Consider the following 144,179-nt stretch of genomic DNA (forward strand, 5'->3'; position numbering starts at 1 on the left):
ACTGGCACCGTTACTACCAGACCGGCAAACTACGAGTTCTGCTCGCGGGTGCCTTTCTGTCCTCCAGGTCAGACCTGGGGGGCAGAAAGGCACCTGCGAGCAGAACTCATCAGATGCACCGGCACCATTTGTGAATGGTGCCGGTGCATCCACCTCCCCTTTCCCATTGAGCCCTATGGGGCTCAAATGGGAATGGGGAGTAATGAATAGTGGCACCCGGCAATGGGAACGGACCGGGTCCACCTGGGTCGGAATTCCCCTGTATGTCCCCATTGCCGGTTGCTGGTAATTTCACGAGGTTGGCGGCATCCATGCCGGATTTACTGGCACAGCTACCGCCAGACTCGTAATGAGGCCTAGTGGGCCTCATTATGAGACCGGCAGTAGCTGTGCCGGTAAAACCGGCATGGCTGCCGCTGGTATAATTTCTTTTCCGGCATCCGCGAATGGGCAATTACCGGGACATTACGGCCCTGCCGGACACGGGTAATTGCCCAGTTGCTGGCACCGGAATAAAATATCCCCCATTCCCATTTGAGCCCCATAGGGTTCAATGGAAATGGGGAGGTTGGATGCACTGGCACCATCCGTGAATAGTGCTGGTGCATCCAACATGCTTTGCTCGCGGGTGCCGGTACACCTGCCAGGTCAGACCTGGTGGGCGGGAAGGCACCCTCGAGCAGAACTTGTCGTTTGCCAGTCCAGTAGCAACGGTGCCGGTAGCTTACCGGCACCGTTACTTATAATGTGGCCAAGTGAAAGGAAATATATAAATATTAGTGTAAACCAACTGCTTACCACTTTTCATGTAAACTTTAATTCTTCCTCTTTAAATGCATGTAAGAAAAATAATTGCATTTAGAAATATGAAGTTGGTTAGAAAACCTAATTTTGTTGTCTGAGACAACAAGTCCCATAATCCCATGAGTGCTGGGGTGAGGAAGAGGGCTGACGAGCAATGTTGCAGTGAGAAGAGCACCTAAATTGCTTTGCTGGACCAAAGATACCTTCAACAAGGAATGGTGTGGGTCCAAAAAGAAGCCAGAAGTTGTAGAATCCCTGCAGCACTGAAAAGGGAGAAATATAGAAGCCAGTGAAGTGTTACTGAGAGTTCTGAGCCCTTGCACGAGCAATGACAGGCAACTGTATCCGAATAGAAGCAGGATGCAAAGAGGCAAAGGCAAGATTGGGGAAAGAAAAGCTGGCTGCTTGGGATTGTTCTCTTAAAGCTGCCACAACTTACATTGCCAAAGAGAATAGGAGAAAGAAAGAATTACATCCGACGGTCTCATTTTGGTTGTTGTTGTGGCAGACAAACAAGAGTGGCAAGGAGGCTTCCCTTTGGAAAGTGAATATTCAGAAGAAGAGTGCCTTGTTTACTTGAAGGTGTTGAAGTGCACTAAAGTGAATCTCGTTGTGTATAAAAAGTTGTTGAAGCTGTGGTAACATTTTGATTGTCAGTTGATTTGAAACTTCTAATGTGGAACACTATGGGGAATTAGATCTGCATAGTGAAATCTTGCAGAAGTTAACCTGATACAATAGTGGTTGGGGTGGACATACAAGTGCTGTTAAGTCATCCTGACAAAGATAGAAGTTGTGTATATCAACTTTCCTAGAAGCTGTGTTTCATTTACATTACCAGAAGTTGTGTCTATTTTGACTATAACAGAGTACTGTGTTTCTTTGTTGACCTGTATTAGTTGTGGCAAAGAATCTTGGTCGGGAATAACACTGATGCTATTGGATGAAGTGGAAAGTCATTATTCAAGCAAGAAGAGACACTGTTCTGCTGTTTGAACTTTGTTTAATAGAACTTTATTTTGACACATTAAAGGAACCAAGAACTGAATTAAGACCTTATTAGCAACACAGATTTCCTTGTTTCTTTTTCTTGAACATTGAAACTGAATCTCTAACTTGAAACCTGGGGAAGGGCAGTTCACCCAGGTTACCAAGAGATTGTGAATAAATCAGAAGTCCACTTTTTGATATTAGGGTTTGTTGTTAAAACACAGTTAGACTGCGCTACTCAAAATGATGTTTACACAGAATATATTGTCCACTCTTATTGTCATTGATGTTCAAGCAAATTTATTAGTCAATTTGCTTTCCTTGCCCTTCGAATAATGTCAAATATTGTTGTGAATTGCCATATATTCTTTGTGCATTTTATGTTTAAATGCGATACCCTGTGTTAGAGTGTTTGCCTTTAGTAGTTTGGATAGGCAGGGAAATCCTTGTCAGAGTAGGAATAGTGAGGCCTTTGATGAAACTTACAATGTAATAAAATGGCAAAATTTGACAAATCATCCAAAGGTTGCCGCCTCACATTTCTGGGTCCTCACAATTCCTATCAGTGGATTGTGGTATTAGTTAATAATGTACAGTGGATTGGCGACCTGTCATGCACTAGGAGCTGTTGGATGGAGAACTCAGTCATCCAACCCTTTGTCACTACTTGACCCTCCATGTGTCTTCCTTTAAGGCTAGCAGAAGAGCACCCTCCAGGGAGCCCCGGGAAGACAGGGAGAAAAAACAAGGTATGGCAGGAAATACAGGATCTTCACAGTATCTCAGCAACAAGGAAGACATTTATAATAACAGCTTGACTCCACCATCAAATTATTTCCCCCCACATGGAAACAGATCGGGTACTAACACACGAGGGACGCCATAGGCTGCCCAGCCTCACTGGCAAATACCTCCAGTCCCTTGTAATGTATAGGAAGGGAAATAGCAGGAAAAACTCACTGATTAAAGGAATAGAAAAGAGCTCCAGGTAAGTAACAGTGCAGGAAAGAAGGAGACGCTGAGCATGAGCAAGCACTGTGTGAGCTCGTGGCCGGAGACAGTGTAGGGGAGTGGAACTTGAGACAGGGCTGGAGAGATACAGCAAAAGGCTGGGATGGAAGCTAGAGAAGAGGGAAACCAGGGAACCGAGACTCAAAATATCAAGGAGTGAGACCAAATAGATAATAGACAGGGTGCACAAACCACACATGGGTGTTAAAGAAAAAGGGGTTTATGCTAAAGAAGGAGACATTTGTATTTAGGAACTAGTCAATGGACTATCTGGGAATGAGATATTTGGTAAAGGAGTAAAGCCCAACAAGGAGTTGATGGAGGAGATTAAAAATACTGAGATGCCTAAAAATAATAAGGGGCAGCTATGTTCTGCTTGTTTGTGAGACTTTTTGCAGAAAGGGTTGGTGAGCACAATGGTTCTTGAGGACAGCAGTAGAATTTGAGTGGGACTCAGGATGTGAAAGGTAGTTTCAAAAAATGAAAGAAGACATAGATGTGTCTGAAGCACTGGGCAGTTTGATTATAATAAACATACAGTGATAACCTTTGATTCAAGCAATATGGGATTGAGAGCTGTCTTGACACAAAATTATATTACAGGCACAGAGAGGATAACAATGCTTGATTCCAGTGTGGTGAAGGTCCCGGAGAGAAGGCACTCTGTGTCAGAGCTCCCATCTACCATTGGGCCATTGAGAAATGTCCATTTGTATGGGGAGTGGAATTTGATTTGAGGACGGATCCTAAACCTTTACAGTCTATTTTTAGTCAAGGGTTTCAACAAGCTATCTCATAGATTGTGAGGTTGGGTAGCATTAATGCAATGTCATTGTTTTATGGTTGAGGTAATACCAGGCTGCGAGAATGAATTTTCTGATCATTTATCACGGATGGTAGCAAAAGAGGATGTAGGAAAAGAACAAGTATTTTTGATCCATGATGGGGTGATGGTCGAGTGCAGTGAGAGGAGGCGATGAGAGGAGACAATGACATAGTAATTGCCATGACAGCGTTTGAGACTATTTGGCCAAACAAGAGTGTTTTGAAGGGTGATGTCAAGTTGTATTGGGAAGTGGGGGAAGAGTTACTTGTGGAAAGGGGTTTGATGTAGAAGTCTGGTGGGGTAGTAGCAATAGCTTCATGGAAGCCCTGCAACCCCCAGTGCATTGGGCCCCACCACCCAAGGTCCAGGGGGGCCCCAGCAAAGCCGTCATTAACTTCATCTGGCACGGCAAGGAGGTGCTCTGCCTCAGGCTCACTGCACACCCAAACAGCTTCTTGTCTGCGTGCTGCACATGAGCTGGAGGCCTGAAAAGATGATAAAGTGTTGTTCGGGCAGAACTGGTAAGGCAACATTTTAAAAAAAATGAAAATGTGGATGTGTGAGTGTGTGTGTGGCTGTTGTGATTGTGTAATGTCATGTATGTATGCATGTGAATGGCAAATGTATGTATGGGTGGTGAGTGCCTTGTCATGTGACTAAGAATACAATTTGTGTGCGAATGTTCTGGGTGCTGGTGTGGAGAATGCAGTATGAGAGAAGGTGTATGGGTGAGTGACTGGTGAATGAATTTGTCTGATCGTGATCATGTGTGTGTGAATGTTCCGAGAGGCTACTAATGTGGAGAATGTAGTGTGAGTGAACGTGAGAAGGTGCATGGGTGAGAGACTGGTGGGTGAATGTACAAATGTGATTGTATCTGTGTGAACGTTCTGGATGGGTGCTCCTATGGAGATTGCAGTGTTGATTAATGTGAGTGAAAGTGTATGGGTGAGTCACAGGTGGTTGAATCGGTATAAATGTGATTAGGTGTGTTTGAATGATCTGATTGGCTGCCCGTGCGGAGAATGCAGTGTGAATGTGATATGTTGGGCGGTTGGAGCTTAATGGAACTGTGGGTCTCTGTGCTAATGCATGTAAATTGGTTTATCCTTGAATAGTGGATATTTGTCTGATTGTTGCCATATTTCCTGTAGCCTGTGCATGGGGTTGGAACCCTGTTGTACAGTGGCGCTGGATCAGGTGTTAACCTGTTTCCAGCTTGGAGTACTCAAGGTTAGGTCTTCAATGATAGCTGACACCTTTTTGTGCTTTGAGATAAGATGTATTTATTATACTAGATAGTCAGTTCCACGTTAGCCAGAAATAATTGTCACATGTGTGACGTGCATCTTAGTGTACATTTTTCGGACTTAAGTCATAAGCTGCATGCTTGTGCTTTCAGTGCCGACACGTGTTTCAACCATGGGTTTTTCTCAATGCTATGCATTTAAGTGATAGTGGTGGCTTAGTGCACTGATTGTGACAAGTAAGTGCAATATCGTTTGGCGATTTATCGTACATGTGAGGAGACCAATTTACATGAAGGTATTATTATGGTACATGTTTCACGGACATTGCCTAAGATGCACATGTTTGACATTCATTTTTCAATTGTTACATATTTGGGGGCCATGATTGGTGAGCCATTAGTTGAGCATGCATAATGTTGTATGTGCGTAACATGTTCAGGATAATAACAATGAGTTGAATAGTAATCATTTTGATAGTACAGTTGTTCAGTAAAACAGTAAGATTAAGCATTGCAATCAAGTTGGGGAGAGAAGGGAAGATAGAGGATAGATATTAGTCCCTTGTCAGGTGCGGAGCTTTAGTCAGAGGGCTTAGGTTGTTGGGGCACTTACCAGAACATGGTACATCCTGTCCCGTATGGGTCTTGATCAGTTCTGGGTCTTAATGTGGTAGCAGAGCAGCTTCTGCAGGGAATAACACAAGGGTCGAGTATGCGGCTGTAGCTGCGATTGTGTTAGGTGGGTCAATGAGCATTAGTATGCATATGGCATATTGGAGTGGCCCCACGGATAGCAGGGGAGTTGCAGGTGATTGCGATTAAGATAGCCCTTGCCATGGCGGTGTGATAAGTGTGGGTGAATGTGAAGTGTATGATGATACATGTGATGATACATGTGGTGGCAATGGGGGATGGCTGGGTGGCCACCGCGCATGTTAACAGGGTGGGTGTTTGGTGGTAGGTGCGTTGTTCTCGTAGGCATCGAGGCTCTGCCAGTCCTTGAGGACAAGTTCAGGATGTGGTGTTGGGTGAGGTAAACTTTCATACTAGTGAGCCCCGTGGGCCGGTTGTGTGGGGATACTGGGGCAGAGTGGAGTAGCATGGGGGTTGCTAAGTGACCCAGTAAGATCCGCTGTGACTCTTCGTGAGTCCTGGCAGAGGGGAGGCATGTTGGCAACACCCTGACGTGCTGCAGGGATAAGGTGTGCGAGTGGCAGAGGTTAGGTTGTCATTGGGTTTGTGCCTCGAGTGGCATTAAAGGGTGGGGGTTTGGTGTGTCTAGGAGCAGGAGTACATAAGGTGCTCTGCTAGACATCCGTGGTGCGGGTATGGGTCTCGCACTTGTGCATCCATGTGCAACATGAGGGAAGTGGCTGTTAAGCTAACCTCTGGTAGATGGCGAGATGCGGGGTACGCATTTAAAAACATGATTAAGGGGAGACTTGCACATGCCCGGCGAAGATTAATCTGCTTCTTGTCATGGTGATCGTCTAGTTTGAGATCCCGTTAGATTGTCCTATCTGTTTTAGTGAGCATGCGTCTGATTGGGTGATGTTAGGAGGAACCTGATTGGTTGCATTGCCCGGCTGCATGCGTGATGTGCGTGTTTCTAGTTGGGCAGACTGGATAGTCTGGGGATGAAAAGTAGCGAGGTGCGAGGTGTTTGAGAGATGTCCCTGATTGGCATTGAGGGTTCTACCTGGCCGGATAAGGGTTGGGGGTTTGGGGGTGCTAGGGGCTGTTGTCATGTGGTTTCACAGAAGGGCTATAAAGTTGGTGGCTGTGTAGTCCCTCATCTCAATTTTATAAGGAGTGGTCACGGCGGTGTCATGCATGAGAATGCTGGCCACTCGCCATGGTCTGCGTACGCTGTTTCTGTGTGTACCCCGTCAGTGGGTGGCAGGGAGACGTTAGCCTTGGGCTGTAGCAGCACAAAGTCAGCTGATACATGTCATGTTTGTGTGCTAATCATGCGCGTATTGCGGGTCACTGCTCATGGCAGTGTGTGCATTGTCATGTTGTTCGTAGTCATGGGGGTAGCGCGTCCCCTGTCCAGGAAAGTCCTGTGATTTGGGGTATAGTTTCATGGGTTGTATGCCCCATGACATAGCTGTGCGTTTGTTGAGAATTTCTAGTCTCTTGATTGGTGAATTCCCAGAATTACTATGGAATCATCATTGGTGTAGTCTCATGGCTTATGTAAACCATGACAGAGCTACACATATCCAGAGTGTTATAATTCTCTGTACATATGCAGAGTGTTACAATTCTCATGACACAAGTATTTACAGAAATACATTCAATTCGTGGTCAGAGATGAGGCCACTCATTACATTCCTATATTTGCATATGAGTTTCGCCTCCCTTTGAGTCTTAAATCTCTGTCTCCTCCTCTTGGTTCTCTCTTGATGATTTCGAATCCCACAAATCTAATGTCCTCTTTTCTTTCCCATTGATGTTTCTCTTGCCAGTGCTGAGTGCGTGGGTATTTGGCATCCTGAGATTTGAGCGATCCAAGATGTTCCTGAATCCTAGTAGGTAATTATCTGATAGTACTGCCTATATATAGTGGTTTGCATGTACAGATGATTACATAAATTACATACTTAGACTTAAAATTTATAAAGTCAGTGATTGTGTGCTGGTGGTTATCTCTAAAGGTGACAGTGTTAGGGTCTAGTGCATGCCTGCACATGGAGCAATTTCCACATTTGAAAAAGCCAGATGGTTTAGCAACAATAAGCCAGTTATCATCCTGAACATGTTACGCACATACAACATTATGCATGCTCAACTAATGGCTCACCAATCATGGCCCCCAACGATATAACAATTGCAAAATCAATGTCAAACATGTGTATATTATGCAATGTACGTTAAACATGTACCATAATGATACTTTAATGTAAATTGGTCTGCTCACATGTACGATAAATCGCCAAACGATATTGCACTTACTTGTTACTATCACTGCACTAACCCACCACTATCACTAAAATGCATAGCCTTGAGAAAAACACATGGTTGAAACACATGTCGGCACTGAAAGCATAAGCATGCAGTTTATGACTTAAGTTCGAAAAATGTACACTAAGATGCACGTCACACATGTGACAATTATTTCTGGCTAACGTGCAACTGATCATCTGGTATAATAAATACATCATATCTCAAAGCACAAAATGGTGTCAACTATCGTTAAAGACTTAACCTTGAGTACTCCAAATTGAAACAGATTAACACCTGATCCAGCGCCACTGTACAACAGGGTTCCAACTCCCCAAAAAAAACAGCGTGAATGTGAGACAAGGTTTGTGAATGAGTGACTGGTGGATGAATGGGTATGAATGTGATTAGGTGTGTATGTGAATGTTCTAGGTGGCTGCTTGTGTGGAAAATGCAGTGTGAGCGACTATGGTAGAAGGTGTATGGGTGAGTTACAGGTAAATGAATGAGTATGAATGTGACTGTGAATGTTCTCAGTAGAAGGGTGAATGTGTAGAGAATACAGTGTGGGTGAATGTGAGAGAAAGTTATTTATAAGTCACTCGTGGTTACTGGCCATGAATGTGATTCTGTGTGAATGTTCTGGGTGGGTGCCCATATGGAGACTGCAGTGTGAGTGAATGTGAGAGAAGCTTTAAAGGTGAGTGACTGGTGGGTGAATGGGTATAAATGTGATTGTGGGAATATTCTTTGTGGGTGCTCGTTTGAAGAATGAAGTTTGAGTGGATGTCAGAGAAGGTATATGGGTAAGTGAATGGGTATGATTGTGATTATATGTGTGTGATGGTTCTGGGTGGGGTGCTTGTGTCTATAATGCACTTTGAGTGGTTTCGAGTGAAGGTGTATGGATGAGAGAATGGGTATGAATCTTATTATGTGTGTGTGCATGTTCTGTGTGGTGTGGGTATGTGCCCATGAGGAGAATGCAATATGACTCTGAGAGAAGGTGAAGGGGTGAGTGACAGGTGAGTGAATGTCTACGAATGTGACTGTGAGTGGTCTGGGTGGGTGGGTGGATGCATTTGTGGAGAATTCAGTGTGAGTGATTGAGAGAAGGTGTATGGGTAAGTGGGTGGTGATTGAATGGGTATGAATGTGTTTGTGTGAATGGTCTGGGTGGGTGATCATGTGGAGAATGCAGTTCCAGTTGATGTGAGAGAAGGTGTATGGGTGAGTGAGTGAATGGGTATGAATGTGATTATGTGTGTCTGAATATTCTGGATGGGCGCTTGTGTGTAGAATGCAATTTCAGTGGATGTGAGAGAGGGTGTATGCCAGGGGCGTCATTTAAAGGTTGTCAGGGGTCACATCTATGACCCCCGTGTTCTCCCTTGCTACCCTGCAATCTCCCTTGCTACTCCTGGAAAATAAAAAAATGAAACTGAAGCCCCCAAAAACAATAGCCAGCATGTATTGCAACAGATGCCAACGGTACTCAAGACCCTCCTCCGCTGATTACCAAGGCGGTGCGAGACACTTGTCTCAGAGATACCAACCTTGACTCCAAAGAGAAGAAAGACAAGCAGTTCATCACAGCCGGTGAGTCGTGGGAAGAGTCAATAAGAAACTGAACTGTGTTGAATGAAATGGAGCCAACGGCTAGATTGAACTTTAGAAGGTTAAAGACACTATTGATAAAAGAGGGGGAAAGTCTGCATCAGAGGCGTCCGGCACCATGTGGGTGCTCATGCAGGAGACTCTTGGTGACTACCCAATGGTAGAGACTACTGTGACCAGAACGCCTTGGGAAAAGGCGAAGAGAGGTCCAAGTGGTCATACGGGGGTCTTGTAAAATTCTCTGTACCGTCAAAAGGGAGGTCCACAAAGGATTGTTTGAAACGACATTAGGACTCGTGAAGTCTTTGACCAACAGATAATGATGAAGGAAAGGGAGATGAGTCCCATGTCGAGAAACTAGCGTATGAACTGTGTGTCATAAAGGTTGGCAAGAGTGAATCCGGTGGAGGGATGCTAACAAGAGGGTATGAAGTTTAAAGTCCCCAAATACAGTGAACTGTCTGTAAATGTTGGCGAGTATGAACCTGGCAGAGGGAAGACGACAACCAGGGGCAAAGCCTGAAGAATTGTTTAAAAAGACATTAAGATTCGGGAATGTGAGAAGTATTGGAAGACCAGGGGAAATTAATTATCCCCCCTGTCAGTTGGGTCTGAGCCCGGCTGAGAGAGATCCAGGGGTGAAAAGTCATCACCCAAAGTTCATTGAGAAAAAGAACTGTTGAGTTGTTTTGTGGAATATGACTGGTGAGGAGTCTGCACCCGGAAGAGGGGAACCCAGGCGTGAAGCCGTCACCCAAAGTATATGTGAAACAGAACTTTGTGGTTGTTTGTTTAATGCACCAGGCCCTCGAAAGCAAGAGACTTTTACGGAAAAGAGACTTAACCATCGAAGAACGAGATAGCTAATACGGAACTATCGACTTGTGCTGGGAAGGCTTGAGTGTGTGCTGTCCTCCAGAGATCCACCTTGTCCCGTGCTCAAAACGTGGGGAAGCGATACCCCTGGCAATCACATCCTGACTTAATATTTGTGAACGCTTCATTCTTTATTGAGAACATTATCCCACACTTCTTTTTGTATTTAGAGTAAGGATTGGCAATATATTTTTCATAGTATAGGCCCTTTCACTTTGACACAACACCACAAGGACTGCTTTATTTTCATTTGATGGTCGAAGCTTGCTCCCATCTTAGATTAAGGTTTCCACGCTGTATTTACAGTTTAATAAACACCCTTGAACTGTGATCATGTGTGTCTGCCTTTACTGTTGCCACCATGAGTTCCTTACAGCTGTTACAACAAATTAACAACAAATTAGTGTCCTCAAGTGACGGACACTCCCATCCCCTGCACACCTTAATCACTGATATATAATCAGGCAAAGGTTAGACATATACGTATGAGTTAATATTAGTTACTTATGAACGGTATAGTCAACCAGATTTCAAACACAGTTTCCAATGTGCTTTAATTTCACCTAGTTCATAATAACAGAAATCCAACAATTAACAAAAAGTGCTCAATGCGTTTAGGGGTATCCCTTCATCAGGAGCATAATTCTATAGATTTCTACATACAGATTTTTCTTTTTTTAGATAGATGGATGGTAATTTATACCAAGTTTGATTGCTGTTTTGAAAAATATCTTTTTTTGAACTTTGAAGACTCCTCCAGGACACATCTTCGTATCTCTAGTGAGATAAGATGCTGATTTCTAGGACAATTTGAGACATATTACCTATTCATGGACTTACTCATGGCATAGATTAAGGTGAATATTTATAAATGAGAGATTCCCTTAAAATTGGAGGCTATTCAACTAGCATATTCACATAGATCAAGAGTCGGACCGGTTAATGGGAACAGTCACCCATTTAGGATTCAAGATATGATGTGATATAAGAATATGATGATTTGAGAAAGATTGGATTTTTGTTTTCATGAACATGTGAAAACAAAACATATTGGAAACAGTGTTTGAAATCTGTATTTACCATACAATTCATAAGTAACTAACATTGACTCATATGGATATGTCTAATTAAGGTGTGCAGGGGACGGGAGTGTCCTTCACTTGAGGACATTCATTTGTTGTTAATGCACCATTTTAACCCATTATTCAAAACATTTTCTCGTGAGAGGGGGAAGAATCCCCCTGTCCCCCCAAACCTGTTTTCATTAGTTCAGGCCCCCTGGCTATGCTCGCTTACAATCGCATATTTGGGGCAAAAGTTTACACCCTCCAATAAAACAACTCATTGCTGGTATATTTTTGGACCAGACACCTCCCCCTTCTTTCTACACTAGGTGAAACATTTAAGCTTTGATTAAAAAACATATTGACTTCTTTCTCTTGGAGTAGTGCATGCCCCTGCAGCGGTATAATCATCATGGACATTGCGCATACGTGGTGGTCCGGGCGGACCTGTGGTGTTGCGTGCCCTGTGCTTTGTTAAGTAGCTTGTGGTGGGGTGGCCCACAGTATGGCTCACAGGGGCCCCCCAGAATCTTGTGCTATGCTACAGATTGTGATCTGATCACCTTGAACACATTCAAGTGTGATGTTAATGGTTGGGAGGGGCTGCAAGCTCGACCACAACACTGCTCTGGTGCAACACTGTTTAAGAAAATAAGCGTTGGACATGGAGTCTCAGAAGTGAGAGAGCCATGCAACCCTCCCCACTCAATCTCCTTCTGGGAAGGGCTTTGTGGAAGCTTCATTCACAGGCCGGCCCTGGGGGGTCATTGAATAACGTATCTCGTACCTCACATATAGAGCTCTGAAAATCGTAGATGCATTGAGCCCCACTCTTGATAGAAGTGCATCCCCCACTCCTCACACCTTCACCCTCTTGAAGAAGAGTCATGTATCAAAGCCTAGGACATTAAGGTGTTATCTTCGGGTCTGGTTTGTGGGGGACAACATGTGTTTGCTTTTTACATAACTTATAAAGATAAATGCACACAGAGACAGATGGCCTCAGCCTACACCAGCACAATAGGTTTCTTCTATCGCATTGGTAGCTGACTCACAGATATATTGATAACCAGGGCATTTTGTTGATACTAAATCCTGGTGAATGATTTAATGTTCAGGCCTTGCTCATGCAGCATTTTGCTTTTGGGTAAACAGACAGCGCCTGCCTCCCCAGGCCAGTGCTTTTTTGGATCGTTTAACACATCAATGCCACAGATAACTGTGTTCATTGATCTGTAGATGTTTCATACACTAGCTATATGCTAAGCTATAGCCTGTGTTAGAGATTTCGGTTACCCTTTTACAAGTACTGCATTATGTATGTTTTACATATAGGTTCCAAGTCCAATACGGAAAATGACATTCCCCAAATGTGTGATCTGGGACAAATCTCGCCTCCCTCTCTTCCTCAGTTTTTATATCTGGCTGAAATGGGAGCACCTGGAAACACGGGTGTTAGGTGCATCTGTAGGTCGTGTGCCATCCCTTCATGTGATGTCACTTGGGGGTGGGGTCAAATGACATCACATACTGTGATGTCATCGGAGGTCAAGGGCCATGTGTTGTCGCTTCCGCTACCTCTGGCATTTTGGTAAAATGACGTCCCTGGTGTATGGATGTGATAATAGATATGAATGTGACTGTGTGTGTGTGAATGTTCTGTGTGGGTGGGTACCTGTAGGGAGAATGCAGTGTGAGTGACAGTGAAATGAGTGCCAGAGGGGTGAATACGTAAGAATGTGACTATGAATGTTCTGGGCGGGTGGGTGCATGTTTAGAGAATTTACTGTGAGTGAATGTGAGAGAAGGTGTATGGGTAAGTGACCGGTGGGTGTATGGGTTTGAATGTTATTCTGTGTGAATGTTCTGGGTGGGTGCCCATGTGGAGAATGCAGTGTGATTGAATGTGTTATAAAGCATATGGGTGAGTGACTGTTGGGTGAATGGGTATGAATTTGATTTTGTGAATATTCTGGGTACATATCATGTGGGGAATACAGTTTGAGTGGATCTGAGAGATAGTTTATGGGTGAGTGACTGGTTGGAGAATGGGTATGCATGTGATTGTGTGAATGTTCAGGGTTAGTGCTCATGTGGAGAATGCAGTTTGAGTGGATGTGGGAGAAGGTGTATGGGTGAGTGAATGGGTATGAATGTGATTATGTGTGTTTGCACACATATTTTGAGTGGGTGCCTGTGTGTAGAATGCAGTCCGAGAGAATGTAAACAATGTATGGATGAGTGACAGGTGAGTGAATGGGTATGAATGTGACTGGGCATGTTCTAGATGGATGGATGCCTGTACGGAGAATGCAGTGTGAGTGATTATGATAGAAGGTGTATGGATAAGTGACTGGTGGGTAAATGGGTATGAATGTGATTCTGTGTGAATCTTCTAGGTGGGTGCCTTTGTGGAGAAGGCAGTGTGAATGTTCTGGGTGCACGTAGGAGTGAATGTAAGAGTAAGTGCATGGGTGAGTGACTGGTGGGTAAAAGGGTATGAATGATATTATGTGTGAGTGCGAGTTGCTGGGTTGCCCCTGGGAGAACTGCAGCATTGTTGACATTTTCTTATGTGACATGGCATGTTTTACTGGCATTTTTGGCCAATGCCAACTTGATATGTGTTATTACATGGCTGGAATGGAATTTTGGTGCAGCCAACCTAGCCATTTCTTGCTGTGTCTTGACATTTTGTACCGGGCATCTATGGTGAAGCAAAAAAGCATGATAAGTGTTATTACATGACTAGACTGGAATTTTGTTGCACCCACTCTAGCCATTTCTTACTGTGGCATGACATTTTTTTTACTGAGCATCTATGATAAAGCAAGAATGATAAGTGTTGCTACATGGCTAGACTGGTATTTTGGTGCAGCCAGTCTAGCATTTTCATACTACAGCATGACGTTTTTTGCTGAGCATCTATGATGCAGAAAGCATTAAGAGTGTACTTTTGTATCTGGACTGGCCTACATTCGAGCCAGTTTGGACTTGTTTGCTATTTGTGGTGTTGCACTTTTGATTGCAAACCCAACAGCTGTATGCTCTTACATGGAGGTACTTTAGTATATTGGCAGAGCCAGCTTGGATGTGTTTTCTTATCAAGGTGAAAGCCCTGCCCATTTCAAAGACAAGGAGCCCCGGAAGTCAGGGTCAGGGTACAGCCAGGAAGTGGTTGTTTGCTCAGGACTCAGGGGTTTTCTACCAGACTTGGATCCTGACATATCTTCTGGTCACTTAGAGGTGACTGGGATATCTGACAGCTTGTCAGATCATTTTTCACAATCTTTGCATGGATTTAAAAATGGAAACTGTATGCTCAGTCCAGTCCTGTCCAGGCACTGATAGGAAAGGAGAAGCACACCTTTAAATCCAACACATGTGGTTTTGTGGTCGTGCGAGAGGAAAGGTAACTTCCATCAGGTGGGATACCCCCATATCTGACAGTGGACCCCATCTCATATCTGTAGCTGTGAAGACCCCACAGAAAGATCAGCAGGCTGCTGCCTGCCAAACAACTTTCCAGTGCTGGAAAACTGGCTTAAGCAGGGTACCAGTTCTAGAACTCCCGTGACTTTGGACATGAAAACAAAAGATGGATAGGCACCTGTAAAACTGGAAATGGCGCAGACTAAGTGCAGTTAAGTATAGAAGTTACTGATCGACCCTTTACCTACCTTCACAGGCGGCTGATGGGGTTAGAGAAAAACTGGGCCATGGTTTAGAAGAATCCAAAGCTTGGGCATTCTTCTACAGAGAGTTAACATCAACATGCTGCATATGTCAAGATCTCAATATATGAGTGCAGATTGCAACCACTTACTTGTCTTGCTTTAAGGTTAGCCTGACCTTTAGAAGAGTGGTTATGAATCTTTTTGGGTTGGGGCATGTGAGGAATATCCATCTGCAGTGCAGAAGTCATGTTTTCATGGACATTGCACATTCATGCCAAACACATAGTGTGTACATGTGCCCTGATGCATCAGTATCCTAATTTGCAGTGGCTGATCTAACAATGGCATGGATCAGGGTCAGAGGCCACAGGTGCCCATGTGGCAGCTGCAGTGACAGCCATGTCTCTGCAGCACAGGGGCTGTATTTAAGACATGCACCCCTGTAGCAGAACCCTATAACTATGGGTGTATTGCTTTGGTGGCAGATACATCTATAAATGTAAGCAATACCTGATGTATGGTATGGTGTATGGTATTTTTCAGTAAAATTACAGCCACAGCAATTTGATATGCCACATTGGTCAGCCCTGTGAGCCCAGCTAAACTGTGAAAGGATTATGTGTATTCTCCCCAGACAGGTTGGACACTGCCACTTCTGGCAGTACTGTAGCCTTGGGGGGTTACCTCTCTTTGTTCCTTTGTGAGGCCAAGTAACACCCTCCCCAGAGAGGCAGCAACTCCACAGGAAGCTGTCCTGGGAACAGGAATCAAAGGGCACACCCATTCACAACAGGTGTAGCCTCACACGAGAGTGCTGCATAACTAAAAACCTTTTATTCTATTGATATGCGATGGAAAGGGGGCTAGTGTAAATAGAGAGAGCTCTTTGCAGCTGGAGGCAGGTTCCACCATCTTGTTTCTCTCTGTCTATTTCTTTATTTCCTTTGCCTACACTTCCTGTAGCACAATGCACTTTGGGTGTGATGTCAGAAGGCAAAGTCCACTTGTTCCAAGAACTGGGATTGGACCCCCTAAAACAGGCTAGCTTTGCTCCGATCACCTGGGGGATTTCACCTTTAAAAGAAGCGCTCTCCCACCACTTCTTTGAATCCTCTCTGGACTTCAAACCTTCAAGAAGATTCTGTTGGACCCTGTTGGGAGAGCAGGCCTTTCCAATGTCCTCCAGTTGTGAGGTGAAGGCATGTGTTCAAAGGCAGTGGCAAAGTCTGTCCCCTCACCCTGCCCAGGGACCAATGTGGGTGAACTGCTGCTCAAACAAGACCTGCATCTCTGCCGGCCGCATTAGTGGTCAGGACCTCACCATTTTTAAGGACCTCTGGATGGTGTGCCAGCCTTCCCTGGTTTAGGAGCCAGAGAAAAGGATTTATCTTGTCCCTGTGACCCAGGAGTGGGACTCACAGCTCCTGAGAGTCAAGACAGCCAGGAGAACTTCTGATATTTCACTGTAGAACCACTGCGAACCATGATTCAGGCATGTTTAACCCAGATAGAAGCACAAGAACCCTGCATGCTACATTTGGCACTCACTGAACTTCAAACTGCTGTCCTGCATGTTGTAACCCATTCACCGCCACACAGCACCATCTAAAGGGTGTCATTGCATCGGCTCAAACGAAGTATCACTGCATCTGCACTGCTCGAACCACTGTTCGAACCTTCAGCTTGTTCATCACTGAAAAAGTCTTTGATCAAACCAATCCTGTTGTTCTTCACACATTCATACACTCTGCCCTTGAAGTCCCCAAATCAAAGTTATCCCATCATCAGCCCATCCGCCTTTGAACTTCGACTACTGAACCAAATCTGATCAGCTCTACGATCTGCATTGCTGGAGTAACGTTTGAACCGTAGCCTTTGTCAGTTCAACCCTGCTTCTACCTCTGCTTGCCATTGGACCTCTGCAACTGCTGCTTTTTGAACCACATGAAACCACCAAACAGCACCCAGAAGCCTGGTTCGCTGTAGTCGAAATGTCAAGACACTGCAAAGGTATTATTGACTGATATCTGCCCCCGGTCCATTTTGAACCCTAGAGGCTGGCTAGGTAACATTAATCCCTTTTTGCAATTCAAGGACATATCCTTTGAACATTGTGGTATGTATGGCCTTTTTTCCCCCTGTCACATTACCCAGAGTGCTGCATCTTGCTATTGTGCATATTCTGTATATTTTCTACAGGGGCAAGTTTTACAGTGTTTTCTAATTAGTTGTTATTGTACATGGTGTGGTTAATTAAAGTATATATATTTTTTATAGAACCTTGTTAGGAAGAATTCTCAGAAATGTGCCAATTCCCTCCACCTTAGAGACCCCCAGCAACTTTGCTGGATTTTGAGGACTTGATGTTTTTAACCTGGAGAGAGTGTGACCCTTTTTCCCACTCTCTCATGTATTTTAATGTGTTTTTCTAAACTGTGTTTCTTGTGGTTATGGAGTCTAACAAACTCCATAGGCACCATCTTTTTCATCTGTGTCACACAGCACCTTCAGTGCAGTGACACAGGGAAGTCTTCCAGATTTCTCAAGGTTTAAATACCTTCTCTGGGATAAACTACTGTTTCCCAGAGCAGTAAATTGAAATTGACTTTACTTAGCATTGCAACTTTCTAGACCTAGCACACACTATCTTACAATAGAGTGCTGGAGGGGTTACTTAGTATCTAGCTTCTTATGTAACATGTTTTATGTTACACTTTCCTCACTGAATGGCTGATGGCAGTGGTTTTGTTTTGAACTACCGTGGGTTTGTATTTACCGCGACAGTTCGCGGATCCGGTAAAGCAACCGCGGGAGCCATCTTTTTCAAAATGGCGCAGGGCCATCGTTGATAAAATACCCCCAATCTTCTTTTTTCGCCATTTCATAGTGGAAAGGTCCTTTTAGAGAGCTTCTCTGCTTGCCAAACCAGGTTTGGGCCCTCATTACGAGTTCGGCCGGTAGCCATGCCGCTATTGGCGGCATGGCTGCCGCTGAAATCGCATCCGTGTCCGGGTCCTCGGAATGAGGACTTACCGGGCCATTCCGAGTTCGGATGGCCCGGTAATTCCTCCCTCAAGGACCCAGACACGGTCCTTCCCCATTCCCATTTCAGCCCCTGTAGGGCTGAATGGGAGAGGGAGCAAACAACGGGCCATAATGAGATGGCCCGTTGTTGGCTCCCTCTTCCCCTCGCGGGACCCGGTAAGCACGCCTGGTTTTCCCAGGCGTGCTTAACGTGTCTCGTGAGGGGACCTCGTAATTTGGCGGAACGGGTTGAACGGCACCGTCACCTTTTACGGCGCCCTTTAACCCATTCCACCAGGGTCATAATGAGGCCCTTGGTCCCTTAGTTCATTTCGCCTTTGACAGGGTTTCTGAGTGAAACCTGCCTTTGGCTCCAGAGTGTCTGGGGTAGGCAGGAAGTGAGGGAGATGTCCGAAACTCCCTGTGCTTCGTGTCCTGGGAGACCCAAATGCACTCTATGGTGATTGGCTGGCTGACTGTCAGGGTGAGTGACAGCTAGGCTGGAATGAATGGCAGAGAACTGAATAAAAGGCAAGTCTTTTGGCTTGGAAGGCAGAGTCGACCACTGGACGAAGGAACCGAAGAAGAGCTTGAAGAGGACGCCTGCTGCAACTGCTGGACCTTTGGTTTGCCCGGTGAAGCCCTGCTGCAGTGCCAACTTGCCAAGTTCGCATCAACGAGAAGTCCCTGCAAGGACGACTTCTCCCTTTGAGTTGTTGGGACCAATCAACTCCAAAGTAAGCCACCTGGACATCCATCTCAGAGCTGGTTGAATTTCCACAGAGTTGCTGCTGGAAACCGTAGAGCCAGGGAGAAAAACACCAGAAGAGCTTGAAGAGGATGCCTGCTGCAACTGTTGGACCTTTGGTTTGCCCGGTGAAGCCCTGCTGCAGTGCCAACTTGCCAAATTCGCATCAAACAGCCACTGAAAGTGAAGTTGCCAGTTGCCCGTTTTTGCCAGTCCCATTGCATTGCAGGAGTCCCCTGACATCCTCCCTCTTATCCCCACGACTGAGGCCCAGGAACAGTGAGACCTGCAGAGCTGCACAGGAACAGAAGTCATCAGCTGCATCTTTTCTTCATTGCTAAGTTACTGTAAAACAAGTATAAGAGAACTTACATCTTACTGTGCCAGTACTTGTAACTTCTGCAACTCACAAGTCTAATCAGCTTGTGGCCCTACATTTCATTCTTCTTTTTATCAAAGACTCCTAAGAACTTGTGCAAAGACTTTTCCATTTACTTACCTGAAATGCTGCATCCTCTACAAAGACTTTTCCCTGTTGACTTTGGCTTAGCCTATTGAATTGTATGACTCTTCTAAGAGGATCTGAAAGTATTTGCCCTGCTTAAGAATATTGGCAATCGCTTGTGTTCTAATAACCTTTGCCTTTTAGCAACTTTTAAGAGTGTTCTCAATGCCAACAGCAACATATTAATGTCCCCAGCACCCTTCTTACTGATGTCACCTGTGTGTGTCGGTTGTGTCTTTGGGCCATCCCAAAAGGGTCTTGTCTGATTCAGAAACTCAGAGTGTACAGAATTGAAGTGTATTACTATTATATTGCTCCCTTCTAAAGAAAGCTTTATAACTGACTGATAAATAAATCAATGATAGTTTATGCAAGAAACCTTGAGTGTAAGAGTTTATTTGAATACCTGCAACTGTGAATCTTTGTGTAACTCCACTTTTGCTCACATTTCCCCTCTTGAGATAAGCCTGGCTGCTCAATACGCCAACAAAACTGTGTAGTACAAGCTTATACCAAAGGTTGGGTTGCCTATACTTTTAGTCATAGTTGTTTGTAGTTTTCCCAGAGGGTACTGCATTCAAACTTTTCCTAACACACCTTGGTTGGATATTCATTTAATTTGGGCTGTTATACTTTTCTGTTTGGGTTGCCACTGAACCACAACCACACCCCTCTTGAGATTATAGCCTTCCCTCAGGCCACATTACCAAAAAAGGCAAAGGAGGTATATCTCTCAACTGTGCTGTTTTGCCTTTATGATTGTGTTGTCTCTTGGTTTCTAAAAATATGAGGACTGAGTAAGTGCTTTAACCTCAGCTAATCCTTGCACTCCTGCAAGGCGGAAGTCAATTCGTCATAGTAAAGTGCTGCAATATACTCTACCAACTCATTGTCTTTTCATCTTTTCCGCTTCTTGTGAAGATACATTTGCCTCTTGCAAAAAGGTCCTCATCTGGGTTTTGAGAACCAAGGCACTGTAAAATCTTCAATTTTTTAGGAAAGTGGTTATGGCCATTGACATTAAAAGATAATTTTAACGTTATTATTTTCAATGAAATCACTAAACATCATAGATCATCGACTATGTTGATAGCTTCAATCTCAACACTCGAAGTGGCCCATGGAGTCAATATTTCACATGTTGAGTATAACACTTTTTCGTTGATTAGTGTGACCATACGAATCTCAATCCAGGAGGCAATAATATTACCATAGCCACTTGAGGGCAAGGAAGAACATATAACAAACTCATTCAATGTGACTCTATCATATATAGTCTGGGTACAACAACAAACACCCAACACAGCAAACAATGGTCTGCCAAAACACAGTTGCTATTGAAAAACATTGGGCCTCATTTTAGGTTTGGCGGTATGCTGGCAGAAAATCCACCAGGATACCGGCAAACGCACCTGTTCTTTCTGACACCCTGATATCCCGGCAATACCGGGATATTACAGGTGGTGGCACAACCAGTAAATCCCCACTTCATGGAGTCCCATAGGACACCATAGGGGATTTGTGGGAGTTCTCGGCACCGGCAATACCGGTCCTGAGAATACTGCCTGTTTTATGCCAGTGGGGGCCTGAGTTACCTCCAGCTCATGGCTGAAGGGGAGTCAGGTTGCCCCCAGTGGCATACTTGTACTCTGCCAGTCTGGTAAAGTGCTGGTATATGTTAATACCGCACTTTATTACCGGACGGGCAAGGTCATAATGAGGCCCATTGTCTATTCTCCCTTCGTAGGATGCTTGGGATTGGCACCTATGAAGAAAAATACATATTACTGGTCTGGAGGGGAACAATGCCATGAGGGGAATAATATATTAAATCCAAATAAAGCAACATAATCTCACTAAGAGGGTGGGTTAATATTTGCCTCCATATCTTTAATATAATTCGTACTCCCTTATACTATCTACTATGGGCAGTCTATATTCTATGGAAAGCCATGAACATGCAGGTAAAAACTGTGCTTGTTTAAAGCTTACTCACCAACCAAGATGCCACTTTCTCAATCAGCTTAAATTAGAATTGCTTTAAAGTTCAGTTCCCTTGAAGAATCCACTGATTTCATTATATACTCCAGCCTAGCACTGACACAGAAGGCATTGGACGTCATGGCGGCCTTTGAGGAGTAAGCACTGTAACACACTATGTCAGGGCCTGCTTGCTCCAACACCCATTTGACTCACCTAGCTAGTATGGCAGCTGACACGTGGTTGAAAGGGTGACTAAGCGCTAACAGCAGTTATCAGCAGGGGACACTCACAAACTCATATTGCTTTGTCAAACAACAGACTAACAGCTGTAACCACGCCGCATACCCCTCTACATCGATCCATGCAGCACCTCCAGACAGACTGAGTTTAGAACCATCATGCTGCAAGATGTGACCAGGACCCTCTCCTTCAAAAGCAGCCTTCCTGCAAAGATGACATGCGCCACACCTCCATGATGAAGCATTAATAGGGAAAACACTCTCCTCTCCTGCTTGTCAGCAAAGCCTCCTTAGAACAAAACCTCTTACCCTATACCTCAAAGCCTGGTAAGACTCCTCTACAACTAAAGAAGCTCATATTTACCCCCACAATAACTATATCATTTCTCCAAAGCTGGTCTCCCATGTTTTGTAAAAACCATAGAGAAAACCATAGCCTTCCACCTACACAAAGGAATAGCAGAACACAGCCTTACTCAAGAATACCAATTCAGATTCCGACCCAGGGAAAGCACCAAGAAGAATGCCTCTTTCAGGTCATTGACGACCCCCTTAAGTTCATTGATAAAGGGCATGCCTGCCGTCAGGACATGCTTGAGCATTCTAATGCCTTGCGCAAAGCTGTTCTCCTAATGTTTGTGTCATACCTGGCAACAAATACCAGCTCATTCAAGTGGGAACCTATAGAACTCTCCAACATGCCATAGCATGCACATTTCCATAATGAGCCATCTTGCCCCAATTATACTCACTCTCCTGGCCAACCATGACATCAAGCTACACAAACATGCAGACAGCACACATTTAGCCCCTGATTTCTGGCCCCAACCAGGGAAATGGACCACACACTCCGTGCTGCAGGCCAGGGACAGCCCCCATGGGAATCCGCACACCCACCAAGCCAGCTGGTTAGGGAAGGGCACTGAACCTGCAAAATACAATTGCTGTTAACAGGAGATGGGCTACAACCTAAGTTCTTACCTTACTTCACTGAGACAAGGTGGATTTTCCAGGTATCTCAACAGGAACCTCTCTTTATTTATAAAAAAACACTTAATCTTTTAACTTAACCATCTTTGTACTTATGACCCCTAATTCCCTGTTTTATGATCTCCTGGTGTGCGCTCCATCTAAATAGAGATCAGTTCCGTCAGCCCACCCTCCGTGGAGGGGCCACAGGAAGAGCCAGATGGTGGGACTAATGCAACAAACCTCCTGCCTAATACCTAGTAACACCCAAAGAAAATGGCCTCTGTGGGTAGTCCCACCACATAGGGGGCCTCAGGCAGGCCACCAATTCCATCCCCATACCTCACACAGGGTTTACACCCCTCTAATGCCTTCTAGATATCATACAAACAACCTAGTTAACATTTAAGCTACTTAACATTTCCCCTAATATCCATACATAACATTTCCCCTATATAACCTTTACCATACACTTAAATATATACAGACAATTGGCAAACACTGATATAAAGACATATTATCCATTATATGACATAGGGGTGACTGCTGTGGTCAGTCACCCCTTTTCAGTATCTTCTTTGGCTCTGTGTATCTGTTGCTGGATGAGGGCCCTTGAAGTCGGGGCCCCACTGTTCTTTCATCTGGGTGGCCCCATCTGCCATCTGGGGCCACCAGAACAGATCGCATTTCCCGCCCCTCAAAACATCCTTGGATGGCCCCTTGCCTGAGTGGGAGCTTGTCCGCTTTCACCACCATGACCCATGGTCCATCTGTATATTCACGGTGACCCCTATAGCCTAGCAGGGCCACCCACACTCACCACTGCACACGCAGGCCCTTTGTAAACATCTGGGTGCCCTGTGCACCGTTGGGCCACCCACATACCCACAGTCCCATCTTGATTCCAGGCGGCGTTACCATTGCCATGAGGACACAACTATGCTCACCACCGTGCTCATGGCCCTATGAATCCTTTGCGGTCCCTCAACGCATGGGGCGGGCACTTCTCTGCAACTGGGCTGCTTTGTCATGGCAACCCGGGACTTGTCTTTGGGGTCGCCCAGGACTTTTCTTCAATGCTCCACTTTCGGGGGGGAGGGGTGGGTGAACTTTGACACTATTCACCTCCTTCGTCGCCTGACAGGTGTGCCCCGGGAGCACTTTGCTGTTGAGCCTGCCTCGCCAGTCACAAGGTGGGCCATCGGAGGCATGGCCATGATGCCTGGTTCGAGACCTCCCCTACACGGCCAGGACCGGGAAACTCTTTAATCTTCGGCCCGGGCATCACTGTGCACATTGCCTGGGCCCCTTGATGTAGATGGGGCCCATCCGATATGGCTCACCGGCCACACCGGGACCACAATAATTAAGCCAGGTTAATTCACACACATAGCCTGGCCCATAAAATGTCTTTAGTCCCTCGCGGGCTGCTTGAGGCTGCAGTCCCCCGGATGGACTTACTTTTCTTTCTTCTTCCTCTCTTCTGTCTCTTTCTACTCCTCTTTCTTGGCCTCTTTTCCCACCTTTACAGTTCTTTCTTTTTAAAAACCTCCCCTGCTCAACCCATTTGTGTGCCGGTGAGTTCTACCCTTTTGTTTTCTTCTTTCCTTTTTTGCTTTAACATTCCATCCAGCCCCATGGTTGTCATGGCCACAGCCTCAGAACACAAAACCCCACCATCTAGTGATGCGAGCAATGGGTCACTTGACTCACTTATGTCCCTTTGGGACCCATAAACACAGAGGCCCTGGCTGGACTCAGTCCTGGTGCCTTTGGCGCCAGGCTCATATAGAGATGTGAGCAGGAACACTTTATTTCAGTGCTGGAGTGCTTTTACTTTATTTCAGTGCAGGAGTGCTTTTATTTTACAAGAACTTTCCAGGAGCTGAAAGCCTTTATTCCAGAGAACATCCTCATGTGCTGACTCATCGGGTGTGGCAGGGTGTGGCAGGCAGGCTGAACCTGGTGGGCGTGGCTTCAGAAGCTCAGCTATGTAAGCTGCTCCATCCTTAAGGCCGGTGCTTTGCGTTACTGTGCACTCGCGTGCAAGGTGACACTCATCGCCGCTTGGACCAGTTTACTTACCTTTGAAACCAGGCGTTCTCCTGCATACTCACCTCCAGGAAACCGGTGCTTCATTGCTTCATCTGCAGACTCATCTCCTGACATCCAGTGATCTTGATCCCGATGCCGCAGCACCGCACTCCGCATCCACAAACTCTGACTCTGTGAAGAGGAAGAAAGACAAGGTCAGAACATCCGTACTAGGGCCGTGCCGCATTTGAACCCCACACGCCCCCTAGTTAACAATTTACCAGCTACTGTAACATTGCCGCTTCGTTCTTCATTTCCTCCGGCTGCCGCCTCGAGCTCCGCAACTTCTGCCGGGCCGGCAACATCACCTGCAAGGGAAGAAAGCAAAAGAGCAAACATCAAAAGTGAATCAGAGAACGCTGGGGCATGGCTAAGAGCGAGCTATGCACAAGCGTGGAGCTCGGGCTCCTCCATTTTGTTTTGTCCATCAGCCAGCTTCACATGTGTGTGCTAACTATCCTGGAACAGAGAGCAGGCAGACTCTGAACTAGGAAGAAGCCTGGCCCTTGAATCAGGTAAGTAAATTACTCGTGTGTGTGGTGCCTGAGCCGCGCGTGGTACAAGTCAGACTCGTGAGTGACTCGTCTGTATGCCGGTAATTACTAATCAGGACCGCCGGATTGATTTGCAGCAGCAGCCGGGGCATGCCATGATGCGGGAGACCACAGAGCCATAAGGCCAAGGGTTGACTTGTGCAACTGTCACACCTCAGGGAACCTGGCAGCTTTGGTCTAAATGGAAGCTGCGTCCTCCATTACTGGTTCCTTCATGCACGGCGAAGCGCAGAGTACGGGTCTAGTCTTTTTGCTCTATGCAATCCGTCACCAGCTCTTTAGCCCCCACTTCCGGTGTCGGATGCGTTGCAACGAACAGTTTCTCTGATCGCCTGCGCTGCCATACTCCTCGTACTTCGCTCCTCAGACTTTTGTCTACTTCCCGGTTCTAGTCTCCCCGTTCTATTCATCCCTTTCTTCTTTCCAGCTAATTCTCTCGCCTCTGTTATCCTCGCCCTTCCTCCTTCTACTTTTCCGCTCCCGTCTTCCGCCCGTCCTTTCCTCCCGTCTTGTGTTGTTTTCCCTCTGGCTCGTCTTCTTTCACTCCTTTCTACTCCACCCCCCCCCTGCCTTCAGTCCTCTGTCATCCAGTGTATCGACCTCCGCCTGTACTACGGACTGCCTTGCCTCTTCCTGATCGGCTTTATCCTGGTTCTTTCTGTGTACCGACCTCTGCCTGTCCAACGGATTGCTTGCCTCTTCCTCGATTGATTGGGTGCTACTGGAACTTTCTACCTGTGTTTCTCTGGCACTCAACTGCAGTTCATACGTTATTGTTTGCTACCCCTGGAGTTTCCTGATGGCAACACATCTCATCCGCAGAGGAGTACCTTACTGGGGTTTTTTATGCCACTGGCTTTTTCCCCACTGTTCAACGGCTGAGGAGGGCAGCCACAGTTCACCCATTGGGTGTCACTGTGGCGTCCTTTCACGGTGGTCCTTATCTACATAAAAAAAAGGTGAAGACTCGAACCCAGGATAACCCGAAGCTTACATTACACCGGAAAATCAGAGGTGAGGAGGAAGGGGAGGAAAGGGAATCAGACTCTTCACAAGTGGAAGAGGATATAACAGATCTATCTGACAGTAGCAGGGGCTGTTACGCTGGTCAACCCTTGACCCGCTCGCAGCTAGCGGCGGCCGCATCGTGGTTTGGCCTGAGGCGCAGAGTCTGTACTGGTGGGTGGTCCCGGTCCGACAACGTTGCTGGTTGCCGCCTGCATTGTTGCCTGGAGCTAACCTATGCGGGTGGCCACTGGCGCTGGACGGGGACCCTAGTTTCGCCCTCGACCTTCCCTCATAGGCCATTGGCCAAGCTGCCGGAGCTGACCTGTGTGCACTGCGACCGGCCTGTTGCTGAGGCTGCAGTGCAACTTCAGTTCAGCCAGCATCCGGTCCGGTCCTCTGCCGCATTATGGTTGGGCGTCAGGCCCTCAGTCTGGCTGGGTGGACCGGTCTGCCTGATGCAGCAATGCTGTGCAACCTGGGCGGAAGGTCTCTGCCCGTGCCCAACCATGATGCGGCCGCAGAACCGAACAATCCAACTTTTCGATTGCGATTACATTCTCCAGAATACTCAGACTCAGTCATTGTCAATGCCTCCTTTCCACTAACTTTAAAATTGGGACGTGTGCACAATTAACGACGGTGATGCATGTTAGCTGCTGCCAATTGAATGAGCATAAGGCAAAGTGCCTGTAAGCTGGCCCGGGGCCTTCCATTGCTGGATTGATTGAATTGAATTATCACCATTCACCAGTTGCTTGTGCTGCCATTAATAGGAACGCTTTGCATGTTTTCACAAGTTTGAGGCACTTTTGCCGCCTTCTTAATTTGTCATTTTCCTCACAGAATTTGCAGAAAATGTCCCCCAAATGTCTGCGTGCACGGCAGTTTGATGTTTGAAAGCGAGGCATCATGACATGAGCGTAATTCTGGGGTGGGGGACAACGGTACCTTTTTAAGAAGAACAGAGCACATGCACACAAGGACCTCTGAGTAAAGTGACTTCTTTAAAAAAAAAAGCCAGAAGTCGGAGCGTTGCCGTTGCGTTGCAGCCCACAGATATAAGTCTGTCCCAGCACATTAAAGATATATATTTGTTTAAATAGCGCATGCTGTTAAGTGATGCTGAGGGACACAAACAAAGCAAAAACAAAGATGTGATGGCTGGAAGGTTTAGACTGAATCTTAACCACTGGTATTGCTTGGGGCAACCCTCCAGACCATCGTTCTTCGCCTGCCAAGCCATTACAGAAGGGGAAAGACCATATGCAAATCAGGCTTGGCCCCACCCCAAAAGGGGAAGTCCAGCCTGAACTTCTAGGTCACATCCCTTCTGCACGAGACCACACGCATCCCCAAACATGTTTCACCCTTGTTGGGGCTCATCAGTGAGGAGTAGCTTGGGTCTCTAGGCCCGGCAGACTCGGGACCCACGTCTGGGCATACCCGTCCCACTCGGGGTGATCAAGCAAAAACAAAGATGTGATGACTGGAAGGTTTAGACTGAATCTTAACCACTGGCATTGCTCGGGGCAACCCTCCAGACCATCGTTCTTCGCCTGCCAAAACCTTCCAGCCATCACCTTTTGTGAGACTGCATCTCACCCTCTTAAGAATCTAAAAGAAAACCAGGTTTTCCGGTTTTCATTTTTGTGTTTTCAGAGATCATTATCGCCATTCTTCAGGAAAAAGTGATTTTAACTGGAAGGAATTATTCTCATTTTTACGAGGTTGCCAGTGAAATGTATGCATTCTGTCTGCGCTGCAGACTGTTTCATCCCTGCTCACACATCCACTCATAAAAACGTGGAATTTTAATGTTTGTTTGGTGCAGCATGCGTTTGACTTTGTGGTGCAGAAAGACATGGGGGGTCATTACGACCCTGGCAGTAGCCGTGCCGGTAAAAACGGCCCCGGTGGTCCCTGAAGCCAGGCGCCGGAAAAAGTGACTCCCCATTACCATTCAAGTCCCATAGGACTCAATGGGAATGGGGAGGACGTAGCACTGGCACTGTCAAAATGTCTGCGAGCAGGGGAATTTCCACCCGCCAGGTGAGACCTGGCAGGCGGGAAGGCACCCGCACGCAGAACTCGGAGTGTGCCGGTCTGGTAACAACAGAGCCAGTAGCTTACTGGCACTGTTGTTACCGGACCGGCATACTCATAATGAGGCCCATGGTTCGTAGGTAGAATGGTACATTTTATTACATCGGCCCGTTAAAAGGTTATACCCAGGGTCGGACAGGGACATACACTTGTCTCGGGCAACAATGAAAAAGTAGCCCACAGTTGCAAATGGCAATTCATTCCTTTTGTGGCACTGTTCAATAGTACCCAAGGGGGAGTGACAGTTTGTTTGATAAAATGTGATGCAGATTGTGCATTTGAAAGAATATTTATTCAGCAACACTGGTCAAAACTATTAGCCGCACAGTGAAGTAACTCATCCAACTTGCCCTCTTTGACCAAAGAAACTTGCCCACACCACCATTTTGCTTTTTTGGTTCGGCCATGGGCCTATTGCCCTACAGGCCAGTCCGAGCCTGGTTATATCTCTCAAGCCATATCAGTGTTACCAGTGAAAAAGTTCGATATAAAAGGTAGCAATTCAAAAAGAAAAGGATGTTATTCAGCATAACTTAAGTTTCAGGTGAGAACAGATGTTCTGTTGATGGGTTCTGGCACCCAGCAGTTTCCTGTAAAAAAAAGTCTCTGTCCCCTCACCACTATCCTGTGAAGTAAGAAAGTTGTTTCTGCTACAAGTCTCTTAGGTCCAATAGCTTTGTCCATGCAGGGAACATATCTTAAAGGCAACTAATACTAATGCTGCATTGCGTGAAGTCTTTTCTCTCTATATGGTCTCTGTTTATGGCTCTAAAAAGCTCTCTGTTCTGCTCCATGTGGCTGTGATATTCCAGGGAAATGCTCAAATAACTCAGCTTCATCTTCTTCATCTTCGCTGTCAGTGTCGTTGTTGTAGAAATGAATTGTGGCTTGCACTGGAAAGCTTGACAGGACCTTCTCCTTGATCTGACACACACCACTTGCTAGTGGATGTATGGCTTTTAGGCTGCACACAGATCTCTGAGGCGGGCACACGCAGTAACCTTCTGAGCTATCCTTGCATGTCCTCCCAAATTCTCCTCTTTGGGTGCTCCACTGTAGATGTCTACATGTTTTTTTTTTTTTTACAATGGGCAGTGAATCGTAGACCTTGGGACATTTTGTGGCATTTGCACTGCCTGAACCTACATTGAAGCCCAATCAAGGTGGCTAGAAATAGCTGGTCCCTTAGGAGGTCGGGGGAAGGTCTACGTGTGTAACTCATTTCTGGGCTCTAGGTGCTATCTGTACAATCGCAAAAAGGGTATTACATGCACCGATGGGATCAGCCTTCTTTATCATCCCCCTACATAGCCCATTGGAGATGAAATCCCCTGCCCTCCCCATTTACAATTTAAATGCACAGTGCCTGGTAACAACCGTTCATCTCTCGAATCTAAACTATAACCCCGACGGATAGGACTGCCCTAAAAGTAAGCTACACAAAGAAAAACACTTGAAAGCATTGCTTGGGTTTATACTGTTGAAACATAAATATGTCCTTGTGTTGAGTGTTTCATACATGCATGAAGACAGGGAGGTAAGCCGGTATGCAGGCTCTTCCAGAATACCCTTTTGCTTACCTTCTCTTTTTTTTCAATCATTTTTATTAGGTAAATTCATAAACATGTAATATAAATATATGTTGTAAACAATTTAATATTTATGCTCTCTTGGAGCTTTCTAACCATAAAGTTTGATAGGACGAGTAAATAAAATAAATATGATACGATTATTTTACTGAATAGATATTGGGACAAACAGGGGGAGACAAAGACAAGACGGAAGACAATAGGAAAAGAGGGCGGGAGGCATCAGTGATCAATAACTGGTTATACTTATTCAGGATTGTTAAGGTAATGTATAAACATGTTCCATTTTTTGTTAAATTTGAGTAAATAGTCAACAGAGAATGCATGACATTTTTCAACCCGATGAGTGGAGCAAATAGAATTCCACCAGATATTATAAGATACATTGGATGTATTCTTCCAGTTCTAAGTAATGTTATGAAAATCAATACTGATGAATACATTATATAATGCAGGCGATTCAACTTGTCGTATAAACGGGTTAACAATAGAGCCAATCAAAAGATTAGAGAGTGACAAATATTCTGTAAAATGAAAGATCATTTGCAGACATGACCAGATCTTTGTCCAAAAAGCATAACATATTTACAATTAAACATTAAATGAAGAAAATCTGCATTTGGTTCATGACAAGACCAGCAATTGTTGGGTGAGTTATCCTCTACTTTGGCAATTCTCAGGGGTATAAGGAATGCACGGTGTAGAATAAAGAAGTGGGTTTGGGTAAGATTGACAGCAATAGATGTATAAAATGACATAGTTTCCAAATTTGAGCCCACAGGTCTGAGGTAGGTTGAAAGTTCCAGTTGATCTCTCATTGCCTGATAATACTAGACTTTAATAGATTGGGAGAACAGGGATCATTTAGGAAAGCATATAATTTGGCTGCTCTAATGGAAGGGTTGCTGGATAAAAAAGTCAGATGTAGGGTAGGGGATGTTTGAGTCAGTGAGGGCAAGAATTTAGTTAGTGATTTGAGGAGGGATGTGTGAAAGGGGAGATCCGATTTAGGGATATTGTATTGTGCACAAATCTGTGAAAAGGGGATTTCTATGGAATTGTGGAGTAATTGTTTGATATATGTAATGCCGATGAGTACCATCTATAGATAATAGTGGGGTGGGGTTAGATTTGTTATAGCTGTGTTTATTGAACCAGAGGAAGATGTCATAGAAATAATTGGTTGGTAGTTATTGCAAATGGATTTGAAAAAGTGCAGTGAAGGAAATGAAGTAATATTAGGCCATGAGGATGTAGTAAAGAAGTGGGAAAGGGAAAGTGGGGAAATGATACTGACTTATATTTTGATCCATAAAGGAGCGTTTTCATAATGGGTTTCATAGTGTTTAAAGATATTTAATCGTTTTTGGACGAAGACTTTATGATACAATTGAGAGTTGGGAAATTTAACTCCACCTAAACGCTTAGGGGGTCTTAGTTTGTGGATAGCAATTCTCAGTGTTTTGTGGTTCCATAAGAAGTTAAGAAGTAGGGAATCACGTTTTTTGTAAAATTTGGTATGAATAGCTATGGGGATCATAGATAAAGAGTAGAAGATAATGGGGATGATTATAATTTTTATGGAATCAAGACGACCCCACCAAGATAAGAAGAGAGGTGATGTTACGCTCATCTGGTATCCACGGGGGCTCCCCACGATGCTGGATAGGTTGTGCGCTATCCCAGACCTTCTCTGCTTCGTTATGGGCCGGGCAGTGGATAGCGCATATGACAGGAGAATAGAGTGTTTAGATTTGGGCCCGTGGTGGGTGGACTCCCACCTCCCTCTGATCCCAAGTCCCCTCCCTTGGGGTTATTTCTCACCTTAGGTTTTTATGCGTAGAACCCTTCAGTCCTGCTTCTCTGTACAGGGGCGCGTTGTGGGTACAGGTGTTCTGTTGGACCTAGTTTCTTCACTGGTCCGTGGGCCCTCGTGTCGGTCCAGACTGGATGTGACTCCGACTCTTCTTGCTGTCTTCAGGTGAGTTATATTGTCTTTCAGTTTCTAATCTATCTCTTTGTCCTCCCTTCGTTTAGTCCTTCTTTTCGATGTTGTTTTTTTCCACTATGCTATTTCTGTAATAATGTCTTTTTGTTTCTACAGGGATGGTTGCAGTTAGAGTCTTTGACAATGCTCTGGATGAAAATGAGCTTGCAGCGCCTGACGGGGAAGATTACGGGTAAGTGTTGATGTGCGGAGCGCGGCACTGTTTTTTTTTAAAAATTATTGCAAGAGTTGCTAACCTGTATTCTCTTCCTCTTTCTTTGTGCAGTTTGCAGTGATGTTCCAGAGTGGTGAGCGAGCAAAGCGCGGAAAGATTTCAGGATACGCTGCTTACCCAGGTAAGTGCTGTTAATAATGCTGTCCTTGTTTCTTCACCTTTGCAGGTTGCGGTGAGATCTGGCATGGCATGCGAGGCAAATGAAGCGCAGGATGGATTCGGGATCCGTTGCTTACTCATGTAAGTGTGGTTATTGATGCTGTTCTTGTTCTTCCAGGTCGGTGATGGCATCCTGATCGATGGCTTCAGGATCGGGCCAGAGACAAGCAGGTAAGCAGGAGCTGGACACAGTGAGTGTTACGCTGCAGGAGTGCAGAATATTTCAAAGTGTGTATTCCAGTTTGGGCGTGGCTTATATAGCGAGCCACACCTGAAGGCCCAACCACACCCAAAACACTGGTCTGCATAGTTCAGTTCTAAGAACTGAGCTGTGTTACAGGACTCCATGTTGGATTGAGATCCAAAACTGGTACTTGCCCTATTCCTGATAATGAGCCTGGCGCCAAAGGCGCCAGGACTGACTCCACATGTTCTTAGGATGGTGTTTAAAGGCCCTAGGGCCACTGTTAAGGGCTGTAGTCCCACTGTTGCCAGGGGGCTGTTATACCCGAGGGGGTTAGGGGCATGAATTGTGACAGGTGACCATCCCGAGATCATTTTTGCTACTTTTTGATTATGAGGTTGGTATTGAGGGTAATAGTGGTGTGAATATCTTTAGCAATGTGAAATCCTAAATATTTGATATGTGAGGGTTGCCAAATAATGGGGTATTGGTTGAATTACAAACGCTAGTTAGAGGCATAATCTCAGATTTGTCAAAATATAATTTGTAGCCTGAAACAATAGAGAAATGATTTATGGTAGAAATTAAATGCTGGGGGGAGGAGGCAGGATTTGAAAGATAGAGTAGGATGTCATCAGCATAAGCAGATCATTTTATTTCTATTTTATTAATGGAGATACCTTTGATGATGGTGTTTGTTCTGATACTCGGTAAAAGGGGTTCTAGTGCAAGGTTAAATAATAAGGGTGAGAGGGGGCAGCCTTGATGAGTACCACTTTTTATTTGGAAAGAAGAGGAGAGGGAATTGTGAATGAGAATTCGGGTGGTAGGAGCGGAGTATAAGACTCTAATCAGATTAATAAAATAAGGAGAGAAGCTGTGCCATTTTAAGGAATGGAGCATAAAGGTCCACTATAAACGGTTGAAGGCTTTTTCTTCGTCAAGGGCCAAGAGGGCTAAGGGTCATACGAATTCTGGGAGTGAGAAAGGGTATTAAACAAAGCCTAGTGTTAGATGAAGCATAGCGATTTTTGACAAAACCAGATTGGTCAGTGTGAATAAGTTTAGGAAGATATTTTTCGAAACGTTTTGCCAGAATTTTAGCAAATATCTTAAAGTCGGATTTGATAAGGGAGATAGGGCTGTAGTTTTTAACTAAAAAGGGATCCTTACCAGGTTTGGGAAATAGTACAAGACCAGGGGCTTTGACCAATTTCAGCAAAGTAAGAATATAATTGTAAGAGTTTTGGTGCAGTTGACTCAATAAATGTTTTATAGAAGTCCACAGTAAAACCATCGGGACCTGGGGCTTTATTGGGTTTGAGATCTAATGTGGCTTTCTTCATTTCTGTTAAGGATATAGGTGTATTAAGGGGGAGAAATGTCGATGGGATCTGAAGAGATTTTGTTATTGTTTTCAAAGAAAAAATGGATTTCGGAAGTCTTAATAGAGGAATCAGAGGAATATAGGTTGGAGTAAAAGTCCACAAAGGCTCTATTTATATCTTTTTGATTGGTTAAACTTTTAACATCGGGAGAGATGATATGGGTGATGAGCGATTTTTCTTTTTAGACAGGTGCTAACATTTTTCCAGCTTTGTGGGATCCACTGTATAATTTGGATCTAGATTGAAGTATAGAGTTTTTTTTTATTTATATATTTATTTTTCAGGTTTTCGTTTAGGAAACAAAAGGTTTTTTTTTACCAAAAAAAGGAGGTTCGGGGGGACCCCCCCCCCCCAAAAAAATGTGAAAATACAAAGCAAAAAAAAATTCAACCATTTGTCTTTCGACCAAATTGCATTGACCATTTGTCCTGTCCATACCATTTATTTTCGACCAAATGACCTGTAACCTTTGCAACATTAGGATCAGGATTAGCATAGTACGGCCTTTCAAGATCTTTAATTGAGGCCAAAAGTGTGTTATGAGTAGATTCGGATTGTCATTTTTTAATATCAGAGAATTGGATTATAAACCCACGGAGGGAGGCTTTGAAAGCATCCCAGTTATTATGCGTGGAGGTATGTTCTGGACAATTGTAGAGAAAGAAATCTTCGAAGAAAGAGTTGGTTTTGTCGATGAAGGATCTGTCTTTAAGGAGAAATTAGTTAAATCTCCATCTTGGAGAGAGTTTAGGTATAGATATCCATTCTAGAGCAGTAGAGACAGGTGCATGATCAGAAATGTTTATGGGGCCGATCTCAGAATTAATAAAAGCAAAGGCTAGGGAAGGGCTAATGAAAATATAATCCAGCCTAGAAAATGATTGGTGAGGGGAAGAGTACGAAGTATAATCCTTTATATCTGGGTGACAAAAGCACCAGGAGTCAATCATATTGAGATTTTGTAGCAAGTTGAGGAAACTATTGCGAGATTTGGAGTTGGCAAAATTGGAGGTAGATTTGCGATCAAGGGTAAAGTCAAAAACCTGGTTTACATCTCCACAAAAGATAAGTCTATCTGGACTCTTCTGAGCAAGCTTTAGATTAGAATTGAACCAGAAAAGGGGGTTTAGGCGCGTTGGGGCCATAGAAATTAATTATAGTTATTGCAAGTTGTTAATAATAGCTTCTATCATGATCCACCTACCTTCAGGATCTTTTTCTTCATTAATTAATGTGAAGTTTAAGTGTTGATTGATCAAAATGGAAACAGCACCTTTTTTGTCTAAAGCTTTTGAGAAGAGTGTATGGTTGACCCAAGAGGCTCTGATTTTGAGGTTTTCACTATCGGAGCTCAGATCGGAGACATGCAATATCTGCAGTCATTTTTGTAAGTTGTGTAATTATCTTGTTGCATTTAATGGGGTGATTTAACCGTTTAACATTCCAAGTAACAAACTTAATAGACATTTGCAATAAAAAGGTTGATAATGACAAAAGTGAAGAGCGGAATGAATGCTAAAACTATGAACGTACCCCTATATATATCATTTTAAGAGAATTAATGAACCAGTGGAGTAATAACTTCCATAAGTTGTGGTATCGCCGGAACACATAGGGAGGAACAGAAGGGTGGGAAACATGACAAAAAAGGAAAAGACAATTAAGAGTATGTAAGGGAAATATTAGTGTTGATATAAGCATAAGTAATGGTAAAAGAGCTGAGAGTGATTCAAAGAACAAGAGATGAAAATAAAGTCAAACAATTCTAAGAACATGAACGGATAGAGTATCAAATGGAGCAATTATATAATAATATAATAGTTAAACATGGGGTAAATTGTTGGGTTGACAAGATAATGGCGAAGTGCAATAAAAGTATTATGTCGATCAAGTTTGTCGGGTTGAAAGAGAAGGATCTGTGGTTTTTATGGGAGATCTCGATTTATCTCTATGATGAGCAGAAGAAGGAGGAGAATGAAGAGGAATTGAAGAAACAGATCTGCTACGTTTAGGGGTAAACTTGATATGTTGGATTGTTTGGTTTTCTGAAAGAAGGTGTTTGGAGTTGTGGGTCTGGCTTAGAGGAACTGAACGAGGAGTCTAGGGAAGTTGTATCCATCTGCATAACTTGAAGGGATTGAAGCAAATTGAAGAGATTGCTTGGTTCTGTGAATTATTTAGTAGGACCATCAGGAATGGTAATTATCATCTTTGCGGAATCAAGCTGTCCATATCTGATGTCAAGGGACTTCATAAGAAGTCTCATATCAAGGATTTTTTTCCTCTTGGCTTGAGTGATTTTGGAGACGTCTGAAGAGATCAAGATTCTTTTACCCTGAAAAAGAATGGAGGAATTCTTTCTGGGAGGCAGTAGAGTTTGACGTGCTTGTTGATGTTTTAGGAAGCAAGCAATGAAAGGTCTAGGCATGGTGTTGTTAGAGAAGCAAGACCTTATTCGATGAGTACGCTGCTGTTCCAATGAAGGTGAAAAAGTGATAACTAAGGTGTAGGTGATCCATTTGGTAAGAAAGTTAATGGGGGTCATCTTCAATTTTCTCAGGGATCCCATAGAAGGGTAGGTTTTCTCTACAATTTCTGTCATCTAATTCGTGACATCACCTTCCAGTTGCGCAGGTCTCAGTTGCATGTTTTCAAGCCCTTCCACCCTATCCTTGACAATAGCAACTCTTTCTTCTGCTTCATCTAATCTGCCAGAAAATATCTTAATGTCATTTATTTTTTAATCCTTTAAGCTCTTCTTGTATGCTAGAAGAGCAGGAGTCAAGTGTGGAGACGGAGGAACGGATATTGCTGAGTTCCTCTAAAATCTTTTCCATACAGGAATTAAATGGAGAATTGTTAGATATGGGCACATTTCTGATGTTATCAGTCATGTTTGATAGTAAAGGCAGCTGTTGTGAGCCAGAAGTTGAAAGAAGTTCAATATAACATTGAATAAATGCAAGATGTAATATTCAGTTCGGCCAGCGGGTGTCAGTAATGAGTAGGCCTCCACTGCGCAGTTGCAGCCTGGGAGTAGAGTGATTTATGGACCGGATGACGTGAGGCAGGCTTCTGTGTGTGAGGAAAAGGGCCCCCACGATGGACACATGCGGCGGCTTGCCGGCTCAAACAAGCTGCAGCAACAACAGAAACGGGAGTGCCTTGAACAGTGCGGCGGCTCCGGGAGACCGAGGGGCTGCAATGGCACACTGCATGGCATTCAAAGAGGGACCCATCCGGAGGTAAAAAAAGAACGTGCCTCTCACTGTCTCAAAGGGCACACCAAGGTGTGTGCTCGGCACCAGCAAGCCTTCTCTATCAGTCCTCACGGCGGGCGCAGCAGCTGGTTCCAGAGACAAACTATGACAGAGGAAATCTGAGGAGGTGCTGGTGCATCACCGTTCCACACAAGTAGTCACAAGCACTGCAGTAAGAATGTTCGTTGCAGTTAAAGATGTGAAAACGTTTCTAGATTAATGTCCTGCTGTTGATAACACTGTAAAATAGTGTTTGGGGGTTGAGAAAGTCAATGTTAGCTGTGCATGTTTAAGTAATTATCTCGCTGTTCAAGGAGCTACGCACCTATGCTGCCATCTCCGTTGCAGCTTGGCCACAACCCCATGCTTACCTTTTTATCACAAGCTGTCCTATCAGATAATTGATGCTTCCTGTTGATGTTCAGGCTTTTCAAACTTCTGTTAGTTATCATACACCATAGCAAAACACAAGAGGTGTTGGCTTTAGAATTAATCCTTACCTCTGGCATTGTTCTCGGAAACACTCCAGACCATCGTTCTTCTCCTGCCAAGCCATCACATCTTTGTTTTTGAGATATCATACACCACAATTGTTCAGATGCGGTTATTGCCACTGATAGTAAAGCAAACACATTTTTGAAATGCTGCATTCTCACCCGATATATACATATATAATCTATATAAATATATATGAATGTTGGTTCTAAGCCAAAGCAATACATTTCAGATTTGTCTCCTCTTATTTGATATGCAGCAGAAGTGGTCTCCCAAAGAAGAGTGAACAACAAAACAAATGAGGACACCCGAGAATTCATCATTTGCTTGAATAATAGCTTCTGATTTAGCAGTACTAAAAGTAAGAATATGTCTACACCTACAGGAAAACCCAATGATCCAAAACAGAGGTCAATACTTGACCTATTTCCTTAAAAACCAAGAGGAGTGGATGATGCACCGGGCTCTGATTCAAGCAAGCGAAAGAGGTCTTCTGACGGTACCTTGAGTGGCAGTTCAAGCACAGCTGTACATGTTGTCCAACCATCGGCCAGCACATCAACTCTTTCTCGCAGTGGAGATGCTTCTTCGGGTGCAGACATTGCATCAACACCTACATGTGCTGACATTGATCCGAGATCTTCACATGCTGAAACTTTGCCTGGAGCTCCTTCTTCCTTTGCTGACATAGCTTCTCCTTCATTTGTAGTGGCCACTGAAGTATCTTGTTCACGTGCAGACATTGGCGTGATGGTTTCACATGATGCTGACCTAAGCAATATTTCATCTTTCCTGGATAACACTGAATGTTCTTTCAATCCAGATGTTGAGGATTGTTCTTCCTCTGTTGGCATGTTTGAGGATCCCTCCTCTGTTGCTTGTTCCTATGACATTGTATTGATCAGGGAGAGGCCAGGCAGCTCTTGGTTGCAGAGTGATGGGAGTATGCAGATGCGTCAAGCTGAGCGTAGCATTCAGAGAAGATCTCCAGCTCCTAATTTAGATGACAGTGTTGTGACTGATCTGTCACCAAATCAATACAGTGAACCTGTACAGCCAAATCTCTTAGATACCCTGTAACTGCTTCCTGTATGTTTAATGGAGACTACAAAACATGCCCTTGGCTGGAGTATTCACTTCTGAAAGATAAAGTGTACTTCTTTGCATGCAGACATTTTGGTTCTACTTCCGGAGTAGGGGAGCATGTGTTTGTTTGTTTGTTTATTCACTTATTACGCGCACCAGACCCGGAGGTAATAGGGTGCGACAGAAAGGCAATGCAAGGCTTACATAGTTATGCAGTAAACAGGTATGTACAAAAATAATGCAGAGGCTTCAGTATTTACAGGCACAAAATTAAGTAAAAATATAAAATCTATAGAACTAAGTAATATATCATGTACAAGTATACAAGTTGCATAAAACTGCACTCTGTGGAACTGTAAGAGGGTGCTAACTAAGATTACAGCAATATGCAGTGGTCAAATATGCAGATTATGGGAAGTAGTATGCAGATTATGGGAAGTAGTACTCCTTAGGATACTTAGATTTGTAGTTGATCAAGATTCCACTTGCGTTACAGGTGGTGGCAGGGGCTAATTTGTTTGGACAGAGAGGGGATGAGAGGGAAAAGTAATTAAATCCGCATGGACAGAAGATTTGGGAGATTATGGGTCAGACAAGATAATGTGTTTTATGACATTTTTGCTAAAGAGTAGGTATGGTTGGTCAGTTCGCAAGTCTTGAGGAGGTGAATTCCAGGTTTTTGCCGCCATTACAGGGAAACTATTACCACCAATAGTGGTGAGCCTATATCTAGGTATAGCCCGGCAATTAGTGTTGTCGGCTCTAGTAGGTCTAGAAGAAGTTCTTCTCTGAAGTTTATCTGTCAGGTAGCTAGGGGCAGCGTTGTTGAGAGCTTTGTGAGTGAGAGACAGTGTCTGAAGCTGTATTTTGTGATTCATAGACAGCCATTTATGTTAGCGTCTGTTGGAGGAGATATGAGTTATTTTATTTATGCCTAGGGCTTCTCTTAAGGCATTCTTTTGTAATATCTGAATCTTTCGGATAGTAGTTTTATTGGGGCCACAATATAAGGCATTACAATAGTCAATTCTGGAGAGTATTAAAGCTCTAGCCAAGATCAGACAGCTATCATCTGAGAGGAATGGCTTACCTGCTCTTAACAGTTTACAGGTGTAAGCTGTGGATGACATTAAAGACTTTAACTGTTTGTCAAAAGATAATGTAGAATTCAGGTAGAAAGCAAGGGTTTTTACTTCCTTGGAGACTTTGATAGTATTACCGTCAATGTTAAAGGAGGAAAACTCCTTACCTAGTTTTCTGATAGTAGCCTGTGTACCAAGGATTATCAACTCAGTCTTGTCGTTGTTTAAACATAGGCCATGAGTGGCCATCCATGCTTGGATGATAAGGTATATTTTGTTCACCAACTCCGAGTCCTTACTATGATCCCCAGAAAGCGGGAGGAGAATCTGAGTGTCATCAGCATAATTTGTGTAGGTGACACCCAGATGGTCCAGATCATCGAACAAGGGTTTGGTGAAGATGTTATAGAGAGTTGGCGAGACACATGAGCCCTGCGGAACACCTCACAGGATAGGGGTCGGGTCAGCAGCTGCCGAGGGGGAGAAAACTCTCATAGTTCTCTCACTCAGGAAGGATTCAATCCATCTGATAGCCTCAGGGGAGAAATGGCCGGCTGTGTCAAGGTGTCTGCAGAGGACCTTGTGGTCAACCAGGTCAAATGCGGCTGAGAGATCCAGTAGGAGCAGAAGTACTGTCCTTCCTCTGTCTCTCAGCTCATCTATTTGGGATTTTAAGTCGATTAGAGCTATTTCCTTCCCATGTAATGGGCGGAAACCAGATTGTCTATTACCTAACAGTTTGTGAAATTCAAGATGTATTTGAATTTGAGTATATGGTGCTTTGTCCAACATTTTTAGTAAAAATGGAACCGTAGTAATGGGGCGGTAATTAGTGGGGATGAGGGGATCTAGTGTTTGCTTCTTGAGTAGAGGGAGTACCCAAAATTGTTTAAGGTTAGCAGGGATAGAGCCTAGCAAAGGAGGCGTTGATCAGTTTAGTGATGAAAGGGGAAGTTCTCTTGCAGCGTCCTTTTTTAGTTGTGCTGGGCAAGTATCGCCTTTGCAATTAGAAGGCTTCAGTGACAGGATTACTTTCTCAACTTTCAAATAGACATTTTGGAAAAGTGGAAAAGATTATTGTGTGCAGTTGGTGATACACTAGGCGAAGGTTTTTTGGGCGAATGCAGTAAATTCAGTGCTTCTTTTTTTTGCTGTATTTTGTTTTGGAGCATGCTGATTTTGTTAGCTAGCGCCTGTTGGATGTCTGTACACCAAGATTTGTCTTTAGTGCAGATATCAGGTACAGCTATTGGGGACTCTAGTTCTTTTAGAATGGAGAGGAGTTCTTTCATGCTAGAGTTGGATTTGGCGATGCATTCATCATAGGAGTCGCGTTTACCCCGACAGATTTCTTTCTTATAATGCGAGGAGAGTGAAACTAATTTGGCTCTGTTCTCATTAGTAGGGCATAGTCTCCATTTAGTTTCACTCTTTCTCTTCAAGATGTGAAGGTCTTTAAGTTGTGGTGTAAACCATTTGTTTAAGTGGGCAATTGGTTCACTGGATCTTGGTTTAATGGGGGTGAATTTATCCAGTGTGGTGAGCATAACCTTATTATATTCATGCACTAAGATGCTGGGATCAAGATTTTCAGACAGTGCGTTCAGGGTAGGGAGTATCACAGGTATTACTTTCTCTGCTGAGATACTTTTTTTTATTTCTGGTGAGGCAGGGTGCCGCTAATGTGCATGACAATGTTCCATTTGCTGACATTGGCTTCAGTAAATGGGAAAAAATAGGTTGTAGTTTAAAGAAACACACTGCTTCTGGGAAGGAGAAATAATCAGTTGTGGCTTGGACAACCTTTAAGTATGCACAACAGAGTACAGACCCTCAACAGTCCATTGTTTCCATGCTAGGAAAGGTTGGAGACCAAGAAAGAAGAGAATCTGCAACATGTGCTGCATTTACTAGAGGTTGTATTTCTCTTGGGTTGTCAAGGGTTTGCTTTCCGAGCTGCAGATGAATCGCAACATTCCGATAATAAGGGAAACTTCATAGAAATATTGCATTTGCTGTCTGATAATAATGAAATTCTTAAAGTCAAAATGGATGGGAGATATGGCCACTACACATCTCCCAAGTAGCAACATGACATGATCTCAGTTGTGGCAAATACTGTATGTCAGAACATTGTTAGGAAAGTGACAAATCACTTTGCGGTGTTGGTTGATGAAACCAAAGACATTTCACATAAAGAAAAGCTGAATTTTGTGATCTGGTTTGTAGATAAAGATGGGAACATTCAGGAAAAAGAAAGCCATGGGATGTTACCAACTGGAGAAGTTGGATGCTTCCAATTTAGCTGTATCCATTGATGATTCTGTACGCAAAGCTGGCCTTGACTGGAAGACTTGTGTGGCCCAATGCTATGATGGGGCATCAGTAATAATGAGTGCCTGTTTCAATGGAGTGCAAGCCAAAATCAAATAAATTGCTCCACAGGCTATTTATACTCACATGCCATGCACATCGTCTAAACGTTGCGTTAGTGTAAACTATCACTAACATACAAACAGTAAAAGACTTTGCAGGTTGTTTGTGTTCCTTTCGCAAAGTTCTCCTTGACACAAACTCTTTGTAAAAGCTCCAAAGGGAAGTGGTCTGATAGTATACAATTCAGAAAGACTTGCTGGCACTAGATGGTGTTATTGGTACGCTATTATTTAAAAAATACAGATTCGATTTGAGACCATTGTTGTTGTTCTTGAATTGCAACAACTTGACAGTCTAGTTCAGAAGCCAGAGGACGTCCCTGAAATATTCAGAGCTTTCAGTTTTTGATAACTTTGCTAAGTATGGAAGCGATTCTGCAAAAGATTAATGTGTTATCTGAAGAACTTCAGAGAAAGGATATTGATTTGCCAAAGGCGAGTGAACTAATTCAATTGGCGAGAACTGACCGTGTCAACCTTCGAAAAGAACGTCATTGGATGCAAATCGTCAATGACGCAACAGGATTGGCAGAACAATGTGCTATTGAAACAGTTGAAGACCACAACCGAGGAGCTTTACCATTAAGGCAGCACCAACTGAGCAGCAAACTAGCATAATAATTTGTTGGTACTACTGTAGGGAAGAGGCCTGCCCATTATGAGGATAGAATTCCACTGACTGAATGGTTAAAGTAAGAGGTGTTTTTCTCCACCTTAGATTGTAAGTGAGTTGAATGCTCATTTTACAGATAACATGGGGCTAATCAAGGCTTCTGGCATGTTCAATCCAAGGGCTACACATTTCTTGGAATCGTCACCTGGAGATGTCCTTGCTGAGCACTACCTCAGGAATCAAGTAAATCATGTTAACTTGCATTCAGGCCTTGCGACTGCAAAGAGCTTTTTATCTGACAAGACTATGGCAGGTATTCACTCAGGTACTACCTCCGTACATAATCAGAAGGATTTTCTGAGGTCCTAAACCTATTGAATATCGTCCTTGCATTGCTAATTACAACTGCAACAAATGAGAGGTTCTTCTCCTGTTTGAAAAGAGTTAAAAACTATTTGCGAAATAGATGTGGAGACAAGAGACTTGGTGATTTGTTGGTAATGGCATGTGAACCTATGGAGGTTGACAAGATCAATTTGAGTGATGCCATTGACAGATTTGCTGACATGCGGCACAGGAGGTATCCTCTGAAAAGATGAATCATTATCTTCTTTGACAGTGTGCTAGTTTATAGATCACTTTCCAGTTACACCCTTCTTTTCTTTTCAAGTCACAGACCTAATCAGTACCACATACAGTCTTCAAAACCATCTGCCACCGTCCCACACTACCAGACTCCTCATCATGAGGTCAGCCATGCTACATCGCTGATGCACTACAACCCTTTCTGTGTCTACTTTCAAAACACTGTCTGCTATGCTGTTGAGTTTTGTCAGCATCCTTTTGTTTACCAGTGAGCTTAGCAACAACTGACCATTACATCAGAATAAATCCCACATAAGAAAGGCACCATATAGAGTTCCAGCCAGCCTTGTGTGCCCTCAATGGCAGCATCTGCCCCACTGCCAATCTCCTATTGATTTTGAGTCCAAGCAACAGTGAGACATACGATCAGTGCTTTCCTGTGAAGACAAACAGGCACTGCTGGTAGCACAGCCAAACACATCTGCCATACTGCCAGTCTCTGATGTCCAGACACCCAAGGAATGACTAGCCGCCATCAGCATCTTCTTGCCAAGTAAGCCATGAGCTGCACCACAGCCAGAGTTTTGTGCTATGAAAATATTTGATTTGCTATCCTGCCTGCCTGCCACTTCTTGATGGACCATCTAAGCAGCATCTCCCTTTTATGCCGCCAGTCACCAGCTTCCCCACAGTTAGAGTTCTGTCATCAAAATAGCATCGGCCGTGCTGTCTTGTAGTCAACCAAACAACAATGAGACACACCCAGGCACCATCCACATCATAGCCAGTGTTCTATGGCATCAAAACAGCACCTGGCATAGTGGCAGTAACTTCTCTGGCAAAGACCTGCAGCACCACTGCCAGAGTTCTGTGTCTTGATTTGTTGCCAATGAACACTCACAGCCCTCCTATGTGGTTTACGTTCACCTAAGCAACAACCTGCCTTTCAGTCTGATTCTTCGCCTTACAAGAAGACAGACATGTACCATTTGTTCCGCAGCCCAACTCTTTTGCCATTGAAACAGCAGCACTGGACAAGTCTGCCAAGCCATTGTTCTGCTCAATCTGGTAAGAGACTACATTTTAAGTCTTATGATCAGAACAGTGAATGAAGAACAACTATTGGGCATTACCCACTAATCTATACAATAGTGCTAATTGTTGGAATGTGTACCTCTACAGAGAGGTATGGGGTGTAGAGGATAATGAACATGCAGGAACAGAAACCTAGGCATATAAAGGGTGTTGGTGAGTGTGGGAGTGATGCACAATGCAGCCAGGATTTCTTTCTCATAAAGCATGGGAACATGAGACATGAGGCTGTTGGTACTGATGTTGGCATCACTCAGAAACACACTGTACATCTTTAACTATTCTGTTTGCTGCCAAAATCACACAAGAACAAGTGTTACACCAAAAGCCTCACAAGAGTACAAGGAAGAAGATGGATCTTGATCTTGGTTTTTCTGGATGCGAGTATAACACCTGCCCATCCTTCAAATGTGTGCTGGGCACAGGAGATTTGCACGCAGGGTAATGCAAGTAAGGATGCAGCATGAGAATGGCAAAGCCCCCCATAAATGGAATAACAGGTTTTCAATGTTGGTAATCAGGTTTTGTAACACACTAAACTTGTATAGAAATAACTTGAAATGCTTTGTTCCTCTTGAGTTATGCAAGCACTTTGAAGAGATACAGGAAGTTGATCAGATAGTAGTATTTGTCAATGCACTATTGAAAACCCGTTTTAAACTTACCTGTAGGTTCCAAAGGAGATGAATATCGAAGAAATCTGGCTGTTTTGTGCAGAAATAATCAGGTCCATGAAACAACTGCAAACAGTACAACAGAACAAGTCCTAATGAGAGGTAACACTTATCAAATCAGAAGAAAATTGGTAAGTACCCAAATCATTGAAGACAGTGGATGCCATTGACTATAAGAACGAATGTTCTCTGGTGAAATATTCTCCCCCCCCCCTTCTATCCTGGCTTTCACCTATCCCAATACCTGCCTATTTGCTCCGTCCCCCAGAATGTGATTTCACTCTTTAGTCATGTTGAAATAACAAGGTTGATCCACATAAATAGGGGATTTGGGTGCATACACTTCCCGTGGTAACATGGACCTTGACACACTTCTACAGATGATAATCCATTCTTGTATGAAATGTATGTCACATTACAGTGATATCGTAACTATATTTTTCTTAGTGCACTGAGGGATAATGCTTTATAATGCCACTTCCTGTGATGTTATGTGGGAGCCGGGGCAAATGACATCACTTCCTATGGGACTGAGTCAAATTACATCACGTGCTGTGTTGTCACTGTGGGGGGGTGTCGTGTGATATCACTTCTGGCATTTTGGTGAAATGACGTCCCTGTCAAAAGAGCTACGAAATGTAACAATATTACCCTCAGAGCCCAAAGGAGCTGCATTTGCTGTCACTACAGGACAGAATCGACTTCCAGATCATTTCCTTCTCATACAATGCTCTGGAGACCAGCCACTGAACTACCTGACCATGTATAGACCAGCACAACACAAGACAATGTAACATCACCAGCCTGGCGAAAAATGTAAGAAAGAACAAAAGAAAAAAGAAGCCTTCTCAATCCATCAAGCAATTCATTCATGCTCGATCCAGATTATTAATTCCTAAAATATATTAAATGTAAACATACAGTAATTTATTCAAAAATGAGCAAAACAAATCCTTGCTCAAATAGTCAGAAGTTAAAACTTTAATTTAGTCGTGCGGAGCATTCATTATCAGGGCCGCAAATCTTTGCAATACATGTAGATCATGGAGATATACCGCCAAATATGGAGGATAATTAAAACAATAAATCTGTTACAGTACATATTAATTTAATCGATGAAAGGGCTTTTGTCGCAGTGGCACTGAGAGTTGAATTTCAACTCTAATAGCATAAAAGTTACCATCTACATTGGGCACGCTGCCTGCTTTGTCACATACTCAAGAGTGTTTAACATATATTTCTGGGGGTCGTAGTGGAGCCCAAGATGCACCCTTATGAGGTATTAATTAATGGTGTAACGTGTAAGCCTAAGTTGGATACGTCTTATGTTAAACACAGCCACATCAAAATGTTACTCCTAATTCTAAATACCTTGGGTAGAACTCTTGGTATTTACGTCTCTTTGTCATTGTGACAATTTTAGACAACACTCATTCAATTAATTGCTTGTTCCTTTCCTGCACTCCCTATTGGTGTTTCTGCTGGTACCTCTTCTGCGTACCTCATAATCTTTTGAGTGACTGAGGTGGGAGGAGAAAACAGAATAGTTCGGTTTGGACGGGTAATCAACCCTTTGACGTGTATGGATGGATAATGGTTTGGCGGGTGAGTGAACAGACTACATGGAGGGTGACACCCGTCAAAAGTGTGCGAGTTGAAAGTTTTGCCTTATGTGAACTAGAGGACGTCTTTGTTTCAGGGTCTATGATGCATATAATGGCGCACCATCCTATCCAGGTTAGTCAATGGAGTACTTGCTTTGCTAAAAGGTTCCTTCCTCTCCTTATTTTCCATTATTTACATTGTATGAAATTGACCCATGAATAGACTGCATCAAGGAGCTCATGATATCTTTCACAATAATGTGTGTAGGTGTAGCATTGTCATCACAGCAAATTCCCAGCCATAACTTAAATGGGCTTGATTGACTAATGTCGGCTCCATTTCCTTGTGTTAAGAGTATGTGGCTATGGGGCCGGGTACAGCCTGCAGTATTTTCATGAACTAGTTGTCTAGTTTTTATATACTGCTCATTTCTTCATATCCCTGTGGTCACCTTTGTAACACAACATTTCCTTCTATGTACCAGCGTCTTGGGAAAAAGCCATATGTACATCAGGAAGCCTCCTTCCCTCATGGACTTCAGACATAAAATAAAAATGCTACATTCAAGCTAGTCAGCTGCTGCACTGGGACCATGACTGCCCCACTTCAACCTCTCCCCCAACCTCCTCTTATACTAGGGCACAGACATATTACGAGGGTTTTTATCGGCGGCAGACCTAGCTTTGAGCAGCAACAGTGTGCTTTACAAGTCATAGGAGGAAGCATACAGAGAGGGAAGAAGAGATAAAAGGGAGAGGGAGCTAACAGCAGGGAGAGCAGTTTGGCATCAGGAGAGTAGCAACCAGTGGAGAAAATGGGAGAGGAGAAGAACACACATTCTCAGGTTAGGTGGGAAGTGTTTGTGGACCTAGTTGTTAGGGAGTAGCCATTCCTTGAAGGGAAGGGCCTTTAGCTCCTGCCTGAAATGTAGAAGCAAAAGGGAGAAGTCTTGTGTTGACGGGGAGGAGTGTTCCAGACTCCAGGGGCGCAGAGAAGGCCTCTCTTCTAGTTCTTTTAGTCCTGCACCTGTGGAGTTCAAGTGTGCACATGTCCTTCCTTCTGGGGGATAGCAGGCCCCCAGAGATACTGGGCTTTTCAGCGAAGCAGCTTCAGGACTTGAGGGCAACAAACTTGAAAATGATGCAGCATGAAGGTGATATGTGCTTGCAGCCAGAGCAATTGCAGTTCAAATAGGGTTGGGCTGATGTGGTTGAAATTGAAGAGTCTTTTGATGAGGCTGCTTCAGCATGTATGACACATCTCAGGGGTGCCAGGGTGGTCACCAGAAGTCCTTCCAGCAATCCTTGCCACCACCCAGCTGGGAGAGGACCAAGGCTTGGACAGCAGATATGAAGTGGTTTGCATATTGAACTATCTCAATAGAAAACTTACCTCATCCCACAAGCAGAAAACAAGGGCCATTCTGGTTATGATGCAAAACCTAAAAGCACTGAAATTCGCCAGTTGTGGTTAGCAATGAAAGGATAACTTACCCTCTCCCCATAATGAAGTGCTCATGACATCTCAAATGACATGTTCGATGACAACATTTACAACGTCTCATGTTGATCTCTCCAATGACATCACCATTGTCTAAAGTGGAAGAAGTTTTGGGTATAATGTGCAGAAGTATGCAAGGAACATGTTTACAGCTAAACGTAATAGCTGATGGATAGAAGGTTTAGAATTAATCTTAACCTTTGCCATTGCTCTGTGCAACCCTGCAGACCATAGTTCTTTGCCTGCCAAACAATTACAGAAAGGGAAAGACCATATGCAAATCAGGTTTGGTCTCACCCCAAAAGGGGCAGTCCAGCCTGAACTGCTTCTTCACATCCCTTCTGCGTGAGACCCCAACAAGCATCCCCAAACATGTTAGGGGCTCGATGGGCCTCATCAGCAAGGGGGAGCTTGAGTCTCTAGGCCCAGCAGGCATGGGCCTCACATCTGGGCATATCCGTCCCACTGAGGGTGTCTGCAGCAAAACAAAAGAGCTGATGGCTGCAAGGTTTAGAATTAATCTTAACCTCTGGCATTGCTTTGTGCAACCCTGCAGGCCATAGTTCTTTGCCTGCCAACCAATTACAGAAAGGGAAATACCATATGCAAATCAGTCTTGGTCCCACCCAAAAAGGGACAGTCCAGCCGAACTGCTTTGTAGGCCATAGGCTGGGGGAAGTATCATCAGGGAATGGTGATAGAACAGGCTTTGTTGGCAATGCAAATAGGAGTAGTGCGGTTGGTTGTGCAGAACCTAGTGTACCAACTGACAATGAGGGGAAGTGGTATCCTCGGGGCATCACTGTGGAATAGGCCCTCTGAGCACAGTTGGCATCTGTTATCTGCCCAGGGCATGGCAGCAAGCCATGCCCAGTGTGCATTACTCACAGGACTTGGGGATGTAATATCATTTATCCCCCCCCAGAATATGTGTTTGGTGTGTCATGCAGGGATCTGTTTTTGAAGTGGGGGGAGGGGCTGCTTACTATGTAAGCTGCCCTCTCCCCCCTGGCCCCTAAAGCATGGGGGCAATACCCTGGGGGCAGATGGGTGATCATCGGCCCCCAGGGAAGGGGGGCAAACAAAAAAAGGATTTTTTTTGTTAAAACATAGTTTTGGGTGGGGTGGGTACGGGTGGGACCACTAGCCACCAGGGATTTTTGCAAGAGGGGTGGCCCTCTACCCCCAAACCTAGATGGATGGGGGCACCTTATGTAGCCCTCCCTGGGGGCAGATTTCTGCCCCTAGGAAGGGGTACATGAGATACCCCCATCCATTTGGGGTGGGTGGGAGAGGCCACTGCAAATATTGGCAGAGCCACCCCTCCAAAGCCTGGGGCAGTATGTTTTGACCCCCCCTGGGGGCAGGTGGCCACACACATGTGCCCATCTGCCCCTAGGGAAGGGCACAACAAAAATATATATATTCTAACTTGTTTTGGGAGGGGGTGGGTGGGGGCCCACTAGACCACCAGGATTTGTTGTGCTTGAAAGGGGGGTGGCCCTCCCCCCCACCCTAAGTGGATGGGGGCACCTTATGTAGCCCTCCCTGGTGGAAGATTTCTGCCCCTAGGAAGGGGCACATGAGATGCCCCCATCCATTTAGGCTGAGGGGAGAGGCCACTGCAAATATTTGCAGAGCCACCCCGTCCCCCCAGCCTGGGGTAGTACGTTTTGCCACCCCTCTGGGGGCAGATGGTCACACACATGTGCCCATCTGCCCTAGGGAAGGGCAAAACAAAAATATATATATTATAACTTGTTTTGGGTGGGGGTGGGGGGCCCGTTAGACCACCAGGAATGTGTGTGTTTGAAAGGGGGGGTGGCCCTTGTCAAGGGTTTTGACCCATGTTGAATCAATAGACTGGGTAGATGTGGGGATGAGCTATCGCCACCCACATTCACGCCAGAATAGGAGAATTGCGCAGTTGGCACAAGACCATTCTAAAGATACAACCTTCTTGTGGGGGGTTCCACATCACCACTCTACTGTAAGGATGCCATCAAAACAATGTTAAGCAAGGGTCCTATACTATCAAGCAAAAGACCACTCTATTGAAATGCAGTAATTCAAGACAACTCAAAAATGGATGCAGTACCGACAAATTCCCCAAGGTGGCGCTAGCGGTCTAAACTCTGACAGGGAAACTGTATTTAGGAGTTGCAGGAGGGGCAGGAACTTCAAAGCTTGTTAGTTAATTGGAAATCTAGCCACCTGCTGTTCCCAGAGGCCAAGAGGCTGGGAAACCTTAACACCTCAGAGATTCCCACACTAGGAGGCAGGATATCACATGACCCTGTTGATTGATTGAGGAGAGACTTCCAGGCAGCCTGCTGGAGCCCACACAAAAGGCTCTTTCTGTTGAATGGGGTATGTTAATTTTGAGTGTTTCCTGTCAACAGCCCTCTGCCAGCAAGGAGAGACATGTGATCACTGACCCACCCAGACTCCTGGAGGCGGACCCAAACACTTGGGGGGGTTGAATTGCAACAAATATATATTTTATAGAAACAGTGATAATTTATTGTAACCAAATGACAGGAATGTACAACTTTGAGAGTCTTAGTTTGAAAAATGCCCTCACGATTTGAGTCCAAACTCCAATTTGTACCGTGTTCTGGGGGAAACCCCGCTAATTATGATTATTGTAGACAATGTGTTTAAGCTAGAGACATGGAAAGTTACTGGGATATATGTGGAAGGGAAATGTACCTTTGTATAATTTTTGATGAAAAACCAATGTTGCAAAACCCACTAAAATCGAAAATAAGTTGCCATTTCTGAATGCAAGCTCCTAGAAACGCCAGAGTCGGGACAGGGACTATCTTTAGTAATATATGATGTGTGTATGTGATGTCAAACAACTGTGTACCTGTGAAATATGTATTTGGATCAGGAATAGGTTTGTGTGCACATTGACCAGGGGAGTGTCAAGTCATAAAAATGACATCACTCTGACACACTATCCCTTCCCAAATCAGGGACCAGAGAATCTATTGACCCATCAAATCAAGAGAGGGGCAGGCTTAGGGATGCCAGCCTCTCTGTAATGCTCACCTGACTCCCACGGAGGCGCTGGCCTGGTTAGCGCTGCAGTGACCTCTTCTAAGGTGATGCGCAGGGTTCGGAAGACGGACTGGACCGGGCCCCCAAATCTGGCTTGTCTGGCTCGCAGAAGTATCCTTCTTTAGGCGAAAATAGGGGATTAACTGTCTGCGGGGTAATGCAATCAGCCTCCCACTTTCCCCTCTCATCCTCCTCGAAACCCTTCTGTGATTCCTCGTAGCGTCTCACCTTAGGGTCTGGAAGGACGAGCTCTCCATCCTGCTTCTGATGCAGGGGCGCGTTGGTATCCAGTTACTTCACTGGATTTTCGGATTGGTGAGAACCAAACTTGCTTGGCTTCCAGGTAAGTTTTTTGATAAGAGGTTCCCCTTGTGTCATGCATTACTGTACTAATGCTAGTGTCTTTTTCCCCATAGGGGCCGGGGTACGGAATGCCGGGGAACAGGCACCGACCCGAGATGAGAGGTGAAATCCTTGTAGAAATCAGGTAAGTCTTTAATGAGCGTTTTTTTGGTAATGTATTTTCATTCGCTCATTAACGCTGATGTCTTTTTTTCCCCTTAGGGGCCGGGGTCCGAAAATGCCAGGATGCGGCGCGGACCCGAAATGAAGAGGGAATGAATCAACAGGTAAGTCTTAAAATGGAGATTTAGCTTTCCTTGTTCCCTTCTCTCTCTCACCTTTTGTTCTGGTCTTTTTCTCCCTAGGCGCTGGGGTGTGACTGCGAATCCGGATGATCGCTGCTGAACACGGAGGCGCCCTGTAAAGGTGAGTGGAATGCGGCGCTGCAGCGATCGACGCGATGAGCTTTTAAATAAAAGTCTTCCTTTTCGAGATTGTCGGCGAGATGTCTCCGGGATGCGGATTTAGCAGGTAAGGACTTTTCCTTCTTCTGTTCTCTTCTTCTCTTCCTTTGCAGGTGATCCAGGATGCTGGCAGGCGTGGCAGAAGTCAGGATGCAGGAGCAGACACGGTGAGTATCCAGCTGCTAGATGCAGAACAACGCGAAGCACGTGTGGCTGTTCGGGTGGGGTTTAAATAGCCTTGGAAGAAGTTCCAGGTATGTATCCTTCCTCCAATCAGGTATGTATCCTTCCCCGACCACGCCCGGTAGGTAAATTAGTCTCACAGGTAAAGTAGTTCCTTTCAGGCCTCAAGGAGGCCGGGATCCTGCAGCATGGTCTGCATCAGGTAAGTGCACCCAAGCACTTCCACAATGAGCCTGGCGCCTTTGGCGCCAGGACGGATGTCTTTTATGAGCCTGGCGCCATAGGCGCCAGGACACTGTCCAAAGGGCCCCTATATGGGGTTGCTGGGTCCTTCCTTGGGGACTGGATGTCCGCTTTCGGGGACGCAGGGCTTGAACCGGCTCCCCGGGAGCGGGCATCATGACACTCTCCACCCACTTTAAAAACACATAAAAAGAGACTGCTGGGACAGGTAGGGACATTCAATTCCATTTGCTGCGGAGCATGCTGACTGACGACTTCACATCCAGAGATCCAGACTTCAAATCCATCAATCTCCAGAACCTGTAGCAGAAATTAACTCCAGAATTTGTAGCAGAGAGGCCTGAATCCACCAGCTGACTCCTCTTCAGCAGGCCTCAAAACCAACCAAACTATTCAACAGCCAGTCGAGCAGTTTGAATTTTTGCCAAGAATTTTTGCAAGAACCTGTAGCAGTATCCAGAAAGCAGTGCTGTATCCAGAACCTGAGAGAACCACAAACCAGACCGTTGTGAGCAGATCCGGTGCTTGACAGACCCAGAGAGCAGAGCTGACCCAGATAGCCGGGACTTCCGAACCACCCGCCGGAAGTCCCGTCCAACCTGACCAGACCGTGACGAGGCCTATTTCAAATTGATATTGTGAGTACCTAGCAGAACTGTGCAGAACCAATCTCTTAGTTAAAATAATCTAATTCAAGCTATTTTAACCTAATTAGAACAGCCTCCTAGAAATCGTGTCATCTGTCATTTGTAAAGCTGCACAACTGTCACCTGTCAATTCTGCAGCTGCAAGCTGTCACCTGTCATTTTGAGTTTACTTTAAATCCGAAAATCTACCTTTATTAAATCGTCCGTATCTCCGGAACCGTTTGTCCTAGGAACGTGGTTTAACTTTGAAAGCTTAGAATCTAGGCTTTCCAACGAACATAGAACCGACTTCCTACTCCCTATACTTTTTCCGTAATCGCGAGACACGCACTCGCGAAATTTACCGCGATTTGCGATTTGGCCCGATTTCTTCATCTGTAGAAATCAGCAGCTTTTTGCTTCTCTTTGCTAAAATTCGTTTGCAATCTGCTAATCATTCATAGAGTATTGTTAAAGTGAGCCTGAACTAATACCAACAAGCATCTCTCACTCACCCTGAACCTCTAGAGGGAATTAAAAGCAGTTTTAGCACCATTCACTTCCTTGCAAACCACATTAAAGTAATTCGCCTGTGTTTAAAACTCATCCCTGTTTTCTCTAAGCTTATATATAATATAATATATATAATATATATATATATATATATATATATATATTATGGGGCCATTTGCGCATGTCAGACCTCTGTGGATTCCCACGGGTGTCTTCTTCTTGGAAATGCATGGGGTTCCCTGTTTTCCTTCGTGGCTTCGACACCATAGGCCCAAATCTGTAGGTTGTCCACATGAGCAAAATTCCTGAAAATCTGCTGTGCGAAAAGACTTGGAGTTACCAGTGTTTTAGGCTGTTCCCTTTGCACCCAGGTAGGTGCACCCACACATGTGCTTACTGTTTTCGTCGGGACACCTGTGGGAATGCGAGAAGGTAGGTCATTTGTTGATGGCTGCGTGTTTCGGTGGGTGACCAGAGTGAAATCTGCGGAAATTGTATTTTTCTTTCTGTCATTTTCCCGATGATCCCGCCAAATTATGGAATCTTTCCCTACATAGTTGTTGCCTGACCTGCGTAAATCACCCCTTGCTGAACTTGGAATATTGTCTATTTTTCAGAAATGTATGCCTTTCTGGCTTCCCAATCAGCTACCCTTTTCTTCCATTCCGTCCACGCATATCCTATTGGACAACAAACGCAAAAATCGTCTACCTCTCACAAAATGGCTGATTATATGTTATTTTGGTTTCCACTCAATCTGTTCTTGAACGCCTGGAAAATGGCGAATCCAGCACAGCAAACCATTTGTTTCTAGCTCTTACAAGGAAAACGCCACAGGCTTCTTTGTACAACATTTTATTGGCATTTTCTGAAAAAAAAACAAATGTTCTCCTTTTTGGTTATTTTCTCTCACCCCCTACAGCAAACTAGGATTCCTGGATGGCGTTACGACCGCCTCCATGTGGGAAAAAAGGGGCCAACTTTGGCCGAGATATCTCATGTAACAAAGAAGTTACAAGGGATTGAATGGCGACATACCGAAATCACCAAAAAAGGCCTTGGCACTGGGGGGGAAATACCCATGGCAGTTAAGGGGTTAAAACGGTAAAGCCCGAGAGGAGATATCATTTGTAAGGTAGCTCAGTTAGTTAATGCTCCAAATGCAGATTGTGCACAGGAATATATAACACCTGTTTTCAGCACCTGGCTTAATCTTCCGGTGGGATAATAGGCAGAGTGAATGCATTCAGATTCCAATGCAACACAGAATTTTCCAGGTCAATTGGTTCAGATAAAGTGGTGGAAAACACTATTACTGTTGCTTTTTCTAATTGGCCAGGTTTTCGTGCATTTTCTGGGTGGAGTTCGGGAGCCGAGTGGACACACCAGGACCCCCTGTATTTCCCGCTCCACCAGACAAATGCGGCCTTACTGCCAGCATGGATTCTCATGCTGGAAATAAGGAAAGGGACTCCTCTGGGATCTGCTTGGAAATTAAACCTGGTAAAAGCGGGCAGAGCCCAGAGGAAGCCATTGTCAATTCCGCCAGTAATCGCTAATTGAGCAAGTTATTTACACTCTTCCAAAGTGGAAAAGCAATGTGATTTCACCTGCCTTTTATGCTAAAATCTTCCATTTTGTGGCAGAAAAGTAAAAACGTGAGCCAATGGAAGTGGTCCACTGCATGCAGTTTACATTGCGCCTTGATGCGTGGGGGTTTTGCGTGATGCTACACATGTAATAAATAAATAAATACATTTAACATGACCCCAGATAAATGGCAATTCGTGATCAGAATGAGTGAGCATGGCATGTCGCGGTAAGAGGGTGTCCTGTGCTTCTTGAGTGCGTTGGCAAATGCCCTTAATTGCCATCTCGCGTTAAGCAGGTGCTTAAACCCATCAGTGTGGATTGTGCAATAAGTCGACAGAGGTATTTCAAATGGACAATGTCACTCTTTGGGTGACATTGTCAAAGTGGGAGAATGTTGCCCAGCATGTGCCACTTTCTCTGCGGAGTGAATTGTGCCCACCCCGAGGAAGAAGTGTGAAAAACCCACAAGGGCACTGTGCCCTGCTCTTTCTGTGTGTGTCTTCCCCACAGGGTGACAGATGCCGACTCAGACATGGGTAAGTCTCAGGTGGCAAGCCTGTACCCTAGTTGATGTGGCAAAGGATTCCAGACTTCTGAGGCTGATAACATTAGTAGCATTGAGTAACATGCCACCTGACAGGTATGTGTGATAAAGTTGCAAAGCACAGCTGTTAGTTGGCTAAAGCAGGAGGCACTGTCTGCCCACCCTCAAAGGGTACGTACAACCAAAAGTAATAGGCCCCTCCCCCATCATGGCTGTAGGGGCCAGGCTCCAAACCAGGGTTAGAATGCCCTCCAATCATCCATGCCCACGAGTAGGTTACCCCTCGTGCTCCAGGAACCCTGTTGAGCAACCTCTGTGCTTTCCAGGTGATACTAACATTATTTAAAGCCAGAAGTCTAAAAGGTAATCGCTTAATTGCAGCTGGAAATTAGCTCCTGGTGTGATCAAAATGTCTTAACCAAGTGTGACATCATCCCCTTCATTTATAAGCAATATGTGTGTTCTCGCATTTCTTCATCCACTGAAATACTGTTAGAAACAAAGGCAAGAGTTGTGACTCTATTGTAGGCATTAGGAAGGCAGTTGCCAGCCTCCGGCATAATATGACCATGTTCTTCCAACATTGGCTAGCTGTTGCCATCTTATGGCCAGGTAGAACCATCATGGCAGTGACTGGAAAATGCCTTTCCCCTGCAGACAGAAAAGCGGAAATAAGAGGCCAATTCAAGACACGGAACAAATAGAAGTTAAGACAAACTGCAGCTGCCATTGCTGTGTTAGGGAGAATATGTTGAGTGTTCAAGCAAGGAGGTATGTATTAAGCAAGCAGTGAGACAAGGGAGAGGCACTCTTGAATAATGTAACAGGGCAGAGGACCCATGCTCTGCCGTCCTAGTAACATATGAGAGAATCAAATAGATCAGGCTTTGCAGCAAATGTTAAACAGGAAAGGAACAGAGTCCAGCTCTGCATTCAGAATAACAAAGGCAAAGAAAGGCTAGGCTCTGAAGCCAGCATGAGATCGAATAAGAGGGACCAGACTCATCGTGCGAGGCTGGCCCGGTCCTTGCAGGGGCGCTAGAGGGGCAGCCCACATAGCGGGCTGCCCCTCTGGCCACCCCCCTGGGTCCACAAACACCCCACCTACTAGGCATCCCCCGGGTCCGACACATCTGGCTGCGGACCTGGCGAGTGCTTATAAGGGGGTGGGCTTGCGATCGCTCATCCTCCTTGTTTGCTGTACCCCCCCAGAGGACAGTCAAAGCAGCAACATCACACACCTGCTCCCTCTAGTCCCATAACAGGGTTTACTCAGAGGTACAAACAAGATTTCCTCTTTCTGTGAAACCCCCATCCTTCCATTCCAAGAGACACACACGTCTCCTTGCCCCACAGAAAAAAGTAGCAACTTGCATTTGGTAGAAAAGGCTGCAACTCCTTTATTTGGCAGGAGTTCACTTACAGGTGATCTGCCTCTTAACGAGCTGGCATCCTAGATGTGGCCCACTGGAAGTAATTGTTATTTCCTCTCTCTTACCATGAGCTCATAGTCAGATGAAAAATCCAGAAATGCAACATAAAAAGACATGGGGCCTCATTACACGGTAGGCGGTAACCATGGCGCTATTAGCGCCATGGTTGCTGCCGGTACCGTACCGAGTCCGCCATGGTGAATGGCGGAATTACCGCCACATTCCAAGGTGTGAGGGGGGCGGTAATTCCCCATTCACCATGGCACTTTCCCATTCCCATTTGAGCCCCCAAAGGGCTCAATGGGAATGGGGAAGGCGGCAATTACGCTACTGCAAATTGCGTTACCGTAATTGCCTCCAAGGTCCCTTTGCAGCCCCATTCCTTAACGGCTGGTACCTTACCGCGTTCCGTGTAATGAGGTCCATGTTCTTTGCTGCTGCATCCTTTCATTTTCTTCTGTTTTCTTTTCTTCTTTTCTCTTGTTTTATACAGTGATATTTGTAATTTAATACGTACTGCTATTTTAATTCTAATTTTGTGAAAAGTCGAGTTCTTTGACTAAAACCAGTGGTCGAAGTGTGCGAAAAGAAGTAGTGGAGCTATGTTCTCTGCTGGCCAGCCACACTCCCCACAAACCCCATCCCTGGCCCCCCTCCCACACACAATCCAAACCCGAAACAAAGACACCTGCTATTTATGGGAATGTGCAGTGCAGTGCACTGAAGTGCAAGATTCAACTTCTTCCTACACTTTTATTTTAAAACTAAACCATTCCAGAACGGTTTCTTTTTAAAAATAAAAGTATAGGAACGATGAACCTTAAAAATAAAAAGTATGGGAGCACCGCTCCCGACAGCTCCTGCCCACTTCGACTACTGACTGCTGACTAAAACACAATAAATAAATAAATAAAGCAAAGTGCCCAAGATGTCCCCTGCCCCCCCCCAGATTTTATGTGTCTCCTACACCCCTGGGGGCACTGATGCAGGCCATGTGCTTTGCACCTTGCCTAGGGGGCATTAACAATGTTATGTGAGTGATAATGAGATTGGCTATGTCATATGGGACGTTATTTTGTCAATGTTGCCTTTTGCAGTGCATTCAGTGACGCCATGAGCAGTAACTGCTGAGGGACGAGGGGCTGGGGACGTTATGGTTTTCCTACTAACAATAACTGTCACATTCCAGAGGTTCAACCACACAACGAACTTTCATGTGAAGCTTCTTTGTGGGAACGTAAAAGGTTTTGTATTAATGTAGGTTACTATATAAGCACATCAGAGACCAATGGCGTCCCCTTGTCAAGTTTTAATACCTGGGAACATGGCTGACCTGAATAAATGTTATACATGCCATTTCAAGGAAAAACAACGAAGCATAATACTAATAAGTATACTAATGATGATGATGATAATAGCCGTAATAATAATATTAAAAATAATAATACAAATGGTGTTCATGATTTCCTGGTAGATTAGGATACATTTAGTAAACCTAGGACTAGCCGGGGATGGCATTCAGTGTCTCCCAGCCTTGTAATGCCGTTAAAGGCAGGGCTCAGAATGTAAGCCTAGCTGCGCGCAGCTGCTGCTGGCAGAGTGAATGCAGAAGTAGGTCAATAAATGAGCCAGAATGCGCAGGCAGCTGGAACACGTGGGCACCTTCACCCAGGGAAACTGACTAGGAGAAATAATTGAGGGTTCCGTCATCGAGCTATTTCTTTCTGAATTCTATGAAGTGCCGTTAGCCGCTCTGGGTCTTGGGCATGGAAGGCAACCATTGTGCGCTAGGATTTTAAGTTGGTCCTATCCATAATTTGCCGTGCACCGGCTAGGGAACGGGGCGTGCTCGTCATGGCGCGGCAGCGTGCATTTACATGTTTCGGTATAATGCCACTTTCCTCCTCCCGACAGTATCCATGGTGCTTCCACGAGGCAGTTGCTGCCCATTTGTAGTGATGACCTATGGATTAAAGTGGAAGGGGCACATTCAATGCCTAGTGAAGAAGCCATTTCACTGCAGCAAAGGGAAACAGGCATGGACAAAGCCAATCGTTTTCCATTTCTAAAGTGATCATGCTTCCTCTGCTGGAAGCTATATCCATCATATGCACCCCGTCCTGGATTGGGGACACTATTTTGCTTTTTCCGCTTCAGTTCCCCTCTCCCCTGTTAGTGTTCCGGAGTGATCTCTTGTCACCGCTCCCTCCCATTGAATGGGGGACACCCCGTGATCCCTGTTTTAAAAAGAATCAAGATGCAAAATCCTTCACCGCAGAAATATCTCTACAGTAAAGTGACCCCCTTCCCAGGTACTATGCTTTGCCGGATATTGACATGATATGACCAAGTACTGACATCATACGGCAGGTATATCCATTCACATTATAGGTATCAGCATCATATGACAGGCACTCACATCATTGCCAGGTATTGCAAAGATAGGCCCAGGTACATACATTGTGTGCCAGGTTTTGACATCAAATGCCCATGTACACAAATCATTTGCTAAGCATTGCTATCATACACGTATGTACTCCCATCTATTGCCAGATAATCTTATCTTATCCCCTGGTATTCACACGCTATGAAAGGTATAGTTAACTCGACAGGCATGACCATTGCATGCTATTACAACCCTGTCATATGCCAGCTATTGCCTCCATTTTGCATCATATGCATTGATACTCATATAATTTTCCAGATAGTGTTGCGAAACATGCGTGTACTCAAAATATTTGACTGATAGCCATCCTACACACAGGTATTCACACGATTTGTAGGTATTGTAATTGGTTATTTATAATGCGCTTAATACCCCGAGGTTTCTAAGTGCGGACCTGGGGATTGAACCGTGTTGCTTCACATAGTCTTGTTTCCAAGGCAAACACGATTCCCCTGAGCTATCCTCCCGAGACCATGGGATACTAAGGCGTGAAGAGGGGCCAGGGAGGCGGGTGGGATACTGTGTTGCTTTCCTGCTCCTCTTTGCTGGAAATGGGGGCGGGCCTCGTTTTATGCCCACCTACCCAGCTTTAATGCAAAGCGAGAGGGGCAGTGGAGCCATGAGTGGAGGGAGCGAGCACCAACGCCGGGCTACCATCTACAGGCAGCATCAGAGGATCGCGGTGTCCATGCCCCGTCACTTCACAGGCAAGCTGGCCATCCCCGCAGCACTGGTTGAAGGATAAGTGCGGCAGCCGTGGGGGAGGGTGGGATAACATGGATGGCTTGCTCCTCTCCTGGACTCTCAACCGTCAGCAGTACATGATCCTGCCTTCCCTGTTGGCTCAGGCAATTTCGTTGACGTAAGTATCACCAAAAACGAGACCGCGCAAGTTTGATAGTCCATCTTACCAAGAGCCACTGAAGCGACATTAGGTCTGGGTTAATGGGTCGATGTTCTTTTTCTTTCTTCAAACAAAGTTCAATCTTTTGAAAGAAATTAACTGCTAACAAATATTACTGCTCCAGGTCAAGACAGTCTCCTCAACAGTAAGACCGAAAACCAGCCCTATGGGACATCCTAAGGATCTTGCAAAGGGGCCCTGCACTGCGTACAAGATGAGGGCGTAGGGGCCCACAGAGGGGCCCTCCTCTGGATGAATGACCAAGTCTGCCCTGGGTTCTTGTGTGTGCGTAAGTTTGGCATCGCACAGAAGTTTTTATTCTGTGAAAATGAATAATGAAATATCCTTGGCCCTCAACCAGCGCCTAACAGTGGTTTCCTGGCATTGATTTCATGAGACCTCTCTTCCGTCAACTATGGGACAACACTCTGTGCCTTAAGGGGGGCAGGTGTGATGGATATTGCCCTAAATGGCGTTCTCCATTATTTTTAACAAATCTTTGTTTCCATTTTTGATAGAACAACACTCCCCTGACATTATCCCCCAGGCCTCCCCAAATCCATGTCCAATTCAACTAACAAACTGAAAACAAAGTCTACCATAAATATGACCACAAAAACATAAAATGATAATTAATGCTATATCGCAAAAGTAGAAAACTACCCAAACCTGTTCCACACTTTAAAGATTGTCCTTATCGCCTTCTTCCAATGACACACCACCCCCCTCTTAGCCAAGCCAAAGACGTGGCTCTCCATTTATCCTTCCTCGGGGCAAGAGCTTCCTCTGCACGGTCCGGCCCACACGGTGCCAGACCAGGAGTCATGTCAGAGTCAACTGCTATTATCTTTGAAACAGACTTCGAAACTCTGGGGCAGAAAAGGGCCAGCTTGGGTTATTTCCAGATCACATGTATACAAGAACCTACCCTGCCACCCTGCCTCCAGCACAGGCTCTCTGTAGGGTTTGAAAATAACGCTGTTTTGCCTGGCTACCAGTAAGCTTTGTGTAAGTGTTAAAAAAAAAAGCTTGTTTCGAATTTGAGACCCTTGGACACTTGTACCATTCTGATAAAAAAATATATATATATCCTTCCATCAAGGTAATCAAATCTACATCCATTCCAAGGTCTTTTGGCCATTTTGCCTTAAGTCTCTGTCCATTCCTAAAGCCTTTGACCATTTTTGCCTTAGCTCTGCATCCATTCCAATGTCTTTTGAGCATTTTTGCCTTAGGTCCGCCCCCATTCCGATGTCTTTTGAGCATTTTTGCCTTAGGTCCGCACCCATTCCGATGTCTTTTGACCATTTTTGCCTTAGGTATGCATCCATTGTGATGTCTTTTGACCACTTTTGCCATAGGTCTATATGAATTCCCAAGCCCTTACACTATTTTGCATTAGGTCTATATCCATTCCCAGAACTTTTTACCATTTTTACTGCTTGCCTATTTTTATTCCCATGTCTTTTAGCCATTTCAGCCTAAGGGTTATATCCATTCCCATGTCTGTTGACCATTTTGGCTATAAGGGTATAACCATTTTCAGGTTCTTGGACCATTTGTGCCTTAGGTCTATATCCATTTCCAGGTCGTTTGACTATTTTTGCCTTAAGTCCCCTTCCATTACAATGTCTTTTGGCCATTATTGCCTTAAGTGTCCATCAATTCCTGTGTCTTTTGGCAATGTTTACCTTAGACCTGTATCCAGTGCCAGGTCTTTTGACCATGTTTGTCCTAGGTCTTCAAGCGAGTCTTCCTTCGCTGGTTGTACAAAAGTGGAGGTAAAGATCTCAAATACTGGTCTATGCATGTTTCCTTCTTGCTCAGTGCTTCCGTGTGTAAGTGTTGTAAATTATGCACCTGGGGAAATAAAAACCCAGAGGTGCGAGCAGAATGTGTGCGCCCATGGGAGGTGTATTTTTGCACATCACGGAATCTTCAGGTAAGTGGCTTAAAAGGGGGTAGGAAGCATCCCCTGGATTGTCAGATGGAATACCAACGAGAAGGAGGCAGTACAGCCACACAATGCATCCCTCATTCTATGGTGTGGTTCCAATTGTAGTCTAGCCCAAAATGTTCTACCGAGCAACCTGGCTCTGCCTGCGGCCTCTGAGAGTGGTGGTATGAGGTCCAGCCATGGTAGGTGCAGTCAAGTACTGTGTACGGGGATTGTGGGGGCACCCAAACCTCTCATTCACTGCAACCCCAAAAGAACCACAGGCACACTCTGATGGGCGGAAGGACAGGGTTTTTTGTGGCCTTGCGTGGTAGTCATTTTTGTAATTTAATGAGTAGCAGAGACAAGTGCGTGCTTTGTCCCTTTACACATATTCAATCTCCTGACTATCAGTAAAGATATTCATTCAGACACATTGTTCAGTATATTCAAAGAATTTGAGATTTTACTGTCCAAAGACAGTCAAAATGTGTTTCGACCCAAGCAAGCTCTTCCTCAGGGAAATCTCAGAACTTCATGGTCTTAATTCTTGTGAACAATCTGTTTATTCCATCACTTAGTTCCTGTTCTCTATTATCTGTATCTGTGATGCTCAGTAACTTCTTAAATCAAATATTTCTCTGCATCTTGATCCAATAGGGTCAGAGGCCCAAAATTAATTTTTTCCACTGACATTCTTATATAATATATATAACTGTGCAGGTTAGAATGAAGTGCTCTGTTGGATGTCCCGTTCCTTGCTGTTCTTTCTCTTGCTACTAGAAGAACAAATACTGACAGGACAACGCATCGATTTGCATATGTCGAAGTAGAGTTTATGAATAAATAGGTGCGATCAAAGTTATGCAGTTTTTATATTATCATTGTCTGACAGCACCAGCCTTCCTCTTCAATGCCCCACTTCCTGCATCCGATTGGACACTGCTTTTGATATGTTTGAATTCTTCAGTTCTTATAATTGTGTCTTTCTGTCGTAAGTTCATTTCCCAATGATTCTAACATTCCCAATTTGAAAGTGAGAATTGTGACAGTATTTTCCTGCGTCGTCCGCTCGTGCCTACAATAAGTCAAAATGATTCATTGCTCTCTTCAGACTGTCTGAATAATGTGCTTGATCACTAATGTTTTACAAATCTTGCTCTTTCCACTCCCTCCCTCAGAAAACGGGGAGCCGAGTTTCACGTCAATGGCTATTATTACGGGAATGCATATTTAAAAAGGTATCAATCAAATGTTTACCGATTTGCATATTCAAAGGGTCTCTGCTCATTGAGAGAGCACGCGGTAATTCCTCGAGGCAGTAGCATGCATGCTAATTTGGACATGGCTCCATGAAAGCTGGCACATCACAGCGCAAATCATTCTGTCACACTGTAGCGCGGTAACCATCCATTAAAAAGTAAACACAGGAAAATCAAAATGGCTGGGTAACTCGACAGAAGCAGCACCACATAATGCATAGGTCAAAGATGTCACTGCGTTTTCAAATTCCCAATCAATATTAGGGTGGATTTAAAAAAACAAAAAAAGCAACAATAGAATCCCTTCTGCCTGCAATGCAATAATAGAATAAACCATTTCAGCACAGCGCCATCTAGTGGCCATCACTGGAAGTTCACCTCCAGATCAGAGCCAACCCGCATTTTCAAAGAGAGCGTTCAATATGAAAATGTACCAACACTTGCTTTGCTGTTGATTGAATTAAAGGGTTGCCCAATAGGTGAAGCTTTTTTTAACATTAACACCTGCCTCTGTGCTCCTTTTGGGGCACCAGGAGCATGCTGCACTCCAATAACTTCATTTTCTGAAACCATACACCTTTGGGTTCACACCGAATAAATGGAAAATTCATGCAGCTGCTTATGCTACCAAGGCCACCAAGCAGGACTCGCTTGAAGGGTCCTCACGCCCAACATGCAGCGAGGGCCGCACCTCCCACCTAGGGAGGGCGGCATTCATCACCCAGCCACAGGGTAGCGGCTCCCTAAGGGAGTGCTTGTGCGCCCTCAACTGAAGACCAGCCAACGGGGCCACACCGAGGAAGGGCGCGGGCTGCCCCCGGTCTGCCTGTGCCGGGCAGGCCCACACAGGGTACTAACACCCAGAGCCAGGTGTCAGCGTCTCTCAATGGAGCAACCCACCATCCCGCCACCGGTGTTGTCCTGACACCTGCCCCAACAGGGAGAGGAAGTGGAAGGAGGGGCTGGCCGCCAACGTGCCAGCAGCGCATCACCGGCGCCCCCAGACTATGGACATGGCTGATGTGGCCCTTGGGCCTCCCAAGGTGCGGCTTTGCCGTTTTTTTCCATTGTGACTTTGATGTAGTGGGCCTGAGTGAACATCGGCGAGGACTCGAGCTGGCTGCCTGCAACTCCACGATGGCGGAAGCCAGATATCGTCACCAACATCCCCAGGAAGGCTGGTGAGCCTTCAGATATGGACTTGCATAATATTTGATGTGGTGCACACCCGCACATGCAGAGTGCCTCATGTGGTGCCAGTGGCTTTCACTGGTGTGGTGTGATAATTGAACCACTCACCCAGGTTAATAAAGGGTTTTTAAACTAGTAGAGTGGTTCAAGTAGTAGTGGTTGGGGTTATGTTGGGACTTTGGGGTTTTGTTTTTGTTGTTATGGAAAAGGAGTGTTGCATGGCACCCTTGTGAAGGGGGAATGGTATCTCCCAGTGTGTGGTGTGGTCACATGGTTCCCATGTGACCAAGTTAATAAAATAGACAAGCTGTTTCCGGCTCGTCAGTCAAGACTGAAACTGACACCGGTGTTGTTCCTGTGCCGCGCCATCCTGGCGCCATACCGCGTGCTGTAGGCCTGAGGACGGGGCCCAGCACAAGGACGGTGCCCCAGCCGGGCAACGCCATCCCAAGAAGTGTGGGGGAGCCATGTGAGCATGGCTGTTGTGGCGATCCCGGCCTGGGTGCCCCCAGAGCCGGGGCCGTCGTGTGCTGGGTGCCCCCAGCCACGTGTGAGCTCCAGTGACCTGGAGCGCAGTGGGGTGATCCCCACTGCATTATCCGCGGCGTGATCGCTGCCCAATGGAACCCTGTCGGGTGCTCTCGACGTGTGTCTGGGGCTGCCCGGTGATCCGGAGCAGCCCACACAACACACATGATATGACTGAGGAAATGACGTACTCCGGAAGTGCTGCTAGTGGTGGCGGAGACTGGGGGGCTATAGCCTCGGTTCTTTTGGTTATAGCCCCGGATAGAAGCTCAAAGGCTACAACCTCATTTGAACTTAGATGGTCTTAGTCACTGTGCAGACTCTTGATTCTAGCCACTGTGCCACCAAGATAGATCCAGGCCAAATCCATGGCCACACGACCATGATGGAAACTATGACCACTCATCCCTCACACCTTGTTACAAGCCTCATCCTCACCATGGCTCTCGCCTCCATTGCCTTATGCACCCGAGAGGATAGAAATATGAGACTGAGGGCAAGACTATCCCACCTCCATGAACCCTCATCCCATAGAACCTTCAGAGGCTACATCGACTCATCCAATAAACGCACACAATACCCCAACACCACCCACCACCTACCTCCCACCATCCCAACAACCAACCAGACAACCCTACAAAGAAGAACCCCAACTAAAAATGTCAAACTCAATACTACCTCACCTACCAGCACTTTATCACTAATGGGGTCCCTCATTAATGCTAGGTCTATGGTAGCTCATGCCACAGAGATCTCAGCCACCTTAATTAACGAAAACCTGGACATTCTGGTCGTGACAGAAACCTGGCTCCACGAGGCTGCAGGCCCTGCGATCATGCTAGCAGTACCAGTGAAATACCAAATACTAAGAGCCGACAGACCCACCTCAAGAGGAGCTGGCCTTGCCATTATCCACAAATCCAACCTACCAATTAGGCTAACTACCTCCTTGCCATATCAGTCCTGTGAACTCCTGACGGCCAAACTCCAACTATCATGCAACCGAACCCTTACCATCCACGCGATCTACAGACCACCTGGACCACTAGGATCCTTCGAGGATGACCTAACCGGCATCCTGTCCAACAACACTAAAGACCATGCACAAACCCTCCTATTGGGAGACTTTAACCTCAGCTTCAATGACTGCACCGATAAACACGCCCTTGCCATAACCTCTCTATTAAAAGACCTTGGCCTGACACAAAAAGTCGATGCCCCCACACACTCCAAAGGAAGGACGTTAGATTGGATTGCTGATCTGAATTGCAACATCAGCATCACCACCATAACACCACAATCTTGGACAGATCACCACCTAATCACATTCTCTACCACACTTGATCTTACCCATCCCAAACCTATACTCATGGCCCCGCCACTCCCCACTAGGTGCAAAAAAGATATCACAGCAGAACTTCTTCTACCACACCTTCTCCCCACCCTTAACAACCTAGACAACAACCCTGACCCCACCTTATCGTGGAAGTCTACAATAGTACGGTATCCAAAGCACTGGATACCATTGCCCCGCTCAAAACCCGAAAAAGCAGACAACTCTCTCATCTGAACAACTGGTTCACACCTCAACTGAAAGAATTGAGAACTCAGAAAAGAAAGTTGCAATCAATCTGGCGCCACTCACCCACCGAGGCGAACAAAACTAAGCTTACCAATCACTCCAAACTGTATAAAAAGGAAATCATTAGCACCAAAAAGAACACCTATAATGACAGAATAGCTAAAGCCACATCTGACACCAAGGAACTATTCTCTATCCTCCGCGAAATGGAATCACCCATACCTCAGACCGACAATACCCCCAAAGACAAATCATGGTGTACCAATATACAAAACGCCCTCGCAGGTAAAATCAGCTCCCTCCAAACTAAAATTGCCAATAAAAAAGCCTCTCTACCCTCACCACCAGACCCACCCCTGGTGACCGGGGCTTCACAGTCGCCTCTCAACCCATCCAAAAGTACCCCCAAGCCTTTCACCTTCAAACAAATAACTATACCAGAGACTGAAAATATCATACTCTCGCTAAAACCCTCCAACTGTAAAGGAGACAACTGTCCACCCCAAATTATCAAGGATGCAGCCAGAGATCTTGCCCCCTTCATCGCCAAGCTCATTAATGCCTCCTTCAGGTCAAACCTAGTACCCAACAACCTCAAACAATCCTGGGTACTCCCCTTGCTCAAAAAACAAACACTTGACCCTGCCATACCGACCAACTACAGACCTATCACCACCGTCCCCTACCTATTAAAAATCATAGAGTAGCCTACTTGCAAATACAGGACTACCTGGAAACCAACCATCTATTAGGCTCACGCCAATCGGGCTTCCGCCCCCTTCATGGCACCGAAACAGCCCTGATAGACCTTAAGACCAAAATTGACGAGCTGAAGGACAATGGAAAATCAGCTATGCTACTCCTCCTTGACCTATCGGCGGCCATTGACTTGGTAGATCATGCTGTTTTATGCAATCACCTCAGCTCAGCCGCCCATTTCTCAAGTGACGCCATAGCCTGGGGGCAATCCTTCCTTGCCAACTGTACAATGAGAGTCTTCTCCCCCTTAGCAGCCGCCGACCCCATACAAGTCTCCAGCGGCATCCCCCAAGGATCCTGTATATCTCCCACGATGTACAACATCTTTACCAAGCGCTTATTCGACAGGTTGGAAAGACTGGGTGTCATCTACACAAATTATGCTGATGACACTCAGATCCTCATCCCCCTTTCGGGCAACTATGCCGAAGATTCGGCCTTGGTAAACAAGATATCTCTCCTCATTCATGCATGGATGGCATCCCATGGCCTCTGCCTGAATGACGACAAAACGGAGCTGCTAATCCTTGGCACAGAGACAGCAATTAAAAAACTTGACTCCAACTATACCTCATTTAACATCGACAACACTGTCATTAAAGTGATGCCTGCAGTCAAAACCCTAGGGGTGTATCTTGACTCAGCACTCACTTTTAAGAAGCAAATCAATACCATAGCATCCTCCACAGCGTACACCTGTAAATTAATCTAAGCGTGCAGACCTTTCCTATCCGAGACCAGCTGCATCACACTGGCTAATGCACTAATCATTTCCAGACTGGACTATTGCAACGCTCTGTATGCAGGATCAAACAAATACATCCTCGATAAACTACAAACGCTCCAAAATAACGCTTTAAGAGCAGCCTTAAACATCCCATCCAGAAATCATATATCCGCCGCCAGAAGAATATCCACTGGCTAAAAATTAAGGATAGGATTACCCTAAAAACCCTCTCCCTCACATCCAAATGCCTCAACAACATAGCTCCTCCTTACCTGACAGAAAGAATCACCAAGAGATCGTCTAACCCTCCCACTAGAAGGGCCAGCGCAGACACCTTAATGGTGCCCAGATACAAAAAAAGTACTGCCGGCGGCTCCAGCTTTCCGGTCATAGCAGCCCAAACCTGGAACAGACTCCCCGCCAATCTCAGAACTGACCAACCCTACCCAAGCTTCAGACGCCTGGCCCTCACCTGGCTACGTACTAACGGCACATAACCTGACTGAACAACCTGCCCTCCTGACTATGCCATCTATGCTCACCCGCTTGCCTCATGCTCTTCTCATCTTGACCTAATGTTTTCACCGTACCTACATTTGTAAATATTTGTCTCAACTGTTTTTTATTTATGTATCACCCTGCAACCAAGTTCTCAAGTATTCTTGTATTATCTGCGCCCTTCTACCCTCGGGTTTGGTTTTGCGCTATATCAAATAAACAAACAAACATTGTAACTACTGTAATAACAGTACAGCAGTGGCGTGCAATTTTGCACCGCCATATGCAGCGGGCCAAAGATTGACTCAGTGCACAAATGTATTGAAGTAATACATTTTGGCATCAGGGCAACGTTCATATTTTTTTTTTTTGGGCTACTAGTTTGAAGGGTAACACGTTTTTGTTAAAATGGGGCACCACCGGCTTGAATTGCAACTTTGCATTTTTGGCAACAGTGGGAACGCAAAGCACTCCAGCGAGTTCACTTCTGGGCACTCTTTGCATGTACCATGAATGGCTGCAAAGATATCTTTGCCAAGTGCAGAGTGGGCTTTGCCATCGGGCGATATCTCTCGCGTTTCCAGCACAAATGCCCACGAGGGCTACTGACCATTTCCTTTAAATACTGATAGTGCCAGTTACCGCCTAGGTTGTCTGTCTGGTCTTAAACCGATTTCTGCAAAATAATACCAGGGCGCGAGCCCCCGGTAAGGACCGTAGTCTCACTCCCTGGTCTTTTTTCTCTGGTATATTCTGAAGACTGTATGTGGAGGTGTTCTGAGGGCACACACCTTAGAATATAATTCTAGGTTATATAAAAGCTGATATACTGAATACTATCACACAGAGAGTGGTGCCTACCCCACCTCACTAGCTTAAACCAATTTCACTAATCTCGATTTATTTGACCTTTATCTTAACTAATCATACTTTTATCTTTGTAGTTTGTTATTCCTCCTTACCACGATTTTGCCTTTGTATTTGTTTCCACACCATTCCACTTCTTCCTCCCTTCTTTTTCTTCTTTCCCCTTCTCTCCACTCCTTTCCAATCTTTAATCCACTTTTTCATTTATTTTGACTCTTTCATGGGGACTGTGTCAATCCATTTTCTCTTTCACCTCCCTCCCCTTGTCTTGCCTCTTTCTCTCCCTTTACTGCGATTCGACTCATAGAGCTACGGAGGCCGGAGTCCTTTGTCATCTTTATGTTATATTCATTTATTCTAGGTACGTATTAATATTACATGACATTAGTGGAATCTCCCACATTCTCCCACAAATACTGTTTTTTCTATATTGTTCCACATCTCTCCTCCAACCGCTCTAGACACACAGGGCCAGATACTCAAAACTTACTTTGGTACAATTGATGAGATATGCTTCTGCATCTCATCACTTGTGCCAAAAAATGAAGCAGGCCGGTTCTTAAAAGGCGTGCCAAGTGCAGCCCGGGCACTGCCGGATCCTGAGGACAAGTTGGCCCACCCGGGACCAAGGCCCGGACACGCCCAGAACAAAAGACCCCTGGCTGCATGTCTGGGGCAGCCAGGTGAGAAGATCAGGGCCATACCCCCTGTCAGTCCACCCAGGGCCAGATGGGGAAGGCCGGGAAGCATAGCACTCCTGTACCGCGTATGCCGGAAGCCGCGCGGCGCTATGTATAGCAAGGTGTCCATGTCCACCCTACCTGGTATCAGTTAGGTGGGGGTTTGAATAATTGGAATTACCAGGCCACTGAGAACGAGGCGGCTTGGGTGAAGAGAACTTTGGCATCAGAACATTGGGGAGCCTGCGCAGGCCTGCCACCATGCACTGCACAGATGCAGAGGTTGTAATGGATGAACTGTGTATTCTCAAACTTGAGGGCACTGAGTTTAAATTGGACAGGGTGATATCAGTGGTTTAACACAAAAAAGAGGCAAAACACATCTGTGTATAATTGTTCTATTGCACAGGAGTTTTCACGGATAGAGCAATTTTCTTACCCAGGCTGCCTGCGCCCATTACCAGAAAAGTCAGATCTCAGCACTGGGACTAACGCTTGAAGAGATCATATGCACTAGGGCGCAGTAGTGAGTATGACGCCCCCCAGGGTATGGGACTAGTTGCAAATATGATGAACACCCTCTGTGCAGTAGCAGTGAACTCGGTACCCCCCTGGAGCACAGGAGCTGCCAGAAGATTTGACTGCTTGGGTGATGGTGGGGATTACGGCAGCCCTCCAGGGCATGGGACCACGGTAGAGACTGTTTGTGTAGCGTAGGTTGTTCAACGTTGTCAGGGGTGCCTCACATGATGGACAGGGCACTGCAAGGAATCAGGATCCGAGCCTATGGGGGGTTAGTCCTAGGAATAACATTCACAGGTACTGTGCTAGCCCTAGACCAACTAAAGGGGCCATGAAGGTGTGGGTGACTGCAGCAGTCACACCCCTTGTTCATACCAATGAAAATGTATATAGTTATCATGTATATACTTGTGTAGGTTTATTCATGTGTACATGTATAGTTATTTAAAGAAAAGGGGTCCCCTGTAGGGGCTGAAAAGCTACCTTTGTGTCTGGTGTCCATTGGAGGGGTGTAAATGGTAAGGTAAGAACTCAGGGGATAGCTCATCTCTTGGTGCAGGAAGAACGTAGCATCTGTTTTAGGTTTGTGGTAGCCTAGTGCCCCACTGCTTGCTGCTGGTCTGTGGGGAGAGGTGTGGGGAGTTGTCCCACCCTGGCCTAGTTGCAATGGCACACTCCTACGGGGTAGGGAAAGAAACACCAGGGCTACACAATGAAACATGTAAAAATGCCAGTAGTGAAACTTTGTGCCTTACTCAAAGGTGTTCCTCTGCATATCACAGTGGTGGTACAATATAAGCACTCAAGAACCTATCAGAATCAACTTTAACACTAATGGCATCTTTAACTTTTAAGTCAGGCTCACCACAGTCAGTTACTAGACTTATGGCACAACAGCAGCAACATTTTCTGGGGTGACATTGTGGAATGTGGGTGGCATGGTGATTGGCTACTGGAGGTGAAAGGTTTGCAGTAGAGGTCTTCGTGGTTCATCCCAGTCCTGTGCACGGTGTCACATTATATGGAATTGCCAACATGTGGTACTTAAATTGGTACCAGACTTTTCCACGCCCACAGTCTTAGTACACAGAGTGCAGGTGACGAGATGCTGCCATTCCTAAATGATCCTCTGGCCATGAAGAAGCTGCTGGTGGCAGAGCTCTTATTTGTATTTTATTGAGATTTATAGAGCGCTTTCACCAAAGCACTGAACATGATAAATGAACAAAGGTCGGTACAAAAAAATCTAACCTGATGTCAAGAGATAGATACATGAGAGAGAGAGAGGCCAAAAGATGGGCTTTGGAATGGGAATGGAAAACATGAAGACGGGATGAAATGGATATCAGGAGGCAGAGCGTTCCAAAGTTCAGGAGTGAGAAGTGAGGATGAGTGAAAATGAAAAGGGGCACACGTAGGCTTAGAGGAAGTAAGAAGATGAAGATGCTGGGAACGAATAGGACTGGAGGGTGAGTATAGTGAGATGAAAGAAGCAAGATGAGAACGGGCAAGACCATGGTAGCCTTTAAAGACAATACAAACGAAGTGTAAAAGAAGTTGTGTGGCAGTTGAGAGATAGAGAGAAGAGAGGTAGTGATAGATGATAGAGTGGGAAGTGAGAAGAGAAGATGGATAGCAGAGTTGAATACAGAGCAAAGAGGAGTAAGATGAGAAAGTGGTAACCCATTGAAAAGAGCACAACAGTAGTCCAAACAGGAAAAGATAGAAGAATTAATTTGAAGTTTTGCTGCATGGAAGGAAAGGAAAGGGTTTTTTTTTTTTAGAATATTAAAGGGATAAAAGCGACAGGTAGCGGGCAGTTGAGGAAATATTGGTGGAAAAGGAGAGGGAAGAGTCAAACATGATGCTGAGATTCCTTGCGGAGGAAGAAAAAAGTAGTAGAGAAGGAGGAAAAAGAAGGCATAAGGAAGAGGGAAGAGGTGGCAGAGAGGTTGTTGGAAGGAAGATGATCTCTGTTTTTGAAGGATTGAGATGAAGAAAGTGGGACAACGTCCAAGCCTGCATGGCAGGAAGGCACAGCGATACAGAGGGACGAGGAGAGTCAGTGAAAGTAGAAAAGGGAAAAAAGATCTGTGACTCATCTGAATAGAAGTGTGAGGAAAGTTAGAAGAAATCAATAAAGGAAAAGAAAGCTATAGCATATATAGCGAACAAAGGGGAGCCAAGTACAGAACCTTGAAGGACACTGTAGCTGAGAGAGCAGAGAGAAGGGGTGTGACCTGCCCAAGATAAAGAGTGGTTAGAAAGGTAAGAGTCAAACCGATGGGCGATTGAGCTAGAAAAACCAAGTGCAGTGCGAGTGGAAAGCAATGTTAGGTGGTTGACAGTTTCAAAGTCGGCAGACGGATCTGGAAGAATGAGAATGGAAGAAGATTGGTCATGACAAGCAGTGAGGAGAGAGTTAGTGACGTGGAGAAGAGGGGGTTTCTGTGGAATGAGCAGGACAGAAACCATAATGAGCCAGAGGGGGAAGTCATTGGAGATTAAGGTTCAGGACATTATGAGAGAAATGGAAGAAGAGAAATAGGTCGGTAAGTAGATTAAGAAGAAATGTTTGAGAGGGTGCTGCGCCTTTCAGATGTTGATGCTTTGCACTTTCCGATCAGGAAGGCTGACCTCGAAAACCTTGGAGAAAGGTGGAGAGTAGCCTTAGCCAGTACTTTAAGTGGGACAAGAAATCGAGGGGGGAGCCGTAGCGTGTCATGAAACAATAATTGGGGGTACAACCTAAAAAATGTCTGGCACAGCCTCAAAATCCCAAGTAGACAAGGAACCTTTCAAAGAGGTGGGGCTGTTGAAAGTAGTGGTATATCAGAGACAGTGGAGTTTTCCTACCTAGAATGAAAGGGCTAAAATGGATTAAATGTAATTAATGTGCAGTCAAAAAACTGAATAGAACACAAATATTTAAATATAAAATCGAAATAAAATCAAAATAAATCAATACAAATTACAATCCCTCAGTTCTTTTGAAGGAAGCACAGGATTGTTACACTCTATATGTCATGAACCGTACTTATCATAAGACTTCCATATAATATGTTGTAGAAATCGGAAATGTATTCTCTATATAATACTTTCTCTTGCTTTTAGTGACAAAAACAAAACATCTAATATATGTCATTTATTGAGGATGCGTCTCTAAATATGGCTGATAGTGACATCTACTGTCAATGGGGGTCATTACGACCCAGGCGTTAAGGGGTTAACGGCACCGTAAAAGGTTGCGGCGCCGTTAACCCCTTAACGCCTTACTACGAGGTTCCTTCGCGGCTCCCGACCCTGACGGCTGGTCTGGACCAGGCGTTAAGGTAGGGACCCGCAAAGGGACCTTGAAGGTAATTACGGTACCGCAATTTGCGGTACCATAATTACCGCCTTCCCCTTTCCTATGAGCCCTATGGGGCAAAAATGGGAATGGGGAAGGGCCAATAGTAAATGGGGAATTACCGCCCCGCCAACCTTGGAATGGGGTGGTAATTCCCCATTTCACCATGGCGGAATTGTTAAGTTACCGGCATTAACCATGGCGCTAATAGCGCCATTGGTTAACGCTGGGGTTGTAATGAGGGCCAATGAGCTGTATTTACAGTCATCCTCTTTTGATTTACTGCGTTAGGAGTTCAAATACGGACAGTCAGCTCAGGTGAGCCCCGGCAGGGCCCTGGAACAAGGGAAACTTTTGGAGACCTTCCGGGGAGACCTGGGAGTTCCAGCTAGCACAGGTGCACTGAAAGCCCTGGCCTTGTCCTTTCTGCCCTTCTCCATAACTGTGGCACTATCCACCTTCTCTCCCTCTGTCTCAAGGATTTTTCAAAATCATGTGTTAAAAAGATCAGAAATATCATACATTGAGTACTCCTGCGCTTATTTCCTGAAGGTTGTCTGTAGTTACAACTTGTAACTCAGATCCTCCTTCTACTCGAGAGACAGTAGATGCGCCTTCTCTGTCTGACCCCCTCTCACCCTGCTTCTCTAAGGTATCCTGCACATCTAAAATGGTCATCTTTTCAAAGTCACAGCAAGATGGGACATTGTCCACTCAGTTTCACACTCTAAAGAATTCTAAGATTTGTTGTTTACAACATTGCAAGACACAAGTATTTGGTATGGCCACTAAAAGACTGCACAGTTACTTGCAGCTACTGAAAGTCTTCTCCTGCGTACCAAGAAAAATAACTTTTTCTCTGCATAATATATTAGGTTTGGCAACTAAAAAACCTGCTAAGATATATATATATTCTTGTTTTTCTGCCTACAAGAAAAATAAAGCTTTTTCTCTGCAATTTTTGCTTGGTATGGCAACTCAACTCACACACTCAGTTGTAAACATTGAATTCACTCTCTTGCCACAAAAAAATCCTATATTGTGCCATTCACCTCTTCACAAGCAACACATGTTTGGACTGTCCACTAAAAGATGGAGCAGTCCCTTACAGCTACTGAATATGATCTACTCCTGCCCACTAACAATTCTAAGACTTGTCCTCCACAACTACTAGCTAATATTTATTGTGGCCACTAAAGGACTTTGTAGTCACATAGAGTTACTGAATATAATCTCCTGCGGCCTACTAAGAATTAAGAGACTATTTCCTTGCAAGTATTATTTTTTATGGTCATTATAAAACATCACGTTCAGTAACAGACACTGAAGAAATATAAGATGTTTTCTCTGAAACTAATTGTGGTATGACCACTAAAGGATTATGCACTCGGACACGCATTGGACTCATTTCAGTCAAAACTATTTTAAAATGTGTTATTCATAACTTTGCAAGGAACTAGTATTTGGTCTGGCTGTTAAAAGGTCACACAGGGATTAAGAGCAACTGGATGTAATCTAATCTCCTGCATGTCTCCAAGATATTCTGCTGTCATCTTCCCTCACTGGCAAGAAATGATATGATATGGCATTTATAATGCGCCTATACAAAAGTGTTTCAAGGCGCGTTTGCATGACATAAATTTATGTCATGCAACATTTGTGCTGAGATATGTTCGAGTCAGTGGTATGGACAAAAAGATGGCCTATCCTAATTCAATTTCCTACCTCATCTAAATCTTATTTTAATGTTTTATCTGCCCCTGTTCTAAAGCCCATTTCAGTTTTCTGCTTTTCCCACTACACAATTCTATATATGTTTACCTCTCTCTCGACTGAAGCCTAGTCCCGCAACTTCTCTAGTAACAATCTACCTCTGTTTGTACCTACCAAGACTGATCCTGAAATGGAACCACAAACGCCCTATTCACACTGCTTTGCCAACAGCACTTATAATATTCAGAAAACATCGATTTCTCCAACATGCTCAATACGTGTGCATTTGTGTTTATGTCCCAACTACACCCAGGCTTATTAATGACTCACTCTAAGAACTGAAATGAAAACTACCAATGCCCCTGTAGGAAAACATTGTTCCTACAGAGTAAAATGCATCTTCAAAATCTAATAGTGAGTTTTGGAACATTTTGATCCGCATGCAACCTAGCTGTATATTGTAGTGTTTCAATTGAAGGCAGACTAACATTAGCAACATACATATCAATGCAGTTTACAAAATATTAATTTATCTATCACCCTCCCCCTTTTTTTAAATCAAAGACACCCCAACTAACAAAGTAACCATCTGATTATGATGCAGTGAGTTCTCCTGTTAGTTATTTACCCATCATCTTTACTCTGTAAATTGTTCCAGTAATTTATTTCTTTGAGGACACGTCCAATCTAAATTTCTAAGTAACACAAAGTGTAGAAATTGACACCATATTCCTCTTTTTCCCTTGCTGGTATCTGCATCCCAGAATAGACCATACTCTGTTCCAACACACCAGGTCACCATGTGGGTCCAATCATCTCTAGAAGGGCACTCTGGACTGCTAGTATTGAAAGTAATATTATTGCACTGCCACTGGACCTCAAAGTATAGATTGCCTTTAATAGAACTTCCGATACCACATTGTCTTTGCCTCTGGGGAATTGTACTGCCAGCCCCCCAGCCCCATTGTTTTGAGAATCACCTCCCTCAACTTTGCTATCATGTGATACACCAATTCTTCAATTGTTCCAACAACTTGCAAAGACATTAGGCTTTTGTATTCTTAGTATGCGCCGTGCCATACACCTGCGATGTAGACATGCGTTTTTTGTCTTGGTAAGTGGGGCGCCTCTGGAAGAAAAGGATGCACCAGCCCATGTATATTTAATTTCCCATTTCTTTAGTTCGCTAAACATTTGCTAGACCAATGCATGTATGGCTTGCGCTGTCTGAGGTATAGGGGGCTGGTAATGTACCCCAAATAATGTAATGTAAGTGAACAGAGTCCCTTGGCATCTTCCCTTGAAAGCACCCAACACTAATATGCTAAGGGTCATCTTGACAACCCTATATTCATCTCTTTGTTCATACTCCATTGTTTAAATTTAGGAAACTAAACCACTCACTCACAAAAGCTGGAATCCTGTGTATACTCTGAAAGGGGTTTTAAGTCACTCTTACCAATGAGTGGTGTTGCCTTTTTTCAATAACCTGTAACTCTAAGTACAAACACTCTGTTCCCATTTGCTGAAGTAAATAAAAAAATAGCAAATACTTGCTTGCAAGAAGGGGAGGAGGATGTTTTTGTCATTTCATTGGAATTATACCTGTCCCAGATTGCCACACTTGTTCACACAATTGGATTCTCATATAGCTTTGGTATTCTGCGCTATTCTGGCTATCAACAGCCATGAATCTCAATGGTATTTCTGTTATTGCTAACCCCAAATGCTATTGCCACTTCTGTCTCTCCATTTTCTGTCCATCCATCATTACTTTTAGTAGTGTGGAAATACAATACTTATTTGTATTGGGGTGCCGGCCTCCCATGTCTACTCTTTTGACAAGAATCTGGATTCAGATTTGGGACTTTAGCCTCCCCCGAAAATATGTACCCAGGGTGGTTTGAAGTTTCTGTAGCACACCTTTGGGTACGATAACAAATAGGGCCTGAAAGACATGCTTGATCTCCTCTGATTTACAGCATCAATGAGAAGCAATCTACTTTATGGATCCTTGAATGATCTAGTGTATTCCACGATAAATGCTGACCTATTTATTTATTTTATCAATACATTGTTGCTTTATGAGGTGACCGCTGTGACAAGACCCGCTTGTGGTGCCCCAGGGAAGGAAATAGAGGAAGGAGCAAGATGGGAGTTGCAATGGTGGAAGAGTAAACCCTTAGAACAAAAGAACAGAAAATTGATCATTTATACTAATTTGCACATTCTGGATCAGGTAAGAGGATGGAGGAAGGAAAAAGGGGGAAGACAAAGAAAGTGTGAAAATAGCCAAGAAACCCTTGTTTCAGGGGCAGAGTAAAGATGAAGTAGATGGCATTTTCTTTCCGCTTTGTAGCCCTTTGCCTGGTCTCAAGACTCCTCTCAAACAGTTTGTTCCATTTCATGATGAGGGTGTTTCTGGAAGGCAGCTTATTTGCGATTGGTTAATTATTGCGTGTCCGAATTAGTCGCAGGAGAATTGGTTGCAACTTTTATTGCGCATTTTGCCGCATATATATGTGGGGGGGGTGAGTTTAGGGATATCATTAATTTTAGAGGGGTTATGTGGAGGGGCTGCGAGGGTTCTCCATCCCACCCCCACATGTATATGCAGCAAAATGTAGCTGTCAAAACAAACAATGACCAATTCTCCCACAACCAATTCGATATGACCACATCAACCCAAACCACTTATTGCACTAGAGTGTTGTAAACGTCCCGGACCAGGTAACAAGGAAGGGATAATAGATAACAGAGGATACAGGTGGGAAGGCAAATGAAAGCACAGAAGTGTCTATTCAGCAAAAGATGTTTTACATAGAAATGTTTTGAACTGAATCGTGTTTAGTGAACCTATGTTTCTCTTCTTCAGAGGTGGATGCTCGGATGATTATTGCATAGGGTGATTCCATTGGCTGCAATGCTCCTACCTCTGATACTTTTTGAATGTTGTGGTGAATAGTCTCATTGCATGTGATTAAATGAGATTTGTTGAAGAGGTGCATGCCCACTTAAATTTTGCTTGCTATGCCAACATTTCTCTTTCCTTTAGGAGGGTGACATTTTACACCATGACATTTTCTGCTAACCTTGAAGCTTATATTCCACGCTTTGAAATGTGTCCCTCATATCGGAAATTTCTTTTGGTGTGCTAAGCAAACGATTACCAATGGAGGGAGTGTTGGGCCAGTCTCCATTTTACTGAAAATCTGAACTCTATAAGGGTACCTGGTACAGTCTTGATCTCCCATGTGATAGGTATGCTATAACAAAACAATTTATCAAGACCTTAAGTGATAGACAGAACCGATTAAATTATAATCATACTACAAAATCAATATTTTAATTTCGTCTCAAAATACATTAGTAAAATTTGGCAATGTATAACATAAAAAAAAAACTCTTCATTTAAATAATACCTTTCAATCTGCCTCCACGAATTCACACATACCAAGTTGATCAGGCGTACCCATTTGCAACCACATTCACACTAAAAATCATCAATACACACAATATATATATATATATATTACACAGCCACGGTAGTGCTTTTGCAAATTTGGTGAAAATCCATCCAGTATTTTTTTTTAAAATGACCAAAAAGTAGGTCACAAAAAATTTGTGATATCTATGTTCGGTCCGCGGACACAATTCCGTGTTCGCTCCGCGGACAGTGTCCTAATTGGCCAACCAGCTTGTGTCATGTCCGCGGACAGGCAACGTGTTCGCTGATTGGACGGTGAAGAGCGAGAAGCGCGTCAGATTTTCGGGAACGCCCGTCATCTTGGATTCGCAGATGTCCAGGGACAATGCGGTGAAACTTGGTGGAAAAATACTATTTAGTAGAGTGTGTTGGTGTGTAAAACTGTTTGGGGAGGGTGGGGGAGTAAGAGATGGGTTAAATGTTGTATTTATTTAGGTGGTAGACCCCCCTGTTGTGTTCGCTTTGTCCGCAGACAACGCGGATGTCCTGAAATGTTCTAAATAAATGAAATGGGGGTGTCCTGAGGACACTACGCCTGTACGTATGGTTCGTAGGCAAGTTGAAACTGTCTAAGAACACACAGAGTGTCCTGAAATGTTCGAAAATAAATGAAATGGGTGTGTCCTGAGGACAGAAAGCCTGTCCGTTTTGTTCGCAGGCAAGTTGAGTTTGTTCTCAGAACACAACATGTGTCCTGGGATGTTTGTCAATAAACAAAATGGGGGTGACCTGAGGACGCTGGATGTTCGTCAATAAACAAAATGGGGGTGTCCCGAGGACGATATGCCTGTCCGTACTGTTTGCAAGCAAGTTGAAATTGTTCTAAGAACACATGAAGTGTCCTGAGATGTTTGTAAATAAACGAAATGGGGGTGTCCTGAGGACACTACGCCTGTACGTGTGGTTCGTAGGCAAGTTGAAACTGTTCTAAAAACACAGGCAGTGTCCTGAAATGTTAAAAAATAAACAAAATGGGTGTGTCCTGAGAACGGTAAGCCTGTCCGTTTTGTTCGCAGGCAAGTTGAATCTGTTCTCAGAACACATCATGTGTCCTTGGATGTTGGTCAATAAACAAAATGGGGGTGTCCTGAGGACGGTGGATGTTCGTCAATAAACAAAATGGGGGTGTCCTGAGACGGTATGCCTGTCCGTACTGTTCGCAAGCAAGTTGAAATTGTTCTAAGAACACATGAAGTGTCCTGGGATGTTTGTAAATAAATGAAATGGGGGTGTTCTGAGGACACTACGCCTGTACGTTTTGTTCGCAAGCAAGCTGAAACTGTTCTAAGAACACTCGCGGTGTCCTGAAATGTTCGAAAATAAACAAAATGGGAAGTGTCCTCAGGACGGTAAGCCCGTCCGTTTTGTTCGCAGGCAAGTTGAATCTGTTCTCAGAACACATCATGTGTCCTGGGATGTTCGTCAATAAACAAAATGGGGGTGTCCTGAAGGCGGTGGATGTTCATCAATAAACAAAATGGGGGTGTCCTGAGGACGGTATGCCTGTCCGTACTGTTCGCAAGTAAGTTGAAATTGTTCTAAGAACACATGAAGTGTCCTGGGATGTTTGTAAATAAACGAAATGGTGGTGTTCTGAGGACACTACGCCTGTACGTATTGTTCGCAAGCAATCTGAAACTGTTCTAAGAACACTCGCGGTGTCCTGAAATGTTCCAAAATAAAAACAAAATGGGTGTGTCCTGAGGACGCTGTCCGTATTGTTCACTGGCAAGTTGAAATTGTTCTAATAACACATCATGTGTCCTGGGATGTTCGTAAATAAAGAAAATGGGGGTGTCGTGAGTACGCTATACCTGTTCGTACTGTGTCCTAAGAACACATGCGGTGTCCTGAAATGTTAAAAAATAAACGAAATGGGTGTGTCCTGAGGACAGTATGCCTGTCCGTTTTGTTTGCAGGCAAGTTGAAACTGTTGTAATAACACATGCAGTGTACTGAAATGTTCGTAAATGGACGAAATGGGGGTGTCCTGAGGACGCTGTCCGTATTTTTTGCTGGCAAGATGAAAGTAGAACACATCATGTGTCCTGGGATGTTCGTAAATAAACAAAATGGGGGTGTCCTGAGGACGCTATGCCTGTCTGTACTGTTCGTAGGCAAATTGAAACTGTTCTAAGAACACTCATCATGTCCGTGGACATTAAAAGTGCCCATATGACATAGTTAAAATGTTTGACTCTATGGGTGTGATATGCTGCGGTGGTTGTGGTCAGGGCATAGAGTCTTGGGTGCATGCCCATGCACCCAAGACTCTATGCCCTGGCCAGAACCACCGCAGCATATCACACCCATAGTAGTTTATAACTTTGGGATCCAAGAACAAATGTATAAGCAACAAAGTTATGAGCCACTATGGGTGTGATATGCTGTGGTGGTTGTGGGCAGGGCCTATGGTCTTGGGTGCATGGATAAGACCACATTTATAAGCACCAAAGTTATAAGTCACTATGGGTGTGATTTGCTGTGATGGTTGTACTTATTATAATATACTTACTGTTTGGTTTAGTAACTGGAGTACATGTATTTCTTGTTCATTTCTGTGACAAAAGAAAAGATCATGTTAGTATTGGTATTTTGTAACGACTTATAACATTGAATAATCAACTTTTTTTTTTTTACCCTCATATTTAGTAGATTACAAACCAGTGTACTGTGCAATTTGCTCAGTTTCTGTGTTTGTTGCTTAAATCATTGGGTCTGTGGGAGAAAAAAAAATCCATGTTGGATTAAAAAAAAAACGTTTTTTGTTATGCTACAGTCTATTTATTTGTTTGTTTTCAGTGTTCACTTGTTGTTTCTGGCTAATGCTCTACATATTGGCTTGTTGCTGATTTTTGGAGCAGTTAGATACCAGTTGGTGTATTCTAACAGTCTTTTTTTTGTTATAATGTAGTGGTATTGATTTATCTATTTGGTTATTGAAAATCTTGGGGTAGTTAGATACCAGTTGGCGTATTCTAACTGTCTATTTTTTGTTATAATGAAGTGGTATTGATTTATCTGTTTGGATATTGTAAAATTTTGGGCCAGTTAGATACCAGTTGGCGTATTCTAACTGTCTATTTTTTTTTATATAATTTAGTGGTATTCATTTATCTGTTTAGTTGTTGTAGAATCTTGGGGCAGTTAGATACCTGTTGGCATATTCTAAATGTTTATAGTTTTTTTTATAATTAAGTAGTATTGATTTATCTCTTTGGTTATTGTAAAATCTTGGGGCAGTTAGATACCAGTTGGCGTATTCTAACTATCTATTTTTAGATATAATTTAGTAGTATTCATTTATCTGTTTAGTTGTTGTAGAATCTTGGGGCAGTTAGATACCTGTTGGCATATTGTAACAGTCTATTTTTTGTTATAATGAAGTGGTATTGATTTATCTGTTTGGATATTGTAAAATTTTGGCCCAATTAGATACCAGTTGGCGTATTCTAACTGTCTATTTTTTGATATAATTTAGTGGTATTCATTTATCTGTTTAGTTGCTGTAGAATCCTGGGGCAGTTAGATACCTGTTGGCATATTCTAACTGTTTATAGTTTTTTTTATAATTAAGTGGTATTGATTTATCTCTTTGGTTATTGTAAAATCTTGGGGCAGTTAGATACCAGTTGGCGTATTCTAACTATCTATTTTTAGATATAATTTAGTAGTATTCATTTATCTGTTTAGTTGTTGTAGAATCTTGGGGCAGTTATATAGCTGTTGTCATATTGTAACAGTTTATATTTTTTTAATAGAAGTTTAGTTAGTGTTTAAGTACAGTTTAGTTAATACATTTTGGTTTTAAGAAGATTAAATAAGCGTTTGTAAGATTTGCAGGTAATCTCTGCTTTAGAGTAATGGTACTATCATTACATTTGAATGATCCACATTTTTTTTTTATATATGCAGCATAGTGACCTGCATTGGTTGTGGCTCCTGTGTGGTAGATTATACCTATTGTTGTGAAGGTTTTCTTACCAAGTGATACTTGGCCATGTGTGAATCCAGTCAGCTTACGTAGAAGCATCAGTATTACGTATTTACTATGTGTTTGTATTAGTAAGGTGGAGCGATTATCCGAATTGCAGGTAGTACATAATCTAGCATGGTTTGCATTTTGTACAGGTTCCTGAAATGGAACGGATTCAAAATTAGGTATTGATACATACACAAAGCGCTCATTGGGATTTGTTCTTGTGTCACATTGTTGCAGAGAGTGCATGTATGTTTCCACATGTATGAAATCCGGAAGATTTCATTTATAGGTATGTTTTTTGTTTTCCAGTACTTGTAGTAAGTACATTAGAAATTCTTGTGGATCTTCCTTTGAGTTTATAGTGAATTTCACCATTCCAGCACAGTAGTCCAATTGTTGTCTTATTCCATAAACACTATACGTGTTGTAAGGATTGTTTGTTGCGTTTCTATGAAGTACTAACATTTGCAAACACAATTGGTCTGTACTGTGTAAGTAAATGTTGTGAAAAATTGGTGGTAATTGAAATAGAATATTCATTGCTACATTTGCGTAGCAACTTACACCGATTACATTTGAAAGTTTAAATGGACCAGGTAGTTCTGTATCTGAGTGCTTTTCTTTGAGTATGTCTTCCTTTTTTGAAGAAGTACCTGGTTTACTTTCCCTAATAGTTTCTTTTTTGTTTGTGGTACTTGATGAAGTATTAGTTTTTATATTCTCTTTGGAGGATTTGCAGTTACATCCTGTTGCATTTCTGTTTGATTTAGTTTTCTTTTAGAACATTTTACTTTTTGTGGAACAGGATATGTTTTTAAATGGGTGGTGTATAGTGAACAAAGTCTATTGTATTCTAAAATGCAAGGAATATCAGCGTTTACTTTATTTGCATCAAAGTTGATTAGAAATAGACAGTCAAGTGTACGTAAGCGTGATAGTGATACGTAGCTCCTGCCTTCTTTAAAGACTGTGTTACCAATGTCTATCAATGCTTTGTCTAGGGCAGTGGTCTTCAAACTTTTTTGTCCTGTGCCCCCCTGAGCAAAGTTTGGGCAGGCCGGGCCCCACCAAAAGTGCCAGATGGACAGTATGTAGAAATCGCTATGAACTTTTGCGTGCCGTCACCGCACCCTACTCCCAGTACAGACCCTGGTCTCTCCCCACCCTACTTCCACCACTATCCCAGTGCTGCCGCCCATCCTGCTACCACCACAGTCCCATAACACAAGCATACACACATCCATACACATTTAAATAAAAAATAAATCACCATAAACGTACCTCGCGTGGTTGCTAAAATGCCCCGCTCCAGGTTGCTCTGCCCATATGTGCGAGGAGGTGCAGGAGCACCTCCTCGCACATACATACATACATGCAGTGACCCAGCTAGCATTTCCAATGAGCTATGCAAGGCTGGCGAAGCAAAACACCCCCAGTGTTGCATGGCTCAGTGATCATGTGCGGCTGGGGAAATGAACTGTCAAAGGCAAACAGAGTTTCCCTTTGACAATTCAGCCAGCCCAGGAGCACTCCCTCAGCTGGAAAAAGCAGCTGAGGGAGTGCTCAGTTTTTCACTGGGCTGGCTCCTTGGCTCCTCCATCATGGGTAAGGTGGCCAGTGGGTGGACGCCCCCTCACCCATTATGGATGAGCCGGCAGGCTTGGACTGGCCAATAGGGCAATAGGGCGATGATCGTACCAAAAATGCAAAATGCTAGTGTAGGCCAGTAAAAATGGGCCACTTTTTTTACCATTGTTGCTGAATAAATATTCTTTAAATATCACCATTTGTTTACATTTGAAGAAAAAACAACCCCTTGGGTACTATTCAAACAGTCTGTGACTAAAAACTGAATATCCATTTGCAACTGCTGGCCATTTTTTCATTGGTGCCTAAGACTGTTGTATGGCCCAGTCTGACCATGTGAGCTGCCCCTTCCCATTTCCTCCAATCTAAAAAAAACAACTTGAAAAACATTTTTTTTTTACATTTCATGCTGGGCTCTGGCGCCCCCCCACCCCCAGGAGGCGGCGCACCCCACAGTTTGAAGACCTCTGGTCTAGGGTAAGACCTTGTGATTTATGAATGGTGACTGCGTATGCAAGAGTTAGAGAAAATTGTTCTCTGTGTACATACATGTCTTTGAAGAGAAGGAATTGAGCTGTTGAGCGTCCTATCCTTTTCACTTCTGAAAGTTTGTCAAAGAGAAAATTGACAAACTGAATGTTGTTGTCACGTGGGTATGTTTGAAAGCCAACAACTGTACCCAGTGCTCCATTAACTAGTCCTTGATCCACGTCAAGGTTACGTTTTAATAATTTTTCCAATCCAGCTGTGTTGGAGATTGAATTTTCTAAACTATTTAGTCTCGTTGTGGCTTGTTCACCCATGGGTAGTGTCATACCATGTATGTCTAGTTTGTCTGTGGCGCTAATTTCAATTATTGGTTGCATTTCTTTTTTTAACATTGTTTCATTGAATTTGAAACAGCTTGCAAGAGTTGGCATTAAGGCCATACAATTGACATTTTTGTGGGCTAATTGTTCCATAACATCCGTAGCACATGCATTATCACCATAAAGTGCATGAATGTGCCGGGTTTTCAATATTGCTTGTGCTTCTTGAGATGGTATACCAACTCTAATACTTTTTAAGATGTTGGCATAAGTGAGATCTCAGGATTGCCACATGTTTTCTGTTAATTCTATGTATTGGAAATGTTGCCAAAGCTTGACATTTCCAATGCTGCCAACAGCTTTACGGTAGAGTTTGTGTCCTAAGGTTTTAAAAATAGGCTCACCTTTCAGTGGTGTCAATTGAAGAAGATCTCCGAAAACAATAATGTGTTTTCCTCCAAAGAGCTCTTCATGGTTTGTTTTGAGTACTTCTTGTAATCTGAGGTGAATCAAAGCCAACATTAGGTTGGAGACCATGCTCACTTCATCTATTAGTAGCATTTTCATTGATTTTAATACTCTGCGTAGTTCCATTGCAGCTTCTGTAGAAAGTTTGTAATAGTCTAATTTGTTTTGGTGTTCTACTGGCATGAGTAGTAATCGGTGTAAAGTGACACCGCCTATGTTGTAGGCAGCTAAACCTGTGGGGGCAGTGACAACAGCTGACAGTTTGTTGTTTGTCAATTGTTGAAGGAATTTACTGATGATTTTGATTAAGAATGTTTTGCCAGAACCAGCTTCACCACTGACGTACAGTAGTATAGGTTTGTAATTTTGGCAGGTACATTCTTTGTTTTCATGTTGTACACCATGTGCAATTTCATTTGTTACTTCTTTAAAAATGCTACGTTGCTCATTGTTTAGCTTTGATTGTAGTATAGTTAAGTCTTCTTTATCTTCATACTGACACATGGTGTTTTCTACTTCCGTCATAGCTAATTCTGCCTCATTTGTTATTAGTGGCTATCCCAGTGGTTCTTGGCTTCCTGTTACAGAAGGTTGACTACTGTCAGGAGTGTCCTTATCTAGTTGGGCCTGGAGTTCTTCTTCGTGTTGCTGTTCATTGTGCAACATTGTTTTGTACTATGCGTAGGAAATCATGTAAATCTTCCCACGCATATTCTGCACAACTTAATGTTACAAACCACGTGGGTGGGCCAAGGTTTCTTATCATACAATGTACATCTCCATGACATTGAAACCAGTACTCTTTAGTACCACGCATGTTTGCTAATAGATTTGTAGTATTTGATTGTAAAATCTCATCTTTTTGTTGCACTTTTTGTAATAATTGTGTAGCTGACATATTTTGAAAGTGGGATCCTGATTTTAATGTGTGTGCAACTCTGTAACATAAAGTTGCTAGTTCACTTTCAAAGAGTAGGTGGAATATGTATTCCACATTTTTTCTAAATCTGAGATCTTCAGAATACATCCGTAACGAGCGGTATTCTGATGCTGTTATTTGAATAGGTCTATCATCGTACCTTCCTCCTTTGCCAGTAGGAAAGATTAGAGGAAAAGCATGTGCTTCTATACTTTTTTCCCATATGCTGATTGGTGATCCTTTTGTTTGTCGCATTTGGTAAGTTTCTAGTGCATCTTCTATGGGGTCATTAGAGTGCAATGGATGAATTGTATAATGGTCTAAAGTATTGGATAGTGTAGCAGGATCTAGGAGCTCAAATTAACCAGCTTCTGTGACTCTTGAATTATTTCAGTGGTATCCTTTAAGTTTTCTTTAATATTAATTTCTTTGTAGTATTCATTATTGTCTTTTAGATATTGCAAGGCTTGTCTAACTTTATGTAAATCTACCAGTTGTTGCCAAATTTTTTTGTCTTTTGTCGGTACACCATTTACTAAGATAATTAAAGATTGCTCCATTGGACGTTGCACTCCTAGAGTGTGCACATTTCGTTTTAGATCTAATGGTAAATACACTACTTTTCCACAAATACCTTTCAATAATTCAGAGGGAGGTAATTTTGCTGTTTTTGGTTGAAGGCATGTTATTGCTTGAAAGGGGTGCACTGTTTGAATTATGATGCTCTCATATACATTGAGTTGTTGTAGGGGTTATGGTAGTGGAAATAATGCCAAATTATTTGTGATAGCATGTGAAGGAGTTTGGTTGTTGTCAAGTTTTGTAGTGCAGTAACTGCAAAGTATTAAGGGGTCAGTTATTTCGTATTTGTTTTCTGCTATAAGGTAGAGAGCTAATTCAAACCATTTAGAATCTTCATTGTCTTCTATTGTGCATGTTAGGTCTACAGTCTTTGTGTTACTTTTATAAAAAGTTCTGCGGCAACATACACACACATGGTTTGGTACTTCAGCAGATGTACTTTTAAATTTCAGTATTTCTTTTTTGTATGTGTGTAGTAGAAGGTTGCCATGCATAGAATTGTTGCTAATTTGTTTTAAAGCTATTTCATTCTGTAAGTGGCTTTCACTTCCAAAATATTTTTTCTGGATATAGTCGATTTCTTCAAGTAGGTCTTTTGCTGTACCATGTAGAAGAATGTTATTTAAATTGGCTAGTGCTAAAGTAGGACTTTTAGCATAGTACAGTTTATAGACTAGATTTCTTATGGTTGAATGATGTGTTGATATCATTTTGATATAATGGAAGGTGGTTTTGTAAGTCGGTCCTGAAATGCAGGCCAATGAATGTCTTTGTAGTCCTGTGTACTTGTGCACTGGACAGATATCCATATTTTGCAGTAGTGTAATTTTGATTTTGTATTTGCCTTTCACATATTGATTGAGGAATTGGCGTAAAGACTTGAAAGATTTTTTGGGAATGTTACACATTGACGTGCATGGCCATTTGTATACTAGACGTTGTGATTCAGTTAAATTGAGAGGTAATTCTAAGTTTTCTGGGGATATTTTTGTAAGCAGTATTTCTTGTTCCATTACGGTATTATTAACTTTTTCATAACCTTGTCCACTGCTATGTATGGCAATTGTATTTGTTTGCTTTTGTTTGTATGCTTCTTCTTGAAAATATGGTTCTGTGCTTGTAGTGTGACTCCACTCACCTCCACAGATATTTAAGAAGTTATTTCTGTTGACATTTCGTTTATTGAGAAGTCTTTTTTGTAATTTAGTCATTAGTTTTGTTAGTGGTTTCATTTTGTTTAACACTAAAATAAATAACTGTCTTTTGAGAAGGATTGCACCGTCTATCAAAGCTTCTAAGATTAATTTCCTATGATAGGTTTTAAGGGTTGTGCCTCATTTCTCTCCTGTTTTTATAAGATTTTGAAGGACTCTGTGACGGAACATTTTTGCTAAAATACTTTTTTTTGGTATGCTTACTTGGCACTATATCAAGATTTATAGAAGCAGTTTTATCTGTAGTGGTAGCTGAATTTTTGTTAATTGTTTTCTGGTTTGTTTTACGTTTTGATAGAGGAGGCAAAGTTTCTGTACTTGAAGCTTGTTTTGTTTCGCTAAATTACTGTATTAGCTGTTTTGTTTGAACTTTTTTTACACATTCTGCTAGAGATGGATGCTTATTTTGGACACTTCTATTTTCATTTGCTTTGCTTCTGCGTTGCTTTCTACTGACTTGATTTTGGTAGGCATTCTTTAGGGTCTGTTGAAAAAAATGAAGAAGGTATGGGTTGGGGTGTTCTGCAATGTATGTGTGCTGTGTGCATGAGTGTCTGAGTATGATGATAAAGATGTATGTGATGGTGTGTGATTGTGCATTGGGCAACTACAACTAGTTGGGATGGGTATTCTTGAATTTATGTGCTACTAAACTGGGGTTCAGATGACAGTAGAAAGTAAGCTACTGGCGTGGAGAAGTAAAAATAGTAAATCTAATGGTATACAATTAAAACACTTGTTTGTTCTATAATATCAAAATTCTAGGGGCTAAATTGGGTCATTTGTGAGCCGTAAAATAGGAATTTGTGCGCCATTCTGCCTGTAAATCTCTGTTTAAGAAATGGGGATTTGTGGACAGAATGGTGCACAATCTCTATTTTTAGGCGCAGAAATAGCATGAATTAACCTTACAGTGTGTTTGAGTAATAGTACAAATATTATGGTGGTATTTAACTTACTTTTTTTCTGGAATGAGCAGGTTTCTTCTTAGTTGTTCTTTGTACTTCAAATTCGGCTGCTTCTTTTCAGGAGAGTGGTCTTCACTGCAATTGTAAAGGAAACAAATTAGTAATTTTGTTTGTATATAGCACTGATTTTAATTTAGACATTGATTTTTATGTTTTTGTACAAGTATTGTTGTTTGATATTTGAACATACTGTGTGCATGCAATTTTGTTTGAGTATGTTAACTCTTTACATTGTATTTTAAATATGTTAGTTCAACATGCTTTGCAAATGTGTGTGTAAAAGGAAATTAAATAGCAGATAGGTTTGGAAGTGACAGTTGATCATAGGAGATGGAAAAAATGACAGTAAGTTCATTTTATAGGTTATACAAGCTAAAAGTCAGTTAATCTGTTTATATGAATCTATAAGAATTGTACATGTACTATACAGAAAATATGCATACCTGTAGTTTGTGTTCATGCATATGGATATGCATGCAGCTGCAAGTAGAAATCTTGGAGACTTGTACAGTATTTCTTGTAGAAGGTGCTTTCCAATTATATGACGGTCAAGTGGCACAGCGAGTAGAGCGCCCGCTTTGACACCCGTGCAGAGCCTGTTAACGCAGGTTCGAATCCCGGCGGGGCCAAACTCAGCCTTTCATCCTTCCGAGGTCGATAAATGAGCACCACACACCGTGGGTAATAATAAGCAGCGCTCAGATACCTGAGGGTTTGTAGCGCTATATAAAAGCCTAATTATTATTATTATTATTATTATGACACTTGTACTCAGAGAGATTAACAGTACATTTGAAGTGCTGATCTATGATGATGCACATAGATGTAGAGGTCTTGGATGTGATTGGTGGATGGTCGTGTGATTGCTTAGCTATATCCAATGAGGGAATGGCACAGAAAGGGAAATGGAAATGGTAGAAGGACTGTCCATGTTATGATATGTCCGCGGACATGGCGGTAGTCCGTGGACATCGCGTGTTACATCCGGGGATTTTGGGGTGGGTAGGCATGCAAATGAGAATGAGCAGAGCAAGGGATTGGTCAGTAAAGTTTAGTGGGTGTGTTGTGCCAGGAGAGAGTTTCCCAGATACTTTTTTTGCTGAGAGAAGAACAGATAGCTATGGCTGTGTGTTTCAGAAAACAGATTGTTTGGATTTTGGGAGACTTGTGGATACATTGGTTGAAGGTGCATTCAGAAATTTGTGGAGTAGCTGTAGATCTTGTATTTCCACATGTGGAAGTGCACTGGCATGGAGTACGTGGAATGAAGTGGTTGGACTTGCTACCTCTCTGTGCTACTTTGGAGACAGAGCAACATCCAGACATAATTGTAATTCAGGAGGGAACAGTTTAGGACATGTGTCTGGAATTTCTATGCAAATTTCCAATGAAAGAAGGACTTGGGAAGGTCATGGACATGTATCCAAATTCTCAAGTAATTCTTTCACGGATTGCGCAGACAAATGTGGCTTCGTTCTTCTTCATTTGGTCCAGAAATGGAGAAAGCAAGGCGCAATGTCAATAAGGCTGTTTGTGCCTTAGAGATTTTGGCATGTCCTCTTTTCAAAATGAAATTATTATGTTTCGTAGCACATACATTTTTCACAGAGATGGAGTCCATCTAACTTATGCTGGCAATCAGATTTTTCTGAGAAATGAACAAAATGCATTGTGACCTTTTTTGGAATTACACCATCCATTTTGCAGTAGGTGTTGAGCATTTCAAATTTTTCAAACACAAACAAACACCACCAAAAGGCTCTTTTCAGAGCCACCACTTCCTCCCAGAAAAAACTGCAATGGTTATGATAGGGCAGCACCCCAAAATTTTAGATGTTCGCGGACTGCCCGCGGACTTCTAAAAAATACACAGGCTCCCGCTTCATTTATTTTCACTTCTATTTTTAAACTGTGAAAGGAGGCTCTGAAAAGAGCCTTTGTTTTGGATTTTTGTTGTTTTATATTTTTTTGGGTTTTTTATACATGTCACACTAGGGGAGGAGGGAAAAGGAGGGTAAGGGGGGACACCAACCACGGGGATAAGAAAGGGCGGGTGGAGAGAGGAAGATGTAGAGTGCGTCTTACTTGGGTAGTGAGCAGATCTTCTCGTTCTCTGAGCCCAGAGCCTCAAAAGCACTTCGAAGTCTCTCCCCCCTGCAGAGTACTGCGTCGCAGTACTTCTCCAGCATGGGGTCTGGCATGGATTCACATGCTCATGAATATTCCCCGTCGTCAGGCTGGGAATCCTCGGTAAAGAAAAAACCAGTATCAGTTTCGTTTCTGATCTGTCTTTCGTAGTAATAACCAATCACTGGTCTCTGCGTCATACTGACCACAGCCAATGACTGCCCTCTACCTAAGCACCGCCTCTGGCAGCCATCTTCAGATTTTTACCGCACGTTCATGTGTTGGGATCCTCGTGCTATTGCTCTCGAGCGTTAGTGCTATTTTTTCGCGCTTTTTCACAAAAACTTCGATTCTTTCGGTCAAAAGAGCCTCAAGCTCCACCGATCCTACATCCGATCAACGGGGACCCGTGTCGGATTCATCTGTGCCCCTCAAGGGTGAAGATTTCGTCGAGCTACACTTCGGAGGACTCCAGAAGCTTCTCAGGCCCGGTCTCGGAGATGGCCCAGGAGAAGGGAAGCTCGACGCCCGGAAAGCTGTTCAGGGCCTGCCCTGGATGCCAGCTGCAGAACGTCTTCAAGGAGGACGAACACTCTTTCTGCCTTTACTGCCTTCATGGGGACAAGACGCACGTGGAGAAGGACTGTGCGTCTTGCGGCAACATGTCGGAACGGACCATGAAGGACCGCCATCAACGTCTCGCCAGCTGGCTGGAGGGTAAGAGCCCGTCTGGCGAGAAGAAGAAGAAATCTGAGCGGTCTTCTAAGACCTTTGAGGGCGCCCCGGCGACGGGGGCCCAACATAAGGCCAAGCACCGCGAGTCCGCTGGCACCGGGAGCGCCGAACGGTCGGGCTCTACGGGCGCCAGGCAGGGCGCACCCTCCCCGGCACCATCAACCACGAGCCAACGCTCTGGGTCGGGTAAGAGGAAGGCCGAGCACCCGGCGAAGCTCCTGGAGAGGCCCCGGTCGAGCTCTAAGGCAGAGGAGGAGCGTGGCAGTGCCCCCTCCCTCAAGGATAAGGCGGTGAGCGCACCTAAGGTGGTGAAGGCCTTGATCCATTCGACCAAGCCCTCTATCGAAACGGTCGCGGCGGCCCTGGCCCAGCCTGTGGAGGCTGCACCAGTGGTGGCGGCCTCGGGGCCCAGAATCTCCCTGCCTCCTCGGAGGGAGTCTTCTTTTGTGCCCATCGATAGGACCCCCGTGAAACCCTCCGTAGGGAAGAAGAAGGGGGGGCAGGGCGTCGTCGTAGATTCGGCCTCAACCTCAGAAGAGGAGCTGATCGAGGTCTTAAGCCACGGCCTAGGCGTGGAACAAGACCAGCCCGTCGGAATGGGCCCCGACGCAGGTGACGACGACGACATCGTCGAGGATACCGACGGGGCCCCTGCTCGCCCGTCGGATTCCCCTCTGCCAGCGCCGCAAGACAACTCAGCGGCCATTTTGTTGGCTATACAGTCCTTATGCTCCGAGATAAGGACGAGACTACCGTTACCGACGGAGGAACCTCTCCCGTCGGGGGATCCAGAACCGGGACCTTCTGGTGTTCCCCCTACCAAGAAAAGAAGGATCCATCCACCGCCTCCTTTTCAACCGTCGCGCCCCGTCCAGCCCTTCTCCCCGTCCACCCGAGGGGATGATACGGGGACTGACACGGCAGCGACGGGTACGGACGACGAGGCATACGACGAGGATTTTCCGTCGTCGCCTCCCACCAGGGCTTCTCCGCCCGACGAGATTGGATCGTTCCACTCAATGATCGCCAGGGCATCCGAGCTTTTCCAACTCTGCCCTGAGGAGAAGAAAAAGGAAGGCTTCCTTTACCAACGGCGCGAGGCCAAGAGGAAGACGGTCCTCGCAGTGCCTCTGTTGGACGACATTTGGGATGAGGGCCTTTCCCTCCTCAAGAACCCTTCCACGACGCCAGCGAAAAGAGACCGGTACGAGAAAAAGTACCGGGTCCCGGACTCGGCCCCCCTATGCCTCCGGGCGCAGCCTACCCCGGACTCCGTCGTCTCCGCGGCAGCCAGGAAGAAAGCAGGGGGGGGTGCGGCCTCCACGTCGACTTCCCCGCCGGACGGCGAGGGAAAGAAATTGGATGCCATGGGACGTAGAGTCATCTCGTCGGCGGCGACGACGATTAAAGCGGCCAACGCCTTGGCTATCGTGGCCCGCTACGACAGGGAACTCTGGTACAAGATAGCTCCCCTGCTGGATTTTCTGCCGGACGACAAGAGGGCGGAGGCCCTTGAGATCCTGCAGGAAGGTGAGGTGGCCTCGGACCACGCCATCACCGTGGCGACGGACATCGCCGACACTGGGTTCCGCCAGCTGGGCAACGGCGTTTGCCTTCAACGTCGTGGATGGCTCAAGGCTACGGACTTTCGGCAGGACGTCCAGACCAGGGTCCTGGACATGCCCTTCGACGGGAACAACCTGTTTGGGAAGACAGTGGACGATTCCCTTCAGGCCATCAAGGCGGATACTGAGACGGCCCGGGCCCTTGGAGTACTGCAGCAACGGCGGACGCCCTTTCGGAGCGGCGGAGGCAAGGGCGCCTCCAAAGGTTCCGGCGGCGGTTTCGCTTCCTACCGTCAAGCGGCCCTCTCGTCGTCGCAAGGGCAAGGCCGCGTCCAAGCAGGATTGAACCGGCCGTGGGGTCGGGCCCCCACCGAAGCACCCCGGTGGGAGGCCGGCTGGCGGGCTTCGTCAGCGTGTGGGAGTCCATCTCCACCGACCGTTGGGTGCTGGACGCCCTGGCCCGGGGCCACGCGCTCGAGTTTCAAAGAAGGTGCCCGCGCGTCCCCCCCGTGGCCAGGAAAGAACTTCACGTCCCTCAACTTCTCCTGGAGGTAAAGGCGATGCTCAGAAAGGGCGCCATCGAACTCGTCCCAAAGAGGCTTCGGGGCTCCGGAGTCTACTCGCGATACTTCCTCGTGAAGAAGAAGACGGGAGGATGGCGCCCCATCCTGGACCTGCGACGCCTGAACAAGTTCATCAAGGCGCAGAAGTTCCGGATGGTCACCCTCCAGCACGTCCTGGGTCAGCTGGAGGAAGGAGACTTCCTATCGTCGTTGGATTTGGAGGATGCCTACTTCCACATTCCCATCCTAAAGGGGCACCGAAAATTCCTCAGATTCGTGGTCCAAGGGCGTCATTACCAGTTCAAAGCCCTTCCCTTCGGACTACGGTCGGCACCCAGGGTTTTCACCAAGTGCCTCGCACCGGTGGCGGCGCAGCTGCGCCGCGAGGGGATTCACGTCTACCCCTACCTGGACGACTGGCTCATCCGCGCCAAGACGAGGGAGCTCGCCGTGGTCCACACGGCAAGGACCGTCCAACTCCTCACGGACCTGGGATTCTCCGTGAACTACGCCAAATCCCACCTGGTGCCCGCGCAAGTCGCACTGTTTCTGGGAGCGAGGCTCGACACAGTGTCCCTTCTGGCCTCCCCGTCGGAGGAGAGGACCAGGACCATCTTGGGCAAGGTGCAACGGATGTTGGTGGCCGACGCGGCCAAGGTGAGGTCCATCAAGTCCCTCCTCGGGATGATGTCTTCCTGCATCTACCTCATTCCCATGTGCAGGCTCCGGATGCGCCCGTTGCAAGAATTCCTGGATGCGCGCTGGATCCAGACGACGGGCAGCTTCGAGGAAAGGATCAAGCTCGACGAGAGTTTCCGACAAGCGATACGGTGGTGGGGCACCCGCGCGCATCTGACGGCGGGCATGGACTTCCAGACCCCAGCCCACCAGGTGACTGTGACCACGGATGCCTCCCTAGAAGGGTGGGGAGCGCACACCGAAAATCTGCACGCAAGGGGACTCTGGCTCCCGACGGAGAAGTCCCTGCATATAAACGTCCTGGAGCTCCGTGCAGTGTTTTGGGCCCTCAGGTCCTTCCTTCCGTCCCTCAAGGGCAAGGTGGTGAGGATCTTCACCGACAACACCACCACCATGTTTTACATCAGGAAACAGGGCGGAACCAGGTCCCCAGCGCTGTCCAAGGAGGCGCAGGACCTGTGGCATTGGGCCGTCGCCCAAGGGATTCTTCTGGTGCCGTTTCATCTGGCAGGGATAAAAAACACCATCGCCGACTCACTCAGCAGGGAGCTGCGCTCGTGCCACGAGTGGGAACTACGGCAGGATCTGGTGGATCGCCTCTTCCGACGGTGGGGCACACCCCAGATCGACCTGTTCGCGACGGCGACGAACACCAAGTGCCGGAGGTTCGCCAGCAGGTTTCCCCAGACGAGGAGCATGGGCGATGCTTTCTCGTTCCCCTGGGAGGGCCTGTTCCTCTACGCGTTCCCTCCCTTGCCTCTGCTAATCCGGCTCGTCAACCAGCTCAAGAGGTCACGGTGCAGGATGATCCTCGTCGCACCTGCGTGGCCGAGGCAGATATGGTTCCCGGACCTTCTGGACTTGTCGGCGTCCCCGCCAATCAAGCTGCCGGCGGACGCGGATCTACTCTCCAGGGAAGGAGGCGCCATCCTCCACCACGACCCGAAGTCGCTGAACTTGCAGGCCTGGCTCCTGCAGCGCTAGAGTTTGGAGGATACGACATACCGGCCGATTGCAGAGAGGTTCTTGCAAAGGCCAGGGCGTCCTCGACTCTTAAATGCTACGGACACAAATGGAAGAGGTTCTCTGTCTGGTGCCACGCACAGAAGATTAACCCTCTACGGATTACGGCTCCCCAAGTACTGCCGTACCTGCTGACGCTGGCCAAAGCTGGTCTGGCACACGCGTCCATCAAGATTCATCTTGCTGCGATCTCCCGATACACCAGAACCACGGGCCGGACGTCCTTGTGGTCTCATCGTCTGGTGAAAGAGTTCATGAAGGGACTGTTCAGATCGTTCCCGCCGGTGAAGGCTCCGGCCCCGGCGTGGGAGCTCAACGTGGTGCTGACCAAGCTCATGGGACCTCCGTTCGAGCCTCTGCACTCGGCCCCGTTGAAGTTTCTATCGTGGAAAACAGCTTTTCTCGTGGCCATCACCTCCGCACGACGAGTGGGAGAGATCCAGGCCCTTCCTGCAAGGCCCCGTACTTGACTTTCCACGACACGAGGGTAGTGCTCAGGACGCACCCCTCCTTCATGCCCAAGGTACCGTCGGACTTTCATCTCAACGAACCCTTGGTGTTACCTGTGTTCTTCCCGTCGCCTTCGTCGCCGGCTGAGAGGACTTTGCACTCGCTGGATGTAGCTAGAGCGCTGAAGTTCTACGTGGACCGCACGAAAGGTTTTCGGAAGACGTCACAACTCTTTGTGAACTTTGGACCTGTCAATCAGGGGAAGGCTCTCTCGAAGGCTTCCATCTCCAGATGGCTCTCCGGCTGTATCATGTACTGTCACTGGTTGGCAAACCGACCGCTGCCTGGCCGTCCGAGAGCCCATTCCACCAGAGCGATCGCAGCTACCACGGCGTTCCTATCTGGTGTGCCCCTGCTGGACATATGCAGGGCTGCTACGTGGAGGTCGACGCACACCTTCACGAAATTCTACTGCGTCGACCGGGATTCCAGGGAGGAGTCCAGGGTCGGCCAAGCAGTGCTGCGCAACCTGTTCGCCTGAGGTGAGCCTGGTGAGGAGGTAAGATGCTTAATGTTGAGTTGATGTGATGCTTAATGTTGAGCCTTTGCCACCTCCCGTGGTTGTGCATGTGTGTACTGCTATGTATTCTTTATTCATGAGCATGTGAATCCATGCCAGACCCCATGCTGGAGAAGGAACAAGTTACTTACCTGTAACTGTTGTTCTCCAGCATGGGTCTGGCATGGATTCACATGCGAACCCTCCCGCCTACCCCTCTGCGGCTCTTCACTTGGTCATACTGCCACTTCACGTGCTTCCAAATCTGAAGATGGCTGCCAGAGGCGGTGCTTAGGTAGAGGGCAGTCATTGGCTGTGGTCAGTATGACGCAGAGACCAGTGATTGGTTATTACTACGAAAGACAGATCAGAAACGAAACTGATACTGGTTTTTTCTTTACCGAGGATTCCCAGCCTGACGACGGGGAATATTCATGAGCATGTGAATCCATGCCAGACCCATGCTGGAGAACAACAGTTACAGGTAAGTAACTTGTTCCATACACACAACTGTGACCCTCGAAAGGTAAGGGTCATCAGTATTGCGTATGGCCTGTGAGGCAGTTTGAGGAATAAGCTGTCCCACAGGAGTGTTCCTTGTGCTGACAGGATTGGAAACGGAGGATGTAGTAGAGGAAGTCAACCTATTACGCTCCTCGCAAGGTACAACCTTGCGAATGGCCCCAGTGTGGAATGACTTTAGGTGTCGCTTCATGGTAGTTGTCCCAAAGCTGTATGAACCAGGCTTCCCGCGACTGAGTACCATTTTGCACTCGTTGCAGGTGACTTAGTTTGCACGCGCCTTAGGTACATTACCATGAATGGTAAATAACCGCCACACCCAAGACTCACGCCGAGTGCTGGTAGTAGGGACTACCTCTACCTCAATCTCGTCATCCTCTTCATCCTCCTCTGCATCCTCACTCCTGTTCCCCTCTTCAGGCCCTTGGGGAGGTGGTGGTGGTGAAGGGGGTGGGGGTGGTGCTGAGGCAGATGTAGCACCAGGTGGCAGTACTGCAGCCATGGATGCCATCAGGTTTCAGATGAAAATCTGGAAAGTTGGCTGCAAAATGCACCGTGTTCTGTAAGATAGCCAGAAACACAATGAGAATGAGCTATAGGGTGTGGCCTTTTATAGGGGTGCTTGTGCGCAGTTCGCGGACATGCGCACTGTCTGCGGAAAGATCGAACACCAAAAAAAGGTTAAAAAAGTCCCAAAAAGTATGTAGAAACTCAGGATTACTATGTGGGACTTGTGCTATGGTGAGTTATTATTGAAAAATATTGTGGATTGCTTGAAAAGGTAGTTTTAAATTGTTTGGGGACACGAACAGTGTTCGCAGTCAGAACACACGTGGGTGCGGTCATATGATAGCTTCGCGAACATGTCCGCGAAGGGACAAATAATAAGAGGATGGGGATTGATATACCATCGCTCTATACTCAAATGTAAAAGAATTTGAATCACAATTAAACAATGATAGTACTTTACTGTTGCTAACACTGCCGGTTATTTGGAGACATTAAATGTAAAAAAGTAGTGGAAAATTGAATGCACACTAGTGTGCTTCTTAATGAACCAACTAGGGCAACCTCAGGTTATACAGTCTCTGATGCTCCAGCCTTCTTCAGGACACTGGTGGGTGCCACACTTTCGCCACTTTTTACACCCTTCTGTACTCATGGCTATCTAAAAAAAACGACTACCATTACACTTCATATTCTGTCCCCACTTGTCAATACTTTTCTCGAATAAATCTCATCATGCTTAATGTGACATTGTAAATGGGTACGCTTGATGAATTTGTTATGTGTGTATTTGTGGAAGCAAATTGAAATGTATTATTGAAATGAAGATGTTTATTTAATGTTATACATTGCCAAATGTTAACAATGAATTTTGAGAAGAAATACAAATATTGATTTTGTAGTATGATTATAATTGAATCCGTTCTGTCAATCACTTACTGTCTTGATCCATATTTTTGTTATAGTATAACCATTTTATTGAAGACTTTATTCAGGAGTCTCCACTCCACATGACCAAATGAATCTTCAGCATTTAATACCAACATTTTTGTAGATGACCTATTTTCTCCTTCTTTTATGAGCTGTAACACCTGCATACTGTTGGCTTCAGAATAAACCCAGCCTACATAGGATCATTTGATGTGTTGTGTGGTGTAAAGGGTAGCTTCATCAGTCAATGGGATATCCATATACTGCGGTCGTCATATGTTTTTGTTAAACCTGAAACTGTTGCCTCTAAACATGGACTTCTTTACCATCACCTTTTTATGGAAAATGTTGACTATCATCACTGTTGGCTTTACAGAAAGGCAAGACATGTGTTTATGCAACATGGCACTTTGGTCACCTAATTGATTTGAACACCTCTTCATCTAAGAAGGGCCCTTTAAATTGTAGGGTTGTTCTTTGGGCAAGCATCCAGTCTTCCATCTTCCTAGTTCTCCTTCAAATTCACTAAAATACATGACACCCTGGCCACCCTCTTATCTTTACCACCCCATTCCTCTTTCTCTCCACATGCTGTCCACATAATTTCCTCACTATTCTATTGTTCTCCCATCCCCCCTCTAAACTCATACCCATCCTCTGCTCAGCCAACCCATCCTGTGCTCCCATAACAAAGTGCTTACCCATCTCATCTGCTCTCCCACTTCAATCTCTATGTCTCAACAGACATCTTCCATGCCAGTTAAACTGTAGCCAGAACCATACCACTTTTAAGGAACCCCATTGCCGACCCCAGAAATGCCCCTTTTTACAGACCTGTCATTCTCCTGCCCACCACTCTAAAATCTTTATGAGTTATCTTTAGTCATATCATCATCTACCCCAAGAATCACACACTTTATAATCCCCTATAATCCGGATTCCAGGGTAAATACTTGACTGAAGCTGCTTTCTGCCACATCTCTAGCAATAGAATATCAATATCAATCTCTCTAACCTTTTAACCACTTATCCCCCCCCCCATCCTCATTCACCTTGATCTCACCTCAGCCTTTGACACTGTGGATCATCTCTTAATCCTTCAAGCCTTCTCTTCCCTTGACTTCAAGGGCACCTTCCTCAAATGGGTGGCCTTGTATCTCTATGACTGCTTCTTCTGCATCTCAAGGGACTCTAACAACTCCTTCGCAACACCTATTACAGAAGTGGTCCCTCATGAATCGCTCCTTTGCCCACTCTTGTTCACCCTTCATACCTCATCTCATTGCTTCTAAATACTATTGGCTGATGATAGCCATATTGTTTCTCCTTTCCCTCCTTCTCCCCTGCTATTTCTGAGCCCATCACCTGCTGTCTCATCCCTAGCTGTCACTGGATGGCACTACACTAACCAATGCTAAACTCCTTCAAGTTGGAAGTCCTCTTTCTCCCTGCCTCCACCCTCACTCTCCAACCCCACTCCTCCATATCCCGTCTCCTTCCCTTTAGATCTCTTCACTCCATCACCCAAGGATCCTAACCATTAAGATCTCTTTGACATAGCATATACTATAGCAGTTTATTACAGCAACATCTGCCAGATTCTCAGCTAAAACTCTGATCCCACCCTTCATGCTCAGCTACCTGGACTAATGTTAATTCCCACTAATTGGCTTCCTTCTTCATTCCTTCACTCTCTTATGCAAACTTCTCATCTTTGCTACATGGCCCTGTGCAAACTACCCAGCTCGTCTCCCACTATTACATACTGACACCTTGCTGGATAGCATTCCATCTAAAATCCACAGCCTCTTTATGTTCCTACTTATGGATCCATGGTCATTACATTTCTAACTGCATATCCGTATCTCTGCTCTTCCTCTTGCACTCTGCAATCGTTGCCCCTCCACAAGCTTTCTGTCCTCTGCCTCCACCGACTTCCACTACTTCTCTCTGTTTGACCCCCTTCGTTGGAATGCTCTCCACCTAAACAACAAAACCATCCCATCAGTGAAATTGTTTAAGAAAGGGATCAAGTTCTACCTGCTAACTGGTGAAGGAGTGTCTCCTGCATTCACACTACCTATCATCGACTGACCCATACATCTACCTCTCCCACCAATGTCATACATAAATGTAAATAATGTGACACTTTAACGTACATCTTATTTATGTCTTTTTGCTTGTCACTGTTCCTTGGCTATGTCCTTTTGTACTACCCTCCTCACCATAGTACATTCCCACCTAGACAACCATTGTACATTGTAAAAGCATGAGATCCAGGGAATTTGTAATATAAAGGAGCTGGCAGACAGGTATGTCTAAATACAGCACTTTATTCATCTTGCTAAATAGCCCTGTTACACCCTGCTTTGAAGGCTGCCATCCTACTCCTAACCGTTCCCTTATATTCTACATGAGCTCTTCAGTTTTCATGGAAAGGGCCAGTCAAGGGAGTTCAAGCAGCCACACCATAGATTACATAGGATCACCTCCAGGGGAAAGAGGTGCAGGGGAAGGAAAAGAGGATGGAGGAAAGAAGGATACAACAGAATGCCTCTGTCATCTGTAATGTATCATTTGTGCATCATTTCTGGTGACATCCCTATTTTTAAATAAATACAGTACCTCATCCCCATGCCCAAATATCACCAAACGAATGCCAGATATCCCCCTACAACTCCCCACGACCTCAGCTTGCACACCCAACCTCACCCATTACCTCACCCTACACAACTCATCCTCCCACCCTCATACAATCACTTCTGTCTGTCTCACACACCACCACCTCACCCACCCTTCCTCATCCCACCACGTCATCTCGACCCACCCACACCACACACTACTACAACCTCCTACCACCCCTCACTTGACACACCCACCCCCAGCCCACCACTTCACCTTACCCAAACTGACCAATTCACACCACCCATCATCAACTGTCATCTCTACCACCACCTCACTCTAACCATCCTCACCCACCCCTCACCCAACTCACCCCAACCATAGGATATCACCATCCTGCCTCACATCGGGTTTTACCTCCACACCGCTTGCCCAAGTGTGTCACACTAGAAACAGCAGCACATCGGCCGTAGCACAGTACATCGTGATTCAGGCAGGCGAACTTGACACTGGAACAAAGAAGGAGATGGGGCCAGTGTGGTAAGTAAGGAGAGAGGGGAATGCAGGAGGAAAGGATGGGGGTGGGTCTTTGGGGACATGTATGGGAACAGGTGTGCAGGGGTGTTCCCCCTGAAATGCACAGGAGGATGGCGAGATGTAAAAGGGAGAACATTTGGGGTAGGGGGGACTTTGCAGGATTGGCCTTCTGTAATATTGCTCTTTCACAAGTTACATTTGGAGCCAGATTCACCTTACAAACCACCAACTCACCCCACCCACACCCAACAAGACACCATCACTTAAAATCAACCTACCATCCCTCATCCCAGCACACATGTCCCCATCCACACCACCCACCCATGTAACCTCACACCACGACCTCACACCATGCACTCAACATCACCCCATCAATGCCCCTCACCCAGCACCTCACCTCATAACAACCACTTCAACCCACCAAATCACCACAACACCTCAAGCCACCTACACCATCCCCATCACCATCACCCATCACCCCTCTGAATTATTTGTGAATATTATATCTCCAGAAACTGGCATCGAAGCTTAGGTCCGTAAACTTAGATCCCGGTCACTTCAGCACTATTCCGATCTCAAAGGATAGTTGTATATGGCGGTATGGCCATAGGCATTTTCAAAACCCTCTGCAGGGTGAGGATATGCATGTATCTATTTATATATGTATGGTATTTATCAAGAGGAAATCTACCGGGGAAGCTACAGAGATGTGGCAGAGGAGCAGTGATGGGTAATATTGTGTAATTTATTTATGAGAAACATGCAGAAAGAGTCCAGTTGCTCTGTCCTTTGTGGGTTTCTTTGTGGCCCTATGTTATAGGTTCTGGTTGTGGTATGTCGGTTACGACCATCATCCTTCTCAATTGAAATGGAGGATTGGTCAAGTTAAGATTGGTTAACTCATGACATTACAGCTGTGAAAGCACTCCAAATGTAGGATGTGTTTATGATTGATCAGGTTTGACCACTCTTTGCAGGTTGAGTCATTTCTTTATTCAGCCCATTCTCTTAATGTTCACCTCAGCTATTAACTGCTAGTCTCCCTTTCCTTCTGCCAGTAATAGATGGGGAAATGAAAGAACACTCTTCGTAGCAGACTTTAAAACAATCCACAGTGGTCTCCCAACACCCATTATGCCTTGTCTCGTTGGAAAAGAGCAACTCTACATTACAGCAAAATAGGATGTACAATGTTTGTGTTTAAGTCTGCTGTTTTGTGCTGCTACACTATGCATTAATCTGGGACATATTCTGAAAGGATCCTGTCTGGCACAAGTCATCACAATATGCCTGATAATGCTAACTTCTGTGGAGGGTTAGAAGAAGGAGTCGGATACTTTAAGGTCATTGAAGTTTTTTTTAATGATATAGGAAAGGTCTAACTCTTCCTGCCAATAAAGGGTTCACCTACATATCTAAAAAAACTAAGGGTGCTTGTCAGTCCTCAGGAATTCTAAAATAAAGTGTCCTCGGTCCAAACCCAAGTTCACCTTAGTCTACCACTAAGATAAACAAGTTAGACTCATCCAAGAGAAGGTCCTCATTCTCTTGGTGATTTCTTCAATAGTCTCTGGGTGAAATGTCTCTGTTTCACCTGTTTCTTCTTTTAATAATCTTCTTCCATAGAGCCTGCATGTCTGCTCCATGAGCTCTTTTAAATATTGGACAACACTCCTGGGTTGTGCGCTTTCTTCAAGGATATGTTTTGTGGCCAATGAGTCTTTACATATTTTTGCAAAGCCTTGTCTCTTGTCGTACAGTCTCTCAATTCACCCTTGATTTAGATTACCTAAGACTTGATCCCCTTGTATAATATATCTCTCCAAGGATCTTTTGTTAGTGCTTTCTCTTCTATTCTCGTACTCTCTTGGTACTATGATACAGAGGCATAACCAGGATTGTCTAACAACTGGGGCCTGAAATTAATGTAGTTGTGCCCACCACAGTGACATTAATGTCTGTAAATGCCCACACAGCGCTACTGAGTGGGCATTTACAGATTTTGGGTGGGCCCTGTGGGCCCTGCCCGGTGGGCCCTGCCCGCTCAGGCCCTACCCTCTCTACACCTCTGCTATGATACCAAATTTCTTAAGAATTATGGCTTGCAGTTCTGTTTTCTCCATCCTTCCTCTCTTGGCTTATGAGACCATATCCCTTCCTGCCAGGGTATTTGTCTCAAGTCCCTCTCTATTACTCTTTTGGGTTTATTTAGTATTCGCTCTATGAGCTCTCCACATTGTCATTTAAACAGCTTTTAGTCCTTGTGTCTCTTCTTTCGGACCAGGACGAGTTACACTCTTCAGAACAGAACTGCGAGACTTGTCCTTGGCCTCAAGCCCAGGGACCGTATCTCTCCAGGACTGAAATCTCTTCACTGGCTCCCAGTGGCTGCGAGGATTAAGTTCAAAACCCTCTGCATTGTCCACAAGGCCTTCTGGGGCCTGGGGCCTAAATACCTTCAACTCTCTCTTCCTAAATATCTTCCTTCACGAGCCCTTCGCTCATCCTTCTCCAACTCCCTCATGGTCAGCCGCTTCTCGAAGCAACGAGCTGGGGGTAGATCTCTCTCCGCAGCAGGGGCCTCCCTCTGGAACAGCCTTCCTGCCTCCCTGAAACTTGAGGAGAACCATCTCCGGTTCCGGAAGCACCTCAAAACCTTCCTCTTCGCTTCTGCCTTCTCTCTCCCTCTCCCCTGCTAAACCTGCTTAACTCCCCACTGAATTCTGCACTAAACCTGCATCTGAGCCACTCTCAGCGACCTCGGTCCAGGTCCCAGCCACTCTCCACTTGCACTGCCTCCCTGGCTCCCCCTGCACTGTGGGACTGTCACTGCATCCCTACAGCCCCCTTCCCAGCACTTGCTCTGCACTTACCTCGCACTTGCCACCAGCTGGCCCTTTTATTTATTATTTATTATTTATTTATTTTACGCTACTTACCTTGTACCGCACTTCCCCCCCACCTCCTCCCCCTGCACTTTCTCCTTTTCCCCTTACCTCTGCACTTGCGCGATCTGAATGACACCTGGCCTAGTAGGATCGTTTGTCTGTCTTCCCCTTGTTTCCCTCCCTCCCTGCCTCGTCGCGCCTTGAAACACTTGTGTATAGGCGCGTTACAAATATCATATCATATCATATCATATCATATCATGCACATTACTCCCCTCACAGGATTGTTGGCTATTGACTTTCGACACCTTTCACACTGATAATTCAATAATTGTGGTTCCTTTTGACACGTCTTTATGACTGGTGCGAGATGTACTGCTCATGCGTTCCTTCCCTGGCTGCCTCCCGCTTTTCCCATGTTCCGTGGTACCTTCAGGTGTCTATTGGAACCTTGCAAGGCTCAGCACTCCCTTGGGTATGCTTCTCAGTGATCAGTTTCCTTTCGCTTGGCTTTTGTCAGGGTCCCAATCTCTTCTTTCCCTCGGGCTGCTGCCTTCTTCGGATGTGGATGACAGGGTGCTCTGCTCCCCCTCAGCAGTGATGGTTTTGGTGTAGTTGTGCCGGCACTCTGCCCACCACGATTTGTTCATAGTCACGCCACCACCAGGTCCTGGAGACCTCTTATCTCACAGGCTGTGGTTTCCCCAGTGCCATGCTCACCGGCCTCCCAGCATCTCGCTTTAGCAATCCTCGCCTGTTCAAAAGTCGCAGGCTCCATGGCTAGTCTCAACTCCACCCCTTCTTGGTGCGATCATGTCAGGGGCTTCCCATGCATCCAATAAACTCTCTTCCTCTCATCTACTCATCTCAGTTAAGTGCAAGACTCTTAAAGGGACATCATCTTTTACGTTCTCTGATGGTTTTCTTCCAGCATTGCCTACAGCCACATATAAGAATGTTGCATTCTTCTTCCCAGTAGGGAGTCCCATATATGCTGATAGTCCAGGTCCCCTAAGGCAGAGTCACTCCCAGTGAGGTCCCACTTGCATAGACTCCTATGGATAGTCTTGGTAGCAGGCTCAGCTCCCTAGCCTCAAAGAAGTTGGCTCCTCTTTTGGAAGAAGGGACGAATACCCTCAATTCGTCATACTACCCATACTTCAATTATATCATGACTTAACTAAACTGTTATACCATGCTGCACGGTTATGTTCTATGTCACACTATGCTGCAATGAATGGCTGTGTGGTTTGGACGAGAGCACTGATCAAATATGTCTGCTTGGTGCAATGCCTGCAATCAATTCTGTGTTTATTTACTGGGGTTTTATAATGCACAGAATGTGTAGCCACTTTACAGTGAAGATGGACATGTTGTATGGAAAGTATCCAACTCTAATCTGTGACTAACATCTAATCCTCCACATCCTACTACAACCAACACACACAACTCTACAATAGCACCTTTGAACTGCCTTCCTGTCCTCATACAAGATGTATCCAAAAAAGAAAGCACTCGCTAAATTTCCTAACTCTATCACCCACTCTTGCTACATCACCATGCCTCTGCACCATACTAACACAGAGGCGGCTGGGTCCTTTCTACTGAAAACCAATAACCAGCAAGCCCTAACACATGCTGCATGAGAAGCATTCACATGCACACATACACACACACACACACTGATGCATGCATGCATGCATGCAACAGTAACTCCCAGTCTGCCTTGCACAGCTGCACCAATACCAACCCCTAGTCTGCTCCCTCTTCTCTGACTAAACCACCCAAAACCTTTTTACTTGCACGACTGGAAACGTCAAGTGGCTATGCAAATGTCAAAAGCTGCGTTTGCAAGGCCCAGTAGCATAACACAACATAACATAACATAATATGACATAACTTGTACATTCATTTGTGAATCAGGAGTGCTCTTTTATCTAATAACCCGCAAATTGTATATACACTAATGGCCCGTTTCATGGAAAAGTGCGCATTTCTCCTGCAATTGCTGTGTGCTGAGAATGACACTGGTCGAGCCTGCGCGCAGAATAAAAAATGCCTGCCCTGCGTAGTCATGGAATTTACTGCGCAAAGTAACCGTATTCGCAAGCCGTGCCCGGAACACCCCCGACACGTCCCCATGCAAAGCATAAACAGCCAGAACAGCAAGCTTGGCGTTCTCCCCTCAGACGCACACCCTTCAAGCAGTGCGTGGGGTCCCCCGCAAGCAGCCCTACATCTCCAGGACCCTGCGCAGGGTCCCCCGTTACTTTTGCTGGAACCCCGTCAACATGTGTATGATACTTCGTAACTCGGGTAGAACTCGGAAAATGTGCGTGCGAACCTCAAGTAAACCATTCATGCACCCCGCTACAATGCATAAGTGCACCCCTAACGTAGATTGGAACCACGGTTGCATAAGGGCACCCCTAATTCCAGCATACAAACCCACCATTGTGCTGCAATTCCTATGCGCAAGTGTCTTTGCGCCTGCCTTCGGGTGGCATAGAGATCGAAGGATTTGCGTGGTCATTTCTCTGCCAAGAGGCTGCGTGGGTGGTTCCATGAATGCTTATCATTTTGCCCAATTGTTAGCATGCGAGGGACTGCCTGCAGGCCATCCCTCATAACGCCCACTTGTTCACATGCTCTTCCCCATTTTCTGAGTTCTGCCCCCTGCCCAGCCATTGACGGCTTGCAGAAAAGTGTTGAGCATGCATGAACTCCATGCAAGTTCTGGGAAAGTCCTGCGCATTCGATTCCATTAATCGATGAATGGGATTTCGTACACAGTTTGGCACACAAGTTCCCTATTTACCATGCAAATAATTCCATGAATCGGACCCCAAAAGTGAGGAAACTATTTATTGCCCCCTGTGTGAATTGAGAAGTGTGCAATTTGCCATCAAAAGTATGATAAACCACAGGGGAAATTGCCACGAGCAAGTTAGGAAAAACATGTATAAATAGTCTCCAAAGTATTAACCTTAATTTCCCAAATATTAACTGTTTTACAGCTCATGATATCCTTGTATTAATTCATGGAAGGTTATCATTGCAAGAGTGATGCTCCTAATGAAGTCTTTCAAAATACCCCCATGAGAAAGCTGTACTGGACAAAGAACACAAATAAGGGTACCTGAGTGCTTTGCATAAAATCAAAGAGCACTTTGGGAACATAAGAATGGCCACTGATATTTATATTTGACAAATATGGCTGTGATAAAAAAGTTGTATGCTTAAATCACCAAGGAGCTCATATTCCATGAACTTGAAATTTGATTGCAAGGAGATGTTACGTTAGCACTGCAACGTAAACAGTTCCCTGCTGCCAAAATGTACTCCTTTGCAAGGCAGAGTGCAAAAGTGCAGGGCAAAAGGTGGCGCACACATGTGTATGCTGCCTTTTGCCCTGCACTTTTGCACTCTGCCGTGCAGAGTGAGTAAATGCTGCCTGGCAAGCAGCGCTCACAATCACAATTAAAACCTTTCGGGCAGGGATTCATTTCAATTGTGATCACTGCTTACCAAAAGCGCATGCTAAGCAGTGTTCTCAATTACAATTCAACCCTGCCCGACATGCCAGCATGTCAGGCAGGGTTGAATTGTAATTGTACAGGCTGCCTGCTATGCGAGTATGGCATCCACTGTGTACAATGGCTCCCTATTGGGTCTGCCTGCTTCATGCTGGTAACATAGGAATCTTCAGCATTTGCCCCGGCATGAAAATCTATGCTGGCTCAAATACTGGAGAATTTGTATGCCGGAGAGAACAGAGGCAGTGGAAATGCAAGTTGCGTTCTGCCCCTCCTCTCAACCAAACGCATGAAAATGCGGCATAGCATGATTGAAAGTCGTTAAAGCCTTACTCAAGGCTTTTACACCTTTCAAGCATGTTACACCACTGACCAACATAATCCCCCAAGTAGGTAATGCATTCTGGGCTTGGGTCCCATTTAAATGTTCACAACACTCACCCTAATATAAAAGCGTCTGTTACTTGAAAGATATATATTCAGAATGTGGATTTGGGGATACAAAGTTCTGAGAAAATGTTTCAACATTTTAGAAGAGTAGGGGCTGGGAAGCGAAGCTCTGTCTCAGGCTAAGAATTGATGTATTCTCAGTAGAGGACGTCTTTAGAAAATAGGGCCTAATTACAAGTACGGCGGTGCAGTAAATAACGGTGGCAATGGGGCCGTAATTCTGTTGCTGCCACATTATTGCACCACAGTACCAAAGGTTGGGTGGTGGATTTTCCTCCAGGAAAAAGCATCGGGAAAAATGGTGGAATTACGGCGAGTGATTATTCTGCTGAAATCCCCATGGAGTTCTAGGGGCTCCAAATAATGGAGACTAACACCGCCTACCACCATTTGGCAGTATTCTGGAGGATCTCCAAACTCGTAATGAGGCCATTAATAGATAAGGTGTGAAGCCTGGATGAGAGAAACTGGTTCAGAGTCAATATTAAGTTAAATGTTTTCTGCATACCATCTTCTATATTCAAGGATTCAATCTCTGGAACTCTATTGCGACTAATCTCGTGGAGATTCTACAAATTCTGAAAGGTGTCTGGATGGAGAAGGGCACCATTTTTCATCCGTTAGTAAAAGGCATTCAGAAACGTCTGTGAGTGTACAGACAAGGTACTAAACCGCCAACTGCCGGAGTGTCAAAGTGCTAATATGGTCCATTAATCCCAGCAAAGGTAATCCGCTCAGAGCATGAAGTAGATTCGACGAGGTGAGAGAATGTGTTTGAATGCTGAGGTAATGCTTTTGTTTGTGCTCAGCTGCTTCAACACTGAGAAGAGAATTATCCTGTGCGCAGGTCAGCAATAAAAGCGGTTTTTACTTCACCAGAGAGTGAACTAGTGAGGATATATTAAGTGGGAGTACATAAAACGGACGTGTAATCATACTGATTTGTGTGTGCTTGTGGGCTGCATTTTATAGTCTCAAAAATACCAATCGCTCATGCTACGATTAATGACAAGTGGCATTTCAGTGCATTTTCCATCTGTTAGGCCACTTGCCATCTAATGTTTTACTTCTCCAATATTGGGACCATTAATTTCCCCTTGTCTCCCGGACCCAAAACAATATTGTTTCGCATCTCTTTTCTCTCTGACTCTTTTCTCCTCACTAGGAGCCCACGCACCGGGGGCTCAGTTTGACAGCAAATAGTGACTCTCCTCCTTCATGTCCTGGACCTCCATACACCACCTTCGTTTACCAGCTCAGCACCCACACATTAATCCACCACCACCTCACTTTCCACTGAGCCAAGAGAATAAATGACGCAAGGCAACCCTGCAAATTGGCTTACAGCAAAAGCCTCCATTTTCGTCTCTTTCAATACGATTCCCAACCCTTGGAAACAGTCCTCAACTTTGGTCCTCATTTGCCTGTTTTAACGTTCCAGATTTGCCACCACCAAGAGACACCATGTCTACAAGTTCTCGGTTTTCAGGTCAATATGCAAATTCATTGCACTAGTATTTCGATGCCTTGGCTATCTCCTACCTCTCACTTGGCACATCAACACTTTCCTACCATTACTCAACCCAATACCATTTCACCACACAGAATTACCATGTGCCATCCCTTTCCCTCCAGCCTGAGCATCATCAAAGGGGCACTCAAAACCACCTCTTGCCACACGAAGTTTCCCTACATCGCCAATGCTCCTCCTTATTGATGTACACTTTTATCTCTCTCATGACCGCTATATAAATACCACAGAGCTCCCCACCGGTGTATGCCTTGTATGTAAGTGTGCCCCTCATATTCTGAACAGAAAACATTGAGCATTGAACTTAGGAGTCTGTAGCAGGAGGAAGGTCTGACCACCTGGAAACACACACTGTCTGACAGACTATGCAATGTCATAAACTATGAACCTGTATTGCCATAGGAGATGGGAGCAGTTGCAAACAATGTATGTCACTCCAGTTGCCAATAAATAGAAGCAAAGTATAAAAGAAGTTTCACCAAATGTCTGACTGGATTTGAGCGCTGCCTTTCCCTCCCCAAGAGTGCCCTCTCAGTTAGTCAGTGGGAGGCCACAATGTTAAAGTCACATTGACATTCTTGCCTAGATTGCCTAGATTCCTGGGTGCATGGCACCTAAGAATCTATGCAATGGCCACAATCACCACAGCATAATACGGCCATGCACCCAAGAATCTGGCCACAACAATTGCAATAATACGTCTTGGGCGGGCAGTTTGAGAAACACATTTGGGATTATTTGGTGACTAGATGTCATGAAGAGGGCTTGGTCAGGGAAGGAGAGTGGAATGTAGATGATATGGGGAAATTTGCATAGGTGAAAAATAGGGTTGGCCGTCCATTTCGATGTCTGCAGATGTAATTTGAATTGGGAAGTTCAGCGCAAGTTGTGGTGTGTGGTTGTGGCTAGTGGCCAGATTCTTCGGTGCATGGTCGTATTATGCTGTGGTGGTTGTGGCTATTGTCTAGATTCTTGGGTGCATGGCCGTAGCCTGTAAGCCATGCACCCACGAATCTGGCTACAACCATTGTAATAATATGTTTATGGAACTTGAATCCGGCCATTGGAAACAACCATTATAATAATATGTGTATAGTAATTATGCATAGTTTGTGGGCAGTGTATATAGTATGTGTAACATGGTGACACAAGTACCATTGGGTACAGGTTGAGTTTGTGGTCATCTAAAGTCAGGAGAAATCTGTGCTTCTTTTTCTGTGTAAAAAACATAGCATAATATCTTAGGTAGGATAGTTTACAATGTCGCATTGCATACAATCTCACATATTCATGTACTTTTTAGACCCTCATAATCAGTATATTCTAAATACTATGTTTGAAACAACATTACTGTGTGTTTTGCACAGTTGCTGTTTTTTGTTTGCATAATCATTGGGGAAAAAATCCATTCAGGATTAAAAATATCCTACTACATTTATTTGACGATACGTGTCACAGTATGTTTGTTAAAAGTGTGCAGTACTTAAGAGAATGTTTAAGGTGCACAAATAAGTGTATTTGTAGTTACAAGCCATGTTACAATAGAAAGAATTGTAATGCTGTATTTGCAATCAAGTGAAATTAAGGGTATGTTTGAAGTAGTTAGATAGCTGTTGGTGTATTGTAAGTGTTTTGCTTTTCGAAAGTGCTGGTGGACTCTTTTTTTAAAGGAAGTCCTGAAGTATTAGATATCTGTTGGCGTATTGAAACTGTTTTCTATTTCAAAAGGAGCATTGCAGTACTATAGATGTAGTTAGATACAAGTTGGCATATTCTAACTGTTGATAGTTTTATAGTTCTGAACGGTATTTTTTGAAGCAGTACGATACCTCTGGTGGATTATTCTAATGATTTTGCTATTCAAAAGTAGCATTTCAGTAGTATGCCCGTAGTTGGATACCAGCTGGCGTATTTTAACTGTTGATAGTTCTACAGTTCTGAAGGATGTGTTTTGAAGCAGTTTGATTCCTGTTGGTGTATTCTAACTATTTTGCTATTCAAAAGTAGCATTGAAGTACTATGGCTGAAGTTAGATACCAGTTGGTGTATTCTAACTGTTGATAGTTCTACAGGTCAGTGACTAAACTTAGTAGACCTCATAATCAGTACATTCGAAGTATTATGGTTGAAACAGCAATACTGTGTGTTTTGCACAGTTGTTTCTGTTTGAATAATCATTGGGCCATTGGGAAAAAAATCTATAAAGCATTAAAAAAAATGCACTACATTTATGTGAATTTAACTTTCACAGAATGTTTGTTTGAAGTGTGCAGTACTTAAGGTGCACTAACTGTTGATAGTTTCACATGTCAGTGACTAAATTTAGGTTTAATGAATATTAAGAAGGCATTTGTTAGATTTGCTGGTTATCTCTGTTTTAGCATAATGGAAATGTTGTTGCATTCAAACCAACCAAATCTTTTTTTTAACTTGTGCGGTATAGTGACCTGCAGTGGATGTGGCAACAGTGTGGTAGATTATGCCTAATGTTGTGAAGGTTTTCTTGCCAAAAGTTACTTGCCCATGTGTCAAGTTAATAAGCTTGCTGTTGTTTTTGGTACCATCTGCGTTGTACCTTAAGAGCATTAGTATTACATATTGGCTATGTGAGTTTATGTGTAAGGTGGAATGATTGTCTGAATTGCAAACAGTGCATAATATGGCATGATTTGCATTTTGCACCAGCTGATGAAATGGAATGTATTCACAATTTGGTATAGATAGATACACAAATCGTTCATTAGGGATATGCTCTTGTGCAACATGGTTGCAGAGAGTGTATGTGTGTTTCCACGTGTATGAAATCTGGAAGATTTAATTTATAGGTATGTTTTTGGTTTACAGTACTTGCAGTAAGTACATTAGAAATTCTTGTCGATCTTTCTGTGTGTTTATGGTGAATTTTACCATTCCTGCACAGTCTCCCTCCTCTCGCATCTTCATTCTATTCCTCTTCCTGTCTCCCTCTTCCTTCACCTTCTTCACCCCCTCGGTTCTCATTTATATTCATAGGCAAATTGTTCTACTTACTGTTTTACTGGTTTGATTCATGTTTTGTAACTTCTACTGTTTTCATCTTCAATGTATTCTTGTTGTTATAATGTAAAGCGCTTTGGCGTAAAGCGCTATATAAACATAATAAATACAAGTAAATACAAATAGTCCAATTCTTGCCTTATTCCTGAGACACTGTAAGTGTTGTCAGGATTTTTTGTGGCATTTCTATGAAGGATGAGCATTTGTAAACGCAACTGGTCTGAGACATTCAAGTAAATGTTTTGAACAATTGGTGGCAATTGGAACAGAAGATTGATTGCTACATTTGCATAGCAATTTACACCAGTTGTGTTGGAAAATTTAAATGGACAGGAAAGTTCTGTCTATGTGTCATTTGCTGGAACTCCACTTGGTTTTTAGAAGACATATTTCTCTTTGTATATGCTGATTGATGTGCATTTGCGTTTGCACTAGATAGTTTTGTAGTTGTACTACTTGCTGGAGTAGTAGTTGTTTTTAGTGTCTTTGGTGGTATTGTTGGGAGATCACTTATAAGTTCTGTTGTTCAGTTTGCATTCATTTTCTTGTCAAATCTTTACCTTTTTCTGGAACAGGGTACATATCGAGATGGGGTGTGTAGGGTGCACATAGTCTGTTGTACTCTAGCATGAAAGGAATGTCAGCATTGACTTTGTTTGCATCAAAATTCACTAGAAATAGTTCTTTGAGTGCACGTAGATGTGAACGTGCTATATAACTCATCCCTTCTTGTGCTGCAAATGTCAATCAATGCCTGATCTAGGGTTAGACCTTGTAATTTGTGAATAGTGACTGCATATGCAAGAGACAGAAAGAATTGCTCTCTGCGTACCAACATGTCTTTGAAAAGAAGGAATCATGCTGTTCAGCGTCCTATCCTTTTAACTTCTGAAAGTTTGTCAAGTGGATGTTGACAGACTGAATGTTTTTGTCATGTGGATATGTCCGGAAGCCAACAACTGTACCAATTGTTCCATTGACTAAACCTTGCTGCACGTCAACTTTATGTTTCAGAATTATTCTGCAATTTAAACACAACATTAACATTTTCTCCAAACCAGCTGTGTTGGAGATACATTTTTCTAAGATATTTAGTCGTGCTATTGCTTGTTGACACATCGGGAGTGTCATGCCATGCATTTCCAGTTTGTCTGTGGAGCTAATATGCACTGTTGCTTGCATTTTATTTTTTAACATTGTCTCATTGAATTGCGTACAGCTTCCTAGGGTGGGCATTAAGGACATACATTTTACATTTGTTTTTGCTAATTGTTCCATGACATCACAAGCAGATGTGTCATGCCCATATAGCTCATGCATGAGTCTGCAAATTAAGATAGATTGTGCATATTTAGAAAGAAGACACGTCCTACATGGTAGCATAGGTGAGGTCTGCAGACTGACGCATGCTTTGAGTTAGTTATCTATATTGAAAATGTTGGCAGAGATTTACATTTCCTGTGCTCCCAGGTGTGTTGCAGCACTGTTTGTATTCTAAGGTTTTAAAAATAGGTTCACTGTTCACTAGTTTTAATTGTAGGAGATCTCCAAAAACAATAACGTGTTTTCCTCAAAAGGGTTCTTCTTAGTCCGTTTTAAGGACTTCTTGTAATCTGAGGTGAATTTAAGCCAACATTAGGTCGGAAACCATGCTTACCTCATCTATTAGGAGCATTTTCATTTGTTTCAGAATTATGCATACCCCAGTAGAAGCTTCTGTTGATAGTTTGTAGTACTCTAATTTGTTTTGGTGTTCTACTGGAATGACCACTAGTTGGTGTAAAGTAACATCTCCTATGTTGTAGGCAGCTAAACCTCTGGGGGCTGTTACAACAGCTGAAAAGTTGTTGTTTGTTAACTTTTGTAGGAATTTGCTGATATTAATTAAGAATGTTTTTCCAGAACCAGCTTCACCACTTACATAGAGGAGTGTAGGTTTATCATTTTTACAGCTATAAGCTTTACTTTCATGCTTCAAACCATGTTCAATTTCTTTAGTCACTTCTAGGAAAATTGTAAGTTGCTAATCATTTAGCTGCAATTTCAGCACTGTTTTCTCCTGATTTCTTTGTATTGCTTGAAAATGACATTTGTTATACTGCTTTCATTTGCATTGAATGCAGCTTCAAATGAGTCATGGTTGCCGAATAAATCCTCTTCTTTTCTCCATGGTTTTAAATGTTACAGTAGGGCCATGTAGGAAAGTTCTCTATGTTGAGGAGTGTTAAACGATAACTTCATGTGATTAATTAGGCTGGGTTTGGTATGTTTGATGAGGCTCCGTTCACAAGCTGAGACCACGTATTTTCCACATTTTTCATCTGGTTTTATATTATTTTTGTAGGACAAATGTTGGGCTATGTGGTGCAGGCACATGTTTTCCAAAGCAGCACTTCTGTTCGGGAAGTATGTGTCTATAACATTGTTTTTTAAATGTCCTAGCTGTTGGGATAATTTTTGGCTATTGTTTCTATGTCTTGGTAGGATTTCAGTACTCTTTTTCTGGATGCAGCTAGACCAAGGCTTAGCCAGATTATGTGTTCATATTTGCAATCTAAGGCTGTGTGTCATGGGTGCTAGGTTAGGTCGAACTGTTCAGTCTATTTCATACCCAGTTCATGATAGCACGAGGGGAAATCAGTCGGGAGCATTATGGGTAAGAGCTTGGAGGGCAAGGACAGGTTGATTTCCATGTCCCCATTAGGAACCGCATACCCCCAATTGAATAGCAAGGGACTTCCTGTTCCATTTCAATGGTTTCCTTTTGTGCCAATCTGGACGTTATGCAACGCTCTAGTCTTTGGGTGAGGCTCTCTATGAAAGCCACGCCCAAAGAGCAGGGACTTGCTTCATGTGTTGTCTCTGTGGCAGTGAGCACGCGCTTACCTGTTCAGTCTCTGGAACAATTCTACAGCTTCTGCTGACCCGATCCACGGCCGGACGGCATCCTCGCGTCTTCGAGCTCCGCATCTGCAAGAAAGAAAACAACAGAAAGCATTAGCGAACTTCATTTCTCTACTCACCTATTTTTGGGCGGGTCTGTCTGTCTATTCAGCTCCATCTTCATCACGCGGACCATCTGGCCTCAGCAGCTTGTAGGATTCCCCATCTGCCGAGGTATTTCTGGACAAAACTTGTTAGGAAAAATACAAGAGAAAGGCTGATTAGTCGCTAGAGACAATTCGGGTTTCAAGTACCCAAAGGACAAACTTTTCTCCTTACCTGTGCCTAGTGAAGTAACTGGGCCTCAGAGGACACTTGGGCATTGAAGTCTCACACCCACCATATAAGGCCCAGTGAATTAACTGTCCCCAAACTTATTCGGACCGCCAGAACATTCTAAGGACTCAAGGAGGCGTCTCGTGTTTTCTCCCACCGCAAACCACACAAGTGGAGGACAGCTTCCATACTGCACAACAGCCATACGGCCCCGCACCGTAGCGCCCCTGCAGAGCCAGGACGCAGAGCATGCCTTACCAAATTAAGAAGTGAGCTCCTAGCACCGTGCTCTCTCTGGGAGTTAGGAGGAGGGTTGTTATCTGGGCCAGGCACAGTACTTAACCCGTCCTTTACCTATCCTTGCAGGAAGAACCCCAGGAGAAGGAGATAGAACAGAATTCAGAGGTTAGGAGAGCAGAGGTTGAGAGAATCCATCGCTCCTGCTGAGTTTTCAGGTGAGCGTGACACTGTGCCTGTTAAGCGGTCTGCAGCTTCGTAGCATCCACATTCTCTATGGGAGAGATTTGTTATGCCAAAGCTGTATAATTTGTTTGACAGTGTTTTGTCAGATGATATGTCACCCCAGTGGTCTTTCAGCTCTGCTTTCTCTGCTTTGGTTAGGTAGGCTGTGACATATCTTGAAACAGCAATGGAATTGACTGCAATATATTGTATATCTATCTTTGCATTCCACAAGAGGGCAATGATTGCATTGTAATCATTGATATACTTTGAAGCAGCTTTGTTTCTTTTAATAATGTATGTGTTTTTAGGCAATTTGCCTTTCACACTGTGTCTAACAGAAGACATGGAGCTGTTTACTTGTCCTTTTGCTGAAACTAACTGTTCCAGGGAAACCAAAGCAGCATTTCGTGTGGTATTTACCTTTGTTTTTATATCTGCGTCAGCAGTATTTGCCACACTTATGTTTTTGGAAGCGTAACGTTTGCGTATGTAGCTCAGTATGTGTGGGGATGTCACAGGTTATGTATTTGTGAATATATCGCAAAACAGTGGCATCACTGTCATGACCATATTTAGGAGTATCTTTTATCCACAAACAAATGTGGATGTGTGGTGCTCCTCTGGATTGATATTCTTTTCTCCAAAAGAAGTATTCCACTTCTCCAAGGGGAGGGATATTTTTTTTTATTACAGATGAAGTGCAGCATGGCAATAAAGCAGTGGTGAAACTATCTTGATACATTTACAGGGTCAAGAGAGCAGAGTTCTCCTTGTGTTTTTATGTCTATTCCTTCTTTGTTTTGGTTTGTTATGCGTAGGAAGTCGTGCAACTCATTCCATGCATATTCTGCACAACTTAAAGCAACAAACCATGTGGGTGGGTAGAGGTTCCTAAGCATACACCGTACATCAGTGTGACGTCGGAACCAGTATTCTTTTTTAGCACGCATATTTAGCAAAAGATTTGTGATACTTGACTGCAAAACTTCATCTTTGTCTTTTATCTTTTGAAGTAGTTCGGTAGCAGACATGTTTAAACAATTGGAGCCTGTTTTCAATATGTGTGCAACTCCGTAACATAGAGTTGCTAGTTCACTTTCGAATGGAAGGTGGAATATGTATTCAACATTTTGTCTGAATCTTGGGTCTTCAGAATCCATTTGTAAAGAGCAGTTTTCTGATGCTGTAATTTGTGTGGATCTTTCATCATATCTTCCCCCTTTTTCTGTAGGAAAGAGTAGAGGAAAGGCTAATGCTTTTACACTTTTCTCCCATATGCTGATTGGAGATTCTTTGGCTTGACACATTTGATATATTTCTAATACATCGTCTATAGTGTCTTTGGAGTGTAGTGGGTGAATTGTATACTGGTCTAAAATATTCCATGTAGTAATAGGATCTACAAGTTAAAATTGGCCAGTTGGTGATGAATCCTGAATTAATTGGGTGGTTTCCCTTAAGTTCTGTTCAATGTTTATATCTTTGTAGTAGTCGTTGTTTTTTTTTAGATATTGAAGGGCTTTTCAAACTTTGTTTAAGTCTACTAGTTGTTCCTACATGTTTTTGTCTTTCATTGATTCACCATTACGTAGGATAATCAAAGATTTATCTATTGGCTGTTGCACTCCTAGAGTTTCTAAATTTTCATTACGATCGAATGGCAAATAAACTACTTTGCCACAAATGCCTTTTAGTAATTCAGTAGGAGGCAATTTGGCTGTTTTGGGTTGAAAGTGTATTATAGCTTGAAATGGGTATACTGTTTCTGTTATAATGCTCTCATACAAATGAAGCTGTTCGATAGGTTTTAGAAGTGGGAATATTTCCTATTTATTAGTGACAGCACGTGAAGGCATTTGGTTATTATCAAGCTTTGTATTTCAGTATGTGCAAAGTATTGAGGGGTCACTTATTTTGTATTTGTTTTCTGTTATAAGATATAGAGCTAATTGCAACCGTTGGGATTCCTCATCGTCTTCTATTTTGTAACTCATAAACAATAATACAGATACTGGAGGGAATTTTTGATCAGGACCTCTCCAAACGATTCGCCCTTAACACTAGATACTGGTACAGCTAAGCTGTTTGGGTGGTCCTTTGTCTTAGCAGGTATGCACTAATTAACTGTTGAATGGAACATTTATTAATATATCAATCTCACTTGTCTGTTAATGACAAAAAATATATCTTTATTATTTTTAAAACATATGTATTTAAAACATTATGTTTGCAAGATTGAATTGATTGATTTTACAAAGTGTATAAACTGTGTTATTCTTCAAATTGTTTCTAGTCAATAGAAAGTCTCTATTTTCTTTTCTCCTTTGTCTTGGAGAGCGCCGTTAAACATTGAAAAACATATAATTGTTCACTTGTTTATGTTTCCAATCTCCACTTTCTATTCCTCTTATCATTCACTACATTCATCCCAACATGTTTTATTCCTCATTAACACTTCATTCAAACTTAGTATATTGGAAATTCCTCAGGGGTATACACTAGAGTATCAATCAAAAATCTTTCTTCTGATCTGTTGTTTTCACGTCAGAACACATGTGGATTCTGTTCACTTCCTCGCAATACACGTTATTCCATAAGACATGTGTTTACCTGCAAAGACAAATAAGCTTGGTTTAAATTTAAACCGTGCTTAGTACATTTTACTTGTATTTACTACACTTTTTAATCAAGTCGGGATACTGTAGTCCCTCTATTTTTCTACAGCTTAATGTTTCGAGTGCACCAATACTTCCATGACTCCAACTGTTCAATGACAGTCTTCTTCTTATTCTTTTATAGTTTAAAATGATCATTTTATCTCCACTAGCAAATCGTTACTTCTTACGTTTGCAATACGCTCTTTTCACTCTTTGTTAGTCTGCTCGTTCTCTTATGTATAGTAGAAATGGGGAGACAGACCACAGTTGCCATTGTTTTCAATCTCATGCTACTGTTTCAAATTGTATATACAATTTTATTGCCAAAATTGCTCACCATATTTGCTGGTTTCTCAGAGAGATCACACATTTCGGAACTTTCTACATCCAGCGCTACTTTCATACCAATTGTTGTCACGCTCATTTGCTTACTGCATCCTCTGTTAACAAAGTGGACCTGCCTGTCATTTTATTTTGCACCTTCTTAAGCAATATATAAATCTGCCTTAATTGTATTTTAACGCTCCATAATATATGGGGCTTCACTTCCTTACGAATTTTGACAGTGCCTACCATATTCGATCTAAGGTCAAACTTGCGAATTCCACGTTTTTCTTGTTACTGATTGGACACAATCATATATGTGTTAATCTCTGCGCTCATTTTGTTTCTTCATATTGCAAGTTTAAAACAGAAAATGTTTCAAGATTTGCAGTATGCAATAGGGCTTTGGTAAGATAGGCATCTTAAATCTTGCACGTATTTACTTAATCTGCATCTTTTGCAATGGCTCGCTTACCTTATTGTCAGCACAGTTTTTTGCCTCACATTCTACTCATGTGTTTGTGGATTTGTATATCAACCATCCCCGGTCCATGGCAGCATTCATATATTGACACCCAGTCAGGTCCTTTACTCTACCTTACCCATAGTTCTTTGGTTCAAGTCTATCACAGCTCGTCAGTGGCTATATCCCTGCAATTTCAGTTCTCAGTTCTTATGTGCTTTCCCCTAACACTTTTGTTGCTAGGCACTGCTATGGCAACCCAAATGGCAAACAACTTCATCTTTTCAATTCTGTTTGTCATCACGTACAAAGAATGTATAACTGTACTGACAGATTTCTGTTTTTTAATTGCTTTCCACTGTCAGTCTTATTGTCAGGCATTGTTTAGTAGTACTTTTTGTAGTTTACTGATCAATTTTACTAGTGGTTTCATTCTGGTTAATATGAATATAAACAATTTTCTTTTGAGCAGAATTGTGCTGTCAATGAGAACTTCTAGGATTCGTTTTCTGCAGTAATTTTTAGAGTCGAGCGTGACTTTTCTGCTGTTTTCATAAGACTGTGAAGTACACTACAGTGGAAATATTTTTGTAAAATCATTTTTTGGAATGCTTAATTTTGTATTTGTATTTTATTTATTTGTATAGCGCGCTAGGCCCGAGGGCAACCAGGCGCATATCTTAAGGGCACAGGGTACAATACTGGCATTAATACAGTTACAGGCACAGATTAAATTCACACACAGGTGCATATCTTAGGTCACAAGGTCCACAATAGGCATAAGAGCATAAAAGCGGGTACAGGTAGCGTTAACTATTCATGCAAACAATGCCCATAGTTCAGGGGTAGTGGAACAGGTGGCTAGGCAAGTAGTGGGTGGGAAGTAGAGGATAGCCAGAGCTTGGCTTTGTGTGCTGTGGCTATGTTAACATTGGTAGATATTGGTAGGGTTATTACCAGATTTATTCTTCTTTATACATTTTTTTTAAATTGTATTTTTTGGCAGACGGGCCCAAGTTTTATTAGTGCTAGCTGGTTCAGTTTTGTTGACTGACTGTATTAGCAGTTTTGTTTGAATATTTGCTATACATTCTGCTAGAGCTGGATGAGTATTTTGCATGCATTTCTTTTTATCTGCTCTGTTTTCTTTATTTTCTATGGACTTGCTTTTTAGTAAGCATTCTGTTCTGTCTGTTGGAGAAAAAAGGAAATTGTGGGTTTGAAAGTTGTAGACTATATTTGCGTGCATTGTGAATGAGTGTGTGAATATGAGGGCAGACATAAATAGAGGGATGTGTGACTGTGTAATGGGCTGGTAGTTCTGGTTGGGAAGGTTGTAGGAGTAGCTGTGTGTGTAAATGTGTGAAGGGCTTGGGTTAGTGCCTAAGAGAGTGGTAGTGTGAATGAATAAGTAAGGACATTAAAAAGAACGGCGCATGAGACCATAGTCTTGGAAGAGACAACTGACGCTGAAGAACAGAGCGCCGTTGACTCTATGGAAGTATTATTAAATTTGTCAACACATGACAGTAATGAAGAATCTGACAACAACCAAATGCGGGCTGGTGACCCTGAAAAGGAGAGTCTCAGCGTGACACCAAAAGAGGACTTAGTTTGTGTATGAAGAACAAGACAAAAGCCCTCATTCCGAGGTTTGTGCTAGTCATGGCACTATTAGTGCCATAACTGGAACCAATACCGGTACTGCCACCGACTTGGTGGTATGGGGTCCAGTCCGACCTTGGCGGGACCGGTAAATCCCCATTTGAAAAGCCATTCCCCATTCCCATTTGAGCCCCATAGGGGGCAGGCGTCAATAATGGTACCGTAAATTGCGGTACTGTTATTGACCCCGGTATCCCTTTGCGTGTCCCATCCTTAATGCCTGCTAAAACCAGGAGTTAAGGAAGGACCTGCAAAGTGACCTCGGAATAGGGTGCAAAGGGATTACCAGCACCATTGTCATTACCGGTGCCCGGTATCCCTTTGCGTCCGGATCGTAATGACCCCCCAACATCTTTGAGAACCTGAACCCTGATCTTGCCAGTAGGGATGCAACAAACACAAATCCCTAAAATTGTAAGTCCTGTCTTCCTCACGTTGGGTGAAAAATGGAAACAGCTTGCCACAATTCAGCAACCCACAAGACAACTTGATCGACAGAATTCTGCACAGAAAACATGACCGTTATATTGTTTAGCTCTGGAAAGAATTCTGTCAATCAAGGATGGCTTGATACTAAATAGGAACAATGTCCTACATCTTTTACACCATGTTCCTGCTCTTAGAACAATCGAATCAAACAACATAAAAACAGTTGAGTTCAATAATGAAGCGTAGAATGATAGAGTCAGGTTGTACATCGAATCGTGGATTATTTGCAATATACTACTAGTAGCGGTTCCAGTGTTGATATCAATGGGGTTTGATATCTTTGAAGTAAAAGATGAACAAGTAAGCGAAAATAAAGACAATTACAACAGACCAAAAGTGTGAAATCCACCACCGCAAAAATACTTAGATGCTGAAAATCCTGCCATACAGAGGAATAGGAATGAAGACTTCATGATCAGCCCCCATATCTCCTCAGACCTGGGCTCCTGTGAATCTTTTAAGCAGCTACAAGTCCCAGAAGATGGAGAACAGATCCAAATCACCATCAATTGTGGCAATAGAATGAATAGAGGAAATGGGAGCATTCAAGGGGCTCAAAATCAATCTAGTGAATCAAAAAACTGGAACTGGTTGGCCGCTGCACTCAACCGCCACCACAGAGTTAATGCTTAAAAGCTGGAGGACAGTTCAGCCTTTCCATTTGTTCTTGGAACACTAGGGGATTTTTCCATTTGTTCCAATCAAATTGGTTAGATGGTCTTGATTTATCTTGTCTTCAAGAAACTTGGCTTGCTAATCCTCCAACGTCTGATGAATTTGAGATTGCTATTAACCTGGCAATAAAAAAACAAAAAGGACGACCTGTTTCTGGTCTTTTGATATTTGTAAGAAAGAGCTCTGGATATCGAATTTTAAGCTCAGGAAACATTTCCAGATACATCCAACTAACGATTGTGCAAACAAAGGGGAAATTTAATGAAGAAAAGGAGTGCATTCATATTATCAACGTTTATTGGCAACACAAGGCGGCAGGCACAACCATCTTCATCGATCAAGTCACTCATCTAATAGACGACATTAATGAAAAGGTGCCCACACCAATAAGAATTTTGTGTGGAGACTTGAACATTAAGCTAATAAAATTCAAACAGGGGAGTGTTGTGGGAAAAAATGGCATGTCCAGTGTGGCGGCCTAATGGTTCGTTGATTCATGGCACAGAATGTGCTTTGTTTTGTGCTGCTCATATACCCTATGGTCCATGCTAGAAAACACCTTTTGGACTAAAGTATTATGGCTGCCAAAGGGAACACCTACAGCATGTATCCGCCATCAATTTAATCTATTGTCTATAAACGTAAGGATGTGTTGGAATATGATTGCACTATTCCATAAAATGACAATGGAAAATGCTCCTCCACAATTTATAGTCTTGCAAAATCCGGACAGCGGAGACAAACGGTGCATGCTGGGTAGTACGGTGTAAAGAAATCTTACAAGATCTTGATATTGACATTGCCACTCTTCAGACTAATCCAGACTTGGCCAAGAAAAAACTTTGGCAACAAGATTGGTGCGCGACAGGCAAACCAATCAAGTCATAAGACAGGCAAACCAATCAAGTCATAAGATCATGTGATTGGTACCCTATAAGCCAAAAGCTTTGAATAAGATCCAAAGCTACTTGGAAAAATGTCCAGATCAGCATTGTAAACTACTGTACTTGAAATTTCGCCTTAATCTATTCAAGACTATGGCCAAATTATGCTGGCATCAGACAAAGCTGTAGGCTTTGTGACCAACAAGATGAAACGATCTTACACTATCATGTATAGCCCTTCGTTAAGAAAGAACTAAGCACATGGGGTGTCTTTTCAATGAAAGGCAGTCCCTAAGTGCTGAGAACTGGTGGCAAGTGTGATTCGATGAATCTGACTGGAGGACATGTTGAAGCGATTGGTCGGCAACAAAGTAAACCATCAAAACTCAAAAAGACAATATGATTGACTTGTTCATCGGTTCATTAGATGTTCATATCTCGTCTTTTTTGTTTTCTTTGTCTGATTGAAAAAATGTTGTTTGCTTCTTCAAAATGATTTTAGTTTTCGGTTTATGTGTTGTAAAAATGAATTGTATTTTAAAGTTATGTCGTAACCGTATTAAAAAAAGTAAGGACATTACAATGTTTTCAGGATAACAGTGGGTGTTATGACAATGGTGCTCAGATGAGAATACAAAGAGTGTACATGCTGAGGTGAAATGAATAAGAGTGAAGTAATTGTTGTTGGTTTGAAAGGACTGTTGCAGGCTACTATGCGGCTACACTGTACAGTATGAATAACAGAAAGAATACTACTGCACTAGTACATTTACTTTGTAGGATGTAAAGAGTAGTTTTCTTCAGGTTGTTGTCTTGCAGGAAGTTGTGGTTAGTGGGTAGGTATGGTAATGGTGAAGTCATTTTAGTACAAAAACACATTATTTTTGAATGTAGGAGGAGTTGTTGGGAAGAAGAGTTAATACATATGGGCCTCATTATGAGTATGGTGGTAACCCTGCCGAATGTTAGTCCCTATTTCTGTGGAGTTGCATAGGACTCTACGGGAATACGGACATGGGAGCACTGGCAGCATTGCTACTGGGGCTTGTGGTCCTGTGATAAGTATGCCCAACGGGGCTGTAGCAAGAAAGTGTGACATTTTTATACAATTCCAAATGGAAAATGTTGTTCGTTTAAAAAGCTGTCCTTTTTGGGAGGCTGTACATGAACGTAAAAAAATGGTTTTGTGGATTTATAGCAGACTGTGCGTAACTTTTTTCTAAAAAAAAGAAATGGAGATGAAAAATATCTGTATAACACGTTTAAGTGGCACTTGTGTGAAAGTTTGTTATGTTGTCAGTACATGCATACTTGCAAGCGGGATGTATTGTAATGTGTAGTTGCTTATTAAATGATGGCTCTTGTGTTTGTATTGTGGGAAATGTGTTGCACTATTTGCATTAGAAAAGGTGAACTGCAAGTCCCAGAAGGCAGGGAAAAAGGCCCACCCCCTGAACCACCGCATAGCCATCCAACCGTTATTGTCTGTAGCGTTTTTCACCACCGCCAGTTTGGGCGTGCTGTATAGAGATGTTGTCTGTTTCTGAGATGTATAAGAGCCACTGAATCGACAGCGTCGAATAACATTTTTGACGTCCATGATATAAATCATTGCACAGTAGCGTGATTGTTTTAGGTTTTAGATATAGTTGTCTGTAGATCTAGATACAACTAGCCGGTGTAGTGCTTTGAAAATGATACATCACCCTTTGTAGGTGTTTCACGCTGAGTCATTTGAATGATTCCATCCCTGAACAAATTGCAAGCTTGTCTCTAATGTTGACATCTTCTTGACAGTAAGCCCTAAACTCCTGGCGAAAGTCAAACACAGCATGCTCATTTGCCTTGTACCATGCCATTAACTGGTCTTTTTCGCTAGGCATCATGTATTGAATGCCATACTGGTGTGGGGTTGGAATAGGACCTATGTAGTTCTGGTTAGCAGCCAGCCACACATCAGTCTTCTGTACATTTTCAATAGCTCTTCCCTGTTAGATGTCTGGCATAGATATAGTTCGGTTGGTGGGTTACATTCTCTTGGTGAGCCTCCATGTCACATACTATGTAGTTCTCTGCTTTATTTTGAGGTTGACTGGGTGTTAGGTAGCACATGTGTTCATCCGTGTTGACAACAGAAACTTTACACACTTTACAGATTTTTCCGGTACAGTTATGACTCTTGGGAAGAAATATTTCACACGCAGGGCAATTAATCCGCGACTCACACACAGTTTACCCCAATACCACTTTTTGAATGTGCATTTCTAGACAGCTCTGATACCACATGAACGCATGACAGTGAGGACATTTTATACATTTTTGCTTAAGCATTTGACACTCTTCTCTTAAACACAAACAACAGTCATATTGACAACTGTGTCTGTTTGTTTTTGGAACTGTTATGGCAGTGCTGACTGAGATGTATAGCCCCTTTGAGACCTTTTACATTGATTATACAATAGAAATGGCTGTTGTGGTGTAAAACATTTAAAGTGTTTCTGGCTGTTTTACTCGTTAGCAGGAAATACCACCACACCCCATTGTTAAAGTAAAGCATCTTGATGGGTCTATCAAAATACATCCTCACACATTTGATCCCCTCTGTAAAATTCAGAAACGGAATAAAAACAAGGCTCTTAGAGACTTGAAGAAAAATAACGATCTCATGAAATGTATCAGGTTCAACGGAATCGTATCATAACATTATATAAACAAAACATCAAACACATAAGGATACTCAGATACAATGAAATTAATTGTAACCTCATAAGAGCCATAACAGCCCATGATACACGCACCATCTGGCGAACTATTAAAAACAATGATAATCAATTATCACTCTCAATTCCGAATGCCATATCTGAATCTACTTGGCACACGTACATTATAACCAAATTTTGCACCCCTAAGCAGTTCTTGAATATCAGTACCATTTCTTTACCTTATCACGATCTACCTCGACTAAATTGGACCATCGATTACATTAAGTGGGCTATATCAAGATTGAACTACTCAAAATCAGCTGGTCCTGACGGTTTTCCTCCCTGCTTGTACAAGGCAGATCCGAATCTATGGGCCATCCTTCTTAAAACCAAATTTCAGGCCATTATCGACTCCGGAATTATTCCCACTTCTTGGCTCTCGGCTAATATCATTCCGATATTCAAAAAAGGAGACCTGTCCTTGCCACAGAACTACCGGCCTATCGCTTTAATTGACACAAAAGCCAAACTCTTCGCTGTTCTTCTTCATTACGATCTTGAAAAGCATATCGAAATGGATCAGCTATACTCCAAATATCAAACTGGGTTTAGAAAAGGGCTAAGTACCTCTCTCAACGCCATGATTATGGCATTTACCATTGGGGGAGCAAAACAGCCATCTGCAAATCCGGTCTATATTGCACTGATCGACATGACTTCGGCTTTCGACACGGTAAAACGCGACTTATTATGGGCTAAACTAATTGAAGTGGGAATACCTCCTGTGCTTATATATTGGTTCATCGCCCTACACACAAACACCTCCTATAAAATCAAACTTACTTCTGAAGGACGCACCACAAAACCTATTAACACCGAAATAGGCCTCAAACAAGGATGTAATCTAGCTGCTACCCTTTTCAACCTGTATCTAGCAGACCTCGACAAATGTTGGGATGAGAAAACTTTGTTCTCTGCAAAAATCGGCCTTCTTCGACTAAAATGGCTCACATTTGCAGACAACATTATCCTATTCGATCCCACTCCGGCAGGCCTCCAACTGAAATTGCAATTATTTGAGGAGTTTGCATTAGCACATAATCTAACCCCCAATCCTGCTAAGACAGCAGTGATGAAATTTGGTGTTCATAAAAAAACAGGGAAATTTCAATGGACTATTATGCAAACTATCATTCCTGTTCATACAGATGGGATTTACCTAGGGTACTATCTATCTGAAAAAAATTCCATCAAAATGTGGACTGAAATACTAAATGACAAGATCCGACCCCTGATATCACAACTAAAAAATTATACATGCAAAATACTGTAAATTCTCATTAATCCCTTTTATCGAATTCTTCACGTTGAAAATTGAAACTGTTATTCTCTATGCAGTAGATATATGTCTTGTCGACATTGGTACAATTTTAGACCAAATTCAAGGGACATCACTGAAACGTGCAATGTCTCTTCCCATGTCATTACCCAACGCGGTTTTAAGGCATGAGCTAGGTCTAATAGCGTTATCCACTCGATGGAAATGCCGTCTTCTCACCAGCTTTGCAAAAATAATGTACCCAAAATCAAACTCTTTATATGAGGACCTTAAACAATCAATTCACTCTAGACCAACGATCCTCATGGATCATTGACAAAAATACACGCCATTTTACAGGATGCCGACATCACAGTGGATGATGTTTATATTAGATCCGCTTATGCCAAACGCAAGTTATTTGAACTTGATTGGCGTCTAACTATTGATCCGATAGGATCTTACAAACTTTACATGGAGTACTACTTATTCACAAAGAAACGAATACCGCGATATGAGCACATCACCGTATTTCCCTGTAACCACACTCGCAAGGTCTTTATACGATTTAAATTCAATTTATTGTATACTAAAGAAAGGACTGCGAATTGGGCTGTCCTGAAGATGGGCATTGAAAATAGGCATTGCAGATTTCCCCTGTGTACCGAACCTATAGAAACATTGAAACACTTGATTTTATATTGTCCATATTTTAACTCCCCAAGATCTCTCTTACTCATGGAATTTGTGAACATAAATTTCACTGATTGTTTACCGTTCCTTTGGGCTCGAATGATGCAAGGCAATCACAAACCTCTCATCTTTGCCTTAACCAAATTCTGTAAACTTATAGAAAAGGAATTGGATAAGCATGTTAATTGTGATTTGACGAATTGCATGGTGAATTTCACTAATTAATGAAAAGAGATATGTTCTTGATGTTATACCTTTTTTATTCTCCAATTTTTTTTTTTCTCTTAACTTGAATATGTTTGTTTCTATTGTAAAAATGTTCATTGAACTTTGATTTTACATTGTTTTCCTTCATATAGGAAATGTTTTATGATGAAGTTTTATTGAATTTTGATCTGACATTTTGTATGAATTACACTGTAACGACCACTTGATACTTCACTTTTGCAAAGGTTCTGTTGCTTTGTAATAGAACCAAGACAAATAAAATAATTTTAAAAAAAAATACATTTCAAAGAAATTCAGTTGTCCAAACCCTACCGGAGTGTCCAGCAGAAAGCCCTTGCTTCTTGTATACTTTGCTAGGGAGAATTCTCCAAAATGGCTAATTTCCCTTACCTACTGAGTCCCTCAGCAGCTTTGCTGGATTTCTAGGATTTACTTTTTTCACCTGGTAAGAGTGAGAGCCTTTTTTCCCACTCTTACATGTGTTTTGCTGTGTGTTTATCATTTTTGTGTTCATAGACTGTGGAGCCTCACCTACTCCATAGGCATCATCGTTTTACTATGTGTCACACAGCACCTTTAGTGCAGTGACACAGGGTTGTCTTTTTTGACTTCCCACTTCAAACTCCATTTTCTGGGACTGACTACTGTCTCTAACCAGAACATGTAAAGTTGCCATTGACTTTATTAGTCTTTTTAAAACCACAGGCCCAGTACAAACTATCTTCCATAGAGTACTGGAAAGGGTTAATAGTTATTTTTTTTTGTCTGTCTCTCATGGAACATTATTTTGTTCCCCTTTCTTTAAGATTTGGCTGGTGGTAGTGGTATCTAGCATATGTTTTCCTACCGTGGTCTATGTAAATAGCCTTGTCACTGTTTTAGGCTAAGTTAGTAGCCTCAAACTTAAATCCGCTGGACCCCATTTACTTTTATTTGGTACCGGCTGGGTTTATTCGCCATTTCTTTTTGTAAAGGTCTTTCTCGTGTTTTCCTCTGCGTGCCAAACCAGGTTTGGTTCCTTTGTTCGCTGTCCTTTGGTGGGCTTCTGCACAGAAGCCCTCCTTAGGTGCCTGAGAGTCTGGGTAGACAGGATGTGAGGGAGGGGTTGTAGGACCCCTGAACAGGGTTCCCTTGGAAACCCAAGTCACACTCTTGTTTGATTGGATAGGTGACTGTCCTGCCAGGACAGCCACCTGCTGTGTGATTGACAGCCAGGCTGTATCAATGGGGAAAACTGCATAAAAAGACTTGGTAGGCAGAGTTGCCACTGTATCAAGAGAACCGAAGAGAAGGTGAAAGAAGAGGACCATTACCACAACTGAACCTCCTGCTGGAGCCTTGCTGTGGGTCTGAATCTCCGACAGAGAAGAAATGCAAAGAATCTTCTTTCCTTGAGCTGGTGGGACCAACCAGTTTGCCAAACACCGAGCAAGTCCTCTGTCCCCTCGTCGAATTTGCTGTTCACAGCTACAGTAAACTTGATAGCCAGGAGAACCGGACCCTGTTAGAGTTTTAAGGAGCACACCTTTTATTGGTTGCTTTGCTCTGCTGCTGGTTTCTTCCCTGGGCAGTGCAGGACCCTCCAGTCTTCTTCCTTCGTGTCAGTCCGACAGTCGCTTCAGGAACCATGAGCCTGCAGGATCTGCCAGGAACTTCTGCCTCAGCTACAGCATTCTTCTTCTTCTAAGGTACTGTTCAAACCCGGTTGTTCGTTTCGTCCGACCGCAGTTAAAGTGTTTTAAATCTTTTGCCAATCCGCGGGCTTGTCCTTCTCTACTCTTTTAAGTAACTTTTCTTCCGACCAACTTCGTTTTGAACTCTTGGCAAAGACTTAACCACAAACTACTCTGAACTGTGTGATCCTCTGCAAAGACTCTAAACCATTAACATTCAGCCAGGCCTATTGATTTGAATCCTCGTTGTAGCAAGCCTTTTCTAGATTGCCTTGCCTACTTACTTGTTGGTGCTGCTTAATTTTGTATAACCTTGTCTGTCCCTCCCTTTTTAAATTGCTGGAGTGCCATTTTGCTCACACTTCATTGTCCAGAATTCTTTGGGTGTTGTGTAGTATATTAAGATTGTGATTTTTCTGCTGCTTTATTTAGTGATCTGTTTTTACAAATGAATGTGTTAATAAATGTATATTCTTTTACTCAGAAACATTGAGTCAGTGTTTGTTTGAACCATAGCAATTGCTGTCCTTTGTGTAACTTCTGATACTGCTCACTTTACTCTTGAGCTAAGTCTGGCTGCTCAGCCATCGCTAGCACTTTACTGTGTAGTACAGGCTTGTACCATGGGTGAATTTGTACTTGCACTTGTAGTCTTAATTGTGTGCGGTGTTCCCAAAGGGTACTGCACATGATTCTCCCTAACATACTTGCAAAGCTTTTTCAAGTATATCAGCATCTGTTATGCTTCGCGGTTCGATTGAACCTATAAGACTAGACGCCAGGCAGAGATTTAGGGTTCTGTGATCAAAATGTAATAACAATCTGCTTCTGGATTTTATGATGTGGCTTTGCAGAATTCTGCTCAAAGGTTTCTAAGAAAAGTCAGAGCGTGGCCTGACAACTAGCGCCGCAATTTATAGTAGGGCAAAACACAAAATCACAGTCTTACTCTGCAGAAGCCTCAGCGAATTCTCCAAAAACTGCAAAATGCAGAAAGTACCCCAGGGGGATCGCCTTGTAAAAAAGGGTCAGCTTAAACCCTAAGCCTCCATTCTAACTTAAATAAACTCATTGGGAACAACGGTTTCCAGTATTTGTTGGACCAGTGTTTTCACAGCCTTAGATATAACTGTCCCAGGGAGCACAAGTGGTTCAAGTTCATGAATCGGAACTCCTCATAATGCTTCACTGCTGAGAATGTTTTATAAATTCTTTGATAGGTCCACACACTCTTCAAATAAATAGGAGATTTCAGTGTTTGGGGTGTTAATACCTATAGTGTGCTAGCTCAATCGTACCTGAATATAACCAATGTGGCCTTTTTCAAGATTGTAAATAGGCGACATCTCTGAGCTCCATTGTCTACTACAGCCACTACCACAAGATGGTAATAGTTGATAATCGGTGGAAAATAGGGAATTTCAAAGCGTTCACCATAGATTTCAAAATGTTCAGACTTCATGTCTAAAGTGTGCTTGCTGGTCTGTCTTTTTACTTTTCATGTGTTGCAGTATAATCATCAAAGTAAATGTATAAATCTGAGGCCTTATATTTTCATATTGTAAAAAATGTCCCAGCTCTACATGCTTTACCGCTGCTGAAGGACACACACTGTTCACAACATACCTCAACAATCTTTTATGGAACGTGATAATAGAAAGTGTTAAATTATGTATGCTGCATGTCTTGCATGGTGAGCTAACAATGAAAACATGTCATACAGTATCAGACTGATGCTCATTGACTCGTTGTTCAGAGGCTGTGAGAGCACAAATATTTACACGTGAGCCTCAGACAGGTGAGTTAAACCATTCATCAACAGATAAGCAATTCTAATGTGTAAAGGATGCTCCTATTACTCAGTCAATACAAACATCTGTTTGCCATCTTTGGGTTTCATTTTTATCTCTATGGAAGAACCATATTTTGAATCTGGAGTGTGCTTCCTGCAGCCACAGCCTGAAACAGACTATTTTTACAAATCACAGGCTGTGAAAGACAACACTGGGGAAGGGCAGTTGAAATTAAGTGATCTATTGTCACTTAGTGCGGCATGTATAGATTACTTAGAATTAAAGTTTAAATTTGAAAAAAGTGCTCAGGTCAGGGGATTCAGACTCATTTGGAAAGTTGAATGGAGTGTATTCAAAACCACCTCCTGTGGGCCACACCACTGATCTATGAACATTAAAAGCATAATAATACATAGTGGTGACCAGTGAACCTCTTAAGCAGTGGATAGAAATATTCTCGTACAAATAAGTGAAAGCGCAGCAGTGCAGTGCGCCAGTCAGAAAGGCCTCTGAAGGATTTGTTATGGGATGTTTGCAGAAACAGTTAGCATTTTGACTTTGTTTAAAAGAAAAAAAACTTTGATGTTAAGTTCACTGTTTATATCTATGGTTTTGCTTCAATGGGTACATTTTCACTGATCACTGCATTGTCTACCTTGTTTTAATATGACATTGCATTGTGTACTCTGTGTGGGGATCCTGAAGAAGGGTGTTGAAGGGCATGGCCCAACCCAATGGTCTTGTGTTTAGCACACCTGGTTTGTGAGAAGAAAGCTTTGAATGATGAGGCTTGAGTGATTATACCTTTGGTAGGGAGGCTCTAAACATTCAAAGACAGAGGGCCTCATTGTAAGTTCACTGGTCTGGAAACAACGGTGGCGGTAAGCCTACTGGCACCATTATTTCCGGACCGGCAAGCTACAAGTCTGCCTGCCGGAGGCACTGCGCATGACAGGTCTGACCCTGCTGGGCGCAGCAGCCATGGTAGGCAGGCTTGTCACGGGAGCACCGGCACCATTGTTAACAGTACTCTATGGGAATGGGGATTCATGAAATTGCCAGCCCCTGACTTCCCGGCTGACGAACTTGGAATAGCCCACTGGAACCGGGAAGCCAGGCGCCGGTAATTCATTCCGAGTCTGGCGGCAACCCACCGGTAGCACCGGCAAGGTTGCCTCCCGACTCGGAATGAGGCCCAATGTCTATTGTGTCACTTCCACATATTTTCTTACTAGCGTTCATGAAAACAGTAATCTTTAGTGTAGTAGATGTTGTTGCATCTAATGCGGGTGTGCTCAAAGCTTATTTTCAATGCACTTTATCACATCTTTACTTAGACATGTATTTAGCAACAGACAGATAACATAAAAAAGGTGGAACATATCTATTTTTGGGTCAATTTACTATAAATGCCATATTTTGTATAACTAAATAACATTATGAATTTAACACCGGCTAAACATTTGAGTTTGCTAACAAACCATGTACAGATATCCAAGTGCAAGCTTCTAGGGTGAGGTTAAATCACAGCGGGTGGTTAGCCTTTCAATCTTCTAGAAGTTGATAAAGCAAACGCTGCTATATTTTGTGCATCTCCATTTGGCGTTTAAGCGCTACCTAAAAACATACAACTAAATGTATGGCCTCCTTTAGTGTACCTAAAAGGGGCGAATAAAAACATGTTACATTACACCCCTTGTAACTGTATAAAACCCATGCATTGCATATCACACACAACATATCTTTAGAAGTTATAATGAATCATCCAATATATAGCACTCCATCCCATCACCCCTGTAGAAAACAATAGTTTTTCATTTGCCAGACACCCCATAACACCTGTTTTTGAGGCCCATTGATGAATCAAAAGAACTCTGCTCATCAGGTCCCCCAGACATTCCATGGCCCTAGTTGAATCAAAGAAAGAACAACTCTGCTCGTTGCGCCCCCAGACATTCCATGACCCTTGATGAATCCAAAAAAACAACTCCGCTTGTCGGGGCCCTTGAGGCATTCCTTGGGCTGTTAGATTAATCAAAAACAAGAAAAAGAACTAATCCACTCGTCGGCACCCCCCAGGCATTCTTCGGGCCTGGGATGAATCAAACATAAAAAAAAAAAGAACAACTGTGTCGGGCCCCCAGGCAATCCAGCGGCCCAGATGACCCATCCTCGGGCCCACAAAACAATGCTTCACATTCTGTAGTGCTGGCTCTGGAGATGGATATCTTAGTAGCAGCAGCTCTTCTGGTGAATAACCCCTGGTGATGATGAAGCAATGAGCGCCATGACCCCTCTACACCAGGTGCCCGTGCACAAGGGGGGCATCCAGAAACCCCATCCATTCCCTAGACAATTGTCACGGGGGCTCCTTAAACTAGCCCAAAAGCCATTCTCTATTCTCGGTAGTAACCCCAGGTCTTTGTGGCTTGAAGCCCCCTGAGAACCAGCAGATGGCATGCTCCACAAATCCTTGCCATGAAGATTCAGCCTTGATGATTGCGTGAACCCATCAGCCACATCCATGGGTATTGCTAGATCCATGGCATTGGAGTATGTCACACACAGAGGCGGAAGAGCAGAGAGACCATGATGGTTTGTCGGGCCCCCAAACCCTATTCCCAGGCCCTCAAAACATCTAGAAATTGTTGAATTATGTGTGGAAATGTTCATAAATCCAATGGGCGCTGAATGCTGAGCTCCGCACGCTGTTTTTTCAGGGACAGCCTGCTGTAACATCCAGTTTTTGGAAAACATTTCTATAAAAAACATAAAAATATAGAATGAGGATAGGTCTTTTACACAGTGAGCATCAGGGCATTACAATATTCAGCCACAATGTTACAACTGAAGCAACACACAGCGTGTTGCAATGTCAGCATCAACATATTAAATCTAATGTAACAACCAAGTACAGGTCCCTAAGAAATTAAAATTTCGATCCGTTAATATAAAAGAATGGTGGCTACACCACTTCATCGAAGGTGTGATCTTTGACAAAATATCTTGGGGTGTGTCAAAATTGTATAAAACACTGCAAAACTTAGAACCATATTTTTAAAGTCCTAGCACACTTTTACCTCACAATTGTGTTTTTAAAGTACACATTTCAGTTTTCAAAATGGAGGGTAACACTCTGCGCTTCCCTTGCAGACAGAGATTAGACACATTTTGTTTTACTTTGTACCACTCTACATGCAGAATAAAATAAAATGTAGCACCTACTTGGAAGTACAAACCAAATCCAGCACAATCTAAAACATGCACTGGCACAGTTGATAGATACATAACAAATCCACAAACATATCAAGTAAGATGTAGCACCCTGACACTCACAACCCTTATAATTCTGTCATGCCAACAGTTTGTACCGGTAACTCTCAGCTACAGCATTTGCGCAACATGTGTAAACTTTGGTGCATATTGTTACCTCTGTGCTGAATATTTTACACACTCAAATATTTTATCAACTTCATCAGCACTGTGAAGCTGAGACATATGTTGCATCACAGAATGACAAGTGCCCCAAAAGTGCAGCCAGGGTTTATTTAATGTTTAATTTCATGTTTTGAACATCAATAAGGGCTGCGGGTTTGAAGCTTTAATATTGAAGTGTTTGACTAATTGTGTAGCAGCACCATAAACACTAAACACTTACAAAACCCTCTACACACATTTTCAACTTCTTCAAAAGTGTTGCAGTCAAAATCTCAAAAACAGTTCTAGAACATAAGCTCTACACATAGAAATAGAATTCGGTGCTACCAATATCTATGCGCTATCCTAGCCGACATGCATAAACACAGTTTTTAGTTTAAAAATGCACAACCTGTCTCACAAAGGGCATGCCTCATGGCCTGCCTCATGGCACGACTCAAAAAGGGGCTGCCTATTGAAAAATCCAGTGAAAAAAAGCCTTATTAAGCTTAGATAAAACTGCATAAATTGTAGAAACCACAAAAACAATATCTTAAAATATTGAATAACAGTTCTGTAACATAAACTCCATGCATAGAAATAGAATACGGCATGACCAACATCTATGTGCTATCCTGGATGACATGCAAAAGCATGAAGCATTCTAAGTAAACTATACATTTTAAAACAGGTCATTAAAGTACATAGCAGTTTAGTTTAAAATGCACAGCCTGTCTCAGAAAGGGCCTGCCTCATGGCTGTCGATAAATACAGTAAAAAAAGCTTCAACAAGCTTGAATAAAAACATATAAATTGTACAAACCACAAAAACAATACATTAAAGTATTGAAATACCCCCCAAAACTCACCTTTTGCTGTTCTTGAAATAAAGCTCTGAATAAAAAGGAGGCCAAGTTTCCAATCAGCAGGCTTTGCAGGGGTTTTCCCAATGTTTACAGACTCATGATCAAATCTAGCTGAGAAGCAAAGTACCCTGCAGATTTGCAATCAGGTGCCCCAGGTCAATTAGCCGGTGTCCACATGGGTGCATCAATCCAGGGCTCTGACACTGTGGCTTACAGTACCCCATGCTGCAGTCGGAAGGGTCCTTCTAAAGGGTGAAAGCTCAATGTTATTTCATTATCAAAACACACAGATTTCCTGAACTCATGTTTGGGTTTTGTAACAAATCTAATTTTAGCTGTTTACGGTGTGCAGGCTGTTTCCTGGGGGCCAGCAACCATTATTTTTTATCAACACACACACAGATTTCCTGAACTCATGTATGCATGTTGTAACAAATCTAATTTGCGCTGATTCATGTGTCCAGGCTGTTTCATGGGGGGGTCAGTGGCATTTTTCTTATCAACAGAAGCACAGCATGGTATTTCCTGTATACTCAGCAAGAATTAGCGAGTGTCACCAGCCCCAGAAGAAACACCTAAAATTAAGTTCCGCCTGCAGGTGTTTCCTGTGTGGGCCTTCAGTCATACGTTCAAAATAGCCTTGCTAACGACCATTAGTTTAAGTTGTGCATTTACACAAGCGGTTTGTTTATACAGCTGGCACAAACACCCTGTATTCTGGTGATCTAAATATAAATCCCATCTGCGCTTTCTGCTGATGTGGCTGGAAAACCTCTCCATGTGTCACCACATTCCTAGGATTCCCCAGGCCTTGTCAGAATATAAAACCCCTGCAGTGTTGATTCACAGCTCGTTGGTCGGTCGCAGAGGAACACATGTATGCCGTACATGAGATGCTGTAGACTGCTTATAAACAATAGTTTGACTTTTGTACAGGGTCTGGAAAGCACACTTTACTTAAAAAGTAAACTGCTTCTCATTATTTACACTCTGTATCAAAGCCAGTACACATAAGAATGATATATATTTGTATATCAAAATTGATATCTACATTTTTTTTATAACATTTTTCAGGGAAGTTTATATACAAATGTAAATGAATATTGTATTTAAAAATATTAATTTGTATATACATTTATATATAGAAAAATATGATTTTTAATATTAATTTGAAGATACATTTCTATATACAAAAATATGATTTGTAATATTTTGTATATAAAATTCCATATCAACAATATGATTTTTAATATTGATGTGTATATAAATGTATATATCAAAAACTACTTTTTAATATTTTTGTATTAAAAAGATATCAAACTTGCTTGATATCATTTTCCACTTCCTATAAAGTTTATATACAAATTGTTCGGGTTCAATAAAAATGCAGAACCCCTCTGTGATGTCATCACTGCGTCACTCTGCGAAACCCTAGATTCACAGTTCAGAGCTCACTTTGCTCTCGTCGCTCGACTGAGCAACATCGGTGAGCGCCGCTCCCATCTATATATAGATTTTGTATAAAATGTATATTCACTTTATATCAAAACTGATATAAATCAGAAAACACTTATATTCAATATACATTGGATATCAAAACAATTTTATATCATTTTTGTATGAAGTTTATATCAAAGCACGTCAAAAGGGGGAGGGACTAAGATCAGAAGCAGGGGGCCTGTCCACCTGTCAAAACTTTAACTTGTGCAAAAAGGGTCCTTGTCTACTCCTTATTTTGATGCTTAGCTGCTCTAGAGCCGTTGGCCAAAATATGAAAGTGATTTACGATAGAAAAAGTCTGGCTGTAAATGAATTGCCACCTCTGGGGAGGGCATACAGACAAGTGGCCCTGGGACAAGTGGCAATGATAGTGGTGGCTAGAGAAGCGCAAGCATCTCTTAGCATAAGGGTTAGTTATTGTTATTCTTTATGTTCCAGCTATCTAGTCAAAGGAAATTAAGCCATCCCATTTTGTTCCCACATATGTTTATGGGCACTGTGTTTGATGCATATAGTGCAATTTTTCAGCTACATCAACATTTAGTTACCTCACATGGGGCACTGCACAACCCACATCACTATTCAAGCATTCATTATGTGGATTCTCTTATGAACTCTCCTTCACCTCTTCTTTCATTGCCTCCAACTTCCTCACTGCTGCCCATGTCTGTGATGGTATGGGCCTGTTCTTCCCACTGGCCAAAGCTCCAGTAGTGGGAGTGGGGAGCCACCTCCTGTGATAGGGTGCGTCTCATAGTGGTTAGTGTTAATGATCAGGTTTTGGACAACCTCATGCCCCTGCTTTTTCATGTTAACAAAGGTACGAGTGGTGCTCACTATAATGTTCACTTTGGCATGGAAAACCTTTTGCACCTTGTTGCTCTGTTGCTTCCGGGACTTCTGGACTTCAGACCCGATGTGGCAGGATGCCTCCTTCACTAGGGAGTCCAACTGGACTCACAGTTGATCATCTGAGAACTTGGTCTTCTGAAATGTGGCCATGGTCCTGGTGGATATCCAATGAAGTGGGACAATGAAGATGGGAAGCTGGCTGGCAAGGACAGGGTACTTGTTCTTGACTCAGGAGCATGGAGTTGGTGTTGCTTTAGGTGCCAGATGGAAGCAAGACACAGGAGTGGGAGGGGAAGGAGGGCCATAGAGGGTAACGTGGAAGGAGGGACACAGAGGGTGACAGGACAAATTGAAAGTAGCAAGAAGCATATGGTTCTGCCAGGATCTGTGGTGGGTGAATCTGGAGTTTGGCACAACAGTAAGCATTTAAAAATACACCTTTCTTAAAATCAGCAGTGCAATGGATGCCCATGTGACATGATAGGCGAGATTCCTCAAGACTTCTGTGTGGGAGCTACAGTGGTCAGGCTCTTCTCCCTCTGCACAGGGTTGAAGGCTTTGTATTACTGCTGTCCCACAAAACATGCAGAAACAGATGTTTGTGTGGCCTAAACTTATTGATGGATTTTTTCAACAAATGCAAAAACTGCCTCATTCCAAGTCGTCCGGTCTGGTTATAGTGTGCCGTTGTTGATGTATACCAGCACATTACCAGACCATCCGACTACCGGTTTGCCGGCAGGGCACCTGCAGGCACCCCACCAGCAAAAAAGCCATCATTACCAGCACCAATATTGCCAGTGCTGATAATGACGGAAAATCCCGTCATTGAGTCCTATGGGACTTCATGAATGGGGATTAACACCGTCACTCAGGCACCCGTAATCTTGTGGCAATGCACGCTGGACTGGGTGCCGGAAACGGTAACGGTAATTTGCCGGTATCCTGTCAGTTCTACTGCCAGGAATCCAGCAATATTATAATGAGGCCGAAAGGCATTCCTCTGTGAGACATGCATGATCCAGGTAAGAAGTCTGAAGTAAACAGAGAATGATACCAAGCCACTGGAAACACAACACACGACTCGAGGTGATGGCAGATGTACAATTTGTAGGGAATTTCACCCTCGAATAGTGAAAATAGTATAGAATAGTGAGCAAGGGGTCCAGAAATATCCCAAACATATCAGTCTTTGTCCTGCCCTGGGGCAGTCCAGCACCGAAATGCTAGGTAATTCTCCTCTGAACAAGAGTACCAACAGCAACCCCAGAAACGTGTTTGTGTGCATATTTCAAGTAACTTTGGGTCTCACCCAAAGTTACTAGGGTAATCCAGACGTGGACCCCTTGCTCACTATTCTTAGAGAGGCACAGCTACAGCATACTGATGAGGTTCAACCAGACTGAAACACGTGTCTGGGGTTGCTGTTGGTACTCTTGTTCAGAGGAGACTTGCCTAGCATTTCGGTGCTGGACTGCCCCAGGGCAGGACAAAGACTGATATGTTTGGGATATTTCTTCTCTGTTAAAAATAGTGAGCTAAAGACTCTGGGTAAGACTCTTGTAACCAGGACTTATGTCTGGCAGAGAGTCCTGGACCCTACTTGTTGTTTGGATGATGGGGATAATCCTGGTGCTGTCCTCCAACCCCCTGTATGCCCCTACACCACCACCTGCACTGGCCTGCCCGGAAGAAACTATCCAAGTGCTGGTGGGGGCCTTCCCCCTTACTATCAAGCACAGGCAGCGCTGGACAGGCTCTGCATAATGGACTGATGCGGAATGTCCAATAGCAGCTGGCAAATTGGACAGTGAATGCGATTCAAGCTCTCTAGTGGTGAGGTGGAGAAGGTGGTGGGAACGTTACAGGTCCTGTAACTCTACACAATGGATGAGGGAACTCTCCAGAGCATGAGAGAAGCCACAGAGTCCATGAACTCTGGTTTCACCCTTCTCTCTGACAGGCTGGATGGGAAGAAGTGGGCCCTTGACCATCTGGCCAGCTCAGGCAGAACCATGCCAGCCCTCTCCTTCTCAGCTCCTAAGAATTTCACAACCAGCAGTCTCCATCTGCTGTCTTTGTGAACTGCTAGTCTCCCCACTGCTACTCCATCTTGGTAGCAAAAGAGGGCAGAGAAGTGTTAGTTGGGGATCCCAGGACACATGAATTGACCTTATTAGAGGTCTTTGGTGTTGTTGGGGTTTTGGGTTCAGGCCATTATTGTTAAAATATATATCACTTAAGCATGAAGATGGTTTACACGGTTGTATTTAAAGCGGTTGTGGGTGGTGGGGGTGGCACCATGGGAAGATACTGGCTTCTCATCATGTGTGTTTATGGGCACATTTTATTAAAAGAATGGTCCAAAAGTTCCAAACACACAAGTCGCCCATTCCTGTCATAACCCTGGCCAGTTGGACACTCCTCCTCCTCTGGTCATCATCTGATCCCGCTGCTCCAGTGCTACTATGGGCATATTGTGCCTGATCGTTGTATTTTGCAACATGTTGTATAGGATTACAATCTTGCCCACATTCTCTGTTCTGTACTGTAGTGCACTCTCTGCACTATGCAGGCACCAGAAACCCAGCCTTCTGCAACCAAACGACCTGCTCTATGCAGGCACAAGTACAAATGTGTGCCTGGGTATACATCTCCTTATGCTGGGTTATGGAGTCATGGATGAGAGTTAGGAGCCATGGCATGGGTGAGTATCCATCATCTCATGTAGGGAAGAAAGTTATGCATTCATAGTGACGTCAGACACAAACATGACAGCTAATTAGGGACACTGGCCATGCAATCACTGTGAATGACTAATCTGTCTTACACCACTCATTCTTGTGTGTGGGCTTCACATTGCCACCATTGTTTCACACCATTGAATGGGGGAAGGTATGCAGGGATGAAAAGAGAAAAAGGTGGGTGAGAGGGTGAAAGTGTATATTCACATGTGATTCCCCTGCCATATGCTTAGCAGCCAGCTCAGCATTTAACATTATGAGGCAATGAATGTAGGCAGAATGCTGTTCTGCAGGATCACAATGCCATCAGTAGACATGCTGAAAAAGGCAACGCAGTGAGTGATGCACAGGGCAGCATCACACCTCATCTGTACATTGATTGTGTGATGTTGCTTTAGGGACCTGAAGACCTGCTCTCTTCGCTGTGGGACCAAGGACCAGTGGAAGCATTTGAGGGTCCCCACCACATTAGGGAACCCAGCAATGAAAATAACTGTCTTTTTTGCTGTTGATGTTAACTTGTGTGGTGGTGTTGGCAATCCTGGCTGAGTACCATACAGAATGCAGGCTGTGACATTCTTTGCAGTAGTCTGGTGGTATGTTTTAATGCATCCATGAAACAGAAGTGCAGGACTGCTAGCAGCTTCTGCCAATGTGGTCTGGCCGGCTGTAACTTAACATTGCTGCCCATGCCATCCTAAATGAGCTGGAAGAGGGAAGCCATTTTCTTACTGCCCAGACTCTAAAATATCAGGATTTGATTGAGCTACCAGCAATGGGGTCTTACCACTGAAACATGGGCCCGCTTTGTCAACCTCCTCCTCTGACCGGCTGTCTCCTCACATCCTTGTTCTGATCTTCCATGAGGACCCTCAAGGACCATCATCATTCTGAATTATGCCTCTACAGGCATAACTCTGATATTGCTTTCAATCTAGGGACTTACCCAGCACCCATATAAACCATTTCAGGTGGCCTGAACACCAACAAAACTGAAACAATGCTCTTTGGCTACACAGATCCTTCTCA

Source organism: Ambystoma mexicanum, chromosome 2q, assembly GCF_040938575.1.
Source record: "Ambystoma mexicanum isolate Mex_15411 chromosome 2q, UKY_AmexF1_1, whole genome shotgun sequence".
Taxonomy (NCBI): Eukaryota; Metazoa; Chordata; class Amphibia; order Caudata; family Ambystomatidae; genus Ambystoma; species Ambystoma mexicanum.